Source organism: Colossoma macropomum, unplaced genomic scaffold, assembly GCF_904425465.1.
Source record: "Colossoma macropomum unplaced genomic scaffold, Colossoma_macropomum, whole genome shotgun sequence".
NCBI lineage: Eukaryota > Metazoa > Chordata > Actinopteri > Characiformes > Serrasalmidae > Colossoma > Colossoma macropomum.
Window position 1 is genome coordinate 30,636,000 of NW_023494805.1, and position 142,062 is coordinate 30,778,061.

Here is a 142,062-nt window from a genome sequence, read left to right on the forward strand (position 1 = left end):
GCCAGATTTGACATATTGGAAAAGGAATATAATATAAAATATGTGCAGTTTATACTTTATTTTTTTTTAATTCAGCAAATAAACAGTAAATGTTCATTAAAATGTGCAGAGGTGTGTTCACTGTAGAGGATGTGTTCACTTAATTTCACTTCAACAAAACATTTCCCAAACTCTTCAACACCACCAATGGTCGTTTCAACAGCGTTTTGAGTGATCTTACTAAATAGATCATTGAAAATTGTATATTTTTATTGTTATCTGTTGGACTAAGATGTTTGTGAGGTTTTTCTGATTTTGCTCCGTTTGCTTTTCTGGATTACTGTTCACTACATTATGTTCCAAACCCTTCGTTTGGTTGTAATAGCTTGTACTATGATTACTAACCTACAGGTTAAACATACTAATTCCCAATGGCTTGTTTGCTGACAATTTCAAGATGGTGTCACTAGATGGTGCTGTCTGACCAGAATTCAACAGTGCAAAGTTAAAGGCGTTTCTCCTCCTGTCTAGCTGGACTCTTTAGAAGTTGTGGCCAAACAAAAGACTCCCAACAAGCTGTTAGCCATCCTGGACAATACCTCACACTGCCCTGCATGCTACACTGGATAAACAGAGAAGCACATTCAGTGGCTGACTGTTACAGCTGCGCTGTATTAAGATCTTTCTTACCCACTGCTATAAGGCTCTACAACGAGTCTCCTTACTGCAGAGACGGTACTGATCTCCTGCTGTCTGAACTGTGCTGAACCACATCACAATATCACCTCTCCTTTTTTTGTAAGTGAACCTTATTAGCCCCACATCAGGGGAAATTTCACCTCCGCATTCTAACCCATCCATGCAGAGAAATACCATATACACACTAGTGAACACACACACTAAGGCGCAGTGAGCACACTTGCCCGGGGAGCGGCTGGGGGTTAGGTGTCTTGCTCGAGGCCACCTCAGTCACATACTGTTGGCTCAGGGGATCGAACCGGCGACCTTCCAGTCACATGGCTGCTTTCCTAACCTCCAGCCCATGACACACTGTGCAATATATCATAACCTGCTACTGTAATGATACTTTCACCATGGATCTTAGACTCTAAACACTGCTGATACTCATAGTTATGCATATATTCATTGTGTTGTAACTACTTCATACCACTTAGTGCAATACCTGCTCTCATGTAAATACAACCAATCTGTCTTATATGTAAATATGCAAATAGATATACTTCTATTCCAACTCTTTCATAGTTTACTGTAATTTATGTCTATTTTTCTGCCTAATTTATGTCTGTTTTTTATTCCTATGTTAATTATTTATGCCTAATATATGTAAGTTTATGTGGAATTATATGTCTTGCTACTGTAACACTACAATTTCCCTTTGGTATCTATCTATCTATCTATCTATCTATCTATCTATCTATCTATCTATCTATCTATCTATCTTCAAAGTGCCATGTTGATGAAAAACACAGTAAATACTAGAGAAGTGCATTTCCTGAAGAAAATACAGAGTGTTTCAGCAGTTTAAGCTGTCTAAGATGTTGCTAAGTGGTCGTTATGCTGTCTCAGGGGGTTGCTAGGGTGTTGCTGTGCGGATGCTATTCTATCCCAGATGGTTGCTAGAGTGATGCTATATGGCTGCTATGTTATCGCAGGTGATTAATAGGGTAATAGGGATATCTCAGGTCAAAATGACATATAGGTGAGAAAGATATGCTACCAAAAGGGTTTCCAGTCAACATGCAGCCAGCAAAGCAGCAGAGGTGCTGGAATGGATTTAGCAACTCATGTTTACACAAAATCTTTAATTGATTGATAAATTATAGACTAAAAGAAGCAGAGAAACATAAGAATCTATACAGTCAGCAGTGAAGCGGTGGCATTTGTGTCCCCCTGATATTACAAATATAAATATGTATGTAAAGGTAAATTGCAGTTTAAATATATACCAGAGATCTGCAAGGCCTAAATGGACCCCCAATCATGAAATCACACAGTTTTTGGGAGCAGCTGTCAGTCAAGCAGAGCAGAAAAAACCTTTAACAAACAAAGTGCAGGAGTAAAATGTTTAGGGAGATTTTTCCTTTAAGAAATTAAAGGAAAGACAAACTATTTCAGAGTATGAGCTTGATATTCAGAGTATTTCAGTGTGTAAGCTTGATATTCTTTCATACATACCAAATAGTACAGACTGGTTACATATATTTGAATATATGTGAAATATATTCATTTATACACTGTCATGAGCAGAAGAAGAAGGAAAGAAGAACTCACAGACATTGTCACTGCTGCAGAAAGGTGATTAAAGTGCTTTATTTTTACACTGCACTGTGGCTTTAAAGGCCCATAAGATTATATCTGTGCACTGTGTTCGGTGCAGTAACTGAACACTGACTAAAAGCGTTTTTTTGAGATGCCATCAAGTGACCTTTCTGATATGTGTTCTGTGTTCTATTGTGAATAAAATATGGGTGCATGTGAAAAACATCGTATCAAAAAGCTCTATACAAGCAGACCATTCACGATCATCAACCATTCCAGAGTTGGAATGTCGCCAATATATCAAAAACTGCAAAAAATCTAAAATATCTGACAGAAAAATATGAAGAAGATGAAGAATATAAGATCAGGTAACAATAGTGTTGCTCATTGCAAATCACAAATCATTTCTATGTTCTATTGTGAATAAAATATGGGTGCATGTGATTTGCAAATTACTGCATTCTGTTTTTATTTACATTTATTTGCATTCTACACAGCGTCCCAACTTTTTTGGAATTGGGATTGTAAATATATAATGAACTTTTAATGGATTTTGCCTTAAATCTGAATATAAACGCAACCAAGCAGTGCAGTGAAAACCAAGATGTTTGTGAGGTGTTTCTGATTCTGCTGTGTTTGCTTTTCTGGATTCATTCACTAAAGTATTTCCCAAACCCTTCAAGCAGCTGGTTGTAGAAGTTGTAATGGTTGTAATTTATTTGGATGTAATAGTTTGTACTATGAATACTAACCTACACACTGTTATAAATAAAGGTTCTGTGCAGGTCCATTTTTCGTTCATCAAGGTACAAACAATGTAAATGTTCCCTCAGAGGTACAACAGTGGTTTTAAGGTCCAATTGTGGACCTTAAATAAGTTTTTACAGGTGGAAAGTTACTGAGATGTAACGTTGAGGGTACCACCCCAGTGACAAGAGGGGAACTGCCCCAGTGACAGTTTTTATCTTTATTTCTGAGAGTGCAGGTTAAACATACTACTTCCCAGTGGCTTGTTTGCTGACTTTAACAATTTCAAGATGGTGTCACTAGATGGTGCTGTCTGACCAGAATTCATCGGTGCAAATTTGAAGGCGTTTCTCCTCCTGTCCTTTGAACTCAAGCCCTAAGTGTCGTGTTAATAAAAACACAGTAAAATACTAGAAAAGTGCATTTCCTGAAGAGAATGCAGTGTTTGAGCAGCTTAAGCTTTCTAAGATGTTGCTAGGTGGTCATTATGCTGTCTCAGGTGGTTGCTGGGGTGTTGCTATGTGGTTGCAATGGTATCCTAGATGGTTGCTAGAGTGATGCTATGTGGTTGGTACGGTATCCCAGATGGTTGCTAGGGTGTTGCTAGGTGGTTGCTATGGTATCCCAGGTCTTTGCTAGGTGTTTGTTGGTGGTTGCTGTGATATCCTACATGGTTTATAGCAGGCATGTCAAACTGGGGACCTTCTGAGTCCTAAGTGCTGCGGAGATTAGCGTTTACCCTCATCTAACACTCTGAATTCAGTTTATAAAGGCTTTGCTAATTAGCTAATGAGCTAAATCAGGTGTGTTTAATGAGATAGCATGCTGAAGTCTGCAGTGTTTTGGCCCACCAGGACTGGAGCTTGACACATGTGGTTTATAGGGTGTTAATAATAGACCTCTATCATTGTAATATAAGCTGGGTGCACAACTGTTTTTAACCCATTCAGTCCTAAGGGGAAAAATATCATCATTTAATGATGATTGTACAAAAACATCATATCAAAAAGCTCTATACAAGCAGACCATTCATGATCATCAACCATTCCAGAGTTGGAATGTCGCCAATATATCAAAAACTGCAAAAAATCTAAAATATCTGATAGAAAAATATGAAGAAGATGAAGAATATAAGATCAGGTAACAATAGTGTTGCTCATTGCAAATCACAAATCATTTCTATGTTCTATTGTGAATAAAATATGGGTGCATGTGATTTGCAAATCACTGCATTCTGTTTTTATTTACATTTATTTGCATTCTACATTGCGTCCCAACTCTTTTGGAATTGGGATTGTAAATATATAATGAACTTTTAATGGATTTTGCCTTAAATCTGAATATAAACGCAACCAAGCAGTGCAGTGAAAACCAAGATGTTTGTGAGGTGTTTCTGATTCTGCTATGTTTGCTTTTCTGGATTCATTCACTAAAGTATTTCCCAAACCGTTTAAGCAGCTGGTTGTAGAAGTTGTGATGGTTGTAATAGTTTGTACTATGAATACTAACCTACACACTGTTAGAAATAAAGGTTCTGTGCAGGTCCATTTTTCATTCATCAAGGTACAAACAATGTAAATGTTCCCTCAGAGGTACAACAGTGGTTTTAAGGTCCAATTGTGGACCTTAAATAAGTTTTTACAGGTGGAAAGTATGTATTTGTACCTTTTCATAACCGAATGTTTTAAAACAGAACAATAAAATAAAAAGCCTGAAGACGAGACGGGGTGTATGGAGACAATACAACTTAGAAAATGTAATTTTACTGGATTATGGTACAGTTATGTTCCCTGACTAAAGTTACTGAGATGTAACCTTGAGGGTACCACCCCAGTGACAAGAGGGGTTCTGTGCCAGTGACAGTTTTTACCTTTATTTCTGAGAGTGCAGGTTAAACATACTACTTCCCAGTGGCTTGTTTGCTGACTTTAACAATTTCAAGATGGTGTCACTAGATGGTGCTGTCTGACCAGAATTCATCGGTGCAAATTTGAAGGCGTTTCTCCTCCTGTCCTTTGAATTCAAGTCCTAAGTGTCGTGTTAATAAAAACACAGTAAAATGCTAGAAAAGTGCATTTCCTGAAGAAAATACAGTGTTTGAGCAGCTTAAGCTTTCTAAGATGTCGCTAGATGGTTGTTATGCTGTCTCAGGCGGTTTCTAGGGTGTTGCCATGTGGTTGCTATGGAATCCCAGATGGTTGCTAGAGGGATGCTATGCAGTTGTAGTGATGCAGGGCGGTTGCTATGGTATCGGAGGAGGTTGCTGGGGTGTTGCTAAGCGGTTGCCATGATATCCCTGGTCTTTGCTAGGGGGTTGCCAGGTGGTTGTTGATGATATCCTAGTTTATAGGGTGTTAATAACAGACCTCTATCATTGTAATTGTTTTTCCTATGGAAAAAAAAAATCACAATTTAATGACGATTGTACAAAAACCATACATCTCTATACAAGCACACCATTCCCAAACATCAACCATTCCCAAGCTGGAATGTTGTAAATATCTCAAAAACAGCAGAAAATATGAAAAATCAGACAGAAAAATAAGAAGAAGATGAAGAAGAATATACCATTATTTCAGTATGTAAGCTTGATATTCTTTCTCACATACCAAATAGTACAGACTGATTACATATATTTGAATATATGTAAAATATATTCACTTATACACTGTCATGAGCAGAAGAAGAAGGAAAGAAGAACTCACAGACATGGTCACTGCTGCAGAAAAGTAGTTAAAGTACTTTATTTTTACGATGCAATGTGGCTTTCAAGGCCCATCGGATCATATCTGTGCACTGTGTTTGGTGCAGTAACTGAACACTGATTGGAAAAGTCCAGGAGAATCTAGATCAGTGGTTACCAGGGGATCTCCTTTCCTGCAAGGTTCAGCTCTGACCTGTATTTAACATGCTGCCTCCTCCTTACTTAACACCAAGGCACTTGACCCACCCAATCAGAAGTTTATTAGCAGGAGGAGGTGTGGCTGATTGTGGTTGTAACCAGACTTTGCAGGAAAGTAGATCTCAGGTCCAGAGGTTGTGACCACTGGTCCAGATCAGTGTAGAGCAGGGATGTCCAGTCTTTTCCGCAAAGGGCCGGTGTGGCCGCAGGTTTTCATTCCAACAAAGCAGGAGCTAGCATGATCAGTTGTTTAAAGACTGAGACCAACTGATTGAAAAGTGGAATCAAGTGAGCTCCTGCTTGTCTGCAACAAAACCAAGTGGACAATCCTGGTGTAGAGGACATGCTTGGGTATGTATTTTTGTAGCTTGTGCATCTGCAAGTCATAGAGGCATTTGAATGTGTGCATTCATGTGTGTTTTCTTTTACTCAATGGCTGTAGTGCTGTTCTCAAAAGCTCAGAAAAAAGACCCAGTAATTCAGCATTTCGCCACCAAGTGGTGCTCTTACCTTATATATGTTTATTTTTCTTTTCTTCTTTTTTTCTGAAATCTCTACACAGAGACTGCAGCTCCAATCATGCCGGTCTAAATACGCCCCTAGATGATACATCACAATTACAAGACACTCACATGTGAAGGGTAGTACAGAGAGTACTATCCCTACTCATAATGGACTATATCAGTCCTGCCATCCCCCTGACAGTACACCACGTGTATTAAACCACATAGAGAGAAATAGATATAAATAACATATGGTGACACTTTATTTTGAGTGGTGCTTTTGGATGAAACAAATACTCAACGGACTCTCAGTAACATGTCAAAAACATATGAGGATTAGGATTAGGTTTTGGGTTGAGGTTAAGATTAGGGTAAGGATTAGGGCCAGGGTGAGGGTTAGGATTTGGGTAAGGTTGGTTAAGGTTGGGTTTTGTGTAATAGAAGTAACATATAAACAATACATCTACTTAATGTAAGTAATGTATCAACAGTACATCAAGATCATTTACTTCAATGTAATCAGATGCTGCACTACTGCTACTTCACTGATATGTTGTTAATGTGTTAACTCCACACCTCTCCACTAATGCTCATACTTGCACACAATATTTATTTATTATTTATTATTCCTTGCATTCCCATACGACAGACTGTTTTATCTATCTATCTATCTATCTATCTATCTATCTATCTATCTATCTATCTACCTGTCTGTCTAATATGTTACTGGTAATCTTTTAAAGGTTTATTAAGCATCTACAAACGACCACTCAAAATAAAGTGTTACCCAACATATTAACTATTTGCAGATATATGAAATTGCCCCGCTGTACAACGTCCAGATGGGGGATTAGAATAACTCAGGGTCAAGCCGATTGGGAAAATTGTGAAGGCTAGGAGAATTGACTTGTATGCGTTGGTGTAATCTGTGTTATCTCCATTGTATTGTGGGAATCTGTCTTCAGATGCTTATTATTCAGTGTGCTGAACCAAGAAACACACCTTGTACCTTGTACCCGATTTTCTCCCTCAAACACACCTGAATCAACTCATCTGGTAATTGCCAGGTTTAGTGGGTGTGTTTGAGTAGGGGAGCTACCAAACTGTGCTGGACACCGGCTCTCCTGGACTAGAGTTGTGCACCCCTGCTGTAGAGGGAACACACCTCTGCACATTTTAATGCGCAATTACTACTCATTTGCAAACATTTTAATTGGAAAACATAAAACATTAAAGGTGTAACATACAAGTTACCACATCCACCCCTGCTGTAGAGGATATGTACACATATTCTCACTTAGAAAATGAACAAATTTGACAAGGTGCCCAAACTATTGCATTACGACTATATGTTGATAATAGAATTAGTGACAAATACAAACATGTTATAGGAACAAAAACTAAGTTGTACTTGCAGGTGGGACTGTGGCCATAAAAAGTTTACTATTTTATAAATAACATAAACGAAAGTCTGTTCCTTCATTCCATGTACACTCCTGTGCAAGACATTAAGCTTTGATGGTCTTAATGATTAGTCAGTAAATTAGCAAGATTTAACCCCTTAAAATCGCAGGCTTATAACATACTAAGGCTTATTGTTCAGTGACTACAGGGCTGTCAATGCAAACTGGTTGAGCTAGTCTTAGACTATAGGTGTGTAATACAACTTTGGGCCTGCTGGTGGGCCCTGGCCATCAAAGGGGTTAGACAAATAGATAAAGAAAGTTAGTATGGGATAGCTTTCCCCTTTGATTTCTTTAAATGTTGAAGTGTTGTGGGTAAATTTGCAGACAACCTTTAACAGAAAGAAGTGTCAGTATTATTCCACTCAGCATCTCAGCACTGATGGCTTCAAACAGTTGAAAAGCACTGATAAGCTAGTTTGTGTTTAATGTGAGACCAAATATTCTGTATAGGGTTTGAATCTGGACTCTGAACAAGCCAACACCACCAGTACAAATCATTAGCATTTCATCATTAGTGTAGTCATTGTCAAAGTATATGTAATCAAGAAAAGCCAAGGCAAGTTTATTTATATAGTTTATTTATACATACACAAGGTAACACAACATGCTTTACATAAATACTAGCAAAAAATAAAGACAAAGTACTTAGGTTGCAATAAAAATGAAAGTAAATTAAGCTGTATTACTTGAGTCTTTTCCAGCCAGCACCCTAAGTGAGGAAGATCACCACCTGAATGGTATCAGTCAATCCATGGGATAAGCATTTAACATCCTGGAGAGCAGAATAAAACTAGTATAACAGTTCTTCTTGAGTCATTACCAGCACTGTGAGTGATTAAGATCACATAGTTCAGACTGCCAGCCCAAATCCGATTTTTGACATACCCAGATTGTATCCAGATTGATTTTTGATAGTCTGAACAGCTAAAAACCACATTAAATCCGATTTTTGCAAAAAGATTGGAGGTGGTTTGAAATGCGATACCAATCAGATTGTTACAGATGTGTCTCAGTCAGGACGATCTGGCCACTCAAATTGGATTTCAAAAGTGTTTTTGCATCACTCGCAACGCGACAAACAACGACCATGCCAAATTTAGAGTGACTGAAGTGCTGAGATTCATGAAGAGCGCCAAACATTCGTGCTTATGGCAGAGAAATTTGAAGAGTTTGGAGGGCAAGATGATGCTTCTCCATTTCTCCTGCATCCACATCACCAGCATAGCTATGTAGTTACTGACGCCTACGTCATTATCATAGCAACCCAGGCAGATAGGCTGGTGATGCATGGACACTTACAAATAACAGTGCAGACAGTCGTCTTAAAAGATGACGCTTGCAGTCTGAACAAAGGCATAGTCACCGCCTTTCACTGGATGAACAGCAGCCATAACAAGGTAATACTTGTTGAAGTAACATACACAACCTTCAAGTGAACAACAACAGGGGCAGATACCTTATGGCACTGGTGTCCAATCTCCAAAGAGTCAGTGTGGTCAAACAACTGTTTATATGTGCTCCTGCTTTATTGGAATGAAAACCTGCAACCATACAGGCCTACAGGGGTGGACTTGCAAAACATGATATCTTGGATAGTGAAATCATCTGACATCTAGCCAATATATCTAATATTTCGCACTTTGAGATTTTTTGACTATTTAACTTCTGTATATGTGGACATGTTTTGCTTAAAAACGACAATAAAAGTGAAATGATCTCACTATATTGGCAGACACTTCTGCTTGTTTTAAGAAATAATGCTTGAAACAAGCAAACCGATCTGCCAATATACTAAAAAAAGTTGATTTTGAAAGAAGCACTTAGTATCTTATAATAATAATAATGATAATGATAATAATAATAATAATAATAATAATAATAATAAAAATAATAATAATAATATCTTAAATAATCCTTAAAACAATCACTAAAAAACACCTAAAAAGATACTTCTTTAAGGGTTATTTAGTAAAGGCAACCATGATGTAGTTGAGCTTTATGTAGAACCATTTCATGCTTAAATCATTTTTTGTGTGGTAAATTGGTTCTTCTGATGGAGAAGAGTGTTGCATATTGTTATACATAGAACCTTTTTGAAAATGGTTCTATACAGCATCAAGCTAGACATCATAACAATAGCAGAACCCTTTTTGAGGCCACACAGAACCATTTTCAAAAAGGTTCTGAGTAGAGCAATTCCCCTTGCTAAAGAACCCTTGAAGAACCATCTTTTTCAAATATATATATATATATATATATATATATATATATATATATATATATATCAACTTATTCAGATTAAGTTATTTTGCATCAACAGCATATGTATTTTGTATATTCATGGGGCCTCTGGCTTTTGGGACCCCTTGGTGCCTGCCTACATTTACCTTTGTCCACCTTTTGCAAAGACCACTCATACAGGCCTACAGTGGATGAGACTGGACCCTTCTGCTTTATCCTTATGGTCATACTGGGAGCATTTAGGAATCTGGAAGCATAGATGAATAACTGCTTTCCAACCTTGATCCTGGAGTCCCACTGCCCTGCCCTGCCCTGCCCTGCCCTGCCCTGCCCTGCCAAACGTTTTTCCTGCCTTAACAATTGAATAATACGTCTTTCCTGAGTTGAAGATCAGGGAAAACGGTAAGATCTGCAGGGAAGTTCTCCCAGACCAGGATTGGGAATCTGTGACTTTGGTTAGGCTGCCATCTAGTGTCCATTATGAGATAGGAACGTGCAGTTTTGATGCACTGACTCTAGAGGGCAGCATATCCCTACATTTGGATAAGAAAATGAAAGCAGCCAAAGCCCTCTGGTGGATGGGTGGTGCAAACATATGTTTACAAAAATCAGGCATTATTTCAATTTATGAAAGCAATGATATGTAATTTTCTTATTATTTAATGCCAAAATGGCATATATGAATCAGATGCTGCAATTTTCCAGCATGAATGTATCAGACAGCAATGCAGACAAATGAGGCTCTTCAAATAATCAGCTTTGAAAGTGACTGAAAATTGATACTTGTCAGTGATATGGCTCATGTATCATATAGTAGCATGAAATGTAAAAACAACAGCAAAAAAAGGAAACTAAATGAATAACGTCACATGGCCTGTGTATGAAAAATGGTAAAATTAATAAGTTGCATGGTGTGCATAAGGCATGCAATGTGCAGCAATTACAAAAAAAAATGAAATGCATTTGCAAAAAATAAATAAATAAATAAAATGCATCAGAACCACATTTTTGACAACTTGTTTGTCTGTTTGTGTTTGTTTTTGCACCATTTGCAATTGCTCTGCTTTTGCAGAGATGAGATCCTCTGCATGGGTTTTAGCAACAAAACAAATGCGAGATCTGGTTGATTATAATGCATGCACTGTCTTGCAGGGTGTGATGCAAGATGCGCATGCAGCAGTTTTCCTGTCCTCGTTTCTGTCGCATCACACACACATACGCATCCTGTCTTGTTTACCTCTCGGCAGAGCAAAACAACCGCAGACGTTCGTGACGCAGGCAGGAAGTCAGCAGCCAGTTCTTATTCTGTATGCGCCCACTTCCTCTGGAAAACAATCCACTCATGTAAAAACCAGAAACATATTTCATCCTACTTACCTACTTTCTAAATGACACAAAAACGAAGGTCAACATCTATTCTCATTATGTTAGAACTGTCTTGCAGCTGTCATTGCATTGTATTCATTTATTTCTCTTTTTTATTATGCAGGTTTCATATCATTGTTTGGTGGATAGTGGATTTTAATTATTTATTATTGGAAGCAGGTACATTGGACAGTGTTAAGAGTACTGGATTTTTGCTTGATATATGTGCAATAGAATGGCACTTATGATATTTTTGTGTATGCAGGATGATGTTGAGTATTTTATTATTAATATTTTTCTAAAAAATCATGTACAGTGCAACAGTGCTTTAATGTACATGTGTTTCTATGCACAGTCATCCCAACAATGTAGCTTTCTCAACTTACATGAAGCATTTTAACACATTATACATACTATACATACAGTCGTGTGCAAAAGTTTGGGCACCCTGGTCAAATTACAGAATTTTCAAATAAGTGCAAATAAGTCAACATCGAACACACCTGACAATTTAATGCACCATTATTGTTCATATGCTGAATTTACATATTCCAGTAAGCACTAAAATGTGCAGAAAAAGGTTTAAATCTATATATGTTAGCTTATTTTCACTTTGAATATCAACAACACATAATTTGACCGGGGGTGCACAAACTTTTGTGAACTCAAGTTGTTTTTGTGGCAGTATCAATGAAGCTTCTATTCAAGGTCAGACTACCCGGAGGGAAATCCCTCATTTATAAACATAGCTTGAATGAAACGAAACAAAAATGAATGAAACAAGAAATCAAATAAAAACAGTGTTGTTAAATCACTGAAATGAGACTTAGTCTAAGATTCACTAATACGATTTGACTTAGTTATTGTTGGTAAGATTTATAATATTCAGTAGATGATGAAGACTAACTATTAAACTCTATCAACTAAGAATATTAACCAACTGAGCTAAAATGATTGGAAATGAATTGTTTAAATAGACCGTGTGGAACATGTGGGCATGTTTTCCCAAAATTGAGTAAAAGCTGTAAAAGTGTAATGCAGTCATGCAGTCACTGAAAGGAGTTTGGTACAGTCCATTATTCATAGTCAACATACATGTGATAAGTGGAGGCTTATGGCCGATGAGGGCCAAACAGAAGCCAATGTGTATCGTGTTGCACAGACAGAGAGGACCACCCAGCTTTAGCCTACAGTGTACAGTGACATGTACTCTAAGAAGCAGTGATAAATCTGAGAGCAGAATGATGAACTCCATTCAGAGGTTTAGGCATGCTAATAGAATACAGGGGTAATTCTTTACTGCATTTATGTTGTGAGGGGGAAAAAATAGTATATATTAGTACATTAAAAATCGTCAAACACTTTGAACCTTAGAATGTATTCATTATTGAACGATTATTAAATAATGTAATGTTTGCTAACTCACTGGCCATATAATCAGGTACACCTACAATATGGTAGCACTTAGTAGGCCTACAATTATTGACTAGCCCCTCGATTATTGTAGCCCCTCTGTTGCTGAACAGTTTATCAATGGAAAGTGACTACCATAAGAGCACTCCCGACCAAATATTACTCCAGTCTTGCTAGGAGTTAATGATTTTTGCACTTGTTTTTGGCTAAAATGCCGTGGCTTTTGGATATTTGCAATTGTTTTTGGCTAAAATGCCATGGCTTTTGGATTTTTGCAAGTGTTTGGCTAAAATGCTGTAGGTTTTGCCATGGCTTTCTTAGTGGCTTTTAGGCAATATTTGCACTGTCATTGTTGTTTTTTTGTTTTTGTTTTGTTTTTTTTTCTGCAAGGGTGTGCAATAAAACTGTAGAATGATTGTGATGATTGTGAGCCTGATATATTTCTACTTCTTTTGACTGTAGTCTAAGTAGTTCCTGGTAAAAACAGAGAAACAAACTGAAACAAGAACATACAGACATACAAACTATGAACAAAATGAAAAACAATAGCTCACACAACCTGTATGAGTCATCCTCTAGACCCCTTACTGGCGGTCAGACCACAAGGCCATGGTTGGCTGCATGTTTTTAGTTGGCGGACGAATCTGAAACCTATTGTACCATGCCACTACCATGTTAGTGTCACCACTGTGCTGAAATTATCCAGCAGGGGTCCTATGGTGGTCACCAGTGGTGGAAAAAATACAAAGAAACAGTAATTAAGTGAAAGCATGGGTCAAAAGTTTACTAAACAAAAACTGGTATGTAGCAAAAAAAAATACTTGAGCGAATATCTTTTTTTTATCATGTAGTAGCACTTCATCGCTTACAGGTACTGATTGTAGCCCATCTGTTGCTGCGCAGTTTAAAAATAATATCACAAAATGACATGTATACAAATAAACACCACAATGAAGTATAAATAAAGTTTAAATAAATAAATTAATAAATAAGATGAGGAAAAGAAGTAAAATAAAGTGTTCTCAAACTCATTTTGGTAGAACATACCAGTAGCACAGTGACTCTGAACTAGGCCTGGCTGATATCTAAAAATAATTATCATGATCTTTCCTTGTAAAGAAATAAGGATTGTTACTTATATATCACTCATCCACCCTTTGAAGCATCATCATCAAATCATCAATGATATATGATATATGATATATTACATCTCCCGACACAGGCCTTCCGCTGACCCAGTCTCTGAACCATGCATCTATGTTCTTTGCAGCATTAACCACAATACAAAATCATCCTTAAAAGTGTACCAAACATCAAGTTGAAGCTCAAAACACTTTCCACTCTGCTTTCATGCTGATTTGCTTTGTCTGTAAGTGAAAAAATTGGTAAATGTGGTTATCTCTGCATCATCCATGGCTTCACGGCATGTAGCACAACACAGAAAAATAACCGTGAAAGCACAATTTAAGCATTTATATGTTCCAACTGTGGTAATGGAACAAAACTGCAGGCCCTTGGAAACATTGCAATGGTTGATCATATTTATGTGAATTTGTGATTACAGATTCCTGGAAGGACATTTATTTGGGTGGTGGGTCATTCTGAGCACTGCAGTGCTGCTGACGTGGTGGTATGGTATGGTGCTGCTGGGGTTTGTAAACATACTGGCTACTTTATTATACACACCTACTTTATACGGTTAGAAACTCCTCTTTTTCTCATTCAGCTTGTGTCAGTCATCCTCTAGACCCCTCATTGGCGGTCAGACCACAAGGCCGCTGTTGGCTGCATGTTTTCAGTTGGCGGACAAATCTGAAACTTATTCTAACCATGCCACTACCATGTCAGTGTCACTGCTGTGCTGAAAGTATCCCCCACATAGTCAGCTGGGGTCCTTTAGTGGTTCCCAGGGGTGGAAAAAATACAGAGAAACTGTACTTAAGTGAAAGTGTGAGTCAAAAGCTTGACCATTGACATTTAAGCAAGCTGTGTGTATGAAAATAAAATGTATATAAAGGTAAAATCAGTTATTTTCCTGGGAGATGTGGTATTGGTGCAAACACTGTAAAAATTAATTCAATGTTTTACCTTTAAAAAAAAGCAAACTTAAAATTTCAAGTTACAAAGTTCATTGAACTTCAAATAATACATTACTATAAGTTAAATGACAGATTATAGTTATGTTTACTTACTAGTAGAAGTTCTCAGGGCTACTTACTTTTTAAAGTTAATCCATTGAGTCATTTTTACAGTAAAGTAGAACTGGCATACAAAGGTGTGCAAAAGTTTGGGCACCCCCATCAAATGTGTTTCAAAAGTGAAACTAAGTACACATCCTCTACACAGAACACATTCCACACATTTTAATGCATAATTATTGTTTATTTACTGAATTTATTAGGGAAAAAAACATAAAATGATGCCTGTGCAAAAGTTATCATACCTGTCATATTGTGTTTTCTTTTGTTTTTCCAATATAACAGCAAAGTAACAGTGTTCATGCTGATGTTTGTTCACTGTAGAGGAACTTTTTTCAATTACACATAAACAAAACATGTTTGGCTGGGGTTATTCAAACGTTTGCACACTGATATTAATTTGGCTATATAAAATTTAAAATCTCTTGGACTGTAAGACTTGTAACAAGTAATATGAAAGTCTAACTGATTAAATAGGAAGTAAAAATATATGGGAATATAAAATACAAATATTCCAAAATTATATTTAAATACAGTAATGAAGTACAATTATTCCAGTATTTTCCACCCCTGGTGGTCAAATTTCACTGAGTGTGTTTACATGCACTTTATAATCTGATAACCGCAGAAAATCAGATTTTGTCAGTAATCCGGTCAACGTGTTTACATGCTCTTGAGTAATCAGATAATGGGAAACTCCAGGTCCATATGACTGAAGCAGTAATCGGATTTCGGCAACTGGCATCCCTCCGAAAGTGTTTTGCTCTCATCTCGCGGCAACACTGCTCGCTTATTTCTGGTACCACCATTTGTTTTTACACATGTGCAGACTGAACAGTCCAAAAGAAATCAGAGTAAGAGTTCACTGAGAAATCTGATTACTGAGCTAAAATCCAGCTCTCTTCATCAAATTTCTTAATCAGATTTCTAGATCTTACTCCAGTCTAAGAAATCAAGGTTTGCTGTTTACATGACCATTTGAATAATCAGATGCAGAAATCCAATTATGATAGGATTACTGAGTGCATGTAAATGCACTCACTGATGGACTGGGAAGTAGTGATGATGAACTGTGTAGCAACAGCTACAGTTGGTACATGGAAACTTATAATTTGAGTCTATGTAGTAGGTGTACCTGATAAAATCACATAAAGTCACTCTTTCAACACAGAAGCAGGGATGCTACAGCCTCACGTCACTGCCGCAGTGATATGATTAGCACTTGCAAAGGTTGCATAATAACAGAGCTTGCTGATGAAGGACTGGCTTCTGGAAAATGAGGGCGTCTGAAAGCAGACATTATGAGCAATGAAGAGATCAGCGATACAGTTTTAGGTCTGGAGAAACAAATAACATGGTTCTGCTTTAAAATCATGTGTTCTGAATCACGGAGTGCAACAATGAAATGCTAGAATAAAAAATAGTTCCACTGTGGGTGCAAATGAAGTTTATACATTAACATGGGCATATTTTTTTACCTTAAATGTCTAGTCTGCTTGATGGCAAGATGTTTTATTAGGCTTGCTATCTTAGTGTAGGAAAAATAAGATGGACAACATTACAACACAGTCAAAAAGTGTGCATTATAACTGGTTTATAACCCTATTATAATCCTAATAGCTAGGATCTTAAAGGCCACAGTGCAAAAAAAAGAAACTAAATACATAAACAATGTCATCTCATGAAAATTTATTTCAATTAATAAAGAATAACACTGTAAATGACGATGTAGTTTGCTTGTTTACTTGCTATTGTATTGTATCAAACAACCTGATGGAGTCCTGGCATGTCACTCCACTCAATTTGGTAAGAACTGAAGATAAAAAGAGGAAAAAACAAGAAAACATTTATTAAACAATTTATCTCAACCACATTTATTTCAGCATTTTAAGGGTCCCTAATAACTGTGTAGTTACATGTGAATAACATATGCAACAAAAATGTAACTACTAATGACTTAGCCACTGTTACAGATTGATTACAGAAGTACACCTTATGTAATTACACGTGTATCAACTTCAGTTTTGCCTCATGTAATTACACGAGTGTATCTTAATAGTTGTAACAGCCTATTCTTTCTCATGTAATTACACAAGGGTAATAACATAATTATAATTACATTTGTAATCAGACTGGAACAGCATTTTTTCCAGCAGTAAAAGGAAGTATGTAATAACTTGCATTAAGACATTACTTACACTGTATGTGCCAGCTTTGTTGACATTTAGCTAGCATTTATGTTGCTAGTGCTGTGACACTGTAACCAGTTTCAACTTTAAACCATTCTGTAATGTGACAGAACAGCAGACATCCCCTTATCTTAAAGGTAAGTTTTATAACATTAATTAAATGTGTTGTATTATCAAAAAGCAATGCCTATATTACCAATCCATTTGTACCTACATAACAACTACACAGGAACTGCCCACTTCTTTTAAAGTGTAACTTTAACACAACACTGCAGGAAAGTTCCTGTATAATTGTTATATAGGTACAGTATAATTACAGAATGATATTAATCTATGTGACGTGATTAGGTTACCTTGTTACAACACAGTTATTAAACAGTAATTATGTAAAACATAAATGTAATGTTATGTAAAACATACTTCCTTTACCAGCTGGACAAGACTTCTGATCTGTAGTGTATTAAAAAGATACACATGTGTAATTACATAGGCTGTACTTCTGTACTTCATATGTAACACTGTCTAAATCAATAGTTACATTGTTGTTGCATGTTATTCATGTGTTACTACGCAGTTATTAGAGACACTTATTATAAAGTGGGACCTGAACAGCTAACACTATGAATGATAATGTAATTTGCTTGTTTTCTTGCAATTGTCTATTTCTATAAAACAACCTGACGCTATCCGGACATTCCACTCCTCCACCCACTAGCTACAAACTTACACAATGTAAAAAAAAATGGAAATATTTAGTAAATAATGGGATTCACATTTGAAGATAAAGCTATGCAAATGTCTAAGCACTTATATAAACACAACATATCAGTATATATCAGAATCAGTGCCAAAACAACATAATTCCATCACCAGCACACTTGACCTAACACAATGAAGTATTGATCAGCCAAAACACGCTCTAATATTATATATTAGTACATAATAGAATGTAATACTGAGCTGCCTTGAAGAGAGGTTTGGAAACAGTTAACACATTGGCATATGTTGTTTGTTTGTGTTTGTTTTTTGTTTTTTTGTTTTTTTGTTTTTTTTTGAGCAAATAAGCATTTATTCTGAGCATTTTTATATTAATGATTTATGGTGTTTGCCCAGATAAACAGCTCTTTAATTCTGATATGCCCAGGTGCAAAAGTACTGTACTTAATATAACATATAATGTACAGCTGTGGGATAGACAAGGATCAGAGAGAAAAGCAGCAGCAGGAAGTGTGAGAGATTTTATTGGAATGGAAAACAGGTGTTGTGGAAGTGGGCTGTGGGCGAGAGCATGTCTGTGTGAGAGCAGCAGCTCTGCAGCTGCTTTAACTCGACAGCATGATTTTCCATTTCTGGTCACGGCTCTGGTTTTTAAACCATGGAAAACATGACACGTTTCCCGGAAGGTGCAGACATCAGCAGCACGGTGGGTGGGAACTGTTTTGAGGTTTTGTTGTTTTTTTTTCAGCACATGATTTTTGGAATGCACATAGTTTATATTTTAACTAAATTATAGTAATCTATTTTAAATTTGTATATAGAAATACAATAATATACAGAACTGCCCCATGACATGGATTGTTGATTTTCTAAGTTAAAATAAGTTGAGACATCCTCTACAGAGAACACAATTAAACATGCTGATTTGAGTGCACAATTTCTATTGATGTGCTGAGTTTAATATATTGGAATAAACACAGGCCATAATTCATGTTTTCATTTTGTTCCCCAATGTGTTCAATTCAGCAAATAAACAGCAATCATGCATTAAAGTGTGCAAAAGTGTGTCCTCTGTAGAAGATGTGTCTGTAGATGATGTGTTAACTTATTTTTACTTACAAAATCAACTAAAATGTTTCGACCGTGTGTGCCAAATGTTCTTTCAAATTTATTTTTTATATGTTCAACATGTTAGTTAACATGTCAATTCACAAAATGCAAAAACAAACAAGAAAACCTTTCTCAAGTTTAACGTCCACTTACTCTCTACAGGTTCCCATAGAGAACTATACATCTAAGCCAAGAACTGCTTAGTAACCTTTATCCTGAACTGTCTAATTCCTTTAAAAACCATGGCATTAAGTATCTAATGAAGCCAAACTGAATTAAATCAATTTCTCACCACTTTCTTCAGAAGTAAGTAACATAAGTAACATAAGACAACCCCCAAGTTTGACTGAGGCCAAATATTTAGTGGCCAAACTGTATTTTCATCAGTCACAAAAATTGCAAAAATGCTAAAATTGCTAAAATGACTATAAAATGACCATGTTGACTACACTACTATGATGACTACTTCACAGAACTGGACTTTATGAACTTTAAGGGTTAAGGGTTATTCACATTCATCCACTTGCAATGATGGACAGCCTGAGCAGTGAAGAAAAGTGGTCTGCATCAAGTTTCTCTGAGTAGGACTGCTGATCTAGGGTCTGTCTTTGTTAATAGGGTGTTAATATGAATGAAGAGAGTGAATAAGAGAGAAATCTGATCCTGGATCAGCACTCCTTCTGTGGGAACTTTGTTGAATTTAGGTCCTGGTCTGATGAGTCTGATTCCACTCTTATCCTACATGTGGACAAATATATGTTCAGAGAAAGCCAACGGTGTAAGAAGCGTAGCATCTCATAACGTAACAACTGCATATAATGTAATCAATATGCATAATGTATTAACCCAAACACCACACACACACTACTGACCAATGATGAAAGTGACCAATGATGAATGGCATATTCATATATAAGCTGTGCAGCAACAGATGGGCTACAGTTTGTGATTGTAAACCTTCAAAACGTACCTGATACAACAGCTAGCAAATATTTACACCAATCAGACATTTAAAATGACTTAATGTGCTCTGATACTAAACTAGTCAATTTACATTTTTATTGTATTATGTTTTTATTACATAAATTACACTAAGTGTTAACGATTCTTTACAAATTTGCTACACAGTTCATCATGTAAAGTTTACATTTGCATTATTACATTAACTTATAATAACAATAATGATGATAATACATTACATTAATGTATAATAATAATAATAATAATAATAATAATAATAATAATAATGCATGGTTAATACATTATGAGCTGCTACAAGAACTCTGAAACTGGGCTGAATTCATATTGAACAATCATATTTTGGGTAAGTAAATAGGTTTACTTTGCATGGTCACATATTGACAGTACCCCCATAAACCATAAAATAAACTCAGCAGCTGTAGGTTCAAGCATCTTTTAACATGTTTCTCACCGGATCTACACATTCTGACAGGATAAATGTCCAGCTCCTCCATTGCATTCCTATTTAAAGGTCAATGGCACACAGTTCAGGGCTTGGAGGAGAACATTTAAAGAATGCCTGAAGCTGTTCTAAAGAGGCAGGGTGGCCTGACCCTTTATAGAACTTGATATACACCACAGTGCACCTGTAGAAAACATGTTAAGCTATTTATCTGAATGTTTAAGCATTTATTTGTTTACAAAAACACTAATAATAGAGTAAGCACAAATAAACAATCTTTTTGATTTGTGTCAGAGTGTTTGATTAACTATTGTCAAAGCTCTCCTCAACTATGTGCAGTATTTATAGTTACCATCCAATACCTCTCACTCACTCATCATCTGAGCCATTCCTGGATCACAGTGGGGTGCTGGAGCCTATGCCAGCACTCACTAGGCAGAAGCCAGGAAACACCCTTGACAGGTCACCAGTCCAGCACAGGGCAGACACATCCAATACCAATAGTTTAGCTAATCAGTCCTTCATTAAAGTAAATCAGGTGCTGCTGATGGACTTTAGTGCACCAAGATGTCAGAAGCCAAACTTGTGCTCTTCTAAGTGAATTGTTATGAACAAGATAATAATATGTCAAATACATTACAGTATATGTTTCCTTTATTATGTCCATATTATACGTGCTTTAGATTGCACAATTGTGGAATCAGTTTCTGGAGAATGATTATATTGCATGTGTATTTGTATTTGGTTATCCCATGTCCAAGCAAGGAACCATTTAAAAATCCTTATTGTGTAATATGTACTAGCAAAGCTTTGCAGGTCTCAGGAGCTGTTTGATTGAATTTTCGGCTTTCAATAAGGTGGTACACATGATCAAAATCAGATTAGATTACAGAATATTAGCCCTGCGATGAACTGTGATTGACCTGTCCAGGGTATATCCTATCTTCCGCCCAGTGACCACTGGAATAGGCTCCAGTACCACCCTGCAACCCAGAAGGATAAGCAGTTTAGAAAATGTGTGTGTGTGTAAAGAACCTTGTGTTAATTAAGGTAACACAGCATTATAAAATCAGTTTCAGGACATATAAATACAATACAATGCAATACATATCACAGCCACAGTAAGTAGTGACACTGCAGACGAAGTAATGAAATAAATAACATGCACGGTATGAATTAAATATGATTACAATGATGAGATGGAATTTAATGTTTGTACTGCAATGGGAAAGAAACTATTTTTGAAACGAATAGTTATAAAAAGGTTCTTCATGTAAAGAAAGTCTCAGATTTTGAATGATTACAACAGGCATTTAAACAAAGCTCACCAAAGTCTTAAATGAATAAAAAGTTGCATAACTGCAAAACTGAACGTTCATCTCATGTTGTTTATAGATGTTACCATCCCCACATGTTTGATACAGATGTAGATATCAACGATATGTGGTTATGGAGACCAAAAGCCACAGGAAGCATGAACATCTGCACACCTGCTTCAGTCAAGTTGTTTGTGCCGGAGACGTTCTGTGCATGAGCGTGTAATTTATACGCAACATGAAAACTGGGTTTCGACCTGCTGTTGCAGCGAGCTGGGGTCAGATCTAAGTTTACCAGCCTGGCCCAAATGATGCCAAGTCAGCCAGGTGAAACAGCTGTGGTGGAATTCTTATTTTCAGAGATGGGTTTCTGCGTAAGAGCAGGTGCACGGAAGGAAGCGTGAACAGCTGCTTTTCTGGACACGCCGTGTTACATCTGCACGGATTCTCAGTCAGGCCGTCTGAAAATGTGTGGGTGAAGATGAATGTAGACCGTCTTCACACACTAAGCAGAAGTTTCTATAAAGTTCTAGTTAAGTAATGCTTGTATCATAATGCTACTCTGAAGGAGACTTTTTTATATTTATTTACTTCAGCTTTAGTAACAACCCATATGTTCATGTATATGTAATGCGACATTAAGTGTGCACCGTGCATGCAAACATCTCTGCGGCTCTTTGCAGCAGAAGTGTTTCTACACTAGGGAACGAAAAGCCGCAAAAAACAGAGTCAAAGTGTGAGAAAGTGTGTGAAGGAAGCTGTGAGATGAGCATCGAAAACAGCACAGCATTCGAATAGGTCTTACAGCGTAACCAATCAGGTCATACCAACTTTGCAAGTATATCATCTGGAATAACTTCAAATGAATAATGCAAACTTCAAACATAAATGTCTTAACAGTTTGTGGACAACAAGATAGTGTCCTTGGTGTTCAATGCTAAATATAAAGATGCCAAAACTGGTTCTTTTTAGGTGATGCCACCCAAAAATTGGTTCTTGTAAATGAGATCTGGGGAAAGTTTTTAAAGCTTTTTTTTTTTTAAAGAACTTCCACATAAAGGTTCTATAGCAAGTAAAGTGTTTGCCAAGGACCATATGTCCAAGCAAGGAACCTTTTAACCCCTTAACTCCTTTAAAATGATCAGGGCAAGCTGGCGGGTCAAAAGTTTTATTACACACTTCTATAACCTAAGAATGACTCAATCAGTTTGCATTGAAGTCCCTGTAGTTACTGAATAAGCTTTAGTATGTAGTAAGCCTGAGATTTTAAGGGGTTAAATGGCCAGGGCCCAAAGTTTTATTTCACACGTCTTTATGCTAAGAATAGCTCAGCCAGTTTGCACTGAAGTCCCTATAGTTACCAAATAATAAGTATGTAATAACCCTGGGATTTTAGTAGGTTAAAAATCTTCATTTTTTAGATTCTACTAGCAAAGCTGTGCATGTCTCAGGAGCTGTTTGAGTGTTTGATATTTCTGAGATATATCTTTGCAGTCAGGCCAAACCCTTACATCTCCAAAATGGAAGTTCTTATTCTGATTAAATCTGGATAATTTATAATGGCATCATACATTTTTTCACATAACGTAAAGTGCAGCTATTGCTTACAGATCATGTAAAAAGACAAAACATATGGACATACATGCTTTTGTCCCAGTGGTGACAACTTGTGTAAAATTATTTCTAATTCAAAACATGTTGGCACATCCCCTACATTTCAGCATATTTAACTACACAATTATGGTTTATTTGTTGAATTTTGGGAAAAAATAATGGCCTGTGCAAAAGTTATGGATTATTTAATATTTTATTTTGTTCCAATATGTTAAACATTTAAGTTTGTGTTAACAAAACATGTTGTTTGACCAGGGGTGCTTAAACGTTTGCATGCCACTGTATTATAGTACTGAGTTTAAAGGTTAACAAGAATATGAGTGAAAGTAATCAGAGTTCAGGACACAATGCACAATGCCTAAGAAGCCAAACAGGCTTCATATGTTATAAACTACTGAACATAATACATGACATAGTTAAATCAACAGTATGTAATAAAATCAATAACTTTTTTTATTATGTGCAACTGTATTCTAGAATATGGTATTCGTTTGTGCTGCTCTATCACACAAGACAAGCTCTCAGTGCTTAGAATGAACATACATTCAAATATACAAAGCTAAAGACGTATTACAGAGATGAATTGCAACAGCTAATGATCAGGAATACTAACATAATGCCTTATAATGAGCCAAACAGGCTGTATGATATAGAGCAGGGGTCACCAATAATGTTCAAATAGGACCAGTGTGGCTAAAGGCTTTCATTCCAGTCATGCAGTGGACAGGACTGGTGACCTCTGATGCAGAGCACAGCAGTGGGTTAAGGTCAGGTACTTATAGGCCAGGGGTCGGCAACACGAACGAGTATCGATAATTTGGAGACAAACTGATTTATTTGCCTTTATAAGCACTCAGCTGGTTCCTGTATACATTTAAATCTGCCAAGAAACTGTCAGACACTAACAAGTTGCGAAGCTGTAGTCAGCTGCTCATTTGCCAGCTTCTTGTTCGAATTCTCCCATTCCACCTTAAATGGTGCTGCAGTTACATGTGCCTCAGGCACCATTTAAGGTGGAACGGGACAATTCCATCAAGAAGCTGGCAAATGAGCAGACGACCTCAGCCACGTAAAAAAATTTAATGTTGAGAGACATTTTACAAGAAACTCTTCTATTCTTTCCTGCCAGAGATGCGAGAAAAGACACTATAGCTATCTAGATATCTAAACCTTTTGTGGAGCATAGTAAGTCAGTTTTAGTATAATCTAATTTTGCCTATACTAGTACATTAGTACATATTGAGACATATTTAATATGTTAGTGGACATAAAAACTCCCAAGGTGGTTTGATTTTTCTTGAAAGGACAAAATGGCACTCCTTACATTTGGGGTTGCCAACCCCTGTTATAGGCTTTCAGAGAAGGCCTAATAATTCTGTGAAATGAAAAATACTTTTGTAGTAGTAACGATCACTAATAATTTTGGTTGGGAAAAAAATTCTTGAAACGTCTGATAGAAAATTCTACAATCAGGATGGAGTTTTCTCAGTAGTATCTATGTACATTCACCCAAGATGTCATTCCCATAATGCTGGATTAACCAGTAGCATAAATGACAGTCTATCAACCAATCTTGTCTTGATTTATGATTGTTGGGACCAACTTTGTGAGAAAAGAACATCACTCTAGGCTTTCTAGACGCCTTAGATAGGTCACTGACGGTGAGTGTGAGTGGTATCGCAATGCATTTCATTCATGTGTTACAAATGGAAACCAGTGGCAGCTCTTTGCCTGGGCTCTTTAATAAAAAAGTCACTGTAAAACATATGTAAAATGTAAAATACAAACATTTGGTCACCCCTGGTTAAATTACATATTTGATTTTCTAGGTGTATTTAAAATATATTTTAGTATATCATTTACAAGCTACAAATGCCAGTTTGTAACCTTTTAAAATACCAGGCTTATTACATACTAAGGCTTATTATTCAACAACTACAGGGTCTTCAATGCAAACTGGTTGAGCTAATCGGTTATAGAAGTGTGTAATAAAACTTGCCCATTATTCTAGCACAGGAACTAATGTTTATGTAAATCACCATTGGTTTAGCGCTAACATATGACCTGTTTTTTTCCTCATTTGACATTTATGGTCCTAAATGAAGGCCTACGGTTCAACACTGGAGCTTAGTGTATAGTTTAAATAGTAATATTATGCTTAACTGTTTAAATAAAGAACAGTTTCAGTATGTATTATTATAGCAACATTATAGATAACAAGTTTGTGTTTATCCTGCTCTTTCACAACAGACAGCACATGAAGGATACAATGATTAGCATAAACATACGTTCAGTATATGAAGCTAGAGACACATTTGAGATTCATTGCAAAGGTTAATGTGACTAAAGAATGAATGAATGTAATCAGCTCATATAATAACAGAACATCATGAAACAAATAACTGTGTTACAAGATACTTTTAACAAGTATGTTAAACTACAGATTTGTTTTTATCTTGCTCTGTCACACCAGACTGCTCATAAACTGCTCGGTGATTAGCAGGAGTCATGAGTCATTGGCTTCAATATTAGTCATGTATTTTTCACAGTTATTATCTTTTGGTTGATCTAAGTGCTTCTGTTTGATCTCCCTTTTCTGTTTTGTACAGTTTGTATCATAACTGCACTGGCACAGCCCAGAGCAGAACGAGGTTCTGTTGTTGAGTCTTCTCAGTTCTTCTTCATGCTATTAGAGGTTTTTTTGTTATTCTCACCCTCAGTTTTCTCATTTGCGGCCTTGGTCTGGTTTTCTGTAAAGCTGCTTTGTAACATTGAGTGCGTTTACATGCACTCAATAATCTGATCGTAATTGGATTTCTGCAGTTTTCTGATTATTCAAATGGTCACGTAAACAGCATACTCAGATCTAGAAATCCGATTAAGAAATCCGATAAAAAGAGCTGGATTTTAGTTCAGTAATCAGATTTCTCAGTGCATGTTAACTCTTACTCTGATTTCTTTCGGATTTCTCAGTGTGTGAAAACTTATCGTGGTACCAGAAATGAGCAAGCAGCATTGCCACGAGAGGCAGCAGAACACTTTTTGGAGTGGCACTGAAACCAACTACATGCTTGATGAAATAAAGGATTTAAATATTCTTTATTTTCTAGATGACATATATTCATATTTCAGATAAAGTGGCACAATGGGTTTTTATTATAGCTGAGGCATTGAGTTTGAGTTTACATTACACTTACATCATGCCTTCTCCTGTGAGTTTATTGGCTGATAGCAAAGCAGAAATCTGATTACTGCTTGACTCATGTAGACCCGGAGTTTCCCCATTATCTGATTACTCAAGTGCATATAAATGCATTTATCGTATTACAGAATCGGATTACAGAATCCAATTTTCTGCAGTTATCAGATTATTAAGTGCATGTAAATGCACTCACTGACTGCTGTCAAAAAAGCTCTATATAAACAGGACTCAATGAAGGCAAGTTGCCATAGTGCTTGAAAAATGCATAAATAAAGACTTTTCCAGGTATTACCGTCTAATATATTGACCTCTTAAATGGGTATAGGTATAGGTATAGGTAAATAGGTATTGCCGTCTAATATATTAACCTCTTAAACTGCGCCCACTAGCAGGCCCATCATTTCATACACACTTCTAAGAATAGAGTAACCTAAGAATAACTCAACCAGTTTGCATTTAAGTCTCTGTAGTTACTGAATAATAAGCCTTAATACTGTAGTAAGCCTGGGATTTTAAGGGGTTTATTAAAGTCAGCCCTTGGCTGCTCATTAGGGCTTGGACCCAGATTTGTGGGATTGGACCTGGATTTACTGTGAAGCTGCTTTGTGATAATGCCTGTCGTACAAAGCACTATACAAATAAACTTTGACTTGATATACCACGGGAGTCATGATTAATGCGTGATCATCTTTTAATATAAGTATTCATTTCACTTGGTTATGGCAGTGCTACACTAAATGTGAAACCTCTGAAGCAATGGCCATGCTGTGGAACTCAGCCTCTGTGGTATGCCGTTGAGTGCTTTGACCTGTAATTCAACCGTTACACAGCAATCTACAACGCAAGCCTATCTAAATTTCAAAAATCACAGTCATAATTTACAACTCCCCCAATAATTAGTTAGTTAGTTATAGCAATAATTTGGTTATTAATAATGATAAAAATGTTGGATTTACTGATATAATAAATGCTACCATAAAACGTGTCACTAATACTAAAGCTGATATGATACTGATGAAAATATTTTTGCTGCCCACTCCCCCAGTTCTACAAAACTTGGTTGCAAAATTTTCCACTCTCCGGATTCACTGAAATTCCTACCTCAAGCACAGCATATTCAGCTAGAGAGTTGCTATGGATGATGTTATGCCTTTTAATGTGTTAATTTTGACATATTAATGCATAAAAAGGACATTTAAGTGCAGTAGCCTATACAACAAGAGACTGTATAGACAGTACATATTTCTTTGTCTGAGACTGAGACTAATGTGTTACATTAACATTATCTGTGATTGTGGTTGCTAGCACTGTGCTAGCTATCAAATGAAAGTGGATTTAAATCTAGCTGAGCTGATCAGCTGTAATATAATTTTTCCTCAGTTATCCTCAGTTTTGTTTTGAGAGCAGAGTAAAAATTTGCCTGATGGCAAACTAAGTTACTCAACACTATTATTTTAGCTGACCTATATAACTTTGCTTCTACAGTCCAGGTCCTAATAGCTAAAATGATATGCTTCAAGGTATTAAAACTATTAGGGATCAAGAGTGATGTTAGCTCTGGAATCATGTTCAAATATGCATTTGTGTTCTTATGGTAGGCATCAAAAAAGAAAGGAGGGAGATGCAAGAGGCTAAGGCTAACAGACATGGGGTTAGAACAGCTATAATTATAGGCAGGGAGTGAGGCAAGATGTTAGGCAGAGGTGCTTGTAGAAACACACAGTTGGTTTTTCATTGATTGTGCTCTTTAGCCTTGTTTTGCTTCTGTTACACATAAAAAAAGAACACCATAACTTTTTAATGAACGTAATATTTAGATAAAGTAAAAAGTTTGTTCTGAATTGCAAAACATCAAAATGGGATATTTTAGTAAATTATATCTACATATAAATTATATCAACATATCACTATCAAACCTGTGGAAATAATGGTACCACTTTAGAATAAGACTACCCTTATAAAGGGTTTATGAGTGATTTAAAATTAATTTCTAAATTAGTAATACTTAGGTCATAAACACCCTAAAAAGCATGAATAAACTGTTATAACACATAATAAAGGGCAAAAGTGAGCTTGTTATATCTGATGAATATGAATATGTGATGAAGCTGACAGGTTTAACGCAGACTGATGAAAAAGACAAAATAAAATCAGTACCCAGCAACATCTGAGCTTTCTTCGCAGCATAGATTAGTAGATGTGTGTTAACTATTAGGCGAACAACAGGCCACCCTTTTTGTTCATGCATTGTAACTGCTTGTTAATGGTTTTTAAGGGATGTATGAACTAATTAATAACAATTAATAAAAACATTTTAAACCAGCCATAAACGCTTTATAAAGGGTAGTCTAATTTTAAAAAAGTATTGAAATAACCCACACACACACACACACACATACACAAAAAAAAGTGTTCAACCCAAATTTATGCCCTTATAATCTATACATGGAAGTCCTGAGAGGCCCTGCAGTAGTTATCACAAAAACAATTGAGTAATGATCTCAAGATAACAATCTAGAAAATTAACAACAAGCGTTTATTTTGTTATTTTTCAAATAGTCTCAAGTCTATCAAGATTAGTTATCTTGAGAAAATAGCATTTGTTGTCATGAGATGGCAAGACAAATAATTCATAATCTTAAGATAACAGTCCAGAAAATTATAACATGACCTCTGGACTCCTGTAAACTCTAGTACTGATGCTGATGATCCTTCAGACTTGCTGTGTTTTCCATTTCTATGCATGAAGGTCAGCTGTGAAGTGGGTTGGTATTGTAGCCCATACATTCAGCAATAGAAGATGTTACACTAAACACCCAAACAGGGAATCCAGTCTGAATTGATTTAATCTCTGCTGGTAATTATACCCTGTAATGTCAGCATATCATTTCTTATTGAAAGCAATGGAAACGGCAACAGAGAAAGTCATTTCATTCCCATATTAGAGATATAATGACACATATATTTTTGATTCAGATGTCAAGGTTCAAGTTGTTTTTTTGATATTTCATCTCAGTTTTTCTGGGGTCTAATTATACACATTGGTTCTGCTCAAATGAAGAAAAGTTTTTAGATAGAACTTTTTAGATAGACATGCCTGCCATGCCTGCCCTTAAACAAATTAAGTCCCAAAAGTTGTAAACCCCTAGACTTTATAAATAATTTCTAAAAGAAAATTAAAACGTAGGTGTGTGCAGAGCATAAGCCCCTCCCACATCTCGCTCACCCAAATACTTCATCGTTAGTGGTTAGAGTATCAGAGCATCTCGTTAGAGACTGAAAGCATATCGGTGATGTAGTTTTAAATATCGCCGCTGTCCAAAGAGAAACATCTCTCAAAAAGTTTTTAACTTTTAACGTAAGTCAGTGTAAAGAGGTTTTATTTCGAGTGATTTTGGAGGATTTCTATTGGTTCATTTACCATAAAACTTTTCCACAATATGAAGGACAGCTGTGAAATGATGTACAAATACAAAAATCAACAAAAAAGGAGATACATGTCGTTTTTGGACAGTGAAAACATGTTCCAATTCAAATATTATCATGTTTGGACTGTAGTGTAGTCTTGTCTTGTGTATATTAAGGATTATTAATCTAAGTGCATTCAGATTAGTCTGTACGGCTTAACCAGGTTGCTTTGCCTCCAGTCTGCTTGGCTTCAAATGTTCATATATATTATATTGTGTTTTGTATCCAAGTATTTATTTGTAAATGTTACCACAATGCAGGTACTCATACACTTATGAAAGAATTGCAACTATAATTACTTAAAACAAATAAGCCAGCTGAACACAGTAATAAATTCAGTTTTTTTATTTTTATTATTTTCTGCAACATAGCATATTTGAATTCAAGGCAACACGTATATAAGGAATATGTTCAAAGATTACATACTACGCCCTCAATTAACAGGAAGCATACATTCAAATAGGACGGTCACTGTTAACAATTGGTTAAAGTTAACTAACTAACACGATTACAAAATCAGCAACTGAGAAAAGGTATGCAAAAACTATAGAAGACTATAAAATGTGTACTAACTGTGTGTATAAACTGTGTTACAATATATGTAAAAAAGAAAAAAAAAAGATAGAAACATATGTTTTTGTAATACCAGCCATTGAAACTTAATGTGATAATAATACAGAATATGAATTTCAAAGAAAAATGAAAGTCTGCATAATCACAATGGAGAAGATGGATTCAAATCAAAGCATTTTCAGAAATAACTGCAGTATAATACAGCTGAGAAGGTTGTATGTTGTGAGTATGCGTCTACTGATGGCTTTCATGGTCTTGGTGTGGCAAAGCGAGCCTCTTCTTTAGGGTCAAGGCCAGTAGACATGATCCAATCCAGATCTGGTATCCTTGCTTGTTGGATCTGCAAAATAAATGGAGGGATATGTTAATATTTCAAGCAAAATCTTATTAAACAGACAACAAAGTCACATCTGCTAGTATGGTCTAAAGTGTATGCACAGCATTAGCAACCACAGAATCCACACAATGTGCTGTTGCTCAGTGTTTTTTCTCTGCAAAAGCAAACCTGAAGCAAAGCATGCGAGGCTTGAGCTGAATCAACTATGCTCTCACTTACAGTCTAGCCATGTCAGCCCCAAGAAAGAATCAGTGTCTATCAACCAGAACAGCCGATATCATTGATTTCTACCAAAAATGGCTCTACTTCAATGTAATTGTCAGTCATTAATGCGTCGAGTGCTGTGAAATGTCATCCAGCATATGTTGTAGGTGAAGTATAACTTTAAATATCTCTAGTTTGTTTCTCTTAAGTATCTCAACATCTCAAAATCTCTCAACATATTACATTGACATTACAGTTCCTAATTAATATCTTGAGTTAAATATTATATGGTTATGTCATTACTCACATATTTAAAGGTTTCTAATTTTCTTTTATCCTCTTAGTTGGCCAGGGCCCACCAGCAGGCCCAAAGTTTTATTACACACTTCTATACCCTAAGAATAGCTCAGCCAGTTTGCATTGAAGTCCCTGTAGTTACAGACTAATAAGCCATAATATACAATAAGCCTGGAATTTTAGTGGCTAACAAACTTCAGCTCCTCTTCTGACGTACGTGATGTAAATAAAATGTCAATAGCCACTGTTTTGTGTTTTGTTGTGAAATGTGCATTGCAGAGACACTTACCGAGTCAGTTCTTTACAGTGGTGGTGATAGGAACCAGGGGTCGCCATGGCAACAACGCAAATCTAGCCCTTTTATTTACTATCCAAAATGTCTTCTGCGTTTTATTTGTAATGCTGATCATGGTAAAATAGTGGTCAATCTGAAAATATAGTTTTTCCTCTGGTACTATTTTGCCTCATAGCACTGAGCACGTACAAAGTCTTATCTCAAAACTATCGCCAAAACAATGTTTCAGGCCTCACGCAGCATATTCATGACCATTTTGTGTAATTAAACTCCATGATGTAGTTTTTAGAGGCATTAAGTGCTTCAGACGTTGGGTTCCTATCACCACTGCTGTGAACAGTTCTGACTCAATAAGTTTCTTTAGAATGGAGCATTTCTCATCAAACCTCTCTGAATGACTTTGTTTGCATCTAAACCACTTTGTACTTCTACTCAAGTTGTTTTTGAGCTTCTACTAGAGTGTGGTAAAAATGATCTACTTGTAAAGGGTTTTGTAACAGGTTTGAGAGCATCCGGTCTGGTGGAAATCCCCACAAAAACAAGAGGCGGTGTTTCTGCAGCTTTCATGACTATTTTCTGAAAACATTTACCAGTCATTGCAACCGTTATCACCTTGAGACTTTTTCCCTCTACTCAGAAAAGCATCACACTCAAATGTTGAATGTGTACTCAGAATATTCAACATTTCACATGTAAGAACTAACAAAATCACTCAGTATACTGCCTACGGGTTGGATCAGGTCACATGGCCTCAACATCAAACACAAAGTTTAACTCTATGTAGGCAGTTATTTTTTTTTTACCAATTGGTTTGCAGTATATATACTGAAATAAAATGCTTGAACTTATATATAGTGTAATTTTACTCCACACTTACAGAACTGATGTAGATTCCAGTAGCATGATCATAATTCATAGTTGTAATCCATTGTTCTAAAGCATATAAACACCCCCCTTTATCCTTATTATGTTAGCACAATACTTGTATTGTAAATGTATTATATTCTTATCAACGCACATGCAAGTTGGTTGATGAGCATAACTTGAAAGTGTGTAGTTCTGTAGTTTGCGCCAATCATGTAGTGTGGAGGCAATTTTTCACAAAATAGTGGTGAAATTTGTCATTTGTTTGGGATCTCTCTCATTTTCAAGATAATTAAGGATTATTTTATGACTTATGGAGGAACTCGTGTGCAGACTGTTGCATTAACACTTCAAGAGTCTTTCTGCAGCTAATGCAGTGGTTTGGGATATTTGGCCCATAGAATTCATTTTGTGAGTAAGGGAAAGTCATACAGCTGTTATTTTAATGTAAACCAGAAAAAAATCTCTTCAAACAATACTAATCATTGAACTCACTTTAGCTCTTTAGCTCATCCACACTTTCAGAGTCATCAGGATGTTGAATGCGATGGTCTTCAAGAAGAGAACCCTCAGCCAAAATATGCTCAATGTCAAGAAGTTGGTCTTCGCATCTGCAGAGCAGAAACATTAAAAACAATGTTACAAATAGCATATTTTGAAAAACAGATAAATAGTTAATAATTAAATATAAAATGAGTTGCCAGTTTATTCAGTATACCTACTTTGCATCTACACTTACTGCTCATTTTATAAGGTACACTAACACACATAGGTCACACTGACTGACAAACTGATACTAGACACAATAGAATAGAATAGAACTTTATTGGTCAACCAAAGTTGTAAACTGGCCAACCTTGTCAGTGCCACTGCTGTGCTGGGAATGATCCATCTCTAAAAGAGTATCTGATAAGAGTATTGATGGACTGCAGACTCGTACACAGATATTTTGTGTATTGTGTATTAAACTGAGTTTAATTTGTAAAAACATTACCCAAGCAGGGATTCAAACCCCAATCACCCGCATACAGGGCTGTAATGTTGCCCGCTATACTGCTTAATAGCTATGAACCAATGAGTTATGAGCATTTAAAAGCTCCACATAGCCATAAATCTCAAGTTTTTTTATAACACAAACTTAGCTGAGAAAGATACTAGCGCACTTTGCTGCTTACATTTCATTTGGAATTTGGAATCAAAATAGCCACATTGTGCAATTTTTTGCTTTCGCAAAGAGATTATTTATCATGTTGATCTGTATTGATATATACATCCATGTGAAAAGGCCTAGTTATTGAGGTGGATTGGCGGTCAGTACTGCACCAGAGAGGGGCGCCCAAGAGCAATGGAGTTTGTGGAACCCCAACTGACCCACAAGTTTTATTCCCAGGTTGAGGCTGAACTGAAGCTTGGCGAAATGAATCTTGAAAAATGGCCATAAAAAGTTATTTTTATACACACAGACCGAGGACCTTTGTACAGTCTGAGGGTTCAAGCCCACCCGCTGGGATCTATCTGAGCATGTGCCTGATGGGTAGAGGAGGGATGATAAATTGTGCAAAAAAAGATGGGCAACAGTCAGTAATTGTAAACTTGCAAAGTGAACCTGTATGGTAGGTGTACCTAATAAAGTGGTCTATGAGTTTAGGTGCACCTAATGAACTAGCAACTCAGTGTAGGTGACGTTTTGGTTTGAATGATTAACCCATAACAGATGGACAAATACAAACAGAGGTATATACAGAAAATTTAAACTACTTACTGCCATCAAACTCTACATCTAAGTCCTCTTCAGTGCATGGTGCTGTTGCTGGAAAATAAACAAATAAAATTAGTTTCCTGGTACAACTTATTGTATAAATGAAAAGCATGTTAAAAATTAACAACCATAGGTCACATGAATGAATTTGTTGCGCTCTCCATTTAGGAGAAATAAAAATGTTGTGTAGTATCATTGTTGTTACTGTAGTTTAGGATGCTTTGTATGAGTATTTATAAATACTTACGCTCTTCGCATTTTGTATAATTTGTTGAAACCCTGCTGTAGTATGACTCTTTGGAAAACAGGACAGGTTCTGGACCATCCAAAGAGTCATCGGTGCCACTTTTTTTTGTGAAGCCAGTGGCCAGACAAATGTTATCATCCTTAAACTTGTAATACTGAGGAGGCTCTTCATGCTCTGTTAAAACAAGAACAAATCATTTCCATTATATTTTTGCTTCTCTATAAGAAATAGTACATGAACTCATGTATTATGCTGCTGCATAAGACCGACAGAAACATGGTTTACGAAGCACATTAAGAGGTTTCACACTGGGATGTCAAACTTGCTCAATCCTAGCCAAGATATGGTTGATGAGGAACACACTTATTCCAGCCCAATTCTGACACCAATGAATTGATGACAAAGACACTCAAAACCTATTCAAGCATTTTACAAAATGTCTTATTTGGATTAACAAAATTTGTTAGTAACCCACAAAACATTGATAAAATAAATAGCACAATGAACTTCTAGTAGCAAATTTGATTTAAAAGATACTAGTACCTCCATTTGCACTGAAATACAAGTAATAAGTGAATAAGTAATAAGTGAAAGTACAAGTAATAAGTAAAAGTACAAGTAATATGAAAGAACAATAACCTGCATAGCCTATTCATTTTAGTTCATTAATATAATTACTATATTGATGCATAATTAGTAACATACTAGACCTTTATATGTAAATATTTTTAATGCATACAAGTCTGTCATGTGTTACCTATTACTGTTTTCCACGTACTGCAACACTGATATTATTAGTTTTGGTAAATATTATTACCTGAATAGGCAGTGTGCTATTACTTTTGGAAGCTCCTTAGCGTCTCACACAGTGTGTTTTTGAGACACAAAAACTGTTTGTAATTCTCTGATACTGATAAGATGTGCTGAAGCTAGAAATTTTTTTTATTACAATACTTGGTTTGTATCTGTATTTTCATTATATTACATAACAACTTAAAGTAGATACAGTGTATGTACTAAACTAAGAAGTTAAAACTTTGATAATATTGACGAATGATAATAAACATTGTAGACTTTTATTTTGCATTGTTTTCTAATGAACATAATGGTTCCTGACATATTTTAAACTAAATAAGCAACTGACATTTTCATTTTTATGAGCACAACTGATATTGAATGATGTAAAATTATTTTAGTAAGCAGTAAAGAACATAACAATATATATTTACAATGTTAAAGTGGTGTACAATTTAATGGTCAGAGTCAGTTTTTTTCAAAAAAAAGAAAAGGTTAACATGTAAATAAACCATATATGTATATTTTTGTAAGCATTTTAACACTGATGTGGTTAATTTACAGAAATAGTATGTAAATTCACAAATTATCACCAACATTTGCATTTATTTTAATGGTAAATATAACTCTTATTATTATGTCAGAATAACTAGTTGAACTAGTGACACTATTAATTTACAGTAAAAGGCAGAATTTCTAAGAAATTAAGTGACTCTTATATTACAGATTTTACCATCATTGAGAAAAGATAATTTTACCATTAATTAATGTTTTTTGTCTGGATCCCCTGCTGCTGGTCTTTTAACCGTATTTTTAATATATATATGGTTGTCAATACTTATATTTAAAACAATATGCTTCCCATAAAATCTGTTTGTATACAAATATGTACAAATCGACAAAATTACCAGCTTAAACAAGCTTACTTGATTGCACAGTTAATTTGGTCCCTTTTCCAAAAATGATCTTTTGGTTTCCAGTCACACAGACTGAAGGCTAGCCACAAAAACACGTATTCACTGTTAGACATAGATAAAGGAATAGTTTTCAATGTTGCTTTAAAAACAAATTAAAAGTTCTTGCCTTTTAAGTATTTTGAAATGTGTTTTATGCAGGTTTTTAGAAAAAAAGTTTTTGAAATCTGATTTTAAGCTCTTAAACGTTTGTAGTACAAAACTGTAACTGTTGAATGACTTTATTACAAAAATATTTCATATTTTCAAAGACATTTCAATTTATGCATCATTAGCTGTAATAGTCCTCGATGAATTTATAGTTTCTGCTGTGATGTGCAACAACCAAAATCTTGAATTTTGTTGAAATTTCAAATTATCTGAAATAATTTGAAGATAAATACTACATTTTTTACCCAAATTTTTAATCGCCATTGAATAACTGTCAAAGATGAATAAAACTAACCAAGAAAGTTATGGTCATATAACTACAGTGATTTATTTATTTTTTTTTTTACATGAATTTTCATCTCTTTTCACAAAGTATAGCTAAACATTAGCTGAAAAGAGTTATATTGTTCTGTAACATTTCCGAAAGTGGTACTCATACATTGGCACAATGTATACTGAGCATTTAAAGACAATAACAAATTTATAAACTTTATAAAGAAAAAATTCAATATTAACTCATTATGATAGTAGTTCTAGATAATGTTGGAGTGAAATGTAAATTCTGCTTACTGTTCATGATTGTGACTCTCATGCCAGATCCAAATATTAACTTATTGTAGTCATTCACACAGTACATTTACTTTCTACAAAAACCCGAAGTCAAACTACATCATAATTTTATGTAATTTTATGTATTTTTTAGAATATTTGTCTCATGCTGTCTATTTTATAACTTCGATTTTATGTTTCTCTTAAATAATTCGATTTTATGTTTTATGTATTTTTGATTTTTTATTAGAACTTTGAATAATACACCTGCCCATATAAATTTATGTGTAGTTTAATTTTCTGACTTTGTCGTAGAAATATATGTAAAATATCCATATTTTTATCTGAATTTATTTTTTCCACTTGTTTACATAATTGTCCATCATTCTAACATTCTAACATTAATGTACCTGCTACTTAACTAACCCTGAAGCTAACTTATTTAAGTTAAAACTGCATTTTTATTTAATTGCTGTTTTTTTTAACAAAAAGTAAAACTAGACTGAACTTACTTGACACCACTGTCAGCTGGGTGCCCTTCCCAAATATCACTTTGTTTTGATTTTGAGTCACATAGCTACTGACCTCCTCACAAAAACAAGCAAGTAACTTTGCATATGTGAATTTTATATTTAAAAGTTGTTGCCTTATTTGTGTATTACTTACTATTTTGCAGAAATACACATTTATGCATCATTATACATATATAAATATCAATATTTTCTAAAATCTGTCTTTAGTATATATTAAATGAATACTATGATATGGTATGCATAAAACATTTTAATAAAAATACTGAAGCTGTATCTTTGCATGAAAGAAAATACATAAATCTGTAATATTAACTGATCACAAAAAAAAACAAAATGACCTTACTTGACTGCACAGTAAGTCGAGTGCCTTTCCCAAATATAACTTTCTGTGTATTTTGAGTCACACAGTTACTGACCTCTTAACAATAAGGTATTCTGCCTATCCCCCAGTAGAAAAGATGAATGTATTGCTCTTTTACTTCCATAATTCTAATATAATAAATATTCGATCTAATATAATAAATATTCGATATTCGACTCGATTTCAAAATTAGTATCTCTACTGTATTGTTTATCTTGGAAAAATATTCAGGATGCCAAATTACAATACCAGTTTGGACTTTAACCCAAAATGTCATTATTTATCAGAAATAGGAAACAATTGGATGAGCTATTACAATAGTTAAATTACTATTACAGGTTAATATTAATAAATGGTTAACAGTTAAATTACTATGATCAATGTTAGACCAAAAATCTATCTATAACTGAATTTAATCTTGATAAAGATATAAAGGTTGGTTTGAAAATGCTGGTGCTATGCAATGTTATACTAAATAAGAGCAAAGACATTGAATTTTAGAGAATTTTAGAGTCAAATGAATATTGCATAGACCAGATTTAGTTTGATATCTATATTTTTGCATTAGTGATACAGTTAATTGTACCTTTCTTTTACAAATGATTCCCATTTTTGCAACCACACCGGTTCAATCAACAGTGCAAACAGTATAAAGAATAAAGAATATATTGGAAATATATTAACATGAAAATTGCCATGTTTTCTCAAATCATTGATAACTAAAAAAACATTCTAAATCTGAAGTTACCGTTGATTAAAGAATTCATAGTCTACAACACTGAAAAGATTAAAGTTGAAAATTTTTTGAAAAGTTACAAAGGCATTTTAATAGTTTAGTTTAGTTTAAGCAAAACGAGAAACGTCATGAACTCAACTCACTTCTTTCAATTGTCAGTCTTGTTCCAGAGCTGAATACTATCCTATTGTTATTATTCACACAGTAGAAAAACTAAACACAAAAATGCCACAGGACAGGGAAGTTTCAAGGACATGAAGCTCTCATTTGAAATCTTTTTTTTTTTGTATTACAAAAGCCAATGATGTGTTTATGTACATAAAATGTATGATGTCTTATTTATTATGCGTTTCCTTCATGTTTGCTAACCTGTCATGTTGTGCTAATTTTGTACCTCATAGGTGCATTGTTTTTCATATTTACTATCACCTTTTGCTACATATTGATTTACACTGCATTAAGTGTTAGTATTAGTACAAATGATTATATGTTCTTGGTTTATCTACTTTTACAATTACGCGTTATGATGTTTTATTAGCTATTACAGTCTTTGATTTTGAATACATCATAAAGTTAGTTAGTTTTATGCAATATGACAGATACTCATCTGCTCTTCATTCTTTACTTACTTGGTTCCACATATAAACGTGTTCCAGATCCAAATATGATTTTTCCATAGTTGTTAGTCACACAGTGATTTGTTGTAGTATAAAATTAGCACCCAGGATTCTGACTGAACAGAATGTCAAGTGAATGAATGTATTGGTCTCCATAGCATTACACAGTTTTACACAATTTTGCATATTATTAAGTAATTAATATGTTGTTAACGGCTACAAAGCTAGATGGATTTTATATTCTGAATCGACTATCTAAGCATATATACAATAATTGAAAAGTTAGAAATGAGACTGAATAAAAGTTTTTGAGCATAGTTCAAACTAACCCAAATCAAGTGTGGTTCTAGTCCACCAAAGAGAATATCAATGGACATAGTAATTTAAAGGCGTATGTAATATATAGTTACACGTATGTTTGTGATAAAATATATGTTATCAACAAATTATTAAACTAATAATATCTTGGCAGTAACTCTGGCTAATTATCTGTTTATATAACATATTATATATTTGCTAGTAATTGATTTTTGTCTCAAACATGTTGTTCAAGTTCTGTTATATTTCATATATTTCAGAAACAGAGTATAATAATAAAGTACTATGACTGTCACATGCCTCAACTATGAGTTCTGTTTCTCATCTCAGTATTACTTTATATTATTACCTTATATCACCGCAAAAAACTTTTCCCCATTTTTCTACATCAATTGAGGACAGCTGTCCTTTACATTGTGTGAATATTTCATGCATGAATGGATAAACAGAAATGCTCCAAAAGTGCTTGGAATAAATGGATTAACTTACATTCAAATTTAAGAATGTGTTGCACTCTCCTATAAAGTTAAAGTTACAACCACCAAATGTAATGAGATTAAACTGCTACTTTTCAATCATTTTATGATTAAATGAAAATTATGCTAGTTATTTGAAAATCATTACATAAAGGTTTTTGCTATCAGTTTAATTACATGTCACAGTTCACAATTAGGAATGTATTAAGCAGAGAAACATTTGATGATGCTGAATAAAGCCACTTTCTGTATTTCATTCAAGGCTATGTATTATAAAATGGGCCCTACTTTATTTTGGATTGCCCCCAATAGATGGCCTATAGATGTGTAAATTATTAGGGTTAGGATTAGAACCAGGGTTAGGTTTAAGACAAGAGTGAGTGTTAGGATTAGATTTTGGGTCGAGGTTAAATTTAGGATTAAGATTAAGGCTAGAGTTAGTGTTTGTGAAAATAAGGTTCATTGAATAGATATATATTCAATGCACCTTATATATATTTGTGTTAAAATGCAAGATATACATTTACAAAGCACCTACAGGGAGCTATCCAAATAGTTACAAAAATGTAATTGAAATGTGGGGAAAAAGTGCAGTGTTTTATATGCCAATACACTGGTAACTTACTTGCATTGATGTTTAATTTGATGCCAGATCCAAAAATGTACTTGTAGTTACTATTCACACACTAATAATAGCAAGTACATTAACCTAGCAGACTTCTAGAGGAGGCATTTCAACAACAAAGAAAAATATAGAGTTAAGTGGCTGTTCAAATAAAAGAAAGTTTAAAGGTAGGACAATTTATATTATATAGTATAATAGAATTCCAAGATGATAATGTAGTTATGATTGGAAGGAATAGATTTATTCTAAACAACTAACTAAAGGTTATACATAATTAAAATGATTAAATCGAACAATCTGGGAACATCAATACATAAAAAACTATTAGCTCATTAGCTAATCATTAGTCAACATTAAATAACTGATAAGCATTGTAATAAACTCATTTCCACTAATTGACAGGTATCGTTTTACAATACGTGATAACAGTCAATAAAAAAGACCATGATTTATCAAAATTATTAAACTTACTTGTTTGTACTATAAGTTTTGTCCCACTGCCAAAGAAAATCTTATATCCACTAGTCACACAGCCATTGTGTGTATAACAATATCCTATTTATTTCACTTTGGCACCGATATATTTTCGCTTTTGTGCAAAAAAAATTGGATCTGAATATTTGAATTTTTTATCTTTTTTTTTGCTTTACATAATTTAAAAAGTCTGGCTACCCTTTCTCTGTCTTGTTTTAACATTTCATGAAAAATGGGCTAATAGAAATGGTCCAAAATTATATTAATTAGTCCAAAATTACATTAACTTGCATTAAAAGTTAACAATGTTTATTCGCTCTCCTGCAAAGTTACCATTTTGGACATGCAAATACTTTTTGCATATAATGGAATTTAGCAAACTATGAATTTTACAAAAGAACAAACAAAATCACTCTAAAAACATTTTCACTTACTTGATTCAACACTGAGTCGAGTCCCCTTGCCAAAAAATATTTTAAAATCAGTCACACAATAGCTGACCTCATCGCAAAAACCTACAGCTGTTTAACAAAACATCATCTTGCTAGAATCTTTAAGCTCCCATTCTGTTTTATGTAATATGTAAAACATCTGAATAGTTTCACTTTAGGTATTTAGATTTCATGACGTTTCATTAAGAATTCATATGAGCAATATTGTTATATATTTCACATAACAGACATTGTAGGGATTTAATAGAAGGAAAAGCTAAATGCTAAGATTAGTAGTTTGATCAATTAAATTCCTTATGTTGGTGTTTATAATGGGTGTTTTTGAAGTTTGAATTGGTGTAAAAAATATTGCTTTTGTTCATCTATCCTACTTATTTTGCTTAGCAATGTTTCAGCCAATGTTTTTTTTGTTTGTTTTGTTTTTGTTTTCTTAAGTTGAGTTGAGCTGAGTTTAACTGCTTGGTACTATGTGGTCTTTTTTGATAAATCTGATAAAACATTTTTTTTATAGTGTATCAATATTAGAGTAGAGGTAACAGATAACACATTTAATATATGTACAGCTACAAACACTTTAGCTATGCACTGATATTTATCGTTGCTGTCAAAACAAAACCTTGTATCTCCATTTTTGTTGTTTTTCAGTTTTTGACATAATTTAAAAATGCCTGTTGGCCTTTTCATTGTGCCATTTCCCAAAATGGCATGGAAAAAGTCTGGTTCCATTGACTTACATTAAAGTTGAAGTATATTTTTTGCTTCTCCTGTAAAGTTTACATTTTGGAAATGTGAGGTTTTGTTCCAACAACAGCGTTATCTACATCTCCCAGTAAATAATGTGAACTTACTTGCATAATAGTTAATTTTGTGCCCGCTGCAAAGATGATTTTGCCAAAACCTTCATTCACACTGCATGACAGTGTATTACATTAATTCCTGCTAGTGCATATGAGTACTTCCATAAGCGCTGAATAGTCATTTTATTTGGCTATATTTACAAGGAATGCTAGATTTTACCATTAGAAAAGGAATTTCAATAGCCAATAAAACAATTGAAGACTAATAGAATTCTCACAATCAATTCTCACAAACAATGTCTGTGATCAAGCTTCTACCTTTTTCAATGGTTAGTCGGGTCCCGCTTCCAAAGTAGATCTTATTCCAGCTATCAGTCACACTATGTATTTCTATACATCAATTTCTCTGACTGTTATTCCAGTACTGCACGGCTATATAATTTAGTACTCAAAACTTTAGTACTCAAAATCACTGAATTGAGTAGTCACATTAAAGTGTATGGCTCACTTTCTGCATCATGCTTTTCATATATTATTTAATGTCATTGGAGAAATACTTAAGCAATGTCTAAGCAAGTGAAATGCCCTGAATAGAAACAAAATATTAGCTAATTCATAAAGTCAGTTTCAAAAGAAATATCATTAAACACTTTATGCTTTATAAAGTAACAAATAAAGTGTCTGATGGAGTAACTTCAGCTATGTAGTAAATGACATTTTAATTTCTAAACAAATAGATAAGTAGCATTCCATATATTAAGCCAGCTTACTTGTCTCAACATTGAGTTTTGTCCCCTTCCCAAAGATAATCTTATTTCCGAATGTCACACAAGCACTAACATCATCACAAAAACTCACTGACCTACTGGGCTTTATAATCGCCAAATGTATCAATATTAAAAAAGAACTTTTCAGTAGCTTGGTATTCTGGTATCAACAACATATACAGAAATCTGCTATTAATTAAAGTTATTTAATGTTATTTAATGTTATTTAACCTTATTATTTTATGTTATTTAAAAAAAAACTGTTAAAAAACAATTTAGAGTTTAAGTGGGATTAGAATGAAGAGACTCAATCTAAATTAACTAAGGGTGACAGAAACTATTCAAGTAAAATATATCCAAATACACAGTTGTGTGCAAAAGTTCAAGGTCAGGTGACACACTCTCCACACATTAAACCATTACTTAACTTGGAGTAACTTAAATCACATAATAAATAACATTTTACTTTCTAAACAGATAGCTAAGTAGCATTCGAAATATTAAACCCTCTTACTTGTCTCAACGTTGAGTTTTGTCCCCTTGCCGAAGATAATCTTATTTCCGACTGTCACACAAGCACTAACGTCATCACAAAAACTCACTGACCTTTTGGTCTTTATAATCACCAAATGTATTGAGATTAAAGAAAAAGAACAGCGCTACTTTTCAGTAGTATGAAAATTGTTGATGAAAACTTTGCTAGTTATTTATACATTATTGCATATAGAGTATTAGTACTTATCGGACTTATTACACGCCGTGATTTACGATTACAAATGTACTAAGCAGTTTAAAGCCCTATTACCATTTGAATACCTGCTGGAGCTTTTGTTGCTTTTAAATGAAAGTCTAGGCTAAATTTTTGTTGTGAAAAAGTGTTGTTTTATTTACTACGTATTCACTACACTGGTACATTAGCAGGGAAAAAAGTTTAAAACTTAGTTGAATTGATTATTAATTTGATCCCAGATCCAAATATGAACTTGTTGTAGTCACTATTCACACACTAATAATCACAAGTGCATTAACCCTAGTGCACCTCTAGAGGAATTCTGGTATTAACAACATATAGAATTCTGCTATTACTTGAAGTTGTTTCATGTTATTTAATGTTACTGAACCTTATTATTTTGTGTTAAATAAATGTTGAAAGACAATTGATGAAGCGACTCAATCTAAAGAATTAACTAAAGGTAACAGAAACTATTCAAGTAAAATATATCCAAATACACAGTTGTGTGCAAAAGTTTTGGCGCCCCCGGTCAAATGACATTTTGTTGAAGTGACTCGTTCTCTACATATTTATTTGGTGAGTATAACAAGTTGGAGGGGAAAACAAGAACATAAAATGTGGCTTGTGCAAAAGTTATGGCACATTTTATATTTTATGTTATTTTTTTTCCCAATATGTTAAAATGTTAAAATTCACACAGTATTTAAGTTTGTTCCCTGTAAAGTTTGTTTCACTTAGAAAATCAACTAAACATGTAATCTGACCAGCTGTAATTGGACCACTTTTTTGTACGACTGTAGAGTGAAATATATCGATATAATAACAATCAATGAAAAGTGAATTAGAACTTGATTTTCTATTATGAACTTACTTGTTTGTACAGTAAGTTTTATCCCACTGCCCAAGAGCATCCTATATCCACTAGTCACACAGCCATTGCTAGCGTAACAAAATCCTATATATTTGTTCACCTGGCATTTTTATATGTTTATTGCTGAATTCATGAGCGAGTTTAAAGTCTGGATATTTTTGGCCTGCCAAAAGCACAGGCTATCAATACACAACTAATGGAGACATCAACTTCTACACATTTTGTCCCAGTTATGAGGATATCATCATATCATCATAATTTTAGGTGATTAAAAATGACCTCATCTGGTCACCCACTCAACATGAAATTATTATAGCACAAATAAGCAGCATAGCCAATACAACATTTACAGACTAATGGCTTTATCAACTGTCATAAACTGTTATAAATCAGCGATCATGTTTCTACCTTTTTCAACTGTTAGTCTGGTTCCAATTCCAAAGTAGATCTTATTCCCTCTATCAGTCACACTGTGTTAATCTATACATCAATTACTCTGAATGTCTTGTAATAGACTTATATACTATGTTGCTATGAAATTTTAGCAGTCAAAACTGAATACCATTGAATCTAATAGAAGAGTAGTCACAGTAAGGTATATGGACTTTCTTTGCATTTTTTCTTTTAAATATTAAGCAATATCTAGGCAACTGAATGGAAATAGAAAATTAGCAAGTATGTCATTTATCATATGAAACTTACTTGACTGAACAGTTAGTCGAGTACCTCTTCCAAATATTATATTTCCTCCAGTACTCACACAGACATTATACGCCTTATGATAACCTTATAAAACCTCTCTATCCAAGCCATTGTGAGTCTTAAGAGTCAAATCTGTTCATTATTGGTTTTCCCATCAGAAATTAATACACTATTTGAATATAGAGGAACTTGTTTGAACATTAATGGAGGTCTCAAATATTTTTTTCTTTAAATAGTAACTTTACAGATATAATTGAACTACAACAGGTTCTACCAGTGCACCAAGGCTAAGCATTCAATACAAGCTGTACTTTTATTATGAAAAGCAAAGTATTTCATGCATATCCATATCAATCCTTTGTCAAGGCATATTGATTAACACAGGCTTACTTAAGACTAAGTAACTGACATATTGGTGCAGCACTACTTATTCAAGCTACCAGTTACAGAGTATGAATTGTTATATTGGTGTATATATTTTTCATTCTCTTTATAATCATAAATAATATTTGGTATTATGTATAATTAGATTAAGAAGTAACTAAAAGAGCTATCTACAAATTTAAGAATTCAAAACTAAGACAAAGCATTAATCGTAAAATCATATGACTTACGCGCATTAACAATGACTTGGATGCCATTTCCAAATATTATCTTGTAGCCAGTATTCACACACAGATCAGACACAAAGCAAAAACCCTCTTCTACTGGCTTTAGACTGCTTACAGATAGGTTTGAACTAATATAGTGATCATAATAATCAATTTCATTTAAAAAAAACGTTGCTTTTATATAATTTAGCATTAAGATATTTTGAGAAAAGTTTCAAATCTGTTTGTACTGCATATTTTGACATATTTTGCAGGTTGCTGACTTATGTTATCAAGTTAAAACGTAGTCGTATGCAAAAGTTTGAGTCAAATGAAATGTTTTGTTGAATTTCTAAATGGAAATAAGTTTGCAGAGAATACAAATTGTGCACTAAAATTAGCAAAAAAATTGTACACTGACTGGGGGTGTTCAAACTTTTTCATACGACTACATGTTCAGTGACACACAACTATCAAATGTACAATTAATAAATACTCACTAGGTTCAACTGTCAATTTGGTTCCATTTCCAAATATGATGTTCCAGCTCCCTGATGTCACACACTACAACTGCCTCAGACAATAACTTGCACATCTTCAGATTATGCAGCATGTGCAATAGCTATGATTGTCAATAATTTGGTCAAATATATGATTAACACTTCTTTGGACTACTCTGACTCAATTTGTATCAATTTATAGCAGCGTTTGCCAAATTACTGTATCTAAAGATTCGTGTTTTACAGAACAGTGGTGTCATTTTGCATTAAGATATGAGATGAAAACAAGATTGTCCTCATAAAAACACTATACAATATTAAAATGAGTACAAATAAACATCGACTTGGTTAGAAGAATACACTACACTGCATTGAAATGTGCTGAATAGAAACTGAATATTATTTAGTATATAGTTAGTTAGTTATCACATGAAACTTACTTGATTGAACTGTAAATCGAGTCCTGTTTCCAAAAATTATCTATACTCCAGTATTCACACAGACCTTACGCACCTTATAATAACCTTACAAAGCCTTACATTACACTGACTGCTTAGTCAGTGTATTAAAAGTCAGATCTATTCATTATTGATTTTTCCATCTGAAATTAAAACACTTAGCTGTACTTGGAACAGTGAAACATGATGGAATACCTTTGTTATAATGATGTTTTATTGTTTTGTGATGCAGCCTTATTGGTTTTACCATTTGACTAGATAAACTAAGTTTTGGATGGTAACTGTACATATTGGGTTTCTCATTGGAAGGTTTGTAAATGGTACATCTAAAACAGACATACATAAAAGCACAATACATTGTATATTTGTATTGATTCTAATGTTAGTAGTTAAACAAATAAATGCTTACTGTCGAGATCAAAAGCTTCACGTATAATTCTCTTATATAAGACTTTTGCACAGAACTATATGTTAGACATCTATGAGTTATAGTTCAGTTAGATACAATATGTAATATACTTACTAAATTCAACAGTTAACTATGTTCCTTCAGCAAATATGATTTTTGCTACTCCAGCTGATGTCACACATTTATGTACTCTATATCAATAAATCCTGACCATGTAAATAGTGTAGCATGTAATACATTTTGGGGTCATTCTTAATTTTGTTCTAGCTATATTTGAAAGATTAATAAATGATTGTGACCAGTTTGTGCTACTGAAAAATCAAATTTGCCCCCTTTATTCCAAATGTAATTGACCAGCCAAGTTATGTTGTGTGTTTTTTCTATTTTCGCATTGGACCTACGAGACTAATATTGTACAAAGATTTTGGGTGACATAGACTTCCATTACATCTTAGCTACATTAGCCTCATCACTGCAGTATGAAACTAAAGAAACTTTGGACAACTTTTTAAACATATTTGCCGATCAACTACATTTGGGACAAGAGCAAAATTGTGTATATTACATTTTTTCAGTGAAACTTTTCCTTTTAATTATAGGTTATATTAAAAAAAATAATCATGCAAACATGAAAGACGTTATTCTTACCAGCCTGAACAATCAGTTTTGTTCCATTTGCAAAGATGAGCTTGTTGTTGTTATTATTCACACACTATCAAACACCTCAGCAAAAAACACCATCACTGAAGTCACTTATCTTATCTTAACATGGCTCTTAATTCAGACCAATATAGTATATGTCATATATTTTTTAAATGTAGGAACATGGTGTCTTCACTGTTAATGCTTTTTACAAACGGGTATTTTTTTATTATTTTTTTAATAAAATAATGTTATTAGTAGTTTTGTTATGGTTATGTCCTTTGCATTTTTGCATAGGTGTCACAGCTTAAAAATCAACATCCTCTAAAAAAAGATTTCTTAAGAATCATCACACTTGTTTCTTTTTGTTTTGAGGGTACTGTAATGGCATATGATTTAATATTATTAGTGGAATATTTCAAAATAATTTTAGTCAGATTAGTCTGCACTATAGACTTCTTGAATTTCGTGCATGTTTAAAATAGCATGTGTATATTAAAAGTATTAAAAGGCATTTCAAGCTTTAATCATATGAAATGGTGAAAATTCACTTACTGGATGAAACAATCAGCTTTGTTCCTTGGCCAAATATGAGCTTGTTATCATACATCACACTGTGCATTTTACCATACTAACAACTTCTTAATCCAAGGGATATAACAGTAGCATTTAATACTTAAAACTCTTTTAAATCTCTATTAGCTTTGTTGAACTTAAGGTGCAAAAATGTACATATATAATCTACACTGTAATATATAATAAGCTTTGTTTCACTTCCAAAGTTCTTTGAGTTATAGTACTCATATAGAATAAAAATCACATAAAACAGAGTGAACTCCTTGGGTGCTGAAATATACCCTGGTCATCTGATTCTCACCCATCGTCATCAAACATCTGACCAACAAAAACATTTGAAATACTACCGTTCAAGCCAGAGGATAATACTCACTGCTTTCAACTGTCAATTTCGTTCCTTTACCAAATACCACTTTCACAGACGATGTCACACATTGCCTATACTTTTGACAAATACTGTCATCAAAGACTTTCTATGGCAATAATTTTAGAAATATAATGTTTCCTACTTGATTAAACATCATTGTATTGCCTTGAGTCATACCATATCTCATTGCTTTCAGGACTTCAATCTCCACTATGAAAGACTTTGAAAATGCCAGTTATCTTTTACATTGCGTCAGAACTTCACAGTGAATGGACCAATAGAAATGCTCCAGAATTACCTGGGAATATATTTGGCTCTATTGACTTTCATTGAAAGTTAAGAATTTTATTACCATGTTGGAGATACAAGGTTTTGTCCTGACAGCAACGATATGCTAATCAAAGCTAATAATATAACTTTTGTACTACTCAGTTATATACAGTAGTACGTCTTTGAACTTACTTGTGACATGAAAATCTCTATACCATTTGGTATTTTTTTAAAAGGTAATGGAGTAATTTGCATATCGTATGTGTCACATCTTTAGAAAAATCTTCTGAAAACAACTATGAAAAATATGAATCACGCTTACTTAATTCAACAGTTAGTGCTGTTCCACTTCCAAAGATGAGGCTGTTTCCAGAATTCACCCACTAACAAAGTCCTTAGCAAAAACACACGGATCCCTTTTGGCCTTTTGATGTATTATTATAATGTAATAAATACTAAGATGAAGGCTTTTATTTTTTAAACTAATATTTACAGTGTTTAAGAAATTAGAGGGGTGTCTTTATGTCTAAGCTGCTGGTTGTTACTATTGTCTTAAATGTGACTAAGCATAAAGCCATGCTTTTAACTATATTACTAGGTTACTTGCTAAGTTTAATTACTTTAGAAAACAACATTTAAGCACTTACGTGGCTCTACATATAGTGCTATTCCTCTTCCAAACATGATCTTGTATGTGCCATCATTCACACACTAGTTAACCCTGCAGTAAAAACACTTCAGGATGTCTGAGGACATTGTTATCTGCTAAAATGATTAATAAAGTCTCAAATTTTTACATGACAAACTATCTAAAGGCTGGAAAAGCTTACAAATCCAAGCTATCTTTATACTAACAATACAAGATGTAGACCTTTACACTGAAATTTTGCTACATTTGAAGTATTACGGTAATTATTGGCAAAGATTTCCATTGTTTTTGAGTACAATAAGAGCTACTAAATATGATTTATGTCCTATATATATCGCTGCTGTCTGAACAAAACGTCGTATCTACATTTTTTCAGTTTTTGACATATTTTGAAAGTACCCATTGTTCTATACATTGTTTTTAAATTTCATGTTGAATGGACCAACAGAAATGACCCAAAATATATCTATATATATATATATATATATATATTAACAAAAATGATAATCAACAGTTACATTCTATTAAAGTAGTTAGTACATCTCTAAATAAATTAGAAGTAACCATTAAATCCCTTCACTGTAAAAAGATTTAACGTAAACTTACTCGGTTCAACAATCAGCGAAATTCCAGATCCAAATATAAGTTTGCCTCCAGAGTAAGTCACACACTGTTACATACCCTAACACTTTCAAAGCTGACATTTCAGATACTTAGAATAAGGATAATAGTGTAATCTATAACAATATATTACAAATATTGTTGAAAAGTTTTATAGGCTAATTTTGTACTGCTGTTCTTGGGTTTTGTTACATAGTCTCATTTGAAGACTATTTGTAACATACAATATGTTTAAGATACCTGGAAGCTATAACATTTATCAAGTAATATAATTAACTTACGTGTTTCAACTAACAGCTTAGTTCCTGCTCCAAAGATAAGTTTACTATAGCCTCCAGTATTCACACATAATGAGAGCAAACAGCAAAAACTGCCTCAGCAGCTCAGAAATAAGCTCGAAAATCTTTCTCTAGATTATTACAGTTCATAGTATATGTAGCATTTCATATTATATTTGACCAAATTAGTATCATCATCATCATCATCATCAATGTTGTTGTTATTTGTGTTGTTTTCACAGATTAGTAATTTCAAGAAAGAGACTAGATGTGTGCAAAAGTTTTGGCACCCTGGTCAAATGACGTGTTGTTGATTTCCTAAGTGAAACGTCCAAACACGCAATGTTTACATTTTACTTTGCAGTACAAACTGTTTTACGACTGATATGGCAATGCAATCATAAATTATGACTAATATTTAGTTAGATATTAAAAATTTCTTTTAATTATTTACATTTTTAGACATCTTAGTGCTTTGTCCAAGCATAGCTGTGTAGTTGTGTCATACTAAAGTATTAAAAATATCAGCATGAGACCTACACATTTTTACATTTTACAGTTACTAATTATGTGCTGAATTTAATGTATTTGGAAAAAAAAACAACATAAATGTGGCCTGTGTAAAGTTATGGCATGTTTTATGTTAAATAGAAAGGATATTGTTCCTATTTTCACTCCAAAGATCAACAAAACATATCATTTTACTGGGGATGTCCAACATTTTGCATACACATTACGGTTAATGGTTTCAAATTTTAGAAATTTCAGTTTGCTTAGCTTTGTTGCTTTCCCAAAAAACTTTACAACCTTGCAATTCAATGCATCTTTAATCTTTAATTTAGGGTTTGCAATGCACTGAACACTACAATAAGACTATCTTCAGGTCTTTTCCTGAGTAATCATATTTAAGAAGAACGTGGCTTGCAAATAATACAAACAGCTGAGAAGTGAAGTAAACTGTATCTTTGAGCTCAAATAATAATTTTTATGACCATATGTGCAACAGTACCTCATACTGTCTATAAATGATTCTTTTATAAAGAATAAAGAATCAGCTGGCCTACTTGTTTCTATGAAGAGTTTCGTCCCGGTTCCAAAGATTAACTTTTGTGTCCCATCATTCACACAGTGATGCACACTTTAGCAAAAAAGTAACCTAACAAGGATCATTCTAACTTTTCTGCACTAGCTAGTTCAATGCAATTTCAGATTAAAAGTCAGTTACTTACAGGATAGTACTTAAAGCTGATGTCACAGATCAGTTGATTGGAACTGATTCATTGACCAGAAATTACATTTGAAAACATCCACAACTAATAACTTCAATAAATTTAACTTTTTTTGGTATATATTTTTTTTCCTTTAGCGTATTACAGGTGCAATCCCAGTGATTGTTAGTGAAAAGATTTGTTTGTAAAAAATGTCTCTACCTTGAAGTTATTGACACATTTAATTTATTACTTATTTAATGATTTATTTTTTGGAAAATTGTTATAGCTCTTACTTGATTCAACGTGTAAAGTTGTCCCTTCACCAAAAATGACCTTTGTCCCACCAAAATTCACACAACAGAAACAACCATCACAATAAAAGTGTGCTTGTAAGCAACTGCAGTCTGATTTTTTTTTCTTTTTTTAAGTTAGTTAGTTAGTTTGCTTGTTTGTTTTAAGGACTTATAAGTTTGGCTTTCTCTAGAAATCACCAACTGCCAGTAATTAAATATAAATTGTAAATTGACTTCTTTTATATTACAGTTACAGTTACATTTACTTTGTAACTAAATGTATTTATAGTTCATCTTTAAAATTTTCACAAAGAAATGTTCATTTCTTACGTGATTCAACATATAATGCTGTTCCTCTTCCAAATATGATCTTCTGAGTTCCATACATCACACAGTGAATAACCTCTCAACATAAAACATGTTGCATGGAAGGAGCACCACATCTTATTTAACATTTATCCAAATGTCACTAATTATTTTTATTATTTATTTTTAAATAACTGTGGAACACTTTACTTGGTGGCCACGTGGACTTCAAACATTAGCTTATTCTAAGTTTTTATAATAATAATATATAATACTGACTTTTGGCATTTGATACCACACCACCACTATATTTTTATGACCAATATATTCAATGATACATGAAATTCAGGCAATAATGAATAAGCACTTACTGTAATTTACAGTCAGCTTGATGCCTTGACCGAACACAAGCTTGTTCGCTTGTGTCACACAATGTTATATATCTTAACATTATCTACAGTTGAAGGGTTTCTTTGGTATTATATATTTCTTTCAACCAACCCTTTTTTCATTGATTTATACTGTTGCTAATACGTGGCATATTTACATTTACAGCATTATCATCTACAGTAAATAAGACATGATCATCTGGTTGGTGTCTAGAGCTTGTGATAAAATTGGTAATGAAATATAATCAACGATTTTACCAGTAAAAGTTTTTCTATAGTTATGACTTATGGCTATGATTAACTCTGATAAACAATTAAATCTGCACCACAAAAAACTGTGGTACTGAATCTTGTACATATTTTTTATTATTTATAAAAAATCTTTTAAACATATAATTTTACTCACTTGAAGCAACTACCAGTCTTGCACCTTTTCCAAAAATAATCTTGGTCTGGGCATTATTCACACAACCCAGAACTACATTACACAAACCTCCAGGCATGTGCAGTGCAAGTGTTGGAGTTTAATATATTTTATATTTCAGTATTACTGTTGGAATTTAATCTGAGATTAGTTCATCTGTGTGACACTATTTCTTTATTTACTTAATTTTGTTTGGAATATTGCATATATGAAGATACTATAAAAATGTTTACATTTTCCTTTGTAATAAAAACTATTTTATGACTGTACAATATTTCATAGATTTTAAAGTTATGTTAGTGCCTTGACCAAATGTAATTGCATAGTCAAGAGTCATACTGAAGTATTAACAACATCAGCAGTGGACCTGTGTCTCAACAATCTGAGGTAGCCATCTCTCTATTTTACTGCTGTTCAATTTTTATTTATGTAAATTTTATTTAAGAAAACTTTTAAATCTTTAATTTCTTTCAAGAACTTGGCTCTATGTGCAAATTTACATTCTAGTCTGATAGTGTGGAATCTACAAGGTAAAAACAATCTAAGAAAAAAAAATTTTAATACAACTGCAAATTTAGCACCTCAAATTAACTAACAGGGAAATTAACTTACGTTTCTCAACTATCAGCTTTGTTCCTGTTCCAAAGATAATTTTTCCACCTAGTCCTGTATTCACACATTATGAGACCACAAAACAAAAACTGCACAGCTTAATGTACTACACTACTCATTATATTGTCACTGTCATGCTGTAGTTATTGTACTTTTTTACAATCTTTTACATAATTTGAAACTACAGTTACATTTTGTATTGTGTTAAACTTTTACATTTTACATTACATTAACTTCCTTTACAAGTTTAGAACATTTTTCTCCTCCTGTAAAGTTATTATTTTGGATATCCGACAGTTACGATATGTAAGATCAACATTTTGTATTTTTATAAATGAGTTTGAAGGTCAATAGTTTAACCAGGTCAGTCAAAGACAATCTTGAAAATCTATAATCTTTAAAAAAAAATTGAGATATTTTTGCTTAAAATCCAACTTACGTGATTCAATTATTAACTTTGTTCCCATTCCGAATATAAGTTTTCCAAATGAACCTCCAGTAGTCACACATTATGAAGCCTCACAACAAAAATGCAACATTCTTATTTTGACAAATTCTGTATTCTTTGTACTTATTCTTATTTTTTCTGTAGTAATAAAACCAGTATTAGCTGTATTAGTATTAATATTACACTAAACAAAAAGGAATCAACAATTATAACAATTATAGCATTTTTTTTCATTTAAATAGAGTTATGACCTTATTCAAAACTGGCTCCATAATCACATTCTAATACTTCTCTACTAGGTTATTCCTAAAAAGACAGCTTGCATCATGCAATATTTTTGAAAATTTGTATTATATATGAGTAACTATATTTTTTTTATCATTTTTTAGTTTCAATAGACATTTCATGGCATGTAAAACATAGTAGCATGAAAAAAATAATATTATAAATGGTTACCTGACATTACTATTAGCTTTGTTCCTTTTCCAAAATATATTTCATATCCTGTAGTTTCAGTCACATATAGATATATGACCACACAAAAACAAACTCCTTAAATATACTGTCTAAGGGAAACAATTGGATCCTCTAGAACACTAACAGGTCAAAATCATTGCTTTTATAATTTTTCCAAAAGCGGGACTTCATAAAATAGCCAACAGTCACTACCATTTAGTACATCACCTATTTGTAAGCACCATAAATGAATTTTGTAAGAATGTTTTTCTGAACCAAAAAAAGTTCATTTAAAAATGGAATTTTTTAAGTTTTGTATTTTTATACAATTATTTTCATATATGGTTTATTAACAACTTATGGTTGGCACCAAATGAGAAACAAACCATAATGTATTTGAGATGGTATGACTAAATCGTATTCATTAAACACAATCTGTATTACATAATATTTGATATAAAGGACTTACTTTTTTCGATTATTAATGTTATGCCTGTGCCCATGATTAGCTTGTAATTTCCACTTCCAGCAGACACACAATATAAGATCATCTATCAAAAACCTCCTGTCACTAATGTTTAATTACTATGCATTATGGTCCAACATTTTTATTTTGTTATTAGTATGTTACTAGTAGTACTGTAATATTTTACTGTCAAATATACAAATGTATAACACACATTACAGATTTGTTTGTAAATATGTTATTCTGTTCAGACGTAGCCATTTAGATGTAACATTATGCTACTAAACTAACTTTCCTACTGTATGATATTTCAGGTTTTTCATTAATCTGAATAATCAAATGTTAAATGATTCTTAATCATATCTAGTTTTTTTGTTACTAAAATGTGAATTTCTTACTTGACTCTACATGTAGTGCCATCCCTTTTCCAAAGATGGTTCTACGTCCCCCATCATTCACACACTATTAAACACCACATCAATAACACTTCTGTCTGTATCAAGACCTATTCACTTGCTATATACTGCACTTAATTGTCTATCAAAGTTTTTTTTAGGTAGAATGTTTTAATAAAAAATGCTTAATATTCTTGTTTTTGGTGCTTAGTAGAACTTTCAGTTGATATTTCTGACCTCAGTGTATACTATAGATTATTTCAACTGATGAAATGGTACATGATGACCACTGTTTTGTAAGAAGAAAATCCCAACAACCTGAAAACCCCAAAATAGCCAACATTTCATTGCATTTTACACTGATGATTGCTTAAGTCCAATTTAAACTTAACTTTCTATAACTGGAAACAAATAAGTTTCCAGAGTGTCAATATCATTCTACGATTAACAACACACCATCTAATCTGTAGACCAACATCGTAAAATTAATATAGGCTGGCTGTTTGTAAACAACTGCTTACTATATTAAATAGAACAAGTTTGCTTATTAAATTCAAACAACTGTCTCATCAAGAATGCACACATGCTAATCATGCTAATGCTAAATAATGCTAACCAATACATTTAATTTAGCTTAATAAGGTGATCAATACATGCTCTTGCTAAGGTAAACTAATGTTTTTTCTTTTTTTCTTGCGAAAACACAAGTGGGTGAGTTAACTTACGCGTTTCAACTATCAACTTTGTTCCTTTTCCAAAGATGATCTTGTCATATCCTGAAGTCACACATTATAAAACTACACAACAAAAACCAAACTATGAACTAAACTTCTTAGCTTGAACATATACCATAACTGTCTCTGAATAACTACTTATAAACAGTTATATGAAGACAACCATTATAAACATAACTGTTTTATCTATAATATTTTAGATTATCTTACAAACCATTTATATGAATATGAATTGCTTTTGGAGAAATATAAGTAGTTTAAATGCAACATTTCAATTAATACCATTTACTAGGAACATGTCATTTTTTAGCACTTTAAAAGATTTTATCTGAACTCTGAGCAGCAAACTTACGTTCTTCTACTATCAACTTTGTTCCAGTTCCAAATATAAGCTTATTCGTGGATCCAGTCACACACTGTAATACTGCACTATAAAAACCTTAGCCTTCCTTCTCTTCATAAAGCATAGTTGGAGTGCAATTTTGAACAATAAATTATACAAATAAAAATAATAAACTCAAGAACAGTCAGCTGGTGCTTTCAGAATATATAAAAAAGTAAAAGATTACAAAAATGGAGATTTTGGTTTTGTTCCAAGTGCCAATTTATATAACTCTACAGAGGTAGAAATACCAACAACATGCAACTTTTGACCTTCTAAACAACTTACTTTCTACAGTTAGTTTGGTTCCAGATCCAAATATTATCTTTCCGTCTCCATATCCAGACACACATTGTACTCACTCTTAGCATTAACTTACTCTATTACAAGTATGCTTATTAATTATATGCTAATACAAAATTTACTTAGTTCTATTTTCAAAATGTTTATTAATTCTGATACATTTGTATATGCCCAAATGAAGACAATCGCTCCACATTTTTTAAAGATATCACACATTCTGTTATAATAGTATTCATAATAAGTACATGAAGCATGAAGTTTTATCTTTGTTTAGAAATTGTTCAGATTTGAACTTACTTGTGTTAACAAGCACCTTTATGCCTTCCCCAAACAAAATCTTGTTGGAATATGTCACACAGTGATATCTGCCTACTTGATTAGTGTATAGTAATGTACAGTGTAACGATCTCTTATTTTAGTGAAATTTAATTTTTAAATATACTTAGTTGATTATTAAATTTTTAACAATTGTTAATACTAAATTTTTGATATTAATGTGTAGCTTCATGCTTTTTAGGAAAAGAGCGTTTTAGTATTTTAGCTCAAGTTAGCAAAAGAAAACAATGTTGCAATGTATTTTTTAAATGGAAGTTTGTTTAATATCTCATGTCAATGAGAATTTCAATTAGGTATGGATAAATTAGATCAGGTTGTAAATATTTTTTGAATATTTTTATTTTGATAAATGTAAAAGATGAGGTGTAATATAGGTAAAGAAAGAAACTACCTGACATCACTGTGAGTTTGATTCCTTTCCCAAATATTAATTTCCTTCCTGAATCAGTCACACAGAATTACATAGCCACACAAAAACATCCTAACTGCTAATAGAGAGGCATGCATTGACTTCTGTGGAGCAGTAACAGAGCTAGTGTGCTGTTTTTATTGTTTAGAGAATTGAAAAACTAGCATATTAAACCACATTTTAAAAACAAATTCCACCATTTATTTGGTGAAATTTTATTTGGTGGGATTTTTTTTTTATTATTTGTCTATTGTTGGAAACTTATAGTTCCCTACAGTGGTGGTGACTGGAAACAGGGATCACAATGTCCACAATCTAAACATCACTATTTTATTTACTATTCAGAACAACCAATGAACCTACACATATCTTCAGAGTTTTATATGTTTATGATGGTAAAACAGTGTTCAATGTAAAAAAAAACGTTCTTTGGAAACTGTTGCCTTATAACAGCCTGCATGTATCTGTCAACTATCAATAGCTTTTAAAAACACATTGTAGGTTGTAACTTTATCTAAAAACTATCGTAAAACAATGTCTCAGGCATTAGACTGTACTCATAACTAATTTTGTGTAATTTTCTGTGAGGTAATTTTTAAAGATCATTATCACCACTGTGACCAATTCAGACTTTCTCTAAAATGACACTGTTTGCATCTTAATAGTTAAATTTTGCAGGAGTTTTGAAAACAAATAAATGGATTTTATCTTTTTATGTAATATATCAAAATCCAAAGTGGAAATTAATTACACCACAACTTTGATAATGATAAGGTGATGCATGACTACTAGAATAAATATAACTGCAGATATTATCTACATATTCAGATATTATTATAGAGTTTTCTATTAAATTGGACAATGGACACATACCGCCTTTACAAAATACCTAAAAAACTTCATAACACTTAAATAACACTTACTTGTCTCAATTATCAATTTTGTGCCTTTGCCAAAGATGAGCTTAAATCCACCATCAGTCACACAATATTAAATTATGCCACAAAAACTTTTTTCGACATAAGACTGTACTTGATGGTGGCTTAACTACATTGATAGCATGTCTCAAGTCCAGTGGGTCAATAGCTATTTGCTGCTGTCTCATCAAAACCTCATTTCTCTAAAATAGTAACTTTACAGGAGAAGAAAAAAAAACTTTACAGGAGAAAAAAAAAATACTTTACTTTTCATGTAAGTCAATGGAACCAGACATTTTTCCTTGTCAATTTGGGCTGTTTCTTTTGGTCCATTCACCATGAAATTTACATACCATGGAAAGGACAAGAGGCACTTCCAATGTCAAATGTCATTATGCCAAAATCGGAAATATGTCAAAAATGGAGATTGTTCCGACAGCAGCACATTTTTGTTTGTATGTTTTAGATAATAACTGAAAACATAAGCAAAATGACACACTACCTGACAGCACTGTGAGCTTTACTCCATTCCCAAATATTACTTTCTCTCCTCCTGTGTAAGTCACACAGCATTACACAAGCACACGAAAATAGGCTAACTGCTTGTAGAAATTTTCTCTGGATTCTTATGAAGTTTTATGTGTTTTAAAATAATCGTGAATAGTAATTGATTTATAATACTAGTCAAATGTCATAATAGGTCATAAGTAATAGTATCAAGAGCACAAGATATATTGTGCTTAATTCAACTGGATTCAATTTGATTCAATGTCATTTTGGTAAATTTGGGACACCTCACCAAGAGCCAGTCCAGTGATGTCTAGTCCTTCTTTACTACTATCTAATAACTGAGAGTAAATTACAGACCAGTTGGACAGTTTCACTGACTGCCCAATGCTAAGTCTAAGTAAAAGGTTCCAGAAGTCAATCAACAGCATAAGATACTATAAATATCCAAATTACTCAGTATTATATTAACTTACTTGTCTCGATTATCAACCGAATCCCTCTGCCAAACACAATCTTTCCAAGTCCACCTCCAGCATTCACACAGTGTGAGATTATGCAACCAATACTTTTAGCAAGTCCTTAATATCTTAAAGAACTAGTCATACTCTAAGTAAAAGCTATGTATCCAATTACAGCAAGTTTTAAACCAAAAAACAAGCCATATTTTATTCTATTAACTGTAATTTCTAGTTGGTTTAGCTACAGAAATCATTGTTTTAGTTGGTTCATTTCTGGTGTGATATTATATATAGTATCATATTCCAAGAGAATTTTTTAGTATTTTAGCTTAAGGAAACTGTTTCGCAATGTATTTTTCAAATTTAATTTAATGTTAATGTTCTGTTTAATATCTCTTATCTTTCAGCTAGACATGAATAAGTTAACAATAAATAAAAAGAAATTACCTGACATTACTGTGAGTTTCATTCCTTTCCCAAATATTAATTTCCATCCTCCCGAATCAGTCACACAGAATTACAGAGCCACACAAAAACATGCTAAGTGCTAACAAAAAGGAATGCATTGACTTCTATGGAGATCTTAACAGGCACAGCTAGTGTGATGTTTTTATTGTTCAGAGTTCTTCCAATTTCAGTCTTATAATTTAATAAACATATAAACATCATGCATTAACGATTCACTTACTTTCCAATAATGTTTAGGCAAGAACTTCAATTTAATAAAGTTTCATAAAGTTAATTTAGCACAAATACATTGAAAACTAGCAGATTAGACCACACTTTAAAAAGCTATTCCACCATTTAATTTTTTAATTCCTAAATTTCTCAATCATTGGAACCAGGGGTCACAATGTCCCCAACCTAAATGTAGCCATTTTATTTATTATCCAAAACAACCAGTTAACCTGCATGAGTTTTAAATGTGATGTTTATGATGGTAAAATAGTAGTAAATAACTATCATTTCTAGCTGGTCTAGCTACAAAAATTATTGTTTTAATAGTTAATTTGTTTAGTTAATTTCTGGCATGATATTTTATATTGTCACTGTCCAAAGTAAAACAAATATCTCCAAAATGGTAACTACAGGAGAAGGCAAAAATATTCTCTACTTACAATGTATGTTAATGTAAAGAGTTTTTATTCAAAGCAGTTTCGGAGCATTTCCGTTGTTTCAATCATTATGAAGTTTTCACACAATGTAAAGGCCAGCTGAACTCAAATTACACAGAAAACTAAAAATCGCAAAAAAATGAAGATACTTGTTTTGTTTGAACAGCGACAATATGGTATCGTATTCCAACAGGATATTTTGCGCCATAACAGCCTTGGTAGCTCTGAGTACTACCATTTTACCAAAATTTGTGGAACACGTACCTTTTTCAACAGTCAGTTTGGTTCCCGAACCAAAATAGATTGCCCTACTTCCAGAGCCAGTCACACACTACAGTGTACCTAAGCAATAACTGAACTTAAGTGTGGAACTGTATTGAACTGTAACTGTGGATTACTAGATTAGCCTGTCTTAATCTGTCTACCAATATTGCAGTTTACTTTTTACTGTATTACTATAGGTCAATTAACACGTTACTTGCAAATATAAAATGTCATAAGTTGGACCGACATACTTTAGGTCAATCTGTAGTTGGTTTGGATGGTTTAATTTCAAAGATATCACTGACATTACATTCAAGCCATATTAATATAGGTTTCATGTCCTTGTTGAAATGAAAACACTTACTTGACTCAATGGTCAGTTTTATTCCAGAGCCAAAATAGAGTCTCCCGGTCCCTGTGCTAGTCACACACTGTTTTATCTCTAAGCAAGAAGTGTATAGTCTCATAGAGTGATATATACACTTATAGAACTAATTCAATCTCACTTCTATTCAACATTTCTAATCTTTACTATTGTTAGTTTTGTTATTAAGCCATAATTGATTTGATGCTTTAACTATGAACTGTTTTTAAACGCTCTTATAGTTAAAATTTAATTACTTAATACTTACTTGCATTGACAATAACTTTTATTCCTTTACCAAACATGATGTTGTATGTAGCAGCCACACACTGTTAGAAACTTTGGCAAAAATCAGCAACTATAATGATATGCCAAGTTCCACGACTGACCAATACCAGTACAGAGCTTTTATGTTATGATCTCTAGATGTGAACAGCATTTGATTTGAGTTTTAATGACCAGCTGCATTTTGTCACTTATTGTGTTTTCTTTGGAGAAAGCTGATTACAGAAATGTATCAGTGGTATTATATTACCAATACACACAGGTTATGGAAATAACAGTTGTATCTACTTACAAGTACATCCCTTTATATAAATAGACATTAACCTAATTGAAATTATTATATAGCAATGTACTGTAAAAGAAAATGATGTATTGTTACAACCTTATATACTATACATTGGCATAACCTTATTTAACAACCCAAAGTTTGTTTACCTGACACTTGTTTTTTTCTTTTAAACTTTTACATGTTTGAAGTGAGTTTAAAATTGAGATAATTATGTTTTTACTTACGTGGGCTGACAACAACTTTTATCCCTTTGGCAAATATGAGCTTGTTAACATTCATCACACAGTGTTAAAGGCTTCAGCAATTACCCTCCAAAGCTTTTTACCAGCATACTAGCACTGTTGTCCATTATACCAAAATAATGGTTTGTATAAGTTGAAAAAGTTATCTGATATAGTATGACACATCTATATATAGAATATTAAACATCACAAAATAAAGATTCTTGAGATTTTAACTGTCATTGAATATCAGTATATACATATACTATATATCTACATTGTTTTACTACTTTTTTTGATATATTTTATTGTAAAAGACTTTATATTGTCACACAACCCTATATTTATTTTTTATTATAATTTTTTTTTCAGGTAGGAACTTGTTCCAACTTTTAAACTTCTAAACATCTCAGAGATGTATATCACTTGTACTTACTTGCATTGACAACAACTTTAGTCCCTTTGCCAAATATGATCCTGTTTGTATTAGTCACACAGTGTTAAAGGCCCTAACAATTATACTCTAAAGCATATTACCAGTTTATTAGAACTAGAACTGTACATTTACTCATATAATATTTGACTAATTTATATTAAGAGATAAGGAGTTAGTATATTATCAATATTGCTATATATGAATAACAATATAACAGTGGTTTAAGATAAGAGCTATAAACTACTAGTGTCTCTGGATAACAACTAAGATTGTTTTTTTTTATTATATGATAAGTTTGCATGTTTTTAAAAACTTGATTCTTCACATTTTATAACGTAGGTCAAAGTTGAATGGTAATCATAGCAGAAATGAAACATTACCTGACTCTACGGTGAGTTTAATTCCTCTTCCAAATATTAATTTTTGTCCTCCAAAATCAGACACACAAAGTTTTTCAGCCTAACAAAAACATGTAGGCTGCTACAGGAAGAGATTGGAACCAGATGTATTTAATGGAATTTGTTGAAAAATTTTAAAAATGTTGTTAAAATTAAATGAGTTAACTCTGCCCTGTTGTTTATAGTTGTTTATAGATAATTTTCTAATAACAAAACACTTTGTTAGCTCAGCTAACCAAGTCCGAATACATTAAGAAAATTTGTGGCCTGTTTAACATTCACTTCATGTACAACAAACACAATGAACACGTTAAACATATTATATTTAACTTACTTGTCTCAATTACCAACTTTGTGCCGGTACCAAAAATAATCTTGTTAGTTCCACTTCCATACATCACACAATGTGACGCTACACAACAAAAATACACTGTCCTGACAGATAAATTTCACATAACTCTGAAGTCGAAACTTGCAGTCACAGGTTTATAGAGCTGTTACTTCAAAATTTATGGTAATTTTCTTTTCTTTTTTACTTATTTTAGTTTAGATCTTTGTTGCTAACTTGTAATGTGTAATATTAAAGATGTTAGGTCTTCTAGCTGAACTCTTTAAATCATTTAACCCAGTTTAGACTAAACAAACAAACTGATGTATAAGCATTTTTACTGTTTAAGTGCTGTAAATTTAATGGTCAATCCCTTTTTTTTTTAAAAAAAAAGGAATGAATGTATGTAAATTAACCATATATGCTGTATTTTAACACTTAAAGAACAGAAAAAAACAAATTCACAAAAGTAATTTTAATGGTTTGTTACTGTAATTATTATAGTAAAACACTGTATACCTGAATAATTAATTGAACCATCATTGAAAACCTACATTTACTGTTAATTAATAAGGTTTGTCTTGTACCCTATTTGCCAAACCTTTTCCCCTTTTTTACAGATCATTTTTTACAGTGTATATCTGACATAACTTCTTGTTGTATAGTTTCATAGGCTTATTCTATACTGTAGGAGCTCTATAGCACACAAAGAAAAAATCTTACTTGTTTCAACAGTCAGTCTGATTCCAGAGCCAAAATATATTTTCCAGTTTCCACTACTAGTCACACACTGTACTGACCCTGAACAAGAACTCTACTCTCAGGAAATCTTTATAGAATTTAAATGAGCCTAGACATTTTAATTTCTAATGTACACATTGTCATTCAGCCTGTTTAGAGAACTTAGACTTTTAAGTAAAAATTATTATCATGAAATATTTAATATTTTTACAAGCTAATGTGGAAATGTTTGGGAATAAAAAGAAATTTTAAAAAGATATGAAAATAAAACAGTACCTGATATTACTGTCAGCTTTGTTCCTTCTCCAAATATAATTTTTTGACCTCCACTCACAGTCACACACAGTTTTACAGCCATACCAATACATGCAGTCAAAGAGGCTTTAGACTGCATTGACAAGATGTAATTTTATTTATATTGTTTTCAGTTATTAATAGAAAAAGAAATACATGTTTTTACTTAAAAATTAACTATTATTATCTTTTCCCAAACTCTAAGATTTGGGAAAAATTAGATTAGTTATGTCTAGTTAAAGAAGAAATTGAATGTAATTACATATACCTAAAAGGATTAATGTTGTTTCTATCAATTTATACTATTTTATAGAACTATTTTTAAAAGAATATCTTCTACTGTAAAAACTTTACCCACACAATTTTATGTAGAATTTTTCAAACACTTATGAAATGCTTGTCTTCACTTGTTTTAAATGTAAAATGTGAAATTTTACTAAGGAATATTGCATAAGAAGTGAATTTGAATCTCAATGAAAAAGTGAAATGAATATATTTTTACTTACTTGTGTTGACAACAACTTTAGTCCCTTTACCAAATATGAGCTTATTAGCGTTATTCACACAGTGTTAAAGTCTTCAGCAATTATCCTCCAAAGCATACACTGTAGCTCAAAAAGCTTGGAATCACTTCTTATATTAATGTTTACTATTTTATATACAATTATACTTGTAGATCTAAAGATTATACAATAATACAGTGTAGATTCAAATATTATATTAAGTTTTTATAGAGGTTTTATAAGGATGAGGAATTATATACTGTAAATTCAAAAATACTTTTGTGAAATTTTATACATCTATCTGCAATATACTTTCATATACTTTCAAAATATTTTTTTCAAATATTAAATTGTATTCATAAGAGTTCCTGTTTTTCATAATATGCAAAGTTTACATGTTGATAAAATGTAATATATAATATGGTTGTTTTGAACATGTTTGTTCATTTTATTTAGAGCTGTTTCTTTTTAAGCATCCACTGAAACTCAACAGTGATATCATCAACATATTGGGGTTAGCTTTAGATTCAGGATTTGGTCTAGATTTTGGATGGTAGTTAAGGTTAGGATGAGGTTTAGGTTTAGCATATGATAAAAAAATGAATTTACCAAAGTTCAGTTGAATTTAATAGATATTTAGTTGAAAGCGAGTTAAAAACAATATGAGCATCTACAGTGAATTCTCAACATAAAGTGCTACCAATGTCTGCAAATAGCATAAAATTCATTTTTGAAAATGAAATGTAGCAGAAATAACTACTACCTGACTCTATGGTGAGTTTTGTTCCTTTTCCAAATATCAACTTCTGTCCTGTACCAGTCACACACAGTTTTGCAGCCTCTCAAAAACATATAGGCTGCTAATAGACGCTTGAACTGATGACTTTTGCAAAATTTCATAATATTTTTCTCTTAGTTCAGTTTTCTAAAAGAAATCAGTCAAATTGCACAAAATTGGGATTAAAAGAGATTTTCAATCAAGCTGTTTAATATTATTGAATGTTCTGGTTAGTGCTTGGTTAAAGAGAATTTCAGTCCTGTGTTAGACCATATTTCAGTTTTATAACATATAATTTGATTAACATATTAGGAAACAAAATATTTTGACTTACTTCTCTCAACTACTAACTTTGTGCCTGCTCCAAAGATAATCTTGTTAACTCCAAGTCCAGAATTCACACAATGAGATGCTACACAACAAAAATGTACTGCTCCAACAAACTCACAACTCACTCAACTTTTTGCAAAGCATTATGATTAAATTTATGTTTTTTATCATGTAGGTCATGCATAATATTTACATAAAATGTTTCTTTTTTTCTGTAGAGAATGTGAAAATGTTAGCTAAATTTTTCATTCTATCAAAATTTTGGGATGTACGGACCAACAGAAATGACCTAAAATTACCAAAAATGACTTGATTGCACTTTATTTTGAAGGCCCCTATAGAAAAGCTACAGATACTTAAATTATTAACAAACCTTCTGATGATTGTTGATTATTTACAACATTATGGTGAGTTGTAAGTTTAGTTTTAAGTTTTGTGTTGAAGTTAAAGTTAAGATTAGGTTCAGATTTTAAAGAATCTTTCAAGTCCAGTTAATAGATATTTAGATAAATGTTACTTAAAGACAGAATGAGCATCCACAAAGTGTCGACCACCAAAATAAAGTGTTACCAAACATTTTTTGCATTAACTTTTTTCTCCTTCTAGTGTAAAGTTCATTTTTTGGAGATACAAAGTTTTGTTCTGACAGCGATGATATCAAAGCTCTAACTAGAACTTTGAGCATCATTAAAGAAAAATTTGAAGCTATTATAAACTTAAATTCCTTTTGTTAGAATTTTAGGTGCTATTTCAATTTACAACTTTGGTGATAAACAAATTAGCAACATGTTGAGTAACTTACTTGTCTGAATTATCAACTTTGTGCCTGTTCCAAAGATAATCTTAACTCCACTTTCAGCAGACACACAATATGATGGTATGCAACAAAAATCTACTGCCTTAAGAGACAACTCACTTGATATTTTGCAAAATTGAAGCTTTCAGTCACACTTATATTAAGGTATTACTATTATATTTACTGTTTTGTTCTCTCAGATGCTGATTTATTATATTTAATTTTGGTACCTTGATGAGCACATAGAGTAAGTAACTACTTTTTGTCTAAAACTGACTGATGCACAATTACATTTGACAACATTTCATATAGTGCAGTATTATGAGCTGATTCTATATTGTGAGATCTCCAATGCGTAGCGAAAATATCTTACTTGTTTCAACAGTCAGTTTAATTCCAGATCCAAAATAGAGTCTCTGGTTTCCACCAACATTCACACACTGTACAGACACTGAACAATAACTTTTGACTCTGTGAAAATACTATAAATTGATGGTTTGAATTGAATTATGACTAATTTACTTGTCTCAACTGTTAACATTGTGCCAGAGCCAAACAAGATCTTGTCAACTCCAATTCCAGAAGTCACATAATGAGATGTTATGCAAAAAATCTACTTTCCAAGAGACAACTTGCATATCATTGATGTCAGAACAAAATCTTATATGCTGTTTATATTGTATTACAGTTGCATGATGAACAGACCAATTGAAATGATCCCAATCTCCTGAAATACAATCTCAACTTACATTGAAAGTTAAGAATGTTTTTTCTCCTTCTACTTGAAAGTTATCACTTTGGAGATGCTCCTACAGTGACAATATTTTGCCTTTAGCAAAGCACTGCTTAAAATTTACAACATTTTTATGTTCAGATGTTTTTGTGATGTTTAAGCAGTTTACATGTAACTATATTGAACTACATAAAGCATAAAGATAAATTCTTACTTGTTTCAACAGTCAGTTTGGTTCCAGAGCCAAAATAGACTCTCTGGCTACTAGTAGTCACACACTGAAATGACCCTAATCAATAACCCTCTACTCTCAGGAAATAACTGTTTAATTGAACTATGACTAACTTACTTGTCTCAACTGTTAACTTCATGCCAGCTCCAAAGAAGATCTTGCTAACTCCAGAAGTCACACAATGAGATACTATATGACAAAAATCTACTGTTTCAAAGAGACAACAGCATATTGTCAGTGTTGGAACAGAACCTTGTATCTCCATTTTTGTCTTTTTATTTTTTTTTACATAATTTGAAAATATTTTATATTGTATAAATTCATGACGAACAGACCAATTGAAATAATCCAAACTTAAATTGAAATGATGTTTTTTTCCTTCTCCTGTAAGGTTTTATATTTTATAGATTCGAAATGTTGCTTCGACAGCAGTCATTTTTACCTTACTTCTAAATGTAATGTTTTTTGTTTACATGTTTGCTGTTGATGTGTTGCTGATAAGTGTATAGAATACGACAAATTCCATTTAACTTTTCCAATGTGTGTTTATATATGACAACATTTATCCAGTATAGCACTCGGGAAATCATCCAGTACTGTTGAGAACTTTATAACCCACAAAGATTAGTACTTACTTCTTTCAACAGTCAGTTTGATTCCTGAGCCAAAAATAGAGTCTCTGGTTTCCACTAGCATACACACCCTGAACTGACCCCTCAACAATAACTCTTTACACTCTGGGTTATAACTTACTTACTTGTGTCGATCTCAACTTTGTGCCAGCACCAAAGAAGATCTTAACTCCAGAAATCACACAATGAAATGCTATGCAAATAAAATCTACTGTCCAAGAGATAACAGCCTATTATCAGTGTTGTCCATTTTTGTCATTTTTCATCTTTTTTCACATAATTTGAAAATACAAGCTGCCCTTGACATTATATTACAATTTCATGATGAACAGACCAGTTACAATAATCCAAAGTTGGAATAAAATCTTATTACATCAACCTACCTTCCTCTGAAAAGCTACCATTTTGGAGATACATAACATTTTAAATAGTATAGATCAGTGTTGAAAACTCTGTAACACAAAGATGAGTACTTACTTCTTTCAACAGTCAGTTTGATTCCAGAGCCAAAATAGAGTCTCTGGATTCCAGTGCCAGTCACACACTGTACTGACCCTGAACGATAACTCTGCACTCGTGAAATACCCTAAATCAACATCATAATTCTTGTAGACACTTACTTGATTCAATGATCAGTTTTGTTCCAGAGCCAAAGTAGATTCTCTGGGTTCTGTGTTAGTCACACACTGTTTTTCCCCTAAACAATAAGTCTTTAGTCTCACTGAGTAGACGGATGTAGGCTGATATAGCTAATTTCATTTCATTACTGTCCAACATTTCTTTTATAAAATAGTAATTGGCATTGTGACTATAGTATAATCTATTTGACCAAAGGCATTTAAGTCTTTTTGAAATGTGATTGTTTGCCCCACACGTCTATACAATAGTTTAAATAAAAGTACACCGTAAAAGTCATGTGTTACTATTTCTTTGGAAAATAGGTAAAATGCATGTAAATAAACCACACATATACTGTTTTTTAACACTGCTATTAATTTACAGAAGTGGACTGTAAATTCACAAAAGATCACCCTTATTTCACAGGGATGTGTTTATTCAGTGGTGGTCACTGTTATTATTATGGTAAAATACTGTATATTTGAATAACTAGTTGAATTACAGTAAGAAATTAAATGACTAATTTTAGTTAAGTAGATTGTTTTGTCTGGCACCCTTGCTGTTGCACTTTTTACTGGTTTTTTTACTAAAGACGCAAAACTCTTACTTACTCGAGTTGACAAGAACTTTTGTTCCTTTGCCGAATATGATCTTCTCTGTGCCAGTCACACAGTTCTACAAACCTCAACAAATACACCCTAAAGCACTGCAATATCAACATTTCAAAGAAATCCAATGGTACTCTAAACTTTTTTCTATATAGTGACTTGATAATGTTTTAAAATCTAAAACTGATATGCACTACAAACAATACATTTGTTATTTAATGAACCTATTCCACATTTCATGATTGTTCAGTATCAATGCAAAGCATTAAGCACCTTATATCTTTAAGTAAGAATTTTTTTTCGATTAATTATCTTTTTAATGTCAGGAGCTGCACTGTTTTTTGATAAAGTTGAAAAAACAACAACATAAACATGATTTAATAAACAAATATAATATGTGGTGTTCTATTATTTTTATAGTACAGCGTGGTAAATTAATATTTTTGACAACTTTGAAATGTTTGTTCCTAAAAGTCTCAGTAGAAAGTGAGATGAATATATTTTTACTTACTTGCGCTGACAACAACTTTAATCCCTTTACCGAATATGATCTTCTGTGCGTTAGTCACACAGTGTTAAAGGCTTTAGCAATTATCCTCCAAAGCATGCTAGTACTGTTAACTGTCTATTTATCCATATAATATACTTTTATTTCTTTGAATATAACAATATCTTACAATATTTTCAATATTAAGAGATACAAGGTCAGGAGGTTTGAAGTTTTAATTTTTATTTTTTTTTTATTTTTGTATGATATGCTTGCATGTTGTTAAAAATGCATTTTTATACATCGGGTATTGAAAATGATCACCGATAATTAAATATATCAAAAATTGACCTGACCTGATTCTACGGTGAGTTTAGTTGCCTTTCCAAATATTATTTTCTGTCCTGATGACTCAGTCACACACAGTTTTACAGCCATACAAAAACATGTAAGCTGCTAACAGACAGATAAAACCAAACTTCCTTTTAATTCTTTATAGATATTATTGAGAATAGTTTTTTTTTCAAAATATCATTAGGCATTAATGCAACACTCAGCAGGAGCTACATTCTGTCATGTTGTTTATCTTGTTAAAAACGTAAAAAGCCCACTGATAAAAGATATTTTCAGTCCTAACCAAGTACAACCAGAACTTAAAATAATATTTAAGAAAATTGCACTTACACTTACTTATATCGCTGTTGTCAGAACAAAACCTCATATCTCAAAATGTGTTGTTTTTCAGTTTTTGAGATAATTTAAAAATGTTTGTTGTCCTTTACATTATGTGTAAAGAGATGAATGGAGCAACAGAAATGATCCAAAATTACTTGGGAAAAAGTCTGGTTCCATTGACTTACATTAAAAATAGAGTATGTTTTTTTCCTTCTCCTGTAAAGTTCTCATTTTGGAGATTTATATTTCTTCATATTATTTCAAATATTTACTTTAAAATATTGTTAAACAATTATTAACAGGCATTTATTGTGCTCTTTTGTTTATGTCATATTTTTATACAGGGAAATCAGTTCAATTTAGCAAAATCAGGTAAATAATATGCACACATTTTGAAATCTAAGTATCTAAGTTTAAATAACATTTAAGAGAATTTCAGTACTATTGTACACTCATATTTTACATTCAACTTTTAAGTGCTATTTACAGCTTATGCTATAAACACATTAGGTACATATTATGAGTAACTTACTTGATTCAATAATTAACTTTGTGCCTGTTCCAAAGATAATCTTGTCAACTCCACTTCCAGTAGACACACAACGTGACACTAAGCAACAAATATCTACTGTCCTAAGAAACAGCTCACTTTATTTTGACAAGTGGGGGCTTAAAAATCACAGTTTTATAAACAAATTACTTGTAAATGTGCTGTTTTTTTCACTCAAATGCTTGTTGCTGATTTGTTATGCTTAATATTGGTATCTTGAAGTGGACACAGAATGACCAAATCCCCTTTAACTACACTTACTGATACATGTTTAACATTTCATACAGGGTAGTAATGTGAGATTGTAAAACACTGATTAGATACATTCTTACTTGTTTCAACGGTCAGTTTGATTCCAGAGCCAAAGTAGAGTCTCACATTGCCAGTTCCAGTCACACACTTTTCTGTTCCTCAGCAATAACTCTTCTAAACTGGCATTTTTACAGAAATTAAGATTTTTGCACCATGATCTCGTAACATTTTCACTTACTTGGTTCAATGGTCAGTTTGGTTCCAGAGCCAAAATAGATTCTCTGGACTCCTGCATCAGTCGCACACTGTTTTTTCTCTAAGCAATAAGTCTTCTGGAGTATTTCAGACTGATAGAGGTAGTAAAAGTCCATTACTATTCAAAATAAATACTGTTTTAAAGTTGTATTTGATGCTAAATTTCTATTTTAATGCTGTTGTTACTTATCAGAATTTAATTACAATGTAAATTCACAAAAGCCAGTGCATTTCACAGACATTTTTATTTATTTTAATGGTTGTTCTTGTTATTATTATGATAAATAATGTATGTAAGAATGACTAGTTGAACTCATGAAACTGTTGAGTCAAAAGGCAGCATTTCTAAGAAATGCAGTGACTAATTTTACAGACTTTTTCCTTAATTGAGAAAACGTAATTTTACTGTTAATTAACAGCTTTTTTTATTCTGTAAGCTATTTTTATCACATTAAAATCCACACTTACTTGAGTTGACAACAACTGTAGTTCCTTTTCCAAATATGATCTTGTCAGTGCTAGTCACACAGTATTCGAAACTACAGCAAATACACTCTAAAGCTTTATGTTAAAATACAAACTTTTTATTATTTTTGTTTTTATTATTATTATTATTATGTTACAACTCTTATTTTACACTTGCTTATAGCTATTTAGCACTAGTATTATCTTACCACACACCCTGATGTTGTGGACGAAATTGAAATTATTTCTAATTAAAGAGTATTTAATTGCATCAATCTTCCTGAAAGTATTAGCTTTGTTTCCACCTGAGTACACAATGTCAGCCATGCTAATTGTATAGTACATTTGATCACATTTATGGAATTTGAAAGATGCTCTTACCCAGAGTGACTTACAGAGATAGCTAAATGTAGCATTAGGAGTCTTGCCCAAGGGCTCTTATTAGTACAGCGTGGTGTACTATTGCATTGCCCAGGCAGGGAATCGAACCCCAAAATATAGTACTGAATTGTAACAGAACATTCTCAGTTGTGATGCCTTTACATGCACAACCCTCTGTTTGTTTTTTCACTTTTAGAACACTTGTTTATATTTTTATTTTGTCAGAACATAGAGAGGAATTTCACTACATTCCATACAAAGTGAATATAAATAATTTAAAAAGTGAGATTAATTTTCATTTACTTACTTGTGTTGACAGTAACCTTTTGTCCCTTTACCAAATATGAGCTTCTCAGTGTTAGTCACACAGTGTTAAAGGCTTTAGCAATTATCCTTTTATGCATTTTACCAGCAAACCAGCACTATTCATTTAACATTTAACCTCATAACCAAGCAATAATTCTTCAGAAGATATAAAATTATCAGATAATATATTAATTAAAGAAGGAGAGTTTGAATTTTCTGAAAGATTGGTAAGTATTTTATGTTTTTAAAACTCCTGCCATTTTAAAACCTAAAGTTATATGCAAAAGATTGTGCACCCCTCGTGAAATGGCAAATTGTTAATTTTCGAAGTAAAAGTAAGTTAACACATCCTCTACTAATTTTAATTCACAGTAACTGTTTATTTGCTAAATTTAACATCTTATGCTTTGTTTTATGTTTTAATTACTTTCCTACATAATTAGAAACTACTGTGAAAATTGCCATATTTAAAAAGATGTTAACTGATATACTTTGTTGAAATTAAACATAGCAAAAATCAAACACTACCTGATTCGATGCTGAGTTTTATTCCTTTTCCGAATATTAATTTCCTTGCTCCTTGATCAGTCACACACAGTTTTACAGCCACACAAAAACATATAGGCTGCTAACAGAGAGACTTATGTTGATTTTTAAAAAATCTTTGATCATTAAACAATTGGTAGTTGGCATTAACTCTGTTCTGTTGTTTATGAAAAACTCAGGTCAATTTTGTAAAATTAGGATGAATAACAAGTGGATCATGTATATCAAAACACTAATTAGAACTTTCAATAACATTAAAGAGAATTAGAGAGTTATTTTACCGTAATATTCCATCTTCTACTTTTTATGCAATAAACAAATTAGGTACATATTCAGTATTATGTACATATTATAAGTAACTTACTTGTTTCAATGATTAACTTTGTGCCTGCTCCAAAGATAATCTTGTTAACTGAACTTCCAGAAGTCACACAATGTGACGCTACGCAACAAAAATCTACTGTCCCAAATTTTGCTAAGTAGAAGCGTATTACATTTTTATCAAATGCTACTTTTAATTTGACCATTTTTAGTGTTTTTTACGATGTCTGATCCTGATTTGTTATGTCTAATTTTATGTTTTAATGTGCACATAGAATCAGTAATTCCCTAGCTAGAACTCTCTGATGTACATTTATATTTGACATCACATAATAACATTGTAAGATTGTTTGACATTTAAAAAAAATGTAAGCACACAAAGAAAAATTCTTACTTGTTTCAACAGTCAGTTTGATTCCAGAGCCAAAATAGAGTCTCTGGTTTCCACCAGTATACACACACTGAACTGACCCTGAACAATAACCACCTACTCTCAGGAAATACTGTAAATTGAACTTTTAATTGAATTTCACAATTTGTTTTGCACCAATTTAGCCTGGAAATTGCCATTTCTGTGTACAAATTGTGCCTCTGATTGCATAGAGACTAAAGACTTTCAGCTAAGTGATATGACATCAGATGATAGGGAAAAGTGTAAACTTTCTACAAAAATTTACATATCTGTACATAAGAAGAAGTATTTTGCATATTTATAGGTTTACAAAATGATGAACAGTCAACATTTATATTAATGTAAAGTCTTTTAGTGTGTTTTAGTCAGCATCTCTAGATAAAAATTAAGAACATATTTTGTTTATTTCATAATAACTTTCTATTCTCATATTTTTTAAGGGGTGAGTTTAAATGAACACTGGTTGTTTATACTGAGTTCTTGTGCTAGAAGTCGGTTTAATTTTTTTAATTTAATTAAATTTAATTAATCCTATTTTAACTTAAAATAACATTAAAGAGAATTTGAGACATGGTAATGTCTGCATATCACATGGTACATGTCTAAAAAAACATTTTGCTTTACAACACAGAATGCAATAAACAATATTACATGATCTAATATTACATAAACAATATTACATAAGCTACTTATACTTACTTGTCTCAACTATCAGCTTAATGCCCGCACCAAAGAATATCTTATTAGCTCCAGCTCCAGTATTCACACAATGTTATGCTACACAACAAAAATCTACTATCCTAAGAAACAGCTTGTACACTGTCTAGCCAAATGTTAACTCACAGTTAAATGTTTGCCAATATATTACTGCAAGGATCACTGGAAAAAGACTTTCTATGAAGTGTTTGTTGCAGAAGTTATTTATCTATTACATAATATCTAAGAAATAAAATGTTATTACATTTCATTATAAGGAAAATCACCTCTAATCAGTATATATAATAGTTAACTTTGACTCTGTATCCATATATCTGACACTAGTTTTTCATTTTTAATGTTTTTAATGCAGAGCAGATTGCCTCTACTGTTGTAAAAATTGCATCCACTAAAGTCATAAATTTACACTTTGCATGTCACAAACTGCAACTGTATTTTCTTTGTGGAAAGTACACATATTTTTTAAAATACATGAAGTAATATTTAACACAATCAGTAACTTACGTGTGTCAACTATCAACTTTGTGCCTGAGCCAAAGATAACTTTGCTCAATCCACTTGTATCATCCACACATTAAGAAACAGTGCAACAAAAACCTTCATCTCATACCTGAGTGTACTTTCTAATCTGTTTGGTTGGTTTATTTTAAACGAGGTTAAACATTAGTGATGGAAAACAGTCAGAAAGTAAAGTAGTTAGCTAGTTTTAGCTAGCTTAGCTAGGTTAACTTTTGTTAAGTGGAACAGTCCACCAACCTACACTGTAAAAAGTGAATCATCAGATCAGAAAATTACTTCATGTAGTATCAAGTAAATTAACTAGTTTTATTCAACTCAAAAAATGGCTTTGATTGAAAGAATCATTCTTTCAAAGTATTTATTTAGGTTGAGTAAAACTAGTTAATTTACTTGTTACCACATGAAGTATTTTTTTTAGGTAGATCCACTTTTTACAGTGTAAGGGACCAATTATGGCCTGCTAACTAATAGATTTAGCTAAACAGCTACTGCAGTCCCATAATATTTTCTCTATTTTATTGTTTTAGATTAACAAGCATTAAACTTTGAGGGCTTCTATGCTGAGAATTAGACCCTCTTTCGGTAAGGTGAATACTAACCTTCAGTAACTCAGAGTAAATACTTGAATAGTAAACAATTTCTTTACTCTAACTTTAGGGATACTATTACTTATATTCAAAGATTATCATTGCATTAGAAGTACTCTTACTTAAGTAGGAACTTTCAGTATTGCTTACACATTTGGACATAAATGACACTCTTTCTTGGCAAACTTAACTTGGCAACCTTAGCAGAACAAACAGAAAAGCTTTATATTTTCTAACCCATATAGAACACTTACTTGAGTCAATGGTCAGTTTTATTCCAAAGCCAAAATACATTTTCCCGCGAGTGTTAGTCACACACTGTTTTATCTCTAAGCAATAAGTCTGTAGTCTCACTGAGTACTGAAGATTGATATATGCTCAATATCTGCCCCTATGTCAAATTGGCAGTTTAAATTGATTTGTCCTATAGGCCTTTCCTATATGTTAAACTCTGTACATAATTAGAAACTGTGCACAAAAATTTGTGAAAATTGCCATATTTAAAAAGATGTTAACTCATATACTTTGTGGAAATTAAACATAGCAAAAATCAAACGCTACCTGACTCGATGATGAGTTTAATTCCTTTTCCGAATATTAATTTCCGTCCTCCTGAATCAGTCACACACAGCTTTACAGCCACACAAAAACATATAGACTGCTAACAGAGAGACTTCTATTGATTTTGAAAAAATCTTTGATCATTAAACAACTGGTTGATGGAATTACCTCTGTTCTGTTATTTATGAAAAACTCAGGTCAATTTTGTAAAATTACGATTAATCATAAGTTTTTCAGTCCCACCAAGTGGATCATGTATATCAAAGCTCTAATTAGAACTTTCAATAACATTAAAGAGAATTAGAGAGTTATTTTACAGTAATATTCCATCTTCTACTTTTTATGCAATAAACAAATTAGGTACATATTCAGTATTATGTACATATTGTAAGTAACTTACTTGTTTCAATGATTAACTTTGTGCCTGCTCCAAAGATAATCTTGCCAACTGAACTTCCAGTCACACAATGTGACGCTATGCAACAAAAATCTACTGTCGCATATTTTGCTAAGTAGAGGCATATTACATTTTATCGATTTTTATTGTTTTTTGAGATGTTTGATGCTGATTTATGTCTAATTTTATGTCTTAATGTGCACATAGAATCAGTAATTCCCTAGCTAGAACTCCCTGATGTACATCTGACATCACATAACAACATTGTAAGACTGTTCAGCATTTGAAAAATTTGTAAGCACACAAAGAAAAATTCTTACTTGTTTCAACAGTCAGTTTGATTCCAGAGCCAAAATAGAGTCTCTGGCTTCCACCAGTATACACACACTGAACTGACCCTGTACAATAACCACCTACTCTCAGGAAATACTGTAAATTGACCTTTTTCATTGAATTTCACAATTTTTTTTACTTTAAACTAAGAGATGACATCAAATAATAAAAAGTATTTAATCTTTTTACAAGCTAATAAATACATTTTACATTTAATGTTTGCCAGTATATTACTGCAAAGATCACTGGGAAAAGACCTTTTATAAAGTATTTGTTGCTGATGTCATGTGCAAAAAATGTATGAGGGCAAGTCATTTTTCTGTCCTACTTTTTTAAGTAAACATAACTACATAATATATAAGAAATAAAATGTTATTACATTACATTATAGGAAATATCATCTCTAATTAGTATAAATACTAGGTAACTTTGACTCTGTATTCGTATATCTAACAGTACTTTTCAATTTTTAATGCAGAGCAAATTGTCTGGACTGTTGTAAAAGATTCTTACCACTAAAGTCATTATTTTAAATTTTCATATCACAAACTGCAACTGTAAGCAATGTTTAATCAATGTATAATCAGTAACTTACGTGTTTCAACTATCAACTTTGTGCCTGAGCCAAAGATAATCTTGTTCAGTCCACTTGAAGCATCCACACATTAAGAAACAGTGCAACCAAAACCTTAATCACATACCTGAGTATAATTTCTAATCTGTTTGGTTGGTTTACATTCAAAGATTTTAAACATCAATGATGGAAAACAGCCGGAAAGTAAAGTATTATAAGCTAGTTAACTAGCTTTAGCTGGCATAGCTAGGTTAAGTTTTAATATGTGGAACAGTCCACCAACCTGAGGAACCAATTATGGCCTGCTAACAAATAAATGTAGCTAAATAGCTGCTGCATTCCCATAATATTTAGAAGTACTCTTACCTAAGAAACTTGGCAACTCTAAAATAACAAAAAGAAAAGCTTTATATTTGCTTATCCTTATAGAACACTTACTTGATTCGATGGTCAGTTTTATTCCAAAGCCAAAATACATTTTCCTGCCAGTGTTAGTCACACACAGTTTTATCTCTAAGCAATAAGTCTCTAATCTCAGTGAGTATTGCAGATTGATATATGCTCAATATCTGTCCCAATACTGAGCTAGCACTTACATTGATTTGTCTATTTAATTTCAATAGAAATCTATGAGCTAAATTTTTGAGACAAAAAATCATTTACTTACTCGAATTGACAACAACTTTTGTTCCTTTACCAAATATGATCTTCCCTGCGCTAGTCACACAGTGCTAGAAGCTTTAGCAAATACACCCTAAAGCACTCCATTATACATATTTTAAAACTGTAAAAAGGGCAGTAGTAGTATTACAATATTCTTTTTTACTTTTGGGGACTCAATACTAATTTAAGACACAAATTCATCTGGTCTACATAAAAAGCAACTTAAATATCAGAATAAATGCCATCATGGTTGATCAATATTGATACAGAAAATTTATGTTACAGTCTAAACAACTTTTAGTTCTATTACATTTTTGATGAGGTGCTTTGTTTTTGAATAGGCACTAGTTAATTTTACACTTGATTTCAGGGTCATTGTATAAATGGAGATTATAGAGTATCACTAGCATTATTTTACATCAAATGTTAAGGTAGAGTAGTTGTTTCCAAGATCATCTTAGAACATATGTTTCTCATACTGTTTTTGTAATTTAAAAATATTAAAAAATAACAAAAATAAATAGGTTTTCTTGTAATAATCTTACTTGCACGGCCCTTGATTTTTTCTAACACATTAAACTTTACATTTTTAAATGTTAAATGTGTGAAACTGGAAAAGTTTATCACAACACTGCATTGAAAGTGAAGTTAAATCTCAAAAAACAAATTGAGATTAATATATTCATACTTACGTGTGTTGACAACAACCTTTATCCCTTTACCGAATATGAGCTTATCAGATAGAGTCACACAGTGTTTAAGGCTTTAGCGGTTTTCCTCCAAAGCATATTACCAGCATACTACTATACAGGAGTGTTATAGAAATATACATTTAGTCATATTATTAAGTTATATTTCTTCAGAATAGAGAATGATTTGTGTTAAATATCAAGAGACAAAGGTTAATGTTAGTTAACAGGTTATATATTAGGGTAATATATAGCACTTTTATATTCATTTAATAAAAACTATTAATAATTATTAAAGTTTCTAAATAAAAAGTAAGAATGTTTTCAGCTTTTTTCCATGAGAATTTATTTTTCTCATAATATGCTGAGTTTGCATGTTGAAAAAACATCTCAACATGGATATTTTAATACAAAAACATGTTTGTGAATAGAAAATCATACTTCTTTGACCATGAAAACAAAAAAATGTAATAATTTAAAAACATTACCTGCCTCTACACTGACTCTTATTCCTTTTCCAAATATAATTTTTTGTCCTGAATTAGTCACACACAGTTTTACAGCCACACAAAAACATGCAGGCTAATGAACAGACATAAAATTTCTGTTGAATTTTTTTTGTATTATTGTTTTTTTTAAATATCACCACCCTGTAGTTTATATTGGGTTCTTGTTAAATACATTTTATTAAGATTTTGTTTAGTTCATTCTAAATAAATTTTGTTCATCAGTCCAGTTATGTCTAACGTACTCTTAACCAGAACTTTAAAGAATTTTCAATTATATTAATTTATCTGCATACCACATACTATTTTTTTTTTCAATTTATGTTGCAGTAAAAGATGGTAGTTAGGCAACACATTATGATTAAATTATACATTATGTTTAACTTACTTGTTTCAATCATTAACTTTGTGCCGGTGCCAAAGAAAATCCTGTTAGCTCCACTTCCAGTAGTCACACATTGTGACACTATGCAACAAAAATCAACTGTTCCAAGGCTTAACTCACACATTATTCAGTCAAATAACTGACAGTGACAATGACAGTCAAATGCCAATACATTATTTTAAAAAGTCACTGGTAAAACGACTCTGTAAGCAATTTATTGCTTTAGTAAGCAAAATATCTGGTGCTTCATAATAGAGGTATTAAAAATACATCTCTATACAGTACAGTGTATGATTCAATCTGACATTTCAGATAGTTGAGCTTATTGAGTTTATGAGCTTATTATAATAGTGTGATAACTCTTACTTAAAGAAATTTCTTACTAGATTCAATGGTCAGTTTGGTTCCAGAGCCAAAGTAGATTTTTTGGTTTCCACCAGCATTCACACACTGTACTGTCCCAAAGCAATAACTCTACACTTGTGGGATACTCTAAATTAACAAACTCAAATCAAATTTCACTATTTTTTGCATCCAATTAGCCTGCAAACTCTTAGTTTCATATGTGTATTGTCATCATATTTGTAGTGTACACAAACTATAGATATTTACCTAAAAATACATAAACTTAAATATTTTACTTTTTTGCATTCTTGAATAGTGTCAAACATGAATAGCAATGAGGCTTTTGCAAAAAATGAGGTAAAACAATACCTGATGTTACTATCAGCTTTGTTCCTCTCCCAAATATTACTTTTTGCCCTCCACCACCAGTCACACAGAGTTTTACAGCCACTCAAAAACAGCAGCGTACACTTTCCAGAGGTTTTAATGGAAATAATATTTGCTAATTGAACTATTAGTAGTAATAATTATGTTATCATGAAACATTGTTAAGGGTCATATATTGAAAATTAGTAACTAAACAAACTACTTTTGTCACCATGTACAATACATGCGCTCATTTTCCCCTGTAACTTAATTTGTATAATTTAATCAAGGAAAATAATTTTATTCATTTTATTAACTTCAATTTATTTACATTTTTAACTCCTTTTCACAGTAGCCATGTGGTAATTTGAATATGTTTTAAAGGTCCTTTTTTAAGCCATAAAAAGGTCAATAAATTTGAAATTCAATTTTGAATACTTTTTCTATTATTATATGACTGGGAGGCCTGTGGAAAGAAATTAGTAAGCATTATAGTCCTCCAACAAGAGGAACCAACTATGGCTCCCTAACTTAGCTACATAGCTACTGCATTCCTGTGACATCTTTCTGTTTTGTTGTTTTAGAATTACAAGCATGCAAGCTCTTTATTAAACCCAAAGCTATTGCTTATATGTTATCTTTCTGAATATTAACATAAGGTCACTTAAATTACCAAAGAACAACTTACTGATTTGTACTTTTTGCAAGTACTTTTTCTTTTATTCTATTGAATTATCACTGTGGTGTGATTTTGCTTCATTTGAGTTATATTACAGCCAAATTACTGTGTATTTCATCTAACTTGACAATCTTACGTAAACACTTCTAGTAATTGTAATACTATTTCCTCAACACTCATAGAACACTTACTTGTTTCAATGGTCAGTTTTATTCCAGAGCCAAAATAGATTCTCTCGCCTCCTGTGTTAGTCACACACTGTTTTATCTCTAAGCAATAAGTCTTCAGCCTTAATAAGCACTGCAGATTGACATAACTATTATGATTTCACCAGTATCTACTAATTCTGTGTTGCCACTGGGTCTAATCATTAATATAAAAGTCATACAAGCATATAAGCGGCTTATATTCAACTATACTACTGACAAGTCCAAGGGTTGTATGTATTAATAGGCTTGGGAATTACATTCATTTATAAATACATGGCAGACGACAATGAACGCTTCCTATCTAGTAATGTTTACGAATGTGTCAAATATCAAAATAATGGATATGTTTGGCTTTGTATTCATGCATCAAGAGAACAATTTGCACATTAATGTCTATTGTTTGTTGTAAAGTAATTGTCAACACGTAACTAAGCAACACTTAAAATAAGAAACTTACTTGCTTCAACTATCAGTGTTGTGCCTGTGCCAAAGATGATTTTGTCAAATCCACCTCCAGTATTCACACACTATGATACTATGCAACAAAAACATATCTATAGATACTTTACTGCTGTTTCTGGTTTCTGGGCTGGTTAATCTAAAGTTATCACATTACTAAATACACTGTGTTACAGTCATATACAGTACTGCTCAAAAGTCTAGGCATCTGAGAAAATCTATAAAGCTATTTATCGTTAATAACATTAGACTACTTTTAACAATAATATATTGTTTATTATTGTTAACAGTTAAACTTCCCTTAAAGGCAACCCAGTATTTACAATAATCATCCAATATATAATCAATTTAAATGAAATTGAGAGTGCAACTGATGAAATTTAGCAAATCCACTTTGCAAAATTTCCAGATTCTAATTTTGTTTTACTGTTTCTGTTTATTTGTTATTAGTTATTCTAATGTTAAACAGTGTTTTCTGGTAAAAACAAACATGCATCAAGAGTGTTATACACTATCTTGGTTTAGATGTATGGCTAAATTTTGTTAGTGTTAATATCTTTTTCATAATCCATGTAACACTTACTTGATTCAATGATAAGTTTAGTTCCAGAGCCAAAGTAGATTCTCCTGTCTCCTGTGCTAGTCACACACTGCTTTATCCCCAAGCAATAAGTCTTTATTCACAGAATACTCCAAACTGATACAGCTAAATTTTAATTTAATTGAAATAAAATTTCAGTTTTATTCAAAATTCGTTATCGTAGATAACACTATTTCATATTGTTAGTAAGCAATGGTCAGTTTATTAAATGAAAACTAAAACTGGTATCTGACTTTGAACATTGTTTAATTTTTTTAATTTTCAATTTTGACATTTTTGAAGACTAGAAATTCTTACTTACTTGATTCAATAATAACTTTTGTTCCTTTGCCAAATATGATCTTGTTGGATGTAGACACACAGTGTTAGAAGCTACAGCAAATTCACCCCAACACACTTCAACATTAAAATTTCAAACTGGATTATTACTCTATTGGTTATTTCATTCAAATATTCACGTCCAGAACTAGGCTAAATCACTGACCAGACAAATGACTCTTACATTATCAGCACTGCCCATGAAAACATGCTGTTTTTATTTATTTATTTGTTTGTTTTTTCCTTTATATATGTTTGGAGAACTGTATCACAGTTTGTCTACAAATTATCTATAGATATTATATATAGACATTATTACATTATATAGCAGAACCTGACATTTTAAGACATGTTGTCATTTCTTATATGTATTTAAAAATTCAACCCTACCTGCTGTTACTGTGAGCTTTGTTCCTTTCCCAAATATTATTTTATCTGCTGTGTTAGTTACACAACATTACACAGCCACACAAAAACACACTCACTGCTGATATAAAAGAAAATGCTAAATTCCTAACAAGTTTTTGTAAAAATTAAATAGTAACAACAATCACAACATAGTAAATACTCATATGCATTAATGGGTTGTTTCTGTTTGACTTGTAAAGAAATAAAATAAGTCTAAAATACAGTCTAATTTTCTAAACTTTTTATAACTTTGTATCAGACTTGAAACGCGAAATGTCATCTAAAATTTGCGAAATATTGCATATAAAATTTGAGTAAATTTTTCAACCAGACTGTTAAATGTTATGTCGAGGAGCATGTGAAAAATAGAATATTCCTAGAGAATATACTTTTTGGAATATAATTTGCAGCTGGTTTACTTAAAAGCATACTTTTCTTGAAGGCGTCATATTCATAATACTTTTTGAATCACACAAATAACTGATATAGGTCACTTACTAGTCTCAACGATGAGTTTGATTCCGGAGCCAAAATAGATTTTCTGGACTCCACTCTGAGTCACACACTGTTATGTCCCTAAGCAATAACTTTATGCTACATTTACTCATCTAGTTGAATTTTATTTTAGACATTGAGTTTATAGTAGAAATGCTGATTGTAGCTATATCACATTACCCTTCATATTTATTTACAATATCTTTCTTTACCTAGTCCACAATTGATTAGTTTGACTTGATGAACACAAAGTATGTATTTTCATGCAATTTTTATATCATTTTAAGCTCATTAGATGAAGATTTTAGATAGATCAGCTCATATTTAATCCAGCATTTTAAGTTTTAATTGTTTTTTCTTTTATGAAATAAAAGCTGGAGAAAGGCAGCCCTACCTGCTGTTACTGTGAGCTTTATTCCTTTTCCAAATATTACTTTCTTCGTTGTATAACACACAGTTACACAGCCAAATAAAAACACACTGACCTCGGATAGAAAAGCAATGCAATCATTTGCTAATGAGTTAGCAGAAATTAATTATAACATTTTATGATATGTATTCACCTGGTGTTTCTGTTTGACTTGTTATGGCTTATAAAAAATAAATCAGGCTAATTTTCTAGAATCCAACTTCCAAAATATCACATAAAATTTGAATAACTTTTTGGTCAAGTCTGTTAAATGTAATAAAAAAGTATCATCTAGTCATATTATGTTATTTAGTACTGGTAAACAGTATTTTGCATCACACAAATAAAAAATGTAATATTTCTACCAATCCTTATAGAACACTTACTTGTCTCAACAATAAGTTTGGTTCCAGAGCCAAAATAGATCTTCTGGGCTCCAGTCTGAGTCACACACTATTACATCACTGAGCAATAACTTTATTTCAGATTTACTAAACTAGCTGAATCTTACTTTAGAAATTTAGTTTGTAATAGTAATTCTGATTGTAGTTATATCACACTACCTACATTTATGTATATCTAAAATGTGTACAATGTTTATCAATATAATATAGTCTAAGTTACATTTGATTAGTTTAATAAATATAATTAATATACTAAATATTTTTTCATGCAGTTTTCATACAGTGGATTTTAGATGCTATTTAGGAAATATCTAGGAAATACCATTTTAAGAATTTTAAGATATATCTAGGAAAATTATACAGTTTTTGTATTTAAAAAATAAAAGCTAGAGAAAGGTGACCTTACCAGCTATTACTGTGAGTTTTATTCCTTTCCCAAATATTATTTTCTGTCCCATGTTAGTCACACATAGTTATTTAGCCACACAAAAACAGGCTTACTACTAACAGACAGCCATGCAGATTCCTGCACAGTTTTGATTGGCAGCATTTAAACAAATCCTTTGTATTTTTCATCACTTTTAGTTCTATGATAAAACAGAGTCTCTATAATAGAATTTTGGCTATTTTGGCAGAGGGGACAAAAATGTCCTTTAAGGTCTTACCAGGTATTTCAATTGGTTAAACCATTTATATGTTATCACTGGCCTAAAACAAACAAGTAACCTTTTTTCATTTTTTTCCTCATCAATCGAACACAGCAGCTATATTTTACATTGTGTGCGAATTTCAGTTCAAACGGGCCAACATAAACGGTCCCAAATCACTTGGGAAAAAATCTTTTTACATTAACTTCCATTAAAAGTTAAGGACGTTTTTTCCTTCTCCTGAAAAGATGCCACATTTGAATCAGGAAGTTTCTTTTGGAAAGTGATGGTATGTTTTGTAAAACACTGTCTACAGTTTCTATTCTTAAAACTTAACAATAATATTAACTTACTTGTCTCGATTGTCAACTTAATGCCTTTACCAAGGATGAACTTAACTCCATCAGTCACACAGTACAAGGCCATGTGACAAGAAGCTCTGTCTTATCATGCATTGTTGTTCAAGTTCTAGTCCCACTTACAAAATATTAAGAATATACAACATATCATTGCTGTCCAAAGAAAAACAAGTATCTCCAAAATAGTAACTTTACAGGAGAAGACAAAAACATTCTTTATGTTCAATGTAAGTTAATGGAAAGAGATTTTATTCTAAGCAATTTTGAAGCATTTCTATTGGTCCAATCATCATGAAATTTTCAAACAATTAAAAGGGCAGCTGCTGAGCATCAATGATGTAGAAAAAAATCAACAAAAAATGTCTTTTTTTTTGGAAAACAGCAATATACAAAATTTGGCAACATTTTTATGGAATGTATACTATACATAAGATTATGATATTTGATATACGTAAGAAAAAGATATAATGTATTACATAATTGGTAATAAAATAGTGCTGTATTATGCACATTATGAGCTGTAACTTTCTGCAATTATTAGTCGTTTGTAGCACTACTGTACATTTTTCATTTCTCATCCAAAGACACTTACTTGTTTGAACAGTCAGTTTGATTCCAGAGCCAAAATAGATTCTATCGGTTCCAGTGCCAGTCACACACTGTACTGACCCTCAACAATAACCTATCATAAACTGATACATTTAAAGGAATTTTACTAGCAATCAAAATCTCATGTTACTCTTACTTGAATTTATCAGTTTAAAACCAGAATAGGAATTAAGTTCAAATTGATCCAAGGTTAGTTTGTTCAATAAACTGAATTTTAAAATGTTCTTGTAAATTTAAATGTAAAATGCAGTTGACTTACTTTGGTTGACAGTGAGCTTTGTTCCTTTACCAAATATAAGCTTGTACGAATCAGTCACAGAGTGTCAAAGCCTTTTATGGTTACCCACTATGACATTCAAGAACCGATAACTGTTGTTTTGGGTTTAAAAGTCCAGGCAACAAAGTAACACATCTAATATTTAATTAAGTACAAAGAGGAATATAATATTTGTAATATAATCGTCACCTCAAGGGCAAATTTTATACTAGTTCTGTACATTTGGACAGTTTTAAACTATACTATAGTACTCAAGTTTCATCACATTCAATACATAGTAATAACATTCAAGCTACCGATATGAAAGGTTATTCATATCCTACCTGAATTTACTGTAAGTTTTGTGCCTTTTCCAAATATAAGTCTATATCCTCCATCTGTATTCACACAGTTGCATATGGCCTGACAAATATATCATCGCTGTCCAATGAAAAACATGTATCTCCAAACTAGTAATTTTATAGGTGAGGGCAAAAACGTTCTTTATTTTCAATGCAAATCAATGGAAAGATTTTTTTCTAAGCAGTTTTGTTACGTTTTTATTGGTCCATTCATCATGAAATTTTCACACAATGTAAAGAACAGCTGCTGTGCTCAAATGGTGTAGAAAATCAAAAAAAATGGAGATACATGTTTTGCTTTGGACAACGACAATATGCAGGTTCCCTGCCCTCAGATACACTTTTAAAAAGATGGTTGTTTTTGTATTTTTACATGCATATAAAATAATAATGGCCTCAAAAATTCAAAAGGTGCTGATTGTAGTTGTCTAACTCATTTAGTGGTTGACAATTAAGTCTTCTGAATCTGAATATACTATAAAACAGATTAATATTTGATTTTTTTTGTTTTTAACCTTAAAAAAGTAGGCAAAGTAGTTATCTTAAAAGAAAGTCTAATAGTAACTCAACACAACAATAATCAGTGTATTACATTCCAACAATGTATTACATGAGGTTACGTGAGGATATTTATGAAAACTACACTATTCTGACACAATATAAAAGTAGGTTAATAGTAGCCAACCAATAAAAAAGAACACTATAACTTATATGTGAAGAACGATGCTTTATACTCACTGGAATGAACTATTAGCTTCACACCTGATCCGAAGATCAACTTTCCATTTGCACTCCCCAGTATTCACACAGTGCACAACTGCATAACACTAACTCGTGAGTAAAATAGCTAACTGAATATGTGACAGGGTCTAATATTTCTACAAAGTATCACTGTTAGAATTTTGCTTGTTAACAAACTCTTCTTCCTGCTTTTTTTACTGTTGAAAAATTGCCACTGTTTGATTCCACTGGAAAAGTATTATATTCTCAAGGTTTGAATTCTAGTGTACACAAGCAGAACATATCACATCTTTACAATTATGCATTCAATATGATGTAATATTATATAGCAGTTAATTATAATTAAGCTAGAAGTTCTTACTTGACTGAACCAGAAGCTTTGCGCCTTTGCCAAATATAATTTTCCCTCCAAGGTTGTTAGACACACACTGTTACACTACATAACAATATCATTACAGCCTCCCGATGCCAGTTTTATCTGTCTTTTAGTCACCATTACGAAATTTTAGCTGACAAATATCTGCCATTTAACTGACAATTAATAGCCATCTTGTTTATTGTATACAACTATTAACGTACAAGCCTAAACTGGTCAAATGGCTGATCAGCTATTTTGCTGCCTGGCTGTAAACCACAGAAACATCTCGAGCTCAAATAAACAAACATTACTCACCACCGCTCTCTAAACTTGTTATAGCAACAGTTAGAAGTTAAAACTTTTGCCTTATGATATGTCTCAATAAAAGTGTTTTCTGCTTTCTTTTATTTATGTATTGGCATCAGTTCAATACATGAACACAAATCCAGTGTACATCAGTTTGTTGCAACGTAACCATAGGATTGTGAAAGCCAACAACTTTTAAAATAACTGCGATCATCTTTAAATCACGACTTTTGCATTGTTAGTTTTTAAGTACATTGACCCAAACTATGTAAAAATGGTCAGATGTTCACCAAGTTGAATAGAAACACTTGCCTGATTCCACTGTAAGTCGTATTCCAGCACCAAAGATAAGCTTGTTTGTTCCACTGTACACACAGACTTAGAGACTATAGCAAATACTCCATGAAGTAATATGCAAACGCATGAAGGAATTGTACTGAGCACATATGATGGATTACTGAAAAATTGTGGTATATATCGCTGCTGTCTGAAGAAAACCTTGTATCTCAGTTTTTGTCGTTTTTCAGTTTTTGGCATAATTTGAAAATGCCTGTTGCGCTTCACATTGTATGTAAATTTCATGAAGAATGGACCAAAAGAAACGGCTCAAAAATGACTTCTGAAATGAAATCTGGTTCCATTGACTTACATTAAAAGTAAAGTAGGTTTTTTTCCTTCTGTAAAGTTATTATTTTGGAGAAGAAAGATTTTCTTCCAACAACTGTGATATATTGAACATTTATGGACTGTGTTATACTTTTTGTTGCTTATTTCTGTAAGTTTTAAAATGTTAAAATATCACCTATTTCACCCATACCTACAACATTTACTTTATTACTATCAAAACAACTGCAGAAACACTCATGGATGCTATTATATTATAAAAGTTCAATTATCTCAACTTTTTCAATGTTAATAATCACTTACTTGCAGTTATGGTAAGTTTTATTCCTTGAGCAAAAATCAGCTTGTTTCCAGTATTAACATCCACACAGTAAAATATATCATTCCAATAACTTTCCTCAGATGATTTATGCACACAAATCTACTTTAAAATCTCAATTTATCTTTACTTTTGAGCTTAAGCTGAGAAAATACATTTTATTTCTTAGTAAACAGAACTCTAAACATGAAGAATTCAATTTCATGCAAGTAGAAGAAAATGTAAGCTACGAATATGAAAAGATATTCATTTCCTACCTGAATTTACTGTGAGTTTTGTGCCTTTTCCAAATATTACTTTATACTGTCCTCCACCCGTAGTTACACAGCTCTAAATGGCTTAACAAATACGTACTGGTTTTGGTGCCTCATTATATTGAGTAGCTACATTTACTCCATGTTTATGATTATAGTTATATATTAAGTGTATGCTTCATAAAGTTTGCAAGGAACGTTAATGTTAAAAATTGCTTACTTGCAGTTACGGTAAGTCTTGTTCCTTGACCAAAGATCAGCTTATTTGCAATGTTAGCATCCACACAATAAAATGTGCTAGTTCATTAACCTTCCTCAGATGACCATGTGCATGTAAGTACTGATGTACTTCAAAATCACAAGAAATATCCAAATTTTATCTTAACTGTTTGGGATTAAACTTAGCAAAATCTCTTAGTATACAGAACTCTAAACATGAAGAAGATTTAAAGGAATTTTGTTTGTTTACGACCTATTAGAGTAACTATAAGAGCATTCTGGCTGCAAATATGAAAGGTTATTCATACCTGAATTTACTGTAAGTTTTGTGCCGTTTCCAAATATTACTTTATATTGTCCTGCACCTCCAGTCACACAGCTTTAAATGGCTTGACAAATACATGCTGGGTGTCTGCTTTCATACTTGTATTCTATGTGTACTACATGTAATAATTATAGTTACATATTAAATGTATGCTTGTGTAGATATATGTACCTTCTATATTCAGATATTCGATATTACACTTTGTTTATCTATAGAGTATATTTACAACATATTATCTTGAGTAATATAAACTTGTAAAAGATACAATGTTAAAGTATGACTTAAGATTGATTTTCTGCTTTACTGAAATTTTGATGTGCATCAAAGATCAGATCAGAGAATCTGGTAGCTTCAACAGTTTGAAATCATTTAAATAAAGTTCAAAATGTATCAAAATTCAATTTCACAGGGATGCAGAATTACAATTGAAATTGCTCTGTCAAAAACTATAAATCATTGGCTACTCCAAGAAGATATTTTGACTGCAAAAATTAGTCATACTCTCAACATTCATTTTAAGACTCCTTATCACATGTTATGATTATAAATTAGTGCTATTGTTAATATTCACTTACTTGTATTTACGGTAAGTTTTATTCCTTCAGCAAAAATCAGCTTATTTCTATTTCCATCCACACAGTACAATGTGTCAATTCAATAACTTTGCTCTGACTACATACATACTAATCTACTCCAAAATCTCATGAAATGTCTTTAAATCATCTCAACTTTTGGGTTTTCAATTAAGCAAAAGCATTTTTTCTTTTAGTAGGCTGTACAGGACTCCAAACAGGAATCAAATTTCTTGGAATTCCATTATTCCAAAAGTAACTATAAGAACATACAATCTCTTAGTATGCAGAATCATAAACATGAAAATTTTAATTTATTGGAATTACATATGTTGTATGCTGGCAATATGAAAAGTTATTCATATCCTACCTGCATTCACTGTAAGTTTTATGCCTTTTCCAAATATTGCTCCACCACTCCCAGTCACACAGCTTTACATGGCTTGACAAATATATAAGGTTTGTCTTCAAATATAGAGTTGCTATGTTTACTACCTTTCTGAATGTAAAGTTACATATTAATATGTATGTTTCTAAATGACTGTAAATGATTATATACACTATATTTATGTACCAGTTAGAATGTACATTCATACATTATTTAATACATTGTAATTTCTTCAGTCTAAACAAGTGCCACTGAACAACCACTTATGGCTCCTCAGTTCACCTTTTCAATTGATCATTCTTTAGAGAATCTTAAATACCTTTTTGAAGTTTAAAGAACCTTCAAATAATAAACTTCTATGAAGAAACCTTATATTGGTACAGAACCTTAACATTATGTAAATGTTCTTCCAACCTTTTCAAGGTTCTTCACAATGTTTTATGTTTTGTTCAAACATTCTTTAGGGAACCAGTGGTTCTGCTATTGCATTGCTCAGAGACTGCAATTTCCCTAAGAGTATAAGATATACTATTAAGATATGACTTAAGAGTTTCTTTTTTACTTAAACTTTGACGCACATCTACGATTAGATGACATATTATGGTGACACCTTCAACATCTCACAATATTTTGTTTACAGCTGTCATTTGTCATTTAGCTATTTATTCAATATCAAATTCACACTTACTTGGTTCTACTGTAAGTCTTGTGCCTCTTCCAAATATGATCTTACTGCCAGCAGCATTCACACAGTTACTAAAGCTACTTCACAAACCTCACTGTGAGCTGGTAGACAGACTTCAGTCCTATTTTATTTAGATTTGATGGGGATGCAGAATTATCTGACTAAACATGTAAACATGTACCTGTTTGGAGTTCTAATCCTGAAACTGCCATGTTGTAATCCAAAAATGTTTAATAGCACTAGCATATCATTGCTGACGGGCAAAGACCTTGTATCCCCAAATCTGTAGGTCTTCTTTTTTTTCATATATTTCATATAATGATACACTCCAGTTATCATTTGCATTGTGTTAACCTTTCATGATAAATAGACCCAATGAAATTGTCTAAAATTGCTTGTTACATTGATTTTCATTCGAATTTAAGGCTTTTTTTCGTAAAGTTACCATTTTTGGAGAGGTTTTGTTCTGACAGTGACAATATGCTACTCTAAAAAGATCATTACAGTAGCAAAGATCAACATCTCATGTAAGTCATGCTTATGTATGCAATTTGCCCTTGATGTTAATGTTAAACAATTGCTTACTTGCAGTTACGGTAAGCTTTGTTCCTTGACCAAAGATCAGTTTATATCCACTACCATCCACACAGTAGAATGTGTCAGTTCAATAACTTTGTTCTGATGGCTATTCTGTACATCAGTAATTATAAGAACATACAATCTACCAATATGAAAAGCAGTTCGTATCTTACCTGAATTTACTGTAAGTTTTGTGCCTTTTCCAAATATTATTTTATTTCCTGCACCACTCCCAGTCACACAGTTTTACATGGCTTGACAAATATGTGCTGGTGATCTGCCTTAGTTAATTGCCTTATTTTTATAATTATAGTTAAACATTACATGTATGTTTCAGAAATCATTATGTAGATTACATGTACATATGGTTAGTAATCTGTATAAGAATATACCTTTCATATTCATATATCAGATATCGCTGTCATCGGATCAAAACCTTGTATCCCCAAAATGACAACTTTACAGGAGAAAGAAAAAACACACTCTACTTTTGATGTAAGTCAATGGAACCAGACTTTTTTTTCAAGTCATTTTGGGTCATTTCTTGTAGTCCATTCATCATTAAATTTATAAACAATGTAAAGGACAACAGGTACTTTCAAATTATGTCAAAAACTGAAAAATGACAAAAATGGAGATGCAAGGTTTTGTTCCAACAGCAGCGATATATTAATAAGCATTATAATCATAATGTAGTAACTTTAGAGTATTTAACTATACAACAGTCATAATGTACCTTCTTTATATTGATTATTATAACCTTGGGTACAATATACAATGCTGAAGTATGATTTTTGATGTTGGGTTTCTTGCACATAAAATAATACATACAAATATTTAAAAATATATCATTCAATATAGATTATTTATGGGTAGATTATGAGTTTAGGGGTACGTACTTGTAGTTACGGTAAGTTTTGTTCCTTGAGCAAAGATCAGTTTATATCCAGCAGTAGCATCCACACAGTAACATAAACCAGTTCAATAACTTTGCCCTTATGTCTACTTACACACTAATAAACTTAAAAATTTCAATAAATGTCATTTTATCTGTTCTGTTGAGTTTAAGCTGAACAAAATCTAGGTTTCTCTTCATATACAGAACTCCAAACATGAATAACCAAACTTCATGATATTCTGTAAACTAATTCATTAGAATACAATTTAAGCTACAAGTATGAAAAGTTATTCATATCCTACCGGAATTTACTGTAAGTTTTGTGCCTTTTCCAAATATGACTTTATTTTGTCCTCCACTCCCAGTCACACAGTTTTAAAAGGCTTGACAAATACATACTGGTTGTCTGCTTACAGCTCTGTCGATTAGCTACATTTACTGCACATTTATGGTTTATGGGCTCATATGAAATGTGTGTTTTTAAATAATTGTAAATCGTACATGCTACATGTATATATGGCAAGTGACCTGAATAGGAATAAACCTTTTATTTAGCACTTCAACAAAACATGAAGTATATTTATTCATTTCAATTTGTAATTGATATTAATGTTAATAAGTACTTACTTGCAGTTACAGTTAGTTTTGTTCCTTGACCAAAGATCAGTTTATTTCCACCACTAGCACCCACACAGTAACATATGTCTGTTCAATAACTTCACTTCTATCTGTACCACTTCATCTCAAGAAACGTCCTCATATCAGCTTTACTTTTTGGTTTTAAACTGAACAAAATTATTTTAAGTCTAAACATGGAGAAACAAACTTCATGGAATTCTGTAATTCAGTAATTATAAGAACATACAATCTACCAATATGAAGTTATTCATATCCTACCTGAATTTACTGTAAGTTTTGTGCCTTTTCCAAATAATAGTCTATATCCTCCACCACTCTGAGTCACACAGTTTTACATGGCTTGACAAATACATGCTGGTAATCTGCCTTTGTTTACCACCTTATGTTTATAATTATAGGTACATATTGAATCCATGTTTCATAAATCATTGTATAGGCTACATGTACACATATGGCTAGTAACTTTTACTTTTATATTCACATATCAGATCAATATCATTGTATCCATCTCCAAAATAGTAACTTTACAGGAGAAAGCAAAAACTTCCTTGACTTTTAATGTAAATCAATGTAAAATGGTTTAATTCTAAGTGATTATGGAGCATTTCTATTGGTCTATTCATGATGAAATTCTCACACAATGCAAAGGACAGCTGCAATGCCCAAATAATGTAAAAATAGAAATATTCACCAAAATAGCGATTTTTAACAATTTAATATTCAAGAGATTTTTTTTTTAATTGATGGGTTTAGGGGTACTTTAAGGATCACTTACTTGCAGTTATTGTACATTTTGTTCCTTGAGCAAAGATTAGTTTATTTCCACCACTATCACCCACACAGTAACATAAGTCAGTTCAAAAATTTTGCTCTTATGACTAATTACATACTGATCTACTTCAAAATTGTAATACATGTAATTTTATCAGTTCTGTTGGGTTTAAGCTGAACAAAATCTAGTTTTCTCTTGATATACAGAACTCCAAACATGAGGAACCAAATTTCATTAGAATACAATTTAAGCTACAAATATGAAAGGTTATTCATATCCTACCTGAATGTACTGTAAGTTTTGTGCCTTTTCCAAATATTAGTTTACTTGCAGTCACACAGTTTTTAATGGCTTGACAAATACATACTGGTTGTTTTCTTTCAACTATATTGAGTCGCTACCTTTACTGCACATTTATGGTTTATAGTTGTATATTAAATATGTATTTTTAAATAATCGTAAATCATATATGCTACATACATACATGGTTAATTACCTGAATGAGTATGTAACTTATAACATGAAGTACACTTATTTTCCAATTTGTAATTGACATTAATGTTAATAAGTACTTACTTGCAGTTACAGTAAGTTTTGTTCCTTGATGAAAGATACGTTTATTTCCACCACTAGCAACCATACAGTAACATGTATCTGTTCAATAACTTCTCTTCTAACTGCAGCACTTCATCTCAAGAAATGTCCTCATATTAACTTTACTTTTGGTTTTAAACTGAACAAAATTATTAAAAGTCTAAACATGGAGAAACAAACTTCATGGAATTCCGTAATTCAGTAATTATAAGAACATACAATCTACCAATATGAAGTTATTCATATCCTACCTGCATTTACTGTAAGTTTTGTGCCTTTTCCAAATATTATTTTATTTCCTCCACCACTCTGAGTCACACAGTTTTATATGGCTTGACAAATACATGCTGGTTATCTGCCTTTGTTTACTGCGTCATGTTTGTAGTTATAGGTACATATTGAAAGCATGTTTCATAATTTATTGTATAGGCAATATGTATATATGGCTAGCAACTTGAATAAGAATGCACCTTTAATACAAAAATATTAGATAAATATCATCACGTCCATCTCCAAAATAGTGATTTTACAGGAGAAAGCAAAAGCTTCCTTAACTTTTAATGTAAGTCAATGTAAAAAGATTTCATTCTAAGTAATTCTGGAGCATTTCTATCAGTACATTCTATCAATGTAAAGGACAGCTATTATGTTCAAATAATGTAAAAATATAAATATTCACAAAAATAAAGTTTTTTGGGGGGGAAAGCAACGATATTTAGCAATTTCATATTCAATTTGATGGTTTAAATCATGAGTTTAGGGGTAGTTTAAGGATCACTTACTTGCACTTATTGTAAGTTTCGTTCCTTGGGCAAATATTAGTTTATTTCCACCACCAGCTTCCACACAGTAATGTAAGTCAGTTCAAAAACTTTGCTCTTATGACTAATTACACACTAATCTACTTAAAAATGTCAATAGATGTCCACATTTTTCTTCAGGGGTGAGTGTCAACTGACCAAAACCAGCATATGGTTTAGTATACAGAACTCTAAACACGAAGGATCAAATTTCATAGAAATTCATACATTCAGTTTACGTTAGTATTCAAGCTGAAAATATGAAAAGTTATTCATATCCTACCTGAATTTACTGTAAGTTTTATGCCTCTTCCAAATATTAGTTTGTATGATCCTGCACTCCCAGTCACACAGTTTTAAATGACTTGACAAATACATACTGGTTGCCTTCCATCAATCATACTGGGTAGCTATGTTTACCACATGTTTATATATTAAATATATGTTTCTAAATAATTATACATGCATATACCTGACGAAGAATGTAACTTTCAATCAACTTTCCGATTGTGAATGAATTTCCAATTTGACAATTTGAAATTGACATCACTCTTAATAATCACTTACTTGCAGTTACAATAAGTTTTGTTCCTTGACCAAAGATCAGTTTAGTTCCACCACCAGCATCCACACAATAACATGTTTCTGTTCAATAACTTCACCCCTTCAAAATCTCAAGAGCAGTCCATTATTTCATCTTGACTTTTGGCTTTTAAACTGACCAAAATTATTTAAAAGTTTTGTAAAACAAAACTCCAAATGTGAAAATTTCAATTTTACGGAATTCTGTATACTCGATAATATTACGGGTCTACCAAATAATTTAACAACTTTTAACTATACTGCTTTAAAATCTCAGTAAAAATAATGCTCATTTCATTTTTACTTTTTTGGTTTAAACAGGTTTTAATGATATCATTTACTATAAAAAACTCAAACATGAAGAATTACATTTCATTGAATTCTATGTACTTAGTATTAAGAACATTCAGGCTGCCAATATGAAAGGTTATCCATATCCTACCTGCATTTACTGTAAGTTTTGTGCCTTTTCCAAATATTACTTTATATCCTCCTCCACCCGTAGTCACACAATTTTACATGGCTTGACAAATACATACTAGTTATCTGCCTTTGTTTACTGCATGTTTATAATTACAGTTAAACAATAAATATATGTTTGTAAGGTTAGTCACCTGAATGAGAATGTGCCTTTCATATTCATAACTTAGAATTACTTTATAACACATTAGCTATATAAAATAGTCATAATGTAGCTTTTTTATACTTATTCATATAAACTTTGGTGCAGGATACAATAGTAAATGGATATATTATTCAACATAGATTATTTTATGGTTTAAATAAGCAGTTTTGGGGTACATTAATGATCACTTACTTGCAGTTACGGCAAGTTTTGTTCCTCGAGCAAAGATCAGTTTATTTCTACCACCAGCATCCACACAGTAGCATACGTCAGTTCAATAACTTTGCTCTTATGACTAATTACATAATAATCTACTTCAAAATGTCAATAAATTTCATTTTATCTTTACTGCTGAGTTTAAACAAAGCAAAATCTATAACATAATTTCATGAAAATCCATACATGTAGTTCTTACATTAGCATTCAAGCTGTCAATGTGAAAAGTTATTCATATCCTACCTGAATTTACTGTAAGTTTTATGCCTTTTCCGAATATTACTTTGAATCCTCCACCACCTCCAGTCACACAGTTTAAAATGGCTTGACAAATACATGCTTGTTGTCTGCTTTCAACTACATTGAGTAGCTACATTTACTGCATGTTTATAATTATAATTGCATATTAAATGTGTGTGTTAAAAATATAGCTGTAAATCATTATCTATGCAATATGTGTATATGGTTAGTGACCTTAATGCAAATGTACCTTTCATTCAACACTTGAACACATTAATAACATGAAGTTCACTTTTTCTAATTTGCAATTGACAGTAATGTTAATATTTACTTACTTGCAGTTACAGTAAGTTTTGTTCCTTGACCAAAGATCAGCTTATTTCCACCTCTATCATCCACACAGTAACATATGTCTGTTCAATAACTTCACCACTTCATCTCAAGAAACATCATCATATCGACTTTACTTTTGGTTTTAAACTGAACAAAATTATATATTTTTAATAATTTTTAGTAAGCTAAAGTGTAGACATGAAGAAACAAACTTAATGGAATTCCACAATTTAGCAATTATAAGAACATACAGTCTGCCAATATAAAGTTATTGATATCCTACCTGCATTTACTGTAAGTTTTGTGCCTTTTCCAAATATTAGTTTATTTCCTCCACCTGTAGTCACACAGTTTTATATGGCTTGACAAATACATACTGACTGTGTTCCCTGAATCTTGTGCCTCTATGTTTGCTCCATGTTTATGATTATAGTTACATATAAAATATACGTTTCATAAAGTTTGCAATTAATATTAATGTTCAAAATTGCTTATTTGCAGTTACGGTAAGTTTTGTTGCCATTACAGTTTTATATGGCTTGACAAATACATGCTAGTGATCTGCCTTTGTTTACAGCCTTATGTTTACAGTTATAGTTACACATTAAATGTATATTTCATAAATCATTGTATTAGATAAACACTATCGCTGTCCAAAGAAATGGATGTATAACTTTACAGGAGAAAGCAAAAACTTTTTTAACTTTTAATGTAAGTCAATATAAAAAAGGTTTTAGTCTAAGCAATTTTGGAGCATTTCTATTGGACCATTCATCATGAAATGATGAATTAATGTTTTTTTTTTTTAGTTATTTTTTTTTAAGTTAATATTCAACAGAATACTTTAATGATCACTTACTTGCAGTTACAGAAAGTTTTGTTCCCTGACCAAAGATCAGTTTATTTCCAGAACCAGCATCCACACAGTAACATGTGTCTGTTCAATAACTTCACCACTTCTAGCTCCTTATTTCATCTTTGCTTTTGATTTTAGAGTATTTTATCTTTTAGCATACAAAACTCTAAACATGTAGAGTTCAAGTTCACAGAATTCTATACATGCAATAATTATAAGTGCACTCGTGCTACCAAAATGAAAAAGTATTTATTATATTGAAATTTAATTACATTTTATATACTAAATCATAGCATTTAAGATGAAAAGTTATTTATATCCTACCTGAATTCACTGTAAGTTTAATGCCTTTTCCAAATATTAGTCTATATCCTCCTCCACCAGCCCCAGTCACACAGTTTTATATGGCTTGACAAATACATACTGGTTGTCTGCACTTTCTTTGATTACACATGTTTCCCGCATGTTTATAATACCAGTATGAAAAGGTTGTATATATCCTACCTGAATTTACTGTAAGTTTTGTGCCTTTTCCAAATATTACTGTATACTGTCCTCCACTCGTAGTCACACAGTTTTAAATGGCTTGACAAATACATACTGGTTGACTGCGCTCCACTATTTTGATTACTTGTGTTTACTGCATGCTTGTACTTACATATTAAATTCATCCTTCTTAATTATCATAAGCTGTTTATATAGGATAGTGCGCTAAATCAGAAGTACAACATACACCATAATTTGCAAGCATACAGCATATTTATTCATTAGTCTAAACTTGAGTATAAAATTCAGTGTTAAAGTATAACTTCAGAGTGAATTTCTATTTTACTAAAACTCTGACATACACCCGTGATCACAGCCACATCTGGCAGCTTCATCGATTATTGCTGCTGTCGGAACAAAACCTCATAACTCCATTTTTCAGTTTTTGACATATTTTGAAATTGCCTGTTGCCCTTTACATTGTCTGTAAAATTCATGATGAATGGAGCAAAAGTAATAGCCCAAAATAACTTGGAAAAAAGTCTGGTTCTATTGACTTATATTAAAAGTAAAATGTGTTTTTTCCTTCTCTTGTAAAGTTGTCATTTTGGAGGTACGAGCTTTTGTTCCAAGAGCAGCATTATAATCATTTACATGCTGTCACCGTTTACCTTCTTCATCAAGACCAAAATGATCTGTTTCCACAATAAGTTTAGTGCCTATTTGAATTATTGAGTGTTTAGGTTTAGGGATGCTCCTATGCCATTTTTGGTTTTGTAGGTATAATAACACATGCAGATATTTAACTATTCATTATTCAACATAGATTGTTTATGATATGTTTTAGGGAACTTTCATGATCACTTACTTGAAGTTATGGTAAGTTTTGTTCCTTGAGCAAAGATCAGTTTATTTCTAGCACTGGCTTCCACACAGTAACATAAGTCAGTTCGATAACTTTGCTCTTATGATGCACTAATTATACACTAATCTACATGAAAATTTCAATAAATGTCCTCATTTTATCTTTTCTGCTGAGTTTAAACTAAACAAAAGCAGTGGATTCCTTAATATACAGAACTCTAAACCTGAAAAATCAATATAAATACAGATAAATACAGTTCTTAAGTTGCATTCAAGCTGTCAATATGAAAAATTCTTCATATCATACTTGAATTTGGTGTAAGTTTTGTGCCTATTGGTTAGCTATGTTTACTTATGTTCAAGTTGTTATATAAGCTAATTACAGCACCCCCTACATGTTCATATACATACCCCAGCATGTTCATATACATACCCCATAACATATAAATATACAATATTAAAATACAACTTAAGATTGAGTTTCTATTTTACCAAAATTTTGACAGATGACAGCCAGCATCTATCTGTTTATAATCACATAAGCTCTTTTTGATCAAAACTAAATGAGCTGAATAAATAAGACTTACTTGTTTCAATAATAAGTTTTATGCCTCTTCCAAATATAATCTTTGTGCCAGCATCATTCACACAGTTACTAAATCCCATTCACAAACCTCACTGTTAGCTGATTCATTCCCCTCACATTCATATTTTATGAGAAATTACATTATTAAACATTCAAATGTCCTAAACCAAATATAGTAAATAACAAAACAATTTCAAATTGTGTCATATTAATGTTACTAATCACTTACTTGTAGTTACTGTAAGCTTTGCTCCTTGGCCAAATATGAGCTTATTTCTAGCACTGTCATCCACACAGTAGAATGTGTCAGTTCAATAACTTTCCTCTGATAAAACACATCCTAATCCACTTTAAAATATCAATAAAAATATTCTCATTTTATCTTTACTGTTGGGTTACTCAGCAAAAGTACTTTATCAACCACAAGAATCAATTTTCATGGTATTCAGTATTATTGATAATCATATTCAGACTACAAATATGAAAAGATAGTGACATCCTACCTGAATTTACTGTAAGTTTTGTGCCTTTTCCAAATATTACTTTATATGTTCCCCCAGTCGCAGTCACACAGTTATATATGGCTTGACAAATATAAACTAGCTGTCTGCCCTCAGCTATGTTGACTACTACATTCATTGCATGTTTGCAATTGTATTTACATAGTAAATGTCTTCCAAAATTCTTGTAATTCATTATTTATACGTATTTCACTGAGTATGGTCATCAATTCGAAGACTGTTAAGTAATCTAATTATACCTTATTAATTACCGTCATTTTTGCTATACTACTTAAATGTAATAACATATTTACACAATAAATTACATAATCATATTACTAATGACATCTGCATTTGATTTAGATTCTTTTACACTTTTCTTTACGCCAAAGCTTGTACGCACAACAAAACTCTCATCCGTAGCATAATAGCCCAATATCTTTTAGTTACGAAAACAAATGAGTTATCAATTGTTTACAATCCACTTTTTCTCAGCTACAAGGGAAAAATGCTATCAATAATGGCCACTTCTAAGGTTAGATATAAATTTAAGTTAATTAATTAAAGTATAACTTACGATCAAGTCTTCAATTGATCCCTTGATTAAAAAACATTAACCTTGATTAAAAAACTGTAAATATCTTTAGTAATCATGAATTTACCCTTTTCTGATGATTTCAAGATTTGTATGTATGTAAACCATACTTTAAAATAATGAATTTAATGTCCTTGACAAAACACTGTAATACTATCCAAAGGAAAACACTAGGAATATTCAGATTGATTATTGATGAATGTAATACTCACTGGAGTTAATCAGTAACTTAATGCCTGATCCAAAGATCAACTTTCCATATCCATCATTCACACACTATAGAACAGCATAACACTAACTCTGCGCTCAAAATGAACACAAAAACTAGCTTTAGGTATTCCAGGTTACCACACACTTATTTCTGCATGCATAGAGTGAAATATATGTTCACATTTATATTTCCAGTATAAATTAGAGAAAGTTCTTACTTGACTGAACCAGCAGTTTTGCGCCTTTCCTAAATATCACTTTATCTCCATAGCCAGAATACACAGACTGTTACACTACATAACATTTACATTATAGCTGCCTGATCTTTTTTTGTAGACCTAATATACCTTCACTGTTGTGCAAAAATCTCTCCATTTTTGTTGTTTCTTATTTTTTTGCATATTTTGAAAACTCCAGTAACCCTTTGCACTGTGTAAATATTTTATGATGAATGGACCAACAGAAATAGTCTAAAATTACTTTGAAAAAATCTTGTTATATTGATGTCTATTATAAGTTAAGAAGGTTTTTTCCTTCTCCTGTAAAGTTTCCATTTTGGAGATACAAGTATTTGTTACGACAGCAATGATATACAGTGTATACAGTTGGTAGACAGCAGTATTCTGCCTATTTATGTTTAATACTATGAACCAAACTAGTACATATGCTAAAATGGCCTAAAATGCTCCAATCATGTAAAATCACTTGCCTGATTCCACTATGAGTCGTATTCCAGTGCCAAAGATAAGCTTGTATTCTCCAGTATTCACACATACTTACAGTCTATATCAAATACTGCATGCACACCATGTCGAAACAACATAGCATTCACAAACTGTAGCCTATTTCCTGAATATAATATTTTAAACCGATTAAAACTGCGACTGTAACAGATCATTTTGATGAAAAATATTTTCCAGTTTCATTGCAGCTTCTTTAATTTTGCTAATTTATTTCATGTTTATTTTACAAAAATTCAGATACTAGAATATATTTGAAAATTAACAGCAGAAATACTAATGTCATATTATGAGTTTGCAGCAATAACTAATTTCAAACATTTCTGTCACAGTATCTGCCAGTCACAATAGTTTATAATCATATAAATGCTATTTGAGAACCATTTAAAGAAAACTAAATTCACACTTACTTGTTTCTACTGTAAGTTTTGTGCCTCTTCCAAATATGATCTTATTGGCATCATAACTCACACAGTTACTGAAGCCTATTCGCAAACCTCTCTGTGACTGGATAGATATACATCATTACTGTTCAGATTTACCAGAGATGTGAAAGTACATAATTAAGCATGTATATCATCAGTTTCTAAACAAAAAATGTAATTCCTTTTACAAAACTTGAAAATGTCAGCTGGCCTTTGTTATGTTAAAATTTCATGATGAATGGATGAACAGAATTTCTACAAAAGTACTTGGAATAAATCTTGCTCCATTTGTTTCCATGCAAAGATAAGTTTTACTGTGTTTACTGTCTACTGTAAAGTTACCATTTTAGAGGACACCAGCTTTTGTCAATATGTGTATCTGTGTAGAGTTCTAAAATGAATGTCACTGTGTATGATAACCAAACATCTCTAAATAACAGTCATGTGCAAGCCCTAAAGTGCTTTCCAAATGTAATTCACATTAATGTCACTAATTACTTACTTGCATTTATGGTAAGCTTTGTTCCTTGAGCAAAGATCAGCTTATCTCCAGCACCAACATTCACACAGTAGAATAGATCAGCTCGATAACTTTCCTCAGAGGAGGAAAGTAAGTATGCCTTACATAACTTATAATATCAAGAAATGTCCTAATATTGTTCTTACTGTAGGGTCTTAAAATTATAGTGTACAGAACTTTATATTACTATATATACTTTATATATACTGTATGTTAAGTATGTACTTCACTGTATTTATTTCAGTAATAACAAGAACATTCAAGCTACAAATATGAAGTGTTATATTAGTAAGTTTATATAAGTATATACAGTTTCTATATTCAGAATATTATGTAACTACAAGAACTTTCAAGCTACAAATATGAAAAGTTATTCATATCTTACCTGAATTTACTGTGACTTTTATGCCTTTTCCGAATGTAACTTTATATCCTGTACTAGTTGAAGTCACAGTTATATACGGCTTGACAAATATAAGCTAGTTGACTGCTCTCAACCCTGTAAACCACCTACATTTATTGCATGTTTGTAATTTGTTTTCCAAAATTCTCTTAATTTATTGTATACATTTTATGTATTTCTCTATGGTCAACAGTTCAGAGGCTGTAAACCTTTCACACTCAAACATTACTGCATGTTTGTACCTGTATTTAGATATTAAATGAATGTTTAAATGAATTTATATAATACATATATATAATAATAAGTATATATATTTTGGTAATTGTAGCAGATTTCTGTTTATAGAGTACCATTCATTCTCACCATCGAGAGAATTATAAAATTGTAAGTTCCTTAGAGTTTATTCCATCTATGCATGATATTCAAGTAATTAACCCTGCATTATACTAATTTAATACTTATTTATTCAGAATGATTACTATTTGAATACAATTACATAACTACAATTAACTGCATTTAACTGCATTGTAACTCAGTTCTAACTCAGTTGTGACTCAGTTGTATGCACAGCAATAATTTTTCATTTAATTAAATTCATAGCAAAATATCTTCTAGTTGTGAACTTTTGAATCTACAATTTTGAAAGAATTTCTCCACTTTTGTCAATGTTATATCAAGCCACAACCATTTCTAAGGATCAATATACACTCAGTACAAATCACTTCATTCTCTCTACCAATTAAACAATTTACCAAAGAACAGACACTCAAAATACTGACATGAGAAAGAACGACTCATTATACTCACTGGAATTAATGCTCAATTTTATGCCTGATCCAAAGATCAACTTTCCATATCCACTCCCATCATTCACACACTGAGGTACTCCATGACATTAACTCCACACTGAAGCCTTATACAAATAAAATAACTAGCCTTAGAGTACCTCTAACAAATATCACTGTATCTCTTAACATTCCACCTGTTAACTTTTGTTCTCACAAACAGTAAGACAAATGTTCAGTTCAATTAGCTAAAGGCCAAAGTCTAAGGCTGTAATTTTTATATAGGACATATATTGTGCTCAATTGTATATATCAGGTGTCATTCAATATAAAGCGCAGTATACAAATAGAGAAAATTCTTACTTGACTGAACCAGCAGTTTTGTGCCTTTGCCAAATATGAGTTTGTTGCCATAGCCATCAGACACACACTGATACACTGCATGACATTTTCACTACAGTGTCCGAAAAAACGGTTTGTACTTTTGAATGTGAAGTAAGTTTACGTGTAATCGATATAAAGCAATCTTCTGCCATGTTATCATTACAGTACACCGAACTAGTAAGGTAATTAATATATATATATACAATAACCTAATAACCTAATATATATAATAACCTAATATTCAACAGAAACACTTGCCTGATTCCACTATGACTTGTATTCCAGCACCGAAGATAAGCTTGTTTGTTCCAGTATTCACACAGACTTACAGTCTATTACAAATACTACATGCAGAAATATCATCTAGCATTCACAACTGTATAACATGAAAATTTTGTTGTCTGAAACCACAGTGTAACACATCACTTTCACAAAGAATGAAGTTATATTTTGATATATTTTCCATGATTTAGTAAACTTAGAAATTAAACTAAGATATCAGGCTATATGTGTTAATGTTATGTTTATTGTTTGCTGAATTTAACATAAAAAACAAACGTAAAATGTGGACTGTGCAAAAAGTTTTATTTCTTTCCAATATGTTAAATTAAAATAAATTTTGAAGACAAATTACATATTTAGGTTTCCTCCCTATAGAGAATTTAGAGATAAAGTGTTATTTTCATGTTTTCGGTGTTTAAACTTGTGCAAATGACTGTATTTATATTTTGGATATATTGTGCAAATCTAAAGTGGAGTAGCGAAGTTCTTACTTGACTGAACCAGCAGGTTTGTGCCTTTCCCAAATATTGCTTTGTTTCCATAATTAGTAGACACACACTAAAACACTGCATAACATTTTCCCTGCAGCGTCTCGGTCCTTAAGTTAAAATAGCCCTGGTCAAATATTTTTTGTCAGATGCTTTGTTTGTTTTCTAAGAAAAAACTTAAATACAAATTTTACTGCACAATTTCTATTTATTTGCTGAATTTTACATATTCTTAAACAATAAAACATAAAATATAAAATATGCTGTAACTTTTGCACAGGACACATTTCAGTTTTCGACATGTTACATTCAGCAGATTAACTGAATGTATGGAGATAAACTAATATGTAAGTAGTAGTTAAACAGAAACACTTGCCTGATTCAACTAAAAGTTGTATTCCAGCACCAAAGATAAGCCTGTTTCCACCATCGTACACACAGACTTACAGGCTATAACAAATACTTAGCCAAAGAACAAAGTGATATAATTTGCAGATTCATTAAATTTTATATTCACTTTTTTACAAATATTTTACAAATATTCATGTGTAATGTACCTAAAAACTAACTGCAGAAATAAGTATGGAATATTATCTCAGCAATAACAAATCTTATGGTGTTATAAAACAGTTTATAATCATTCAAGTGCTTTTTAATAACTATCAAGACTAAAATCACACTTACTTGTTTCTACTGTAAGTCTTGTAGCTCTTCCAAATATGATTTTATTGCCAGTACCATACACACAGTTACTAAAGCCCATTCACAAACCTCACTGTGAACTTCATTCTCCTATCATTCATTTTTACCAGAGATGTGGAAATTACATAATTAAATGTATGCATGTACATATGCATATTAATATATATATATATATATATATATATATATATATATATATACTTCTTTAATATTCTAATATGAATATTGCATGGTACCCTAACATCTTTGTCATTTTCATGCATCATTTTCAAGCCCTACAGTGTGTTCCAGTTGTTAATGTCAATAATCACTTACTTGTAGTTATGGTCAGTTTTGTTCCTTGACCAAAGATGAGCTTATTTGCAGCACCAACATTCACACAGTAGAATACATCAGTTCAATAACTTTGCTCTGATGACTAATCCACTTTAAAACATCGAGAAATTTATATTGTCTTCACTGTTTGATTTAAACTGGGCTAAAGTATTTTAGCACTTTTATGCTGAACTCTAAACATTATCGAAGCTCATAATACATACTAAGTAATTTCAAGAGTATTTAATCTACCAGTATAAAAGAAAAGTATGATGCATGGTCCTACCTGAATTTACTGTAAGTTTTGTGCCTTTTCCAAATATTACTTTATATGTTGCTCCACTCCCAGTCACACAGCGTTATATGGCTTGACAAATATAAACTAGTTGTTTGGCTTCAACCCACTGTATACATTTATGTACAATTACTATATACAATTATACTTATATAATAACAACTTATAACTTGCAAGTGTTTGCTGTCATTCTACAGTATTAAAACATATCCACATAATTTATTACATAGTCGCGTAATATATTTCATTTAAATTTGATTTACATAGCATATTGACCAGTTCAGGTTCAACGCATTTCTGTCCATTTGAATTTCAAGAAATGATAAAAATCCACAGCAAAAAGAGAAGATGAGCTTGCATGCATGCCAGTAACTTAGGTCATAATAAAGTATCTTCTCTACTATTTATGACCACAAAAGAGACATTGATTACTTACACGCTTTGTACAGAATTGCTCTGCTTTCCTCAAAGACTTATGTAATATAATATCAAATTACAGTAAGTTTTTGTAATCGCTGATAATGACCACTTCTAAGGGTTATTATAAACTTCAGTGCAAGATCTAATATTAAAGCCAACCTTTCAGTTTTACTAAAGCTGGACAACAAAAAATATCCCAAACAGCTTGAAGAGTCAATCATGTTGACCATTTACTGCAGACGTACTATTCTACGAATGAAACAATGAAATCTACCAACTAAAGGCTCAAAGTAATGAGATACAAAAGAACAGCACATGATACTCACTGGAATTAATTATCAATTTGATGCCTGATCCAAAGATCAACTTTCCAGTTCCACCACCAACATTCACACATTGTGGAGCTGCATAACATTAACTCTACTCTGAAGCTGATGTCTCTAGCAAATACAAATTTTACTGTATAACTATTATTAAACAACTTTTACTTGACTGAACCAGCAGTTTTGTACGTTTTCCAAGTATTACTTTGTTTCCGTAGCCAGAATACACACACTGTTACACAGCATAGCATTTCCACTACTGTCCTGATGTCCTATTAGTATTTTTTATATTAAGCATATATATGCACCGTTCATCGATAGTTTCCACTTATTACGTTTACAGTACCTTGAACCAAACAGGTACATTTCATAGTATTCAGTACAATAAGTTTTTATAAGATCGTTAAGCTACAAATATGAAGAAGTATGTATATCCTACCTGAATTTACTGTAAGTTTTATGCCTTTTCCAAATATTACTTTATTTGCCCCCCCACTCGCAGCCACACAGTTATAAATGGCTTGACAAATACAAGATAATCTCAAGCTTGTTGACAACCTAGATTTGTAATTATTGTAGTAAATATATGTTTCTAACTTAGCCTAATACGCCTTAATATATCTAGATATGATATTTCTTTTGATTAGTATAAATTTGACTACAAGATATTAGGGGTGGTCGATATGGCAAAAATGTCATGTCACAATACTGGTTTCGACACACTATATTTGGACAAAATACACTAGTAGTGCTGCATTTAAAAACTCCCATCACAATCTCTGGGTACAATGATTTATATTCATACCACTCATTTTACTGCATTATACCCAAACCCAAATAAACCAGACTAATTCTGCTTTGCTCTCTAATGAAACATGGAATTGATCAGTGTTTACACTCACAAAAGCATATTGTTTATCACAATAACAAAATTTATCATAATACTGATAATATACCATCATAATGCCCATCTCTACACTATAAAACAAGAGGGTTCTTCAGCGGTTCTTTAGTAAAGGGAATGGTTCTTTTTAGAACCATAAGTTCTATATATAACTATTTCGTGCTTAAATGGTTCTTTGCATGGTATATCATGGTATAATATCATGACATGATATTAATGTATGACTTATGATGAAGTTTTACTTTTCCGTTTTACCTTGACATACATTACTGAAAAAAAGGAAAGTAGTCAATAAAATGGCAGAAGATATAATGAGCCATAGAAAAACATCTGGCTTTAATGGTATCTATGAAAATGATATCATTCTAACAGAATTCTTGCCATTGTATGAAACACTCTAACACTACCTAACCAAGGAATAAACAGTCTAAATATTGAGATTGATAATGTAAAGAACAATACTTTTAGACGATCATACTCACTGGAGTTAATGTGTAACTTTATGCCTGATCCAAAGATCAACTTTCCATAAGTAGTCTGATCATTCACACACTGTGGAACTCCATAACACTAACTCTGCACTTAAACTGTAATACAATAACCAGCTTTAGCTATTCTACCAAATATCCATATTAAAACTTCACTTGGGAAACAACTTGTACTCTCACATTATAGAATGATTAGCAACAGAGCCCACGATATACTGGCAGATAATTTTGCTTGTTTCAAGCATATTTCTTATTTCCTAAAAAAAGAAAAGTGGTTCATCTATAGTTTCACTTAAACAACCATATTTATGAGTGTAAAACTGAGCCAAGAACCATTTAGGGACCTTTATTTTCCAGTCTCCTAATATTTAATTACTTGAAAAGAAACACTTGCCTGATTCCACTATGAGTCGTGTTCCAGCACCAAAGATAAGCTTGCCTCCACCAGTATTCACACAATCTTACAGTCTATAACAAATACTCTATGCTCATACAGTAATATCATATAGAAACTGTATTTCTTAAAAAACAATGGATCTGTAAAACTAAACAGTTGTGTAACATCATATTTACAATGAATAAATGTATTTGAAGTGTCATTAAGTTTAATAAAGTCAATCGCTTCCATATTTTACAAATTGTCAGACAAGGCTACACTTATTTTACTTATATTATCGAATCAAATTTCATAGTCACTGCATCTGACAGACACAACAGTGTATAATCATTTAAGTGCTATTGAAGAACTATTTAATCAAGACTAAAATCACACTTACTTGTTTCTACTGTAAGTCTTGTACCTCTTCCAAATATGATCTTATTGCCAGCATCATACACACAGTGACTAAAACCCATTCACAAACCTCACTGTGACCTAACAAGAGTTGTTTGACTTGCAAACTGAAAATATGTCAGTATTAAATAAAGTAAAATTGAGTAAAAAGTAATGAAAGTACATTCAATTTACATTAAGGAATGAAAACTGTTTGTTTTGAAACCCAAATAAACGACACTAAAACGATTCAATTTGCTTCATCAACAATTGAAATTTAGGCTGAGGCAACTAAGTCTGTGTAAACTGACTCTAGTCTATTTGATGGCATAGAAATGTGTGGCATAATTTGAATTAAGTTCATAGAAAAGATGAGTGAAAATGGACTTCATTCATGTTTAGATTTAGCAAGAATGAGGACCTACATGTGGATTACAATTAGTAACTTGAATTTTTTGATTCCAGACTTAAAATAAATATGCTAACTAAAACTGGCCAAAATAGCCCAATGTCCAGTTGTAGTCAAATGGAAAATGGAAACTCAGCTTCAAGTTGGCTTTAACATTAGATCTTGCACCGAAGTTTATATTAACAAATTCATCCAAATATGTTTCCAATCAATGAATGCAAGATCTGTATTAGCGAGTAGAAGAAGGAATGCTTTGTTATGCTTCGAGCTTTATGAAATGTTACTGCTGTGCATATAAGCTTTGTTTTGAGGAAAGATAAACAAACATTTTTCCTCATTAAAATGAAAACTAAAGCACTCTAAATTGAATATAAACATAATTAATTAACATAACTATGTGATTATGTAATTTCATTATACTAAACATAGCACAAGAACAGTAAAAACCTGACTTCAAAATGTTAATGCTGCTAATTACTTACTTGAAGTTACAGTAAGTTTCATTCCTTCAGCAAAGATCAGCCTATTTCCAGCATTCACACAGTGAAATATGTCAGTTTGTTAACTTCCCTCTGATAACCTACATCTTAATATACTTCAAATCATCCTTACTGTATCTAATTCAATCTTTACTGTTGAGTTTTAAACTGAGAGAAAGTATTTTATCTCTTAGTGAACAGAACTCCAAACATGAAGAATTTCAAATTTCATGTGATTTTATATATTCAAACATGATCTACCAATATGAAAGTTATTTATGTCCTACCTGAATTTACTGTAAGTTTTATGCCTTTTCCAAATATTACTCTATATCCTCCTGTACCTCCAGTCACACAGTTTTAAATGGCTTGACAAATACATACTGGTTGTTTTCCCTCAATTATATGAAGTAGCGATGTTTACTACATTTCTGAAAATGAGTTACATACATTTTTAACTACTGTCAATTATTACATAGACTGTATGTATATTCATGTTCATACATCATCCTAAACTCTACCGAGGCATAATATTAATATTGATTAATGTAAATTTGAGATATATAGATAAGAGATATAAGACATAGCAGTATGACTTGAGACATAGTTTCTATTTCTTGAACTGTGAAAAACAATTTTTCAATGACTGTATCGCAATTACTATGAAATGAAAAATACATGATACTCACTGGAATTAACTACTAACTTTGTGCCTGATCCAAAGATTAACTTTCCATATCCAGTCCCAGCATTCACACACTTAGCAACTTCATAGCAATAACTGCACAGTGAATAAAATAACTAGCATTATGTATTCTAGGAGCCTGAATATATGAATATTAAGATGTAACTTTAGCATCCTACAATAGTTTTTCAGTATTTACGATGTAACTTTAGCATCATACAGTAGTTTTTCAATATTTATGATTTAACTTTAGGATCATACAGTAGATTTTCAATATTTATGATTTAACTTTAGGATCATACAGTAGATTTTCAGTATTTACGATTTAACTTTAGGATCATACAGTAGATTTTCAATATTTACGATTTAACTTTAGGATCATACAGTAGATTTTCAGTATTTACGATGTAACTTTAGCATCATACAGTAGTTTTTCAATATTTATGATTTAACTTTAGGATCATACAGTAGTTTTTCAGTATTTACGATTTAACTTTAGGATCATACAGTAGTTTTTTAGTATTTACGATGTAACTTTAGCATCCTACAGTAGTTTTACAATTCAAATGACAAAATATGGCAATCACAAGCTGTTCTTTTTTTACATATTTATACATGAGCATTTATATCGTGTTCACATTTAAAGCCAGCAACATGCAAAACTGAATTAGAGAAATTTCTTACTTGACTGAACCAGCAATTTTGTGCCTTTCCCAAATATGATATTCCCTCCATAGCCAGAAGACACACACTGTTATACTTCATAACATTTACACTGTAGCCCCCTGATGCCTGCTGTAATCTCTGTCTTCTATATGTTTTTTGAATATACATTGGTAAGCATTGGCTTTATACATACAAGAAATAAATTATATATAATGCATAATTTAAATAGTATATCAATAAAATTTATAATAGGGTATAGTGTGTTATGATTAATGCCACCTTTATTAGCCGAATAAAACTGTATTTTTAACAAAGTGTGTCAACTTTTGTTCTTTTCAAACCTCTTTGAAAACCGACATTGGACAGTCGTGTGCAAAAGTTTAGGCACCCCGGTCTAATGACATGATTTCATTTTCTAAGTGAAAATACGTTAACACACACTCTACAGTGAGCACATTTTAATGCACAACTACTTCTATTTGCTGAATTCAACAGATAAACTAAGAAACAGACAAAATGCACTAAAATTTGCAGAAAAAATGCTATATTTAGGTTTTTAAGAGAATGACATATTTTGTTTATTTTCACTTAGAAAACACAGTTTTCTAGGGTTGAGTATTCTGTATACATTTGCCTTGTATACAGAATACTGAACTGAATGGGTTAAATGTCTTATATTGTACTATGTAACGAGTCGAATAGAAACACTTGCCTGATTGCACTACTAGACGTATTCCAGCACCAAAGATAAGTCTGTATCCTCCAGTATTCACACATACTTACAGCCTACCACAAAAACTCTGTGCATACCATGTACCTGACGATATCATCTAGCATTCAGAAACTGTATATCTTTAAAATATTAACTAATGCCAACAGTGTCTTGCATTTGAATGCTGTTATTGAGCTACTTGTATAGTATGTCCTGGGCCTTTTGCAGCTGTAATCTTTTTGCTAAAATATATAACAGTTATTAAATCTTACAAAGCTCACTGGCTACTAAAAAAAACTTTAAATACATATCATGCTAGCCCTAACAGGACATTTCAATGGCAATAATTATCTTAACATTCATATTAATCTCACATAATTACTTACTTGATGTTACGATAAGCTGTGTTCCTTGACCAAAGAACAGCTTTCTAGTAATAGCTTCCACTCAGTAGAATGTGCCAGATCAATAACTTTCCTCTTATCAGTATGCACACACTGCTTGACTTAATGTCTTAATTAGCTTTAAAGTGAGCAAAAACAATGCATCACTTGTTGTTTTGCTTTAAATGACTCAAAAATGCAGAAAATCTGGAAATCTGTGCTTAAAAATAAGAGTTAAACAATGGGCATCATCAGATGTTACATATAAGGCAAAATAAATAAGTTGCTAAATGATTTTCATAACTGTGCAAAAAGATGTAGAGTCCAATACTTTGCTTAACTGAATTTAATGAGTTTGTCGAATCGACAATATATGGTTGTATGCAAAAGTTTGTGTGCATAATGTTGAGTTAACACATCCTCTGCAGAGCACAATAAAAGCACAACTGCTGTTTTTTTGCTGGATTTAACATATTGGGGACAAAGTAATACAGAAAAAAAAATGTTGTGCAAAAGTTATTTTTTCCAATATGTCCACTCAGTAAATAAATAGAAATTGTGTGCTAAAATTTGGCATATTTGAGTTTACTCCCTGTACATATTAATTTCATTTTATCTAGAAAATCAACAATATTTCTTATAGACATTAACTTATTTTTTTACTTACAAAATCAGCAATACATGTATTTTAACTGGGGGTTTTCAAACTTTTGCTTACAGCCTTTCATATCTGAGTTTGCGTGAAGGTATTGGTCACTTTTAACTATAAATACACAATTACAGCATGGACTTTACAACTATGAACAATATTCAAAGGCAAGTCACTTACTAGATTCAATGACCAGCTTGGTGCCTTTTCCAAAAATGATTTTGGTAGCACCCTGAGTCACACAAAGGAGCACACCACAACAAATACTCCAGCTAAAGACGATGCTAGTTCAGAATACTCTGAGATCACTGACAAACGTATACTAATTTATTAAAACCTAATTTATGTCAAACCTGATCAGTCTGAGTTGTATTTACAGAAATACCATACACAGGCAAAATCATATCAAAGTAAATAAACATGTTTCCGCTCTCAGTTTTAAACCTTTTTCTCACTGCTAGCCCATAAGGGAAAATGCAAGTTTGTAATAAAGTCATAATTTTGAATTTGAAAGATTATTTGTAAAGCTGACCTCAAAAATTACACCTCTGAAATGCCCCATTTCCAAATAAACAGTGTCATCGTGAACCTAAACACTAGACTGCATAGCACATTAACATTCTTTTTAGTCTAGGCTTAAGCTTAAACTGGTGCTGAAAGTTTTGTATATATTACAAAAAAGTTAAAGCTTGTTTTTAGAACTTTTAGCTTTGGCTTAACAGTTGGTTCTTGTATTACCAAGCAGTTCAGTAACAGTTCAGCACATTGCATATTAAATTTTAGGATAGATTAATAGATCTTATTACTCTGAAATACCTTTCACGAGTCCTCTTAACTGCTCCAGCAAACTATTACAAATGCTTTATTAGTGAATATTTACTGTTTCACTATTCATACTTTGGACTACATATTCTATTAGTGGTGTTTAAAACTTATGTTTCCACAGCCAGTTTCGTGCCTGTTAACATATCTAATAAGGACATGTTGAAAAAGACACACAGTACTGCGCCACTTGTAGCCAACCAATTGCGTAAAATCTATCTTCACAAAAGGTATATTTTTGACACTAAAACCACTACATAACGTTAGAATAAATGAAGTAAGTAAAGCATAACTTTTTTTCTTTTTAAAGTTATTGATATCTTGGTTAGAAACATATTGTAAGCTAAAGTCGGTATTGTATGATAACTATAAATCTCTGAATACTGGACTTACTTGAGGAGAGGCCTGGAAATGGTTAAGCTAACACATTGATGCGCATCAAATCACAATGTGTTGTTTATTCAGGTTTTTGTATTAACTGTAATGTTAACATTTTCTTAAACAAATAAATGCTGACTGTCCAGAAAAATAGCTTTTCAACATATAACTGATTGCCTTTTGTACAGCACTGTATGTTAACTAAAGGAACAATCACTGAACTATCCTCATTCATTCCCATAATTATTGATCGGATTCGACTTTGATTAAACGCTACCAAAGGTTTTCTGCTTATATGTGCACTAATGTGTTACAAAACATAAGACTTTTTAGAAATGAACTCACGTTTTTCAATGAAAAGCTTGATTCCGTGACCAAACACCAGTTTGCCATTACTGCCAAGAGTCACACATCATGACAAACCCATACGTGAACCATACATACATGAGTTCTAGATCTGCTTATGGAATCGACTCAGTGTTTTCTAAGTAAACACTTATACAGGCTACTTATTACAGCTAAGATCAGGTTCATTATGTACTGTATAAAAAGGTTTAAAACACAGTGTAACGGTGCACCTCTTTCCCTGAATTGGCTTGTATCATATTACAAAGATGAAACTTACTAGATTCCACTGTCAGCCTGGTACCACTGCCAAATATGATCTTGGTGGCCCCAGCAGTATTCACACTGAGGTACACTCCTCATCAAATACTACTCACCAGAAAGACAATCAACAGATTATCAAATATACCTGAATAATGATAAAAAAAACTGAGTGCTTCCAGTTATTGATTCATATCGCATATTTTGGATTCTGGAAATGCTCTCTGACTTTTGATAGCAAAATAATAAGTAAAAGACTTTGTCCACCAAATATCAGAGTTTGTATTTCACTCAGCTATTTTTAATTAAATAAATTAAGTTGCTGGATTCTGTGATCACATCAGCTCTTTTTATTTTATCATTATTTTTCCGCATTTATTTACATATTTATTGATAGTTTTGGTGTATTTTAACTGTTTTAATTTCCATTTATTGATTCACTTTTATTTTTTATGTTTTCTCTCAGTATTCATAGCAAAAAAATAATAATTTTTTATTTATTTGTTATTTTATTTTAAGTTGTTAAGCTATTTTGACTTTATTGTGTCAGAACCTAGCAACCCTTACTTATATTCACAACTTTTATACATATTCGTAGATTAACTTTCCGTAGATTCAATTTTTAGTTAAGTTAAACTGATCTAAGATCAAATCAAGCATCTAGTATGTTGCTCGTCAATGTTGTTTTAGCAGTTTAAGAAATGTATTTATAACTATTTCCATTAAATGTCTGAAAAAATAGTTGACTACAGACCAAATAATGTTAATGCTACACTTTAGAAATTACAAAATGTCGGCCAGTCATCTCACATTCCCCATTTCTTTATGAAGTATTCCCATGATATAAGTCAACATAAATGAAGACGAACATTAAAATAATGTTACCTTTTTCAATGAACAGCTGAATGCCTTTGCCAAAAATGATTCTGTCTCCAGCAGTATTCACACTTCCCTTAACCTCACTACATTAACCTATTGTAAGGTCTTTGCAAAACTTTAGCATTTTTAAACTTGTTTAAAGTCTTCATGTAAATTATTCTTTTATAATATATATCGCTAAAGTCAGAAGAAAACCTCGTATCTCCAAAATGGTAACTTTACAGGAGAAGAAAAAAACCTACTTTACTTTTAATGTAAGTCAATGGAACCAGACTTTTTTCCAAGTCAGTTTTGGTCATTTCTTTTAGTCCAATCATCATTAAAATTTATACATACTGTAAAGGACAACAGGCATTTTCAAATAAAAAACTGAAAAACGACAAAAATGGAGATACAAGGTTTTCCTTCCTATATATATATATATATATATTATATATATATATATATATATATATATTCTACACTACTGTGCAGAACCCATGAACATGGTTTATAACTGTTTATCTTGGCAGTATAGTTGCCAGTAAAGACAATATAACATTAAAATAAAATCAAATACACATAAATACCATAACAAGTAAGAAACATAAGAACATAAGTTTGGTTCTTTTTGCTACGCTCCAGCCACTGCATGGATTTCTTGATGTAATTTATTTTATTTTACTTTGGTATTGGATGACAGCTATAAATACTGGGCTTCCTCACAATGCATTGTTGTTTTATTTATTTGCATTTATTGTAATATTAGTATTTTCTGAACAAATAAATGCTCACTGCCCAAGCTTTACACATCAGTTTATCATATGCTTAGTACTTTTGCACAGTACAATACAGACAAATTTGAGGGGTTACTATTGAGGGCTGTTGTTATTATAACATCACATTGTTTAGTCTGCAGTGTTACTAGTGATAAATCAGAATATGATTACATGAAGTTCTGTAAGGAAAATGTAAAAAATAAAACTTACGGTTCTCCACTGTGAGCTTAATACCGCTCCCGAAGATAAGTCTGTTGTTTCCACCAGTATTCACACAGCAGTTTAGCCCAGACTAAAAACTCACTCACTGTTACCCAACAATGTTAGCATGTACGTTCAACAATAATGTGTATTATTTAACCTGGAGATACTGTAATATTTATAATGGAAGGTAATATTTCAATGGTGTTGAAAGAGTCTAGAAATGAATGGTGAATGTTGAGCTTCGCTACTTAAACTATTTCCAAGTGTAAAATCTCTTTGATAATATATAGATTTGTTCATGTAAAACAATCACGCCATTTATGTGCTTACATTCTTAAACAAGACCAGTTCAATAACCCTTTGTCACTAGCAGTATCTACACTTAAATACGTTAATATAGACATAAGTTGACTGTAGGTCAATGCTACTCTTTTCAAACCAAAACCAGCTGCTGGTTTACAGCAGATCTGTTATGATTGGTGAATGATTGATCCTATATAGTTATCCTATATAGTTATGCTTATGGCACATCTATGCCTGAAAAGGTTAAAGAACTTACATTGGGGTTCAATCCCCTGCCTGGGCAAGCACCCTATACTATACCAAAAAGAATCCGTGGGCAAGACTCCTAACCCTACCTTCGCCTACCTGTGTAAAATGATCAACTTGTAAGTCGAATGCCATAATTGTAAAATGTAAAGTGTAAACTTACGTGATTCCACAGTTAATTTAGTTCCACTTCCAAAAATGATCTTGTCGTTTCCTCTAGTCACACCAAAGTACAGACCATAACAAAAATCCCTCGCCACTCAGAACCACTAACTCATCTATAGGCGGTGTATAGTAAGAATCAGGTATAAGAAAAATTCATTACTACTTTTTTTTATGTACAACTAAAATTCAGTTTAGTTTTAGTAGAAATAAGAATATTTTCCTCAGTATATTGCAAACATATGTCAATCAAATAACTATGAAACTGAATGGTTGTCTACTGATTGTCAACTGACAGCATTTGACAGGCTCAATGTTCTGTTGAGATATCACATTGTATTCACCTTAAATGTAAGTAGATACAATCAGTAATAAATGTGTAAGACATAAATGCTGAACTCACTGTTTTCAACGAAAAGCTTGGTTGCATGACCAAAGATGAATTTATTGTTAGTGCCAGATGTCACACAGTCTGATACACCAGTACATTAACCAAGTACAATGACTCATTTAAAAATGAATGCCCTTTAATGCTCAGCTATCCAAAAAAATACCTTTATGAATAGGGGAATATAGCATATAAGTTGAAATGTCACATACAATCGTATGCAGATTGCATGTATTTTGACTTGAGCCATTAAGTTTCAGTTCAGGGCGAGCAGTTATTGAGATTTGGCACTGTAAACCTCTAAAGAGATATTTTAAAAGACATAAGCCACTAAATGCTAAATATCGCTGCTTTCGGGAAAACACAATTTTTCAGTTTTTGACATAATTTGAAAAAGCCTCTTGGCCTTTTCATTGTGTGTAAATTTTATGATGAATGGACCAAAAGAAATGGCCCAAAATGACTTATAAAAAAATCTGGTTCAATTGACTTGCATTAAAAGTAAAGTCCTTCTCCTGTGAAGTTACCATTTTGGAGATACCAGGTTTTGTTCCGACAGTAGTGATATATCCACGCATCCCCATGGACAGATCACTGACTGACTGAGGGTTTTATAAACATTTTACATTTACATTTTACATGATTGTACAGAAACAGTCAGAAGACTCCAACTTTGAGTTTGAATCAAATAGAAAAGCCAATTTTGATCAAAATGTAGAGTACACATTGTACCCCCATTGGAAAAACAAGTGAAGAATTAAATTTACTCACTGGATTGAACGATCAGCTTTGTTCCAGCTCCGAATATGAGCTTGTAGTTGGATCCAGACGACCACAGTAACAAACGCCAGTACATAAACCCTCTCCTGCATCTCCCTGCAGGATGAACATGAAAAATTCGGTTTTCAAGAAAAAAAAACACAGTATGGACTTAAAACTCTACCCTCTTAAAAAGATGGTTCTTTTAGGGTTCTTTAGTAAAGGGAATGGTCCTATTTAGAACCATGAGTTCTACATAGAACCATTTCATGCATTAAAACATTATTGGCATGGCGATTTTCAGATTGATGGAGAATGTTTTGTATAGGGTTCTGTTTAGAACCTGTTTGAAAATGGTTCTATGTAGCACCAAAAAGGGTTCTTTAATTGTTATGACATTGTAGGAATAGCAGAACCCTTTATGGTGCTATTTAGAACCATTTTCAAAAAGGTTCTAGAACCATATGCAACATATTCTCCACAAAGAACCATTTAAGAATGAGAACTCATCTAAATAGAACCATTCCCTTTATTAAAGAACCCTTAAGGAACCATCAGTTTTAAGAATGTAGGAGCAGTTTTGTTTCCTTTGTTTGTTTAGTTTTTAGGGGTTTTTTTTTACCATTTTTTTACCATTTAAGCAATCACAAGTCATACAGGGCCAAAGATATTATCAATTGTAATGTATCATATTTAAGCAAGAGCATGTACAATACATTATATACATATATAACAACATACAGACCACAATACTTACATGAAACACTGGAATTGGGCGTTCATAGACAGGTAGGTTCACTTAAATATCCACATAAAAAGCAATCTTGACGTTCATGTTCAAAAACAATGCAAGTTATTTGGAAAATGTTTTAAGTGCACAACAACATACCCAATATTAAAATAAAGGTGGACTTACATTGCCATGGTTGTGCCTCAGTTTCTATGGTCCCACTGGTCACTAAGTGTCCTGTGGGATTCAGGTAATATCCTGCATGGTCCTTAAACAGCAGTTAGATTCGTCAATAAATTCATTTCCCATCTGCCATTTTCCACAAAAACACAGTTTCTCACCAGCTCTAAAACCAGCTAAAAGAAGGGCAAGCTTTCAAGTGAGAGGTGCTGAGAAGCAGTCTGCTTAAAGTAGACCCTGCTGCCCCACTGCCCCACTTTCTACTTACAAACAAGCCCCTTATCCACCATCCACCTGCACACATGGTAGGAAAGTCTCTTTTGTTTGACGTGTATATGAATATTTATGCTGTTGCTTGCTATGTTTGCTTTTGTCTTACTTGGTAAATCTATTTCTAATGCTTGTCCTGAAAAATGTGATTTGGTAAATCATGTAGGTTTTTTTCTAAAACAGTAATTATAGGCCTACATAAGTCAAATTCCATTTTTTTACGCACATCACTCCTCAAACAAGTCAATTAGGGGTCAACAAGGAGCCACTTAGGGAAAACATTAGTGAACAAAATGAACACAGCCAGCAGGGGGAGCTAACTGAGCTGTGCTGATCATACTCTCAGCTGTCTCCTGTCTACAAGAGAGGGTGTTATATAGATCTAACTGCTTCACAATCATTTCTCAGAAATCTCACTCATTCTAGACTATAGAATGGGCCTCACATTGTAGAATTCAAGACTGCTTTCAAAATTTTAAAGGCAAATTCTTTTTACAAATACAAAATCAAAAACGAACAGTATTCATACAGTATTTTTGAAAATCTATCCAAGGTGGAGATAAACATGCAGGCTGTCATGAGGCAAAGTAGTCCCCAAAGAAACTTCTATTTTTCTATTATTATTAATAGGTTCACTGGTGGTTTTGAACATTCAATAAAATGGCTATATTTGAGTTGTAGACATGGTGACCACTGGTTCCTATCACCTCCACTGTAAAGAAATCTGAGTCTGTAAGTTTCTCTACAATGAACCTCTTCACATTAAGCCACTCTGAATTAATTTGTTTACATTTCAGCAAATCAATTATGCAGAAATAAAAAAAAAAACACTTTACATTTTTAAACTTTTAAACACTTTAATAACACTTAAAAAAACACTTTAAACACTTAAAACACTTTAATATATTAAGGTTAAAGGCAGATGAAGTATGATCTTTAGAGTGCAGTAAAAGTTAAAGCTCACAGTAAAATAAAAGTTAAAATCATGGGCTTGAGGCTGAGGAAAAAATGTCAAAAATGTTGGCATCCTTAGTGAAGGTGAGCAAACTAAAGAAGCTATGTGATCATACACTTCCGTCCTGGAGCCACCAGGGGGCGTTAAACAAAGCAGGATGAAGTAAACATGACAGCGTGAGCCCAAAGTCAAGCCGTGTCCAATAGAAGGAGAGATAAAGGAGATTCCTATTCAACAGTACTCAGCTTTTGGCTTAAGTTAACCAATTACAAAACAGCTGCCACTAAGGGTTCTTTGAGCCATTTTCGTTCCTTAAACCATGTTTGCAATTGAGATTTATGAGTCTAGGGAACCATTTAGGAGGTCTCAAAATGTAAAGGTTCTGTACCAAGTTATAGGGTTCTAGAAACTTTACATTATATAGAGGTTCTTAAAACCTTTACCTCCACTATAAGGTTTATTGCCATAAATGATTCTTCTATGACACCAATGCCCATTCCTAGTCCTGGAGATCTATGACCCTGCAGAGTTTAGCTCTAACTCTAGTTGAACACACCAGATCCTGGTAACAAAGGCCTTCAGAGGCATCTAATAATTAGAGCTGGGTGTGCTGGATCAGAACTCTAGAGGATGGTAGATCTCCAGGACCAGGATTTCTGGCCTTCCTTATTTTTAAGGGTCTAACTGAGAAATCATGCTTATGAAAAATCCCTCAGAAATCGAAAACTACAATTAGATGCCACCTCCATACCAAGAAACTATTTGGAAGGCTTGCCAGAAGAAAGCTGTCATCAAACCACAGACCTCAGACTTGCTTTGAAATGAAAAGTTCCAACATTCCTGGAACCTTGACTGGAATCAAAAAAGGTCTATGGGAGACACAAAGCTTTTTTTAGCAACAAACCTAAGTGGGTTTGGCATAAAAAAACCCACGCTGTGGAGTATGAATCAAGCCTGTGTATGGGCTCCTTGATCAAAAGCCCACTGAAAAGCTATGGGGTGAAATGAAGAATCGGGTGTACCAGCGAAGAGCTTTAGATAAAGGTCTCTGAAGGACCTGGAGAGGTTTTTGGATGGAACAATGGTCTCAGATGCTTTTATACATGTGTCAAACACAAGGCCTGTGGGCCAGATCAGGCCTGTGGCACAATCCTATCTGGCCTGCAGAAGTATTTTAAATGTGTGTGCTGCACTACAGGCCCCAGCATTAACTGCAATGTAATGTGTGCTCTGATTCTCTTACCCCAACAACAGTCTATAGGACAGCGATTACACCTCAATTCTACACAATTCTACACAATTCCACACCAGTCATTTCACCAAAATGCATTTCAGCTGCAGTTCAGCCAATATAAACACTTAATGTCAGCTCAGCCTCTCAGAGTCTTAATGAACTTGTAGCAAAGAAAGGATACCAGGTGTTGAGTTCAAGCAAATAGGTAGGTTTAAAAGACTGAGCTCCTGGAGGCATTTAAATTCTGAATATTTCAAGTGTCCATTGTATTATAATTTAAGGTCTACTACACGTGCTTATATTTTACTGCTGAAGTTTTTCCATATTTTGAATAAACAGTGGCCAGTTCGGGTTAGAGCACAACATTTATTAAAGATGGAATAAAACGCTTTTTTTCTCTTGCTCACACATTTGATGAGTTTTTTAATAAAATGGCCCTTTTACTGGAAAAGTCTGACACTGCTGCTTTATACAGTCATATGCAACAATCTGAACATGACCAGTTTGTTGATTTTCTAACTGAAAAAAAGTTCAGATTATGTGTTAACTTATTTTCACTTAGAACATCAATAAAACATGTAAATTGAACAGGGGTGCCCAAATTTTGCATACAACTATATGTGTTCTCTCTCCTCATCTAGCATTATAAGAGAAGACTCACGCTGGTAATTGAAAATACTTCAAAATATAGTGAACATATCTAAGATTTCTCTTTTTATAAGATTATTCAACTTATTTTTAACTGTTTTTACTGAAGTGAATGTATCTAGTTAAATTGTCTGATTCTACTGGCAGATAATTTTACCTAGTTCAAGAAATAATGCTTAAAAACAAGCAAACTTATTTGCCAATGGAATAAAACAATTGTACTAGATAAATAAGACTTAAAACAAGTAAAACTAAGAATATAAATAAGTTAAATAATCTTATAAAGTTCTTTTATCAACCTCATAATAAGAAAGATTACATATATTGACTAGAGTTAAAATGATTTCATTCGCCATATCATTTTTCGCATATTTTGGTAAAGAGAGGGTTCACAAGGTACCACATGCAGGGTTGCCAGTAACTGTAACACATTTTTGCACCTAAATGGATTTTTTTTTGTCTTTGTAAATACTTTTACAGTTATGTGCAAAAGTTTAGGTGGTCAAATTACTTTTTTGTTCACTTTCTATGTGAAAACAAGCTCAAAAAACACACTTCAGTGCATAATTACTGTGTATTTGATGAATTCAACATAAAATACAGGGTGTCCCAAAAAATGGACATCATTTGGTAGTCTAATAACATAGCCAATTCTCCCTCAAATGATCTCAAAATGTGTAAAAAAGTTTAATTTTTAATGTTTTTTTTTTCAGGTTGAAGAATGGCGTTCACTAGAAATGAAAAGGCATTTTGTGTGTTAGAATATGCTCGAACACAAAAGTGTGCAGCATGCATTTTTGAGAAAATTCAATAAAAATGCACCAACTGGAACTGCGCTGGAGACTGTTATGCAAGACATGCTACGGCGTGTTTGGCAGGAGCTGGACTACCGACTTGACGTTGAACATTTGTGAAGCTGTGAAATCAGTTATAAAATCTACATCCCTCTGAATTTCTTGTTCGCATTTTGATAAATAAATCTTGTATTGTTCAACATGAAGTCTATTTAATTTCGTTTGCCCAGGACATGTAGTTACTCAGATATTCACATCACTAATGATGTCAATTTTTTGGGGGCACCCTGTATATTAAAACAAAACAAAAAAGTTATGGCACATTTTATATTTTTGTAACCTGTTAAATTCAGAAACTGTGCCTTTAATTATGCCATATTTAGCTTCTCAGAAGAGAATGCATTACTTAATTTCACTCAGAAAACCAACAAAACATAATAGCCGGGGGCGCTCAAATGTTTGCATATGGCTGTATATCACTAGAAGGTCTGTCTTTTACATTCAGTGTCAAGTTAATAGATGACCTGGGCCCAGTTTCCCAAAAGCATGTTAGTGTTAAGACCATCTTAACGGGTAGAGAGAGTGTTCGGTGTGATGCTCGCTCTACCATTTAAGAATCATCTTCGTGCTGTGATGCTTTTGGGAACCCCAGCCCTGAACATTTTCCACAAATTTGCATGTTACACAAAAGTGTAATTCTGAAGGGCAATGTCTGCATCAGCTTGTTGTTTGTTTCTCAGCTGTAGACTGCACGCTCGCTTCTTGGAAACCAAGATCTTTATCTGTGGTTCTCGCTGTGCCTCATGCAGCCATGTGCTGTTAAACCTGTGGTTTAGACACCCACTCACAAAACTGCACTCTTTCTGCAAGCTGAATTTTATTTGTTGCAGTCATTTTTAACATTGAACACTATATGCACACTGGATTTCAGGTAAAAAGTAGAAAATATGACTTAAAAGAGATAAACTTAAGAAAATGACAGTGAGCTTCATTATGTACAAAAGTACAGTACCATTCAAAAGTTTGGAATCACTGTTCTTATTATTGTAAAACCTATTTTGTTGCAGGTACATGTATAAAACAATGCCTTTGTACTTTACACTTCTACCAATATGTCAAACTGTGCATGATTAAAACATTAAGAGTCATTCAGAGTGGTTTGGTGTGAAATGCTCCATTCTAGAGAAACTTAGTGAATCTGAATGGTTTATAGTGGTGGTAATAGGAACCAGACGTCTGAAAAGTTTAATGCCTCTAAAAGCTCCATTACAGAAAGTTATTATATAAAATTGTTATAAATACACTGCCTGATGACTGACATACTGTTCTACCATAGGTGGAAGATGAGGCTTTGGTTTAACCCCTTTAAATCCCAGGCTCATTACATACTAAAGGCTTATTATTCAGTAACTGCAGTTGGTTGAGCTATTCTTAGGTTATCAAAGTGTTTAATAAAACTGGCCATTAAAGGGTCAAAACATAATTTTAATCCATTCATAGCAGTGAGGTACACGGTTTTGTAAGGCAAAATACTACCCAAACTTTTTTATCACTATTTTACTTTATTTACTATCAACATTACATATAAAAACCCCAGAGATATGTGTAGGTTCACTGGTTGTTTCAGGTGGTCAGTAAAATGGCTATATTTGCGTTGTAGACATTCCAACCCTTGGTTCCCATCACCACCACTGTAAAGAGATCACTGATCCAAGAAAGTAACTCAGAATGGAGCATTTCACATTGAGCTATTCTGAATGGCTTTGTTTATATCTGATTGAATTATGTAGAAATTTTGGAAAATAGGTGGAATTCCCCTTTAATAGGTCTGAACTAATTAGTACGAGGTGGTAAAAATGAAGAAAACGTCCAGTTTGTCCAGAATGATGAACCAAGCTGCAGATCACTTCATAATGAATAAGGAAGCTGCACAATAAAATAAAAGGCAGCATTTGTTTATTATTATTTTATTTACTCTATTTCTTATTATTTTATATTTATTTTATTTCTTTTGTACTGTATGTAAATGAGCTTAATTATGATTGGTTGCCCTGTATTGCCTTATTCAAAATGCAATCTAGACAGAAACACTCCTTACAGCTTCAGCATGAGTGGGCGGGGCCAAACTGCTGTAGGCTAACATAGCCGGATATCTAAATGTGTTTGTTTTACGACACATCTATGACCATAGATGGACTGGAGAGCGGACTGTATGTCTTAAAACTTGAAACATCTATCATTTCAAAATGTAGTTTATTTATTATCATTGAATAACTTCTTTTTGTTCTCAAAAACAACCTGAAATATGAAATAAAATATCTTAAAATACCTTCTGGTGTCTAGTTTATAGTATTACAAAGTAATATTCTTCATTGTAGTAGGTATTATTGTGTAAAACAACAGCAATGGTAATGGGGAGGGTCTCTTATACATGCAGGGGCCCAGTCTCATACCTCGGCTTATCCACAGTGATGCAAAGTACTGCTCCCCCACCAAACTATGTATTTACTAGATAAATGGTTTTCAAATAACATTATGTTCGCTATTTTTGGCTCATGGTAACAGGTAGGGCAGCACCCCTAATGGACGATATGCCCCCCCCCAGCAATTATGACTATGAACCATAATATGACTATAATATGACAAATGATTCCAAACTTTTGAATGGTACTGTAGGCATATATCAACTAGCCATTATTCATATATGTACTTTTCACAAAGCCTTAAAATGTATCAATACTACAGTCTGAAAGCGTATCGAGATGTATGAACACTACTAAAATAAACGTTGCAAATCATGTCAAACTAAGCATATCATCACTGTTGGACAGCAACCTCACATCGCCAAAAGAGTAACTTATCAGGAGATGGAAAAAAGCTTGGTAACACTTCATTTGGATGGTCCACTGTAGATGCTCAGTAAATATTTACTAAATGCAACTGAACTTGAAGTTGTGTGTGACAGATTCTATTAAATCTAACCCTAATCCTAAACTGAACCCTAACCGTAACCTCAAGGCAAAACCTACACCTATTTGTTAATAGCATAAGTATCTGTAGATCATCTATAGGGGACCATCCAAATAAAAAGTGACCAAAACTCTCTTAACTTTCAGTCTAAGTTCATGTAAAAAGATTTAATTCCAAGCTATATTAGCATAATATTCTGTCAATCATTATAAAACGTTTAAACAGTATAAAGAGAAGCTGGCATTTTCAAATTAAGACAAAAAATGAAGAAGGACTTTTTGTTCCAATGATGACGATATGCAAAATAATTGCAGAAAAAAAACTGAAAAGAAAGAATTTGCATATCGCTGTTGTTGGAAGAAAACCTCGTATCTCCAAAGTGATAATTTTACAGGAGAAGGAAAAAACCTCCTTTACTTTTAATGTAAGTCAATGGAACCAGAGATTTTTCCAAGTCATTTTGGGCTGTTTTTTTTGCTCCATTCATCATGAAATTTACATACAATGTAAAGGCCAACAGGCTTTTTCAAATTATGTCAAAAACTGAAAAACATTAAAAATGGAGATACAAGGTTTTGTTCTGACAACAGCGATATGAACATGGTATACTTTAAAAATGTGACCAGTACTGCTTTCTTCTAATGTGCCATCAGACTAATTGGATATCAGCAAACAGCAGGTTATAGGCATTGCAGTTACTTTTTTCTTTAGGCAAGAAATGCTTTAATCGTCATCATCACATTTACCGCGACAGCTTTAGCCAACAGAAGTCGAAGACCTGTCACGAGCAAGGACAGTGAGTTGCTCTTAAAGTCATCTGCAGGAGAGAGAAGAGTTGTAGTGTGAGTATGGCCTTCTACAGTCAAACATTTAGGACTGACTTTTATCATAACAATGTCTACTAAATACTTACCAGTATTATTGATCTCTTCAGTCTTGTTGGTCGCTTTGCTTTGGGGTTCACAATCATTCTGGGTTTGTTCTTTTGTTATCCCTGCCAAAGAATCCCAAATTCATGAGCTTTCAGCCAACCGTATGTAGCCATGTGTGCCAAAAAGGCCAAACAGATGCTCACCTTTTTCTTCAGGACTCTGTTTGCTTGCGTCTTTGCCATTCATCTTGCATTGTCCAATGTTTCCAGTGGAATATCCAGCATAGTAATATGTGCCGCTGGTTGTGGACAGTACAGCCTTGTTGGCTTCATGAGAAACAGTCTCGTCTCCAGTCAGAGTCATGCTCCCCTGTTTAGGAAAGAACCCTGCAGCCAGGCACATCTGTGGTCCATCACCTATGTGAGGGGACAGGATTGACAGAGTAGGTGGTACCGCATGCTTATCCTCTGGAGGAGAGAAAATAAAAGATATATTTAATATTAAAGATACAAGCTCGCTGACCAAAAAACAGAAATTTCCATTTTCCAGTGTTTTTTTCACATCATTTGAGCACAGCAGTTGCCAACAATCCAACAATCTAAAATTACTTGGAATCTCTTATTTGGAAAATCTATATTTTTCATTTTGTCATTCAGCCAGAAATGATTACTTTTTTTCACAATTTGTTCTCACATTAGTTTCAAGATTCAATAGAATTAGATTCAGAAACAGAGGTTTAGGATCCCCCCTTTACAAAAAGGGGATTATCCCTTGAGGAAAAGAAAAGCATTACAGTCAGTTCAGAGTGAAAATGTCCAAACAGGAAGCCTAAATTCAGATATTATTTCTGCAAGTCACACAGTTTCCTGGTTGACGGCACCTGTGTGGAAATTTGCTGGATCAGATTCTTTACACTTGATCAAGAAAAGCTTTCAGAAAAATCTCTTAGGAACCCTAGGACATTTGGCATTACTACAAAAAAAACATGACACATTAAAACTAGGGCCAGACTGATATATCGGTTGGATGATAATATTAGTAAAAAAAATAGCAAAAAAAATATAACACATAATGGACTTGTAATTAGGGACTTTTTTTGGTAGCAGCATCACACAGAATCAAACTTGCAACCTCCCACTGAAGTAACTGATACACCTAAACTGCAAAGAATTATGGATATTGCATTCTTCAATATTTATATCATTTAAAACATTTCCCAGACCTAGAATAAGCCTAAGCCAAGACTAAAAAGAATTTCCTATGGTTATTCATCACTAGCACTGCAGTTTAGTCCAAAACTACACTGTAAAAAATGAAAAGTCAGCATGTTGTAAAATTATATTACAATTATATTGTAGACAAAGTTCTCCCAGCTTACATTTTTAACAATGCATCTCAGTTAGAAACATAGAATATAATTTTTTTTTCCAATTTCCCCTCTAGCTGAGTCTCTTTCAATCACACAGCAGGTTCTTCCTCTACTTGAACTTGGATGGCTGTGGCATCGCTGGGGTTTGAACTCATAATCATCTGACTTTGGGGTAAATGCTAAGACAGTGGTGTCACTCAATAAAAGTAAAGTTACTAAAGTTACTCAGTATGTTTAATGCACTATAAAAGGGTGTGCTTTAATTTTAACCAAAAAAGTGCTACATAGGCCAACAAACAAACAAAAGTGAAGTCATAATCTATTTGGTGAGGAGTGATAATCACGTCAGTGCCTAAAGCACAGTTTAACTAAAATTGGAGTATAAAATTAAAGCCGAAAAGTCTCACTGCTTTTACGGAATGCAGAAACTTTGGGGCCTTAATACATAATATACATAATATAATCTATGTGTGCAGTCAGTTGTGTAAATTGAGTCCTTTATGCCTTATTTTAAAGCCTGAGCTGCAGGTTCTATAATTACCAGTTCAGTGCTTATGCAGAGATGATTAATGTGTCAAAACAGCATCTAAAATCTGTCTTTTCCACAAAACAAAGACATTCTGCAGAGGAGACAATGATTCATTGTGTCTTAGGTCTGTTTAGATGTATTTGATCTGTATTGCGTTCATGCTTCAGTTCATTTTGAAGTGAACCAAGACCGACCTGCTCAGAGGGTCTCGATCCGCTCCTTTGGTGTGCACCAGAGTTCACACTTGCTCAGGGTTCATTTTAATTGTACCAAACCTTAAAGCCCTAACACAGACTATCTATGACAACAAAATGTTGAAAAATGGGTAACACTTCATTTGAAGGCTACGTACATAAGGACTTCATTACACATGAATAATGTATTTGTAAAGCAATACTTGAGTATTTATGAACAGCTTATGTTATTAATCACAAGATGACCTAAGATGTTTAATGAAATAAATAACATTGTACTGACATAAGCCACCTTAAATTGAAGTGATAAACATTTTTTTTTTCATTTATAACACTGTTATAACTATGTCCTTCTCAAACGATGAAGCTTATACAAGGCTATGCAGAAGCCTAGATAAAAATACTATATCAGTTATTGGCAGGCTCACTACATTTACTTCATTAACATCCTATGCCATCTTGCGATTAATGGCATACACTGTTCATTAATACTGCTTTATAAGTACATAATTCAATACTTATTCATGTGTTTTAAAGTCCTTTTGCAGGTAGCCTTCAAATAAAGTGTTACCGAAAAATATTTGAATAATACTGTAATGCATTCTTTGTGCATATATTACCATATTCATAAGGTCAAGCCAATAAATGATGTAATATATAGTTTTGTGCAATATTTTGGTCAACACATTTTAAAATTCTAACTCAAACAAAGCCTATACTAACCGTGGCAGGTTAAGCTTATGTATGAGTAATCTTTGGACCGTAATAGTGTTTATAATGTTACAACTGTACAAGTAAAATGTGTATTTGGGGGGCATGCAGCATTTGGACCCTCTTCCCTTGTATCTTTATTACTGTTCTTTGTAACATTTCATCACTAGATAGTACTTCACCTAGTCCAGTTTTTGGGGTGTTACGATACATATTATGCACATATTAGTATTCTTTTTTTTTGTCTCAATATGGGGCTTGCAAACTATACATGCTGTGACATATAATTTGATTTTACAAATAAAATATTTGTGATTTTTGACACATATTAATTTTCAGTACCATTCACTGTTAAAAAAAAGTCTTTCTTAAAACAGAAGAAAAAACTTTTAATTTATTTGTCTGCAGCCTTGTTGTGGCAAGTGGACGCTGACCAAAGAAATATTTATATATTTGGAAGATTTTGGGCCTTTTCTGTTGGTCTATTCATCATGAAATTTTGATGCAACATAAAGGACAACGGCTTTTTTCAAATGATGTCAAAAAATGAAAAACAACAAAAATGGTGATACGAGGTTTTGTACTGACAGCAATGATAAGCGAGATACATGCTGGCAGCTCTTTTTACATCTGTATGAATTTTGTGTAACGTTACGTGCAAAAATTGCCGACAACTCCAGCGAAGAGGTGCACAGAGTAGCTTAAAAGTACATTTTGCATACAAGTGACATTACTTTACTAAAGTAATATCTACCAAAACATGTCAGTAAGAGCCTTTAAGGTGAAAAATCTACTCATATACCAAGTTACTCTAATTCATATTACAGTTAGTTCTTAGTTATGTGTACTTGTTTATTTTACACTCTTTTTATTTTACGCTATTTCTAGTCTGAAGTAAAGCATTAACGCTGTCTGGGATAAAGCATGATTCAATTAAACTTCACAACCATACTTTAACTTAAAATTACTACCAACTGTACATCTTCTACCAGTCAACACATTGCTAAGAAAAATTATTATTGCCACGTCTGTTCCAGTACTCGACTCTTTTTCTCCTGAGTGCAGCTGTCTGAAACTTTGAAGGAACCTCGGTCTGAAATTACGCTTTGGACATTAGAGCTCATGCTCTTAGAATCCATAGTTACAGTTGTGTGCAAAAGTTTGAACACCCCCAGTCAAATGGCATGTTCTGTTGATTTTCTGTTAACACATTTCTAAGTTAAACTAACACAAACTTAAATATGGCATTTTTATGGCAAGATTTGGCCCATAGTTTCTATTTAAATGCTCAACATATTGGAAATAAACACATAAAATATAAAATGGGCCCCAAATTCTACAACCTTTTGCTTGGTACTTGGGGTGCAAGACTTTAGTAAAGTAATTACTCAACTAACCTAATCAAACACTTCAGTAAGAGCTTACTATGTGAAAGAACTACTAGTTAGTTCTTTCACATGGTAGCAGATTACTCTAATTCATACTACAGAATTTCACTGTTACTGCTTTGTTGAGTAACTTGTAATCTCCAGTCAGAATACATGTTGATTTTCTAAGTGGAAATCAGAGTTATCATATTTTAGTGCACAATGTCTATTTAAATTTAACATTAAAATACAAAATGTGCCCTAAATTTTTTGGTCAATAACTTTTGGATAACTTTTATACAAACCACATTTTAGGATTATTTTTATTCCAATATGTTAAATTAATTGTGTAAACAGTAAAAGTGCATTAAAATGTGCAAACTTGTGTTCTATTTAAAATATAAGACTAAGAAAATCAACAAAACTATTTGGCTCAAACTTTTGAAAGCTTTTTACACGTATCAGTCGCACTTCTCAACAGGTCTTTTGCACCTGTTTGGGGCTTGTGTTTTGTAGATCTTACCACACATACAAGAGAATATCAGTTTAACCTCCATTTCTTGTTAGCATTTCTGACAGTTGGAACTGGAAGAGTTTCAAGAGTTTCTAAGTCCTTTAAGTCCTAAAACAGCTGCTTAAAAGAGTGCACAATTGCTATAATATTCCTCCAAATGTACTTTAACATGGGATTGTAATTATGAATGTAATTTGAACTGCAAGTAAACAAAATAAGCATTTCTATCCCTCATAAAACTGTGTATTTAAAGAATTCCTCTTATTTTTCTCATTTTCTGCATAATTTAGAGCTCTTTTAGGGTGGTTTGATGTAAAATGTGCCATTCTGATGGGAACCAGAGGTCCAAAGAGTTTAATGCCTCTAAACTTTTCCTCACAGAAAACTATTACACATTTGACACACTGTCTAATGCCTGAGATTGTTTTATGATAGTCTTCTAATATTTCTCATTTTGAGATGTTTCTTACTTATTATAAGCGATTTTAGTAGGTCAAATTATTTTTACTATACTTGGCAGATAAATTTGTTTGTTTCAAGCACATTTCTTACACATTATTTGCATATTTCTGCCAAAATAGTGAGATAATTTGACTAACTAATATTTTTAAACAAGTAATAAACATCTACTAATATTAGATATCTATTAATATTAGATATCTCAACTAGATTTAAGAAAATTTCCCTTACCAAGATATAATTTTTTGCGGTATAAAGTAATGGTACTGATTTTTGCACAATTTAAACTGAATATTTTACTACATTGTTGCACTCCACAGGTGAACATGGCAGGCTACAAATAAGCTATTCTACATAAAGGATGCATTGGAACATCATTTAAACTGTTTAACTCTCTGGTGAACTTTCGTGCTTTTAACAGTACAAAACTACTGCCAATTTTGAGATCTCCTACTGAAGATTGGTTGAATACAATTTTCACCCTTCAGTTCGAGCTGTGTTTATAGCATTCTTTCTAGCAACAAACTAGAAAATATCTGTGCACATCCAACCCCAGTCACTGGTCATTCTCTCTAGTTTAGAGTCAGTACAGCTAAGCAAGAACGATTAAGAGACGTGTTTCAAGCAACAACCTGCAAATGAAGTCTTGGACACAAATCCACTCAAAATTCAACACTTTTTCATTCTGCCGTCAAGAAATGAATGCAATAAACAACTTACTTGGTTCGACGCGAAGAGAAATCGGCTTTCCAAAAGTCAGTGGATCAGTGGCAGCACTGCTTTTGTAAGCCTTACAAATACTATCTGACTCAAGACTACCTCAAGTTCAAGAAGCATCACCACATATAAGCCTAACAATAACACTATAGTACCGAAAAATGAACAGAACAATAACCCTGAATTCAAAAAAACAAAGAACAGGGATGTTTTTAAGCATTTTTATCAGAAAAACGTCCACCTAGCACTCCTACATATGTAGACTTTGAAGGCTTCAAACAAAACTTCCAGTCTTTCTATGTCATTACTACAAATTCTGGCCAAATAAATTTACGAGGCAGAAAATCAGAGGAAATACAATGTTCGAATTGTACATAGTTGTTTTACTTACTTGGATTGACGGTGAGTTTGATGGGTTTTCCAAAAGTTAGCTCTGCAGACACATCGCTTAAGCCTTTAACAATATCCCTTAGCGATGACCATGGTCTTTATGTCCACAGCAAGACATTTCTCACTGACCAGAACACAAGTTCTACAAAATCCAGTGAGAAAACTGAAGTTTGGTGTAGTCTGAAGAGGCCTCCAGTCCCCTTTCATACTTATATCCACATGCATACTCCAACACATGCCTACGATAAAATGCAAAAAATATATCCAAAAATTAAAAAAAAATTTAAAAAGTGCAAAACAGGCATAAAACAGTGACTGTCCAGCTGGTATTCCAAACATTAGGGGGTCTCCAGATATTAGATTTTCTTCCAAATAAAGAAAAACAGTGTTTAGATTTTTGTACGAAGCTTAACGGGTTTTGAAGCACTGTGGTAGTCCCAAACACCGTGATAAACGCCATTACAAAAACCCTCGGACTGTTTGGGCAAGTCGTCAGTTTGTGCGGTCCTTTGTGCAGTGGGAAAAAATTACACCCCATTAGTATTATTTCTAATACAAATTACTTCTAATACGAACAAACTATTGTATGTTGCAGGTAATGACCAGTCAATGACCAGTCATGTGAGTTGATTTTCAGAGCATATCGACATTCAGCACTGGTGAAGTTCAGCGGACTCCTCTTCATGCAGTTCCACAACAGTAAAAAGTATTAAAAAGATCCATAAGCTTGAAAAAATTCTTGTAAAAGATGAAAAATTTACCCGAAGCACCTTGTTTTAGTGTCTAAACAATGTCAGACAAGTAACGTGACAGTGCAACGTCCTTTAAACCCTACAGCAGGTTTTTGTACGAGGCTGTTAGGGAAATGAACCACTGTGGTACTCCAGTCCCACAGTGTGAAATGCCTGAACAAAAACCCTCCCTCAACATGCATGTGGAGGATACACTGAATGGGAAAGTGAAGATTTTATGCACACATTTCTGTTTGTTTTAAAACAGCAATATAATTTTATCACCATTTGTTCCTACTTTACGTTGCGCTATTGTTCATGTAAATGAATAATCACAATGTTACACATTAATATAGTAATATATTTAGTGGAAAGTCCCACACATTCACTGAGAATGCACAGCTGACTATATAAAATTAGTCCTTCTTTATTCCACTCATAACCAACACAATGCTAAAACATATTTTAGTAACATATCGCTGTTGTTGGAAGAAAACCTTGTATCTCCATTTTTGATGGAGACATGATTTGAAAATACCTGTTACCCTTTACATTGTAAATTTCATGATGAATGGACTACAACCCCATTTCCAAAATAGTTAGGATGCTGTGCAAAATGTAAATAAAAACAAAATGCAATGATGTGCAAATCATTTAAACCCTATATTTAATTGAAAATATAACAAGGGCAATATATCGAATGTTGAAACTGAGAAATTTTATTGTAAATATATGCCATGTATATGAATTGGATGCCAACAACATGTTCCAATAAAGTTGGGTCGGAGGCATGTTTACCACTGTATTTCATTACCTCTCCTTTTAATAACTCTCTGTTAGAGTTTGGGAACTGAGGAGACCGACTGCTGTAGTTTTGAAAGTGAAATGTTTTCCCATTTTTGCTTAACATAGAATTTCAGCTGCTTAACAGTTCGGGGGCTCATTTGTCGTATTTTTCATTTCATAATGTGCCAAATGTTTTCAGTGGTGACAGGTCTGGACTGCAGGCAGGCCAGTGTAGCACCCGGACTCTTTTAATACCTAGGAATGCTGTTGTAGTACATGCAGAACGTGGTTTGGCATTGTCTTACTGAAATAAGCAAGGCCTTCCCTGAAAAAGACATTGTCTGGATGGCATATACGATATATACATATTTCCAAAACATGTATATATCGTATATATGTATATAATGCTGCCTTCACAGATGTGCACATCACCCATACCATGTGCACTAATGCACCCCTATACCTTCATGAATACTGGCTTTTGAACTGATAGCAAGCTGGGTGATCTTTAGCCCAGAGGACACAGATTTCCAAAGAGAATTTCAATAACCCAGCTATTAATATAAATGTGTCCCAAAGTCTGAAAATCTGTGTGGAACATTAAGAACTGTCACTACCGAAACACATATTTTCGTTTTTGTGTTTTAATGAAAAAATCGTGTGATTTTATGTGTGTTCGGCTATTCAAAGCTGTGTTTGGAAAGTCATGCACAGGCTCCCATTTTTGAGTTCTGCTCAGAATGAATTAAAATTGTCACTACTGAAACAGTCACTACTGAAATGTTTGGTAAAGTTTTTAGTAGGGTTATGATTGTTTCGGTAGTGACAAATGGGAATGTTCTATATCTTCCTCTGATTTTTCTTTGGTATGCAAGTAGATTATCTTCCATCTAACCTTCTTAAAAATATCTCCCAAAAAAAATATATAACTTCAAAGGAAATTCCTCAGATTTTTCAAACTTTCTGTTAAAATGTAAACAAATGCTTTCAGTGGTTTGAAGTGAAATGGTGCACTGCAAACAAATTTACACACTGTAAAGATTTTCTTGTTCACTTTTTCATAACAAAACACAAAGAGTTTTACTTAATAGGCGGAGCCTTATTTTAGACCACGAAGTGAGACTGCATCCCTGTCCCTTATGGCCACAGGGTGAACAGTTAGATCTCATTGTTTTGAAGTAAATGTGTCCCAAAGTCTGAAAATCAGTGTGTAACATTTACAACTGTCACAATTGAAACATATTTTCTGCAATTAACTAAACTTTTTTTGTGTTTCAATGAAAAATGACTATGGTTTTATGTGTGTACAGCTGTCCAAAGCTGTGTTTCGTCTCCCCCAAAGGAAGAAATACATAGCCCACAAGAGTTGTGCAATAATGCTGCTTGTTCTTATTTACACTTTTTCCACACACACACAACTTTTAGCAGCATTTTTTGATTGGTCAGCACAATTTAAACATTCAAAATGAAAGTGCAACTGTGTGCTAAAGTTTCAACACTCATTGTAGTCTATACCTCAATGGCATAGCAAAAAACAAGTTGCAATGTAGACCATAACCTATAACTTAACATAAAAATAATAGCATTTCCAGTATAAAATGTACAGTGGAACACAGCACGGTAGATTTAGCATCATAAGGCGCTCACAACTGAAATTTTAGGCTATTACTCTTGATATTAAGTTAGCTACATTACATGCTGTGCTCATCTGTCTCGTGACTAAGGTTGTCAAAATTGAGCAAAATTGATGAACACAGGTTCAAATCATTCGAATATCTATTTTTTTTTCATAAGACGGCAAACCAATACAACTAGAGAGCTGCATCAGATTTAGTTGCCCCTCAAATTCACATTCCCCTTCATGAATCATGTCACCAGGAGCACATTCACTGAGCCGAAATCAGCACCGATCAAGGCTGCAACTGCAGACAGTAAAAAAGGGTGTAAATCTTCGCTTTGCCACAGACTGGATTATTAAATTGAGGCATAAGACTTTTTCACCCATTTCACTCTCCATTGCTTCAGTGCTTTGTGTTTGCACACTCACCAACCATGATTTATCAGGGGGGACGTGAACCTGAGGAGGAACTGATTCCGATGTCTTTGGATTGGGGTGGGAACTGTCTGCCATCATTACCACACAATTGTTGTTGAATTATTTGTTCGTTTTGACTGGACTTACATTTCACTTTAAATCATGAAAGTGACATTGTGTGACTCCTGTCCTTCATGCAGTGTATTCAGTGCAGCGGCCCAAGCCCACATGAGAACTTACAAGACAGACAGCCACAATTGACTATTAATTTTCAGAGTCTAATGTTTGTTGTTTTAGTATTTGATTATATAATCAATTTAGAATATTTGGTGACAGCCCTAGATTTTGACTCATCTTACATGTTTAGTGAAGCATTTATGTGATAGTTTAGGCTAAACTGATCGTATTGGATTATTCTTTGTTTTTTGATCCAATATAATCCAGTGATTTTGGCCAGCATTGGGTTGATTGAGGGCAGTCATTGGCTGGAGGTTAGGGAACCAACTGCCAAGATTGCGGAGGTTGTTGGGACTTAATAAGTGTCTCTTATATCATTGCTGAGTGTCAGATCGGCGCACCCCTATATTGAACCATTTTCTTTACTAAAGAACCCTTGAATAACCATCTTTTTTAAGAGTGTATGTTATGCCATATGGTTATTAATATGTTGCTAGGTTGTTGCTGTGCTTTCCCAGGTGGTTGCTAAGATGCTGCTAGACTGTTGCTATGCTAGCCCAGGTGGTTGCGATCCAGATGGTTTTTCAAGCCAACTCAGTAAGAAGACCAGGAAAACCTAGTTTTGATGGACCATCATCGTCGTGTGGCATCTTCAGTTTGGAATACAAATTTGGAATAAAAAGAAAAATGGTGCATTTTCTAGGGTTTGGACAGAACTGCAGTGAATGCATGATTTTGCATAACTTATATGTTTGCAGTGATAAACAGCATGTATATGAAGTAAAACAACATAATAACCATAACCCAAGAATGCAGTTTAGTGTAGCTCTGGGCTGACCAGCTAGCTCAGATAGCTTGTACAGCTAACAGGCTAAGAAGTGTCAGCAATAACTTTGAAAGTCTTACCAGTTTAAATATACTTGTTTGAGTGTAGCCACTGTAAGCAGTATTAAATCCAGCATGGAGAAATGAACGTACCCCTCAGTTAGCTTGGTGCTAATGTTATATATTGAACCCCATAGACACGCTATGAAAAATGAATATTATTGTAATGACTGAAATCGAGCAAAATAAAGAATTTTCAAAAGAAAAAGGCACTATACTATTATCAAAACAAAAATACATTTAATTCTGAGGCATATCTTACAGAAAAAGTCCTTTAATATACCGGCCTATGGGGAACACTTATTGCAGATTGATAAAAGATCTTATGTGTATAAAACATGTCCTTATCAGCATAACATCACACCGAGTAGCTCTAGTGTTAACTTTACAAAAGTGTACATTTACCTTTGGAAATTTTTTGTACCTGACTTTGTTTAAACTTATTGTAGAATTCAGTCAGAGGCCATCAGACTGTTTTTGTAGAGGGCTCATGTTGGTTTGCATCACTGTGACCCCGTAACTACACAGTGAAATACACTACAGCAAAAACCGTTCAAAAGAATGTGCATGAATGACAAAGATAAGCCAACTGATCCGTGTGGTTAAAGAAGATCTTAAAAACTCTGGTTTCCTCTCAGGAAGTGGGTGAGATGCCCCAATCCCGTCATACACACACACACACACACACACACACACACACACATGCTTTAAAAGAGCATTCCAGCAGTGTCTGCTATGAACCGTGCTGCACTCTTTAAAAAGGTGTTTTGTCAAAGTTTAGTAAAGACAAATGGTTCTTTTTATGGTGAAATTGTTCTTCAAATTAATGGAGAATGTGCTGTAAATGGTTCTATGTAGAATCTTTTTGAAAATGCTTCTGTATAGCACTAAAAATGGTTCTTCTATTGTTACAAGCTTGACTTTAATTTAAACTGCACAACATAGTAGAACAATAATTAAGTATTCAGACCTTAAATATTTACAAAGATTGTGTTATGATCTATTTAAACCCAATAAACAGGGAGACGACAGTCCCCTCCTTTTCGGCATTGGGGAAAAGTGTGATGCCTGGCCTGGCCAATCAAATCCAACTCCTGGGCATTTTAATTCAAGAAACATGCATATATATATAACAAATTTGATATACATATTGTATATACAATAGTATAATAATAATATATATACAGGTACACAGTCTTTATAGCTTTCCTATTCATGTTTAATTGTTTTGTTTTTTGCCTCTTAGTTCCATTCACCCCAGGACTCATGGCTCACAGGCTCCCTCTAGTGTTTTGCAGTCATGTTTTAACCTGTATGGACTTAATTATACATCTATAATCAACCAGCTAGCTCAGATAGCTCAAATAGCTAACAGGCTAAGAAGTGCCAGCAATAACTTTCAAAGTCTTATCAATGAAAATGTCCTTGTTTGAGTATAGCTGCTGTAAGCATTATCAAATCCAGTGTGGGTAAGTGAAAGTACACCTCAGTTAGCTTGGTGCTAACGTTATATATTTAATCCCATAGACACGTTAAGGAAAATTAGCATTATTGCAATGACTGAAATCGAGCAAAATAAAGAATTTTCAAAAGAAAAATGTATTATACTATTAACAAAAACATACATTTAATTCTGAGGCATATCTTAAAGAAAAAGTCCTTTAATATACCAGCCTATGGGGAACACATTGGTTTGATAAAAGATCTTATGTGTATAAAACATGTCCTTATCAGCGTAACATCGCACTGAATAGTTCTAGTGTTAACTCTACAAAAGTGCACATTTACCCTTGGAATTTTTTTGTACCTGACACTGTTTACACTTGTAGAATTAAGTCAGAGGCCATCAGACTGTTTTTGTAGGGGGCTCATGTTGGTTTGTATCACTGTGCCGCTGTAAGTACACAGTGAAATACACTACAGCAAAAACCGTTCAAAAGAATGTTCATGAATGACAAAGATAAGACAACTGATCCGTGTGGTTAAAGAAGATCTTAAAAAACTCTGGTTTCCTCTCAGGAAGTGGGTGAGATGCCCCAATCCTGTCATACACACACACACACACACACACACACACACACACACACACACACAAACATGCTTTAAAAGAGCATTCCAGCAGTGT

At 32.7% G+C, this 142,062-nt stretch overlaps 1 protein-coding gene and 1 gene segment (V, D, J or C); both read right to left on the minus strand.

Annotated features, from left to right (window-relative positions):
* Positions 1-30,463: 30,463 nt before the first annotated feature.
* On the minus strand, positions 30,464-121,609 carry LOC118826189. The segment is given in 6 exon segments: positions 30,464-31,046; positions 33,199-33,314; positions 34,466-34,513; positions 34,710-34,883; positions 120,433-120,537; positions 121,337-121,609. Coding segments are annotated over 4 exon segments (414 nt in total).
* Positions 121,610-128,744: 7,135 nt separating this feature from the next.
* LOC118825912 (T cell receptor delta constant) lies at positions 128,745-135,005 on the minus strand. Its single transcript, XM_036596778.1, has 4 exons — positions 134,937-135,005; positions 129,277-129,540; positions 129,115-129,195; positions 128,745-129,018 (listed from the first exon to the last, which is right to left on the minus strand). The coding sequence occupies exons 2-4, from the start codon at positions 129,473-129,475 to the stop codon at positions 128,909-128,911; spliced, it is 390 nt and encodes a 129-aa protein (XP_036452671.1). The 5' UTR covers positions 129,476-129,540; positions 134,937-135,005; the 3' UTR covers positions 128,745-128,908.
* Positions 135,006-142,062: the final 7,057 nt, after the last annotated feature.

Coding starts and splice junctions, on each gene's coding strand:
- LOC118825912 (XM_036596778.1), bottom strand. CDS start 129,475: ATGTGCCTGGCTGCAGGGTTCTTTCCTAAACAGGGGAGCATGACTCTG. Junction 129,196..129,276: donor ACAGAGTCCTGAAGAAAAAG/GTGAGCATCTGT, acceptor ATTCTTTGGCAG/GGATAACAAAAGAACAAACC. Junction 129,019..129,114: donor TGAAGAGATCAATAATACTG/GTAAGTATTTAG, acceptor TCTCTCCTGCAG/ATGACTTTAAGAGCAACTCA.